This window comes from Pelodiscus sinensis, chromosome 2 (assembly GCF_049634645.1).
Source record: "Pelodiscus sinensis isolate JC-2024 chromosome 2, ASM4963464v1, whole genome shotgun sequence".
Lineage (NCBI taxonomy): Eukaryota > Metazoa > Chordata > Testudines > Trionychidae > Pelodiscus > Pelodiscus sinensis.
Genome location: NC_134712.1, coordinates 63,128,408 through 63,250,303, shown reverse-complemented (window position 1 = coordinate 63,250,303; position 121,896 = coordinate 63,128,408). Strand labels below are relative to the sequence as shown.

At 43.3% G+C, this 121,896-nt stretch overlaps 1 long non-coding RNA gene across 1 annotated transcript; it reads left to right on the top strand.

The window, feature by feature from the left end:
* Window positions 1-7,926: 7,926 nt before the first annotated feature.
* Window positions 7,927-116,890, top strand: LOC112546285 (uncharacterized). Its single transcript, XR_012901440.1, has 5 exons — window positions 7,927-9,269; window positions 37,614-37,708; window positions 61,087-61,223; window positions 63,649-64,259; window positions 114,179-116,890. It is a non-coding gene; the product is annotated as an uncharacterized LOC112546285 (long non-coding RNA).
* Window positions 116,891-121,896: the final 5,006 nt, after the last annotated feature.

Sequence of the window (121,896 nt, the reverse complement as noted above, 5' to 3'; positions counted from 1 at the left end):
AATCTGCATGGCCCCTTTAAGAAGAGGCTTTTTTGTCGGCAGCCATTTTGTTTTTCTTTCTAGCCACAAGACAATCCCCTGTGGAACCAGATAAGTGTGGGGGTTGGGGGGGGGGGTGTGTCCGTGGACGGGGGGCCCTGGCGAGGGGGTTAGGAGGCCGGGCCGGGGGCTGTGCCCGGTTGCTGAGTGTGTCGTAGGGTTGCCAGGTGTCCGGTATTTTCGCCTCCTGGCAGGGGAAAAAATCAAAAAATACTGGACATCATAGGTGTCTGGTATTTTCTGATCTTTTTTTTTTTTTTTTTTTTTTTTTTTTAAACCAGACAGGAGGCAAAAATACTGAACTAGCCAGGTCAATACCGGACACCTGGCAACCCTACATCCACAGCCTACTGGCCTATGCTAATGAATGTAAACATGAAAACACGTCACTCAGATAGCCAACATTTTAAATATTTAAATATGAAGTAAGTTTTAAAATAGTCTTCCTGTGAACACTCTAGTAGGTGCAAAAGTAAAAATATTTTATGCTTTTTTCTATTTTTATGAAAAAATTGGAATTTTTTAACAAGAACTGTATGCATTTAAATGTCATATTTCTGAAACTTTTGCTGGTAGTAATTTTAAGAAATCATGGTCTTGTGATGAGTAAGAGTTCTATTATCTGTGCTATTATCTTCTGCTTTTGACACTGTCAATCATATCCACCTTCTCAGTATCTTAATGTCTCTGGGTTTTCATAGCTCACGCTTCTCTGTGTTCTTCCTGCACATCTCTGGGTCATTCTTCCATTTGTTCTCTTTAAGTGATTCCTCCATCTCCTCCTCTTTTTAGGGCTCCAACCAAGATCCCTTCTTTTTTCCCTTTACACCTTTTTTCTGGAGTAATATAATTCACTCACAATTCCATCTACAATATTTATGCAGCTCACTCCCAAGTTTGCCTTTCTACCAATGTCTCCCCCTTGATCGAGAGTCGCATCTCATCTTCCCTCTAAATAATCGTGTGGATGTTCTGGTTCTGTCAATCAGGGATTTCTTTGCCTTAAGTTTTTCAGTAGCAATCTTTTATTTCATATGTCGAAAGCACTAAATACAGGCTGCAGGAGTGACTGCTTCCTGTACTGTTGTCACTGAGATCTGCTCTTAGGTCAGCTTCTGACTATTCTTCAGCCTGTTATGCAAGATGTTGCACAGCTTAGACCTTTGGAGGATCTCTCTGAAGCTCCCTCTTGTGGGTAGGAAGCTGTCTCTCCTAACACCCTTTTTATCACGTGTGTTTAAGAAAGTATCCCTAAGTCACAACATGTGTATAAACAAACGCAACAAATACTAGAATAGTACTTAACAGAGTGTATGCAACAGTTGATGTCGTTTGGGCAGCTCAATGACACATTCAGTACAAAGTCTTTGTATCTGGATGGCAGTTTGATCTCTCTTCATACAAGAGCAATTTTTCATAGTGCTAGGAAAGTCTACTGTGTGTACTCTGTTTTGCTTTTCCTCTCACCAAGTTAGGTGGCATGTGCTGCTGGTTCCAAGTCTGTCGTGTGTGTTAGACAGTGAATTCACTTCTCGTTGTTAGGAGGATCTCCCAGTTCCTCGGCCTGCACTGGATTTCTTTGGCTGTAAGATATTGTATAGGACAGATAAATGTATGGTTCTAGTGATATCAGCCACGAGAGTATAGGGGTGAGGGGTTTCTCCTCTATGCTGGTGACCCTTTTTCATGTGCAGGATTTGTCTTCAGGAAATAATCAGACCCAATTCTCCAGATTGTATCTCTGCAAGATTTATGATCTGTCTGCCATAATAGATTTTAGTTTATTGGGCTTCTCCTGTAATTGATCTGTGATTCCTTTGACTACTATGGCTGTAGGTACACGTGCATGCTTGTCTGTGAAGTAAATATTTCACAGGACTATATAAAATCAAAATAGTTGAGTCCCACCTTACTCCAGGGTCTGTTAGTAATGCTGTGTATCTTCAAAGTCTTCTTATGCTGACTTCTTTGGGATTCTGCCCATGCTCTGCAGTTCCTTATCAGGCCTTTAATTTCACTGGTGATATTTGGCTAACATACTACATCCCTAGCTTTTTGCAGCCATGCTTCTATCCCAGAGCGGGTGTGATGTGTTCAAGAGAGTCTTTTCTTCAGGCTTTAGGGCTAAATATTCAGTTGCCTTGCACTATGTTATCCTACATACTGAGTTCGTCATGATAGTGCCAATACTCACGAGTAGCCTATGGAACCTCTTCATGTTATCCAGCCATCCTGTTAACACGTCAGAATTTGTAGTTCTTCCTGCTATAGTTTATGCTCACAGACTTTCTCTAGTCCTTAATGGGGGAAAAAGGGATATACTTGGTTTGATTAATATCTTCTATTTCTTGTGTGTTTCTTTTGCTTCAGTGAGATTACAGGTTTTGCAGTCCTCTTCATTGTATCACAATCCTCAATGACTGTTGATCCAGAATAGCTCATGCTGTTTACTTGGCTGGCTCATCTTTATACGGAGACTTTGGGGGCAATCTTGAAAAAAGGAGAGGGGAGTAAAAGACAACACAGAGAATGGAGGAGACACTGGCAGATGCAGAGAAATGAGGGGCATACGTTTTTCTCTGCCCTCCCACTATGTGCTCAATCTTGTGTGTACCAGTATTGAAATAATTCATTTATGCTAAGGCTCCTCAGGGAGACAATGCCATGGGTGCAAACCAGGGCTCCAAACCAGTACAAGGGTCCACTCTCTTGGCTCTGCAGAAATTGCAGGATAGAGAAGCCATAGGCGGGACAAGTAACATCTAGGAAGTAGTTTAACCAACCATTGCCCAGAAGTGGAAGAAAGGTATGTCTTGTATATTAATTCAAAAACACATTAAGTAGAATGGCATAACTGGTGTCTTTGTCCTGGAAGGCACATTATGACAGGGGCAGAAAGCAAACATGTGAATAGTTTTAAGAGAAGTGCTGGAGAATTAGAGGGACTGGGTATAAGCAGTTAATGCTAATATGTTTAGAAGAGATGCAATTTTTTAAAAGTGGCAATAATGTTTGAATGTAAGAACCAGGGGTCACTAAATCAAATTAATAGGTAGCAGGTTTAAAACAAACAAAAGGAAATTTTTCTTCACACAGCACACTGTCTACTTGTGGAATTTCTTGCCAGAGGATGTTGTGAAGACCAGGACTTTAATAGGGTTCAGAAAAGAACTAGATCAATTCATGGAGGTTAGGTCCATCAATGGCTATTAGCCAGGATGGGTTGGAATGGTGTCCCTAGCCTCTGTTTGTCAGAGTCTGGAAATGAATGACAGGAGAGGGATCACTTGATGATTATCTGTTCTGTTCACTCCCTCTGGAGCATCTGGCATTGGCCACTGTTGGAAGACAGGATATTGAGTTAGACGGACCTTGGGTTTGGCCCAGGATGTCCGTTCTTTGTTATGTTTTAAAAGGGCATTTTTAAATGTGATCTGCTTTTCCAACATATTAATCTTTTATGAAGTTAGTCTTGCTATTGTGAGATTACACAATCTTTGCTACTTCAAGCACTGGAGACATTTATGGAAGATACAGACAGCATTTTTGTCTGTCTTAAGAATTAGAACATGCTGCTTAGCTGAAGAGAACTTTATTTCACCAAATATGGGAAGAGGAGATGGAGACATGGGTGTACACGTATTCTTCCACATTAATATTGACTTGTGAATGACTTAGGAAAGGGAGGACTGAAATTTATAGTATTAAGTCTCAACAAAAGCTTAATTTGCTTGTTATGCATATCTTGGAGCATACCGGCTTACAACTATCTGGTGCAAAATTCACTCGTTCCCCGGGCAAACCCTTTCTATGAGCTTACGGATTTGAGTCCATCTGTTGATTTTTTTTCCTTTTGTTTAAAGAATTTGTGAATAAAAAGCTGTCTCGTTTGAATTTCCTGTGGTTTTGATCCAAGCACTTCCAGCAACTTTTGCCTCCCAAATATAAAGTGGGAGCTGTATTTAAAAGTGTGCTCATCATTTACTTAATAATTTCTAGATAACTTTAATCCAGGCAGGAAGTCAAATTACAACATGTTTTTCCTAATTAAATTACTAGTCATCTTCCCCTCTCCAGCTTTCATACACCTTAGACAACCCACTCTCTCCCCCAGCCTATAGATACCTACTCATTGATGAGGGGATAAGGGAGACTAACCCAAAGTATCTTACATGGCAAGGAGCTGGAGGAATGTTTAGCAGGTTGGGCCTGTGGTCTCAGAGAGTAACTGTCATGATCATGAGAGATGGCCAGCAGACTGCGGACTAAGGGGTTAACTATACCTAACTCAGGTAGAGATAGCCAATAGGAATGTAGGTAGGAATCTCAAACTAGGACAAAGGAATTTTTGGGTTTCCCTCCTTTGTCTCTGGGTGGGTTTCTCTCCAGCTATTGAAAGGGACAGGATGTCTCCCTCTAAGAAAATACTCTTCACAGTCTTTAAATAGGATAAAGTTTAGCTAAATCCATTAGGTTTTATTGTGTTATGGTTTGGGAAGTGAGATCTGGTCTGTGCATTTAAAAATGGGTTTTCCTCTCCTTTGTGACTAAGTTCCTGACCCATGGTAGATTTCTCTTCCACGAGTATATTATTTTGTTACTGTTCCAACTAGTCATTATGCTTGCAACAGGAATATTGTGGTGATAGTAAAAGTTCTTTCTCTTTTCTTTTTATTAACCTGGTATTGGTTAATTTTTGTGTCCTGGTTTGTACTTTAGGGGGTGAGATTTCCCAAGTAGTCTCTCCCTGGTTGCTTTATTAATATTTGGGTGGTGGCAGTGAAGATTTTAACCCCAAAATCTAGGTTAAGATTTTGGGGGGAAACTTTATACCAAAGCCTGGTAGATAAGGCTTCGGGGTACTTTTGCTGGCCCTCGCTTCTGCATTTATCGTGCCAGAGTGGGGAAGGAGCCATGACGGTAACATTACTGCATTGCTCTTTGTTCACAAGCAGGGCGGATTTGGTTGACTGTGTGAATCTGACAAGACACCTTTCAGGCTCTTGCAAAAAAAATAAATGGGGGTACCCCTAAAAGAGGAAAAAATACCACACTGACCTACCTGGGGACTGAGTGGGACATCCCGGAAGGTCTATTGGTACATTACTCTCTTTGGTAAGCTTCAGGAGCTATTGTTTTGATTAGAAGAGGTAGGTTCTGAGGTCAAGACAATTACAGCCGGTCCCTGAGTTGCGAACGGTTGAGTTATGACTGTTTGCATTTATGACCAAAGCTCCCATGGAGCGGTCGTAAAGGCGGCCCCCGAGTTACGAACGCAACCTGCACTTATGAACAGCGCGGTCGCTATGTAACTCAATGGGGGTCCGAGTTACGAACAAATCGAGTTACAGCCAAGTGTTTGGTCCATAACTCGTTCATAACTCAGGGAGAGGCTGAACACTCTGTGAGCTGCCATCTATTACTGGGTATCTTAACCCTACCTGCTGGGTGGTAGCCCCGGGGCATGCAGTCTGCACTCTGCTTACAGCAGTCACTACAGGCATAGAGAGACCTCACCATTTTATGAGTTACTAGAGACATGAAGGAGGGTTTGAGTGGAGGGTGTGGGAACAGTCTGAGTCAATTTTAATGGAGTCTCATTATGGCAGGAGGAATGGATAATGGAGGTGGATTCAAAGATCCACTTGAATCCTAGGCATCAACTTCCTCTATCTGGGGAGTGTTCAAGCCCCCCTTCTGCCCTGTCCCCACTCCACCCCTTCCCTGAAGCCCTTGCCCCACCTCTTAGTGCCCCTGCTCCGCCGCCATCCTACCTATATTCCACCCCTAGGCCCAAGCTTCCACCTCTTCCCCCAAGCGTGCCACATCCCAGTCCTTCCCCTCCCAGAGCTCCCTGGGCAGGAGGCACCGGGAGGGAGGAGGAGCAGAGGTGAAGGTGGGCCAGTATAGCAGCCTGTCGTACCAGTCACTACACTGCTGACATTCAGCTGCTGCCATGGCAGTGCTTTAGCATTGCTGCCCCTATTGCTCCCCTCCATTAGTGAGCCTACCAGTAGGGTTTGACCATGCTGCTGGCAGGGCTGCTGACAGAGGGGAGCAAAAGGGGCAGCTGCTCTGGGGCCTGAATCTCCCAGCCACGGGTACCACGGCTGCGGCAGCTAGGGCCCCAACAGGTGCCCTAGGCCCTTCAAATCGCTGGTGGAGCTCTGGGGCTGCTGTCATAGCAGTAGCAGCCATGAAGAGCTGGCTGGAGGAATCTGGTCTCTGTCCCTGTCCCCTCCTCTAGAGACCCTTCCTCTTCCAGAAGCCCAGGATTCCAGCGACCCAGACTTCATACTGGTAAGTCCCAGTGCTTACTTCCGTGCCTGAGGAGGAATTGGTCAGTGGCAGTGTTCCCTGTAAGCTGAACACTCAGGCAGCTATCCAGGAGAGATTCAAATGCCACCCAGCTGATTAGCAGAGTGTATTTCTAGTGGTGGTGCACATGCATTGGTGCACACAACAAAAAGTATTCCGTGCTTATATGGAAAAAATGGAGGGAACATTGGTCAGCGGAGCTTCAGGCAGACACAGAAGGCACTGAAGGGAGGGAGTAGAGGGCAAGCTTGGTTGTCGATGGGTGCAAAGCTTGACTGCAGTGGTCATTTAGGAAACAGAATTTGCTAATAAAAGGGTGAGTTTCTTGTGTGACAACATGGCTGTGGTATATATAATCAATTTCCAGTCCTCCTGATTACACAGTATTATGAGGTTGGGGAAGGCATTTGTACTCTGGTAAGCTTTAATGTCTGTTTCTCTTCCAAGCACATGCCCAGAGTCGATAGTGGCATAGGATATGCGTTGTCATTTTCAGATGGACCAGGAGCCAGCAAAGAACTCAGCTGGATGCCACTCACTCTGTGGGGCCTTGGTGTATGATGTCTGTCCACGTGGCACAAAGGTGGGTGGAAGAAGTTGTAATAACTTTGTGCAATTCCAGCACCAGGAAGGCCCATCACTGACACAGCCCATTACAGTGTAACGTGTGCCTCAGTACCCAATGTCATTTGCAAACAGATGGCCTCCCACACACTGGGGCTGGAGCCTGAGAGTGCTGTGGCCACGTCGCCCAGGGCCTGTGGGTGCTGGCTTGGAGTTGGGCCCATTGAGGCTAGGGCCTTATCCCACAGCCATCTGGGGCTGGGGCAAGAGGTAATTGGGGGGCAGTAGTTGGTGCTTCTGTGGGGGAAAGGGTAGCAGAAGGGGAGGGGTGGGCTGCCCATGGCCAACACTAGCATGAGAACTTTACCCAGGTATGGTGACTGGCAGCATCCAGAGTCCTGCCTCCCCTGCTCTCCCCCCCCCCCCAACCCCCCAAAACCAGTCACTTTATTACCAATGTACTGGCTTACCTTCACCTATGGGACATATAAAGGGACAGCCTGAATGCTCATAGCTGACAGGGACTTGGGCAGACCCTGGAAGTTTTCCTGGAAGTAAAAGTGGGTTGGATATTTTGCAATACAGTGTGTGGCAGGGAGCTGTGATGCCCCCATGGGTGAGTTATGTGACTAAGGAGATGGCCAAATTCATGGGTGTCATCAGAGGCTCAGTAATTTTGCATCCAGATATACTATGCCAGGCACCAGAATTATTCAGGAAGGATGGGGTCCACCTGTCAGACTTGGAACCCGACAGGGCTTTGGCCAATACTAAATGGGACATTAGGACCCTGATTAGATATGGGGAGAAGTATCCAAGCTAATTGCTAGCACCTCCTTGTGACGGATGTCCAGTGCAGGAACCCCATAAAGAAGGGATACAATAATCAGATAAAACAGACTAGTAAAGGATTTAAGTGAGGTGTTTTTTAAACCAGTGGTGGAGAACCTTTTTGGATCGGGGGGGCTGCTGACCCACAGAAAAATCAGTCAGGGGCCAGGGGCTGTGGAGAGGCAGCAGGGGGCCTGGAGTGCCAGCGCAGGCTTCTTAACTCTGGGGGAGACCCTAAGCCTCAGGGGCCAGATTCAGGCAACACGGGCTGCATCTGGTCCCTGGGCCTTAGGTTCCGCACCCCTGTTTTAAAGGAGAGAAGACAGGAGATTTGGGGCTCTGACTGGCTTGGAACACATCTAACCTTTCCTCCACAGTTATAGCTGCTCCTTAGCCCTCACTGGGATGGTGGTGAGATCCCAGCAGGAGTTTGGCTGGGGACCAAGATGGGTAACAGGGAGACTGACAGAACCTTTCTCTCCTAGTACATGTTGAAATGATTATAAAATTAGCTGTACTGTACTGTGTCTCCTGTGTTCCAGCAATGTTTGTGTTTGCCCCATCTTTGGCATTCTTACCTAAAAGTAGGACAGTTCCTTATTGCATAGAATTCAGTTGCCTCTGATTATTCTTTTTTCATATTTCTTGACTGCTGACTTTATTAAGCAGCAGGATGTCCTCCAGTCCAGGACTGCATACATGTGTGTAATCTGTTCACGTATTTTCTCCTCTCACCTAGCAATTTCAATTATTTTAGGGCTGTGAAGCGATTAAAAATTAATTGCATGATTAATCATGCTGTTAATAATAGAATATCATTTTGGATGTTTTCTACGTTTTCAAATATATTGATTTCATTTACAATGCAGAATACAATGTGTACAGTGCTCACTTTATTGTTGCGCTGTAAAAAAAAACAAAAGAAACCCATATTTTTCAATTCACTTAATACAAGTATTGCAGTGCACTCCCATTATCATGAAAGCTGAACTTATGAATGTAGAATTAAGCACAAAAAATAACTGTATTCAAAAAAGAAAACAATGCAAAACTTTGGAGCCTACAGGTCTACTCGGTCCTGTTTCTTGTGCAGCCAATTGCTCAGACATACAAGTTTGTTTTCATTTGCATGAGATAATGCTGCTTGCTTCTTGTTTGCAATGTCATCTGAAAGTGAGAACAGGCATTCACATGGCACTGTTGTAGCTGGTGTCACAAGATATTTAAGTATCAGATGTGCTAAAGATTCATATGTCCCTCCATGCTTCAGCCTGCATTCCAGAGGATACTCACTGAAAGGAGAACATTCTAGTGGGACAAGTAGAGGATGGGGAGTTGGCTAGTAGATTTGTGTCTGTTACCCTGGCCTTTAACAAGGGACCTTTTTAGCATCTTTAGTTGCTAGTCCATATTTGATACCATTTGAGGTGACTGGAGATTTCCCAACTGCTGTGGATAATGTGGAAGATTTGGGAGCTTCCCTTCTTTTGAACCAGACTGAACCAGTGAGGAACGAGGTAGATTTCTGCTTTATTTTGCATTTCTCTCATTACACCTGAGATAAATTCTCTGCCAAAAACATAAATATTTGGCGCCAAAAAAATTAAATTCTGTGCACAATATTTTAAAATTCTGCAAAATTTGGCATATTTTGTAAAACTAACACAATGCATTTGCATCATTTTCCATTATTTGCTGACAAATATTTTGAAAAAAACGACCAAATAAATTGGAACTGGTCTGATTATATAGTTATTGTATTTCTGTGTTGTAGTGGCAAATAAAGTATGCAAAACTTTGCAGAATTTTAAATTGTTTTAATTTTTGGCAAAGAATTCCCTTGAGCACCACGGTTCTCTGTGGTACAGTCTGCATGTGGCAAGCTTGGTGGTGGGCGGAGGGGAAATGTGGACGCACGGGAGCTCAGTGTAAGTTTCTGAGTGCAGGGGGAATGGGACTTTTCAGGGATGTACAGGGGAAGACGGTTAAAGCTCTTTATGGGGGGGCTGGATGAGTGGGACTTGGGGTCAAGGGTCACAATACAGCTGGTTGGGTCTCAGCATGGTGGGGATCCAGATGTGGGAGTTCCTGATGTAGGGTGAGGTGTGGAAAGAGGTTTGGGGGAGGGGAGCTCTGAGTACAGAGTCTCCAGATACAGGGACAACTCAATAGGAGGATTCTGGGTGCATGAGTAGGGAGATGGGGACTGTATGGGGGTCACCCCACCTGCCAAACCTCAAACTCCTCTCACTGAGACTTACTCCTGAGACTCCAACCCCACCAAAATCACCCCCACACCTGTACGGGGCTTCCTGTAGCTAGGGAAAATTTCTGAGTTGATCTGACCTCTCCTGAACAAAACAACAGGCTCGGGAGAGGGAAAACTCCATCTCTGTTTGACCCCTCCCTCTCAGCTGGGACTAATATCCACAAGGCATCCCCAGGCCCTCCTCTGCCATGTGATTTACCTCTCTCCTGGCTGCCTGAACACATCATCTGAGCTGCCAGGAGGGGGGAGCGAGCACTGAGACAGCTTCACTTTGCTCCTCTACAGAAACCATTTTCTTCCAGGAAGCAAAGCTAATTTGTGAGGGGGTGTCATGTTTCTGCTGCACTGCAGGAATGCAGATTTTCTCCAGGAGCATATCATGTTTTATGTGAGGAAGCTGGTTTTTTTATAGTATATCATCTAACTATATATTTTAGAAATGTGCATCTGTCTGTCCATCTGTGAATCTGTTTGTTCAAGAACTCCTCCTAAGGGGTAAAAGCAATGGCCACCAAATTTGGTATGCAGCTTCCTCTTATCCTAACAAGGGAAATGGGAGGTGCCAGGAATGGAACTGTTTTCCAGAACATGGAGAAGGAGAGGGTTGAGGGAGGAATGGATGTGATACTCTCAGTCATCAATGGGGGCATCGGGCACAGGGGAGGGCTGTACTGCAAAGTGGCCACTGCAGGTAGCTGCACCACCAAGGGTACGTCTGTACAGCGTCTGTTATCCCGGAATAGCGTTCTGTGCATCTTAACAACAAGCATTTTTGTCTAGAAATGGGTGACAAGAGAGGGGTCAATTGGTGATTACCTGTTCTGGTCCCTCCCTCTGGGGCATCTGGCATTGGCCACTTTCGGCGGACAGGATACTGGGCTAGATGGACTGTTGGTCTGACGCAGTATGGCCATTCTTATATTATGTTCTAAGCCTGTTATTTTGAAATAATGGGCTTGTTTTTCCAATGGCCCATAAACCTTGTTGCACGAGGATTAAGGGACTCATCGGCATAGTGCTCTATTTTAAAGAGCTGTGTAGATGATGCCAAATTTTGGAATATGCTACACAATGCTAGCTCAAATTGCATCGTTTATTTCAAGCTATGTGGCACTGTGTAGACGTACCCCTAAGAGAGTGACCAGCAGAGCTGGGGCTCGCTGTTTTGCCTGCTGCTTGTTTCTCCCCACTGTTTCAATGATACAGCTAAAGTAGGCTCCCAAAAGGAGTCTCTTTTATTATTTTAAATTCACTCCAGTGTATGCTGAAATGTCTTATAGCTAGACTGTGCTATGGGCCAAGAGCTGAAATCACTGGGTTTTGCCCAGAGCCAAATCTATCAGGGCGGCCAGTGGGAGCAGCAAGCAGCTGGCAGGAATGTTCGGCAGAAGCAGCAGGGTGGCTGCAGTACGATGAGCAGGGCCGACTTTCGGAAGTGCAGGGCCCAATTCGAACCATTTCGACAGGGCCCTGGCAGCCAGGATTTTTTTGTTGACCCAAAAAAAAAACCCACACAAATAATTTTGGTTGAGCTAAAAAAACAGCACACAGACAAACAAGTCACAGCCACTTTAAATCTCCAGCTACAGTCCCACCTTCCAACCAAACCGAGAGGACGACTCCTGCTCCCACAGCGCACAGAAGCTGCCACACTCCTCTGGGGCCAACACCCCCTCCTGCAGTGCGGCCGGCACACTTCCAGGTTTAGGGCGCAGGGCCCGATTTGGCGGAATGGGGCGAATCGTCCTAAAACCGGCCCTAGTGATGAGCGGCATGCAGAATGGCAGTGGTATGGCGAGAGGCCAACAGATGGATGGTGAGTGACCAGCGGAGCGAGTAAGATGCTTCTTCCCCTCCCCCATTGAGGATGGAAGGGGAACTATGCAGATGCACCTCTGAACTCCGGGTCTGCCCCGACCACGGACAACAACTGTGAATGGGGAACAGAAAAAGGTTGGACCATGTGAAGGGAACTTTTACTCATGGCTTTGGTTTTTGTGGTGGTTTCCCAAATTAATGCCAAGTTACTTCCCTCCCTTTTATGGAAAGCTTCTTTTCTACACTCAGACTCTGTGCTTGCGAGTGAGGAAGCATTGCTTCTCAGAGGTGCCTGGGGTGGTGTGTGGACTTCCCATGTTACTGGGTGGGAGCGTGAATCAGTTCTGTGTTGGATGAATGGACAGAAACTGCTAGATATTGGACAAGGCCCTGGCTGCTGCTGGCACTACCGGGCAGAAAGGTTACACACTGAGCTGCAAAAATGAATGAATTTGATTTTCTGTGTGACCAAGTGAAGATGTGCCACCTTGCTTATATCACAGACATATCTGGAAGGCTGAATAAACTGAATACAAGTCTGTAAGAAATGAACACCCACATCTTTCAGCTGAGTGATTGGAGGAGTCATGAAGAAAATTGTTTTCTGGAAGAATAATCTGTGGCAGACAAACTATGAATCCTTCCCACAGTGTTGCAAGGTCCTGGCTGACAATGAAATTATGCAGCCTCCCACACAGGTGAGGGCTGAGCATCTCAGCCAGCTGGAGAAGCAGTTTGCATCTTTCTCTCTCCCCTCCCCCCATTTTCAATGTGACAAATATGGATGGGTGTGTAAGCCCTTTCAGTGCAACCCTGATGCCCTGGACTTGCCAGCTGGTGAAATGGAACAGCTCATTAAGCTTTCTTGCAATCAGTTCTTTCAGGGAACACATGCCCAGCATTTTCCCCCAGAGTTCTGCTTCACTGTCAAGATTGAATATCCTGCATTCTCAACCCACGCCTTAAAACTCATGGTGCCTTTCATGAGCACGTGTATGTGTCAAGCTGCATTCAGCACATTTGAGTCCATCAAGTCTCAGTATTGACATACAGTTGATGTCACACTGGAGATTAGATGTGCTTTCTACCACACTGCCTGCCTTCAAGAACGTGTCACAACCCACAGGCCCAAGTGTCACATTAGAGAGCATTACGTGGCATACTTAATGTGTATATTCCTGGGATTCTTGGGGCTCGGTGTTTGTGCTCACAGGAAACCATAAGCCTCAACATCGGGTTACAGAGAGAAAAAGTTTGGGAATATTTGGGTTATGGAGATGTTGAGCCTTTTCAGAACATTCTGATTTTTCAGGAAGCTTTTCCTGACTGTTACTATCTTTTCCAAATGTGTATATCCCTGCTGCTCTTACAATCTTTAGGATCCTTGAGCATCTCAAAACATGCAATACATTGTTGCATATTTAGCTGATATTCAAACAAGAAAGCAAGAGAGAAAGGAAGGTAATTAATCACTGGAACGGTTTACTAAAAGTAAAGGCAGATTCTCCTCACTGGCACTTTTAAAACCAAACCTGGATCTTTGTCTAAAAGATCTGCTCTAGGAACCATGTTGGGGAAGTTCTGGGGCCTGTGTTATACAGGAATTGGAATATCGATAATCACAATGATCCTTTCTGGTCTTGAAATGTGAGTCTATTTAAAAGGTTAGGGAAAATATACTGAGCTTGATTTTAGGCTCACCTCAGTGCTAGGGGAAAAGGTGTACTCTGTACTGTATTAGAAGGGGAGGAATGAAAAGAGGAGAACAAAAGGGATAGTAGAAATAAGGTTTGAAAATAATACTAGCCATGATGCTCTGACCATGAGGTCTTTTTCAGGAACAATATGCAAAGGCAGAGTTAGTTTTTGTGCTTAAGTGAACAAGGTTCTCAGGCCAGTGATGTTGAATAATTTCACTCTTCAGTGCTCCAGAAAAGATCTGACTAGACATGGCAGGCTGATGCCTAGCACTGCATACAACATCCATCACTCAATGTAAAGTTACAATGTTTTACTCACTGCCTTATTCTGGGAATGCAGAGACAGGATTGGCCTATTTAAGGTGCGTTAGGTCATTAACACCTTGTAGCAGAAAATTCAGGGGACAAGGACAGTGGACCCAGAAATCATGGAAGTTCATCTCAATCGGTTTCCTTTAAAAATGTTACTTGCTGAGAGAGGGCATTGGAGTGGGACAGATTGGGTAGCTACCTTTCTAATGGTTGGTGACTGGATCCCCAAAGCCCCTCCCCCTGTTCTACCTCTTCCCCCAAGGCCATGCCCTGTCTCCCCTTCGTCCCTAAAGCCCTGCCCTGCTCCTCCTCTTCCATCAAGCCCTTTCCTCTTCTTTTCCTTTTCCTCACCCTTACACTACCTCCCCCAAACAGAAAAAACTGGGCCTCAGGACTTGTCTAATGGCAACTAGACACATAAGCCAAAATTTGGACTCTTTGGGTGAAAACCAGATGGGTGGCAACCCTACAGAGAAGATGATGGGAATGGTCTCCAAACCCCATGGATGTCAGACATCCTTCTGGAAAGATCAGCTATTTAGATAGCATGGCTGTTCCCCAGACTCCCTGTAGCCTTGCTGAGGAAACAGTCACTGGCTTCTCCAGCTCTTCTGCACAATAACCTGTGTGGCAGATGCCACAAGCCAGTTAATGCTCTTAGTAGCATATCAGCTTCTATGTAGAAATCCACTGAGCTGCATGGGAAAATGCCATGTATTGGAGCAATGCTATTTAGTCCTTTCCTCTTCATGCAGCCTCCACACACTCAAAGAGGCATTGCCATAGAGGAATGCTCCTTCTCGCCCCCGCTCCCGCCCCCTCAACTCCTTTCTTCCATGCTTCTGGTCCCATTTCAAATTGTTTTTGAGCACTGCGTCCTTCCTGACTCATGCATTTTTATGTAAAATATTTCAGGGAGTTGAACATTACTTGGCCTGAACTGCCTCTTGCTTACACTGAATGGTGATATATTAGAAATAACAGCTGCCACTGTTTGCCAGTCTGGCTCATCCCTGAAATGTTTCTGACAACTCCCTAGCTCTCAACTAGATGCTTAAGCAAAGAACTGAAGTTTGAATGGTGTCATTGTTTTCATTAATTTAAGCCCAGACCATTAATCTTCCTTATCTGGCCATTTTAGTCTGGTGAATATCCTCTGGCTTCAGCATTTTTTATTTGAGCAATTTTTGTTATGCACTTTGAAAGAGAAGCTAATTATTATATATAAACTCCTGTTTAGCCTTTCTCCTATTCTGTTCAGTAGGCATGTAGCTGTTCCCTTGAATCATTATGAACTAGTGGCCAGGTTAGATAAATACATGGGAAATATGTAAGTAAGGGTATGAAAAGTTTTGGAAACAGATGCTTGGAAAGTACTTTGGAGCCATTCCAGTCTATCTGAGTAAAGCAGACGTTACACAGACTGTATGCATTTATGATGCATAGTACAAATTACGATAAAATAGTGATTAGCAAATGGGATGTATAACGTAATTCCCACTATCCATTTCCCACAAGAAACAATTGTCTTTTTGATCCTTGTTTATTTCTCAAAGGTATGTTCTCAACAATACAAAACTGTGCGTGGAGGAGGGAAACAACCACTTTCAATTTAGAGGTGCCCACAGTTAAACTGTTCTTTTGAAATGTTTGTGCATTATTTTTACAAAAGGTTTGCTATTGTATCATGCAATAGCAGCAGCTCTTTCCCTTCTCTTTTTTTCCACTCAGTAACTCTTCCTTTGTGAGTTCTCATTTCTGCTTAAATGAATTGTTTATCCCATTCCTGCTTTGTCTACTGCCCTGCTTCCAAATTTTGGGAAGTTGAGTGCTCTGTAGGAAAATGAAAGCCATTGTCTACATATGCAGGTGGCCCTCATCCCTCAAGTGGTGTTAAAGTTCTACCCCGTTGGTGTATATGCTGTCCATGTTCTCCAACCTACCCTTTGCACCAACCCTAGCAGTAAAAGCCCCAAGCTTTGGAAAAAGCTAATTTGATACTTCCTCTCCTTGCTCATATCCTTTGAGCAGTGAAATTGCTAACAATGTTGGGATTTAAAGTATTAACACTGGCCTCTAAGTTAGCACCCATTGAAAAGAATGAAGCAGTTCTGGACAAGTGTTGGTCTGAAATTCTGATGGAATGTGTTCTCTGGGTAATGTGGATTTGTCAACAGCAAAACAATCTGAACCCCTGGGTTGATTTTTTGAAAGGTTGGATGGAAAGCAACCAGAGTTCCACCAGAAACCTGCTAGTATCCCACACAGCCCCTCAGTAGCCTGCCTGATGGGTTGATGCAGAGACAGGAGCCTAGATGTCTCTCTCTATGCTTGTGGCATCTTGATAACACAGTCTTCTAGATTTTTCAGAGACCAGGATGGCTGGCCAGCCAGATGATCCCAGATGTTGGGTCCCCCAGGACTTTCTCTTTTGTGGACAATTTTGAAAGTTTTGATTTTCACTCCAGATCAGAATGAACCCAAATTTTGAACCATCAATTTCCTCTGCACCCTTTCCCCCTGCCACTGTATTTACATCTCAAAACTTTTGTGAATTGTATCCAATTAGTTACATTTGCTTCATGTTTTGAGAATTTTCCTCAGAGTCCTAACATCCAGCAACTTTTATGCTTCAAAGAGAAAGGAAGCTGGGATGCAGGGAATAATTGAGAAGTCTTTCCATCTCATCCCCTCCAGCTAGTATTTCCCATATCATGGGAAGCACATCCAAGTACTTAAAACAGATACATTTTTGTCACATTTAAACCATTACAAATTGAAAGGAGGCAATGTCTCTTGTTTTAATTAATGGGGATCAGGAGTGTCTCTTGGTTTTGGAGTGCAGCTCATTTCTGTAACTATATGATGTCTGTCATACACTCTGGAGTGCCCTACAACCATGAATGCCAATCTCAGGCCAAACTGCCAAGAAGCAGGACAGAGATCTCAAACTAGTTGGCTACGTCTAGACTGGCACAATTTTCCGCAAATGCTTTTAACGGGAAAGTTTTTCTGTTGAAAGCATTTGTGGAAAAGAGCGTCTAGATTGGCACGGATGCTTTTGTGCAAAAGCACTTTTTGCGGAAAAGCGTCCGTGCCAATCTAGACGCGGTTTTGCGCAAGAAAGCCCCGATCGCCATTTTCACCATCAGGGCTGTTTTGTGCAAAACAGTTTTTAGCTGTCTACACTGGTCCTCTTGCGCAAAAGCATTTGCGCAAGAGGGCTTTTTCCTGAGTGGGAGCAGCATAGTATTTGCGCAAGAACACTGACAATCTTACATTAGATCATCAGTGTTCTTGCGCAAATTCAAGAGGCCAGTGTAGACAGCTGGCAAGTTTTTTCCACAAAAGCAGCTGCTTTTGCAGAAAAACTTGCCAGTCTAGACGCAGCCGTTGTGTTTTCTATAATTAGATTTCACCAACCTGGTAACAAGTGTGGCCTCCTAAAGCACTATAATGATCTTATCATTGAGTCACTGTTGTCTGCTGCCCATACTCACTGTGGACTTAAGACATCAAGATTTTGCACTAGTATCCTCCAAAAACCTTGAAATTTTCTAACATGGAAAATGTTTTTTCTTCCCCACCCAGTCATACTCCAAATTTGTATTCAAATTTTCCAATAAAGAGAAATCAGAAAATTAACTTTTGGGTTGACATTTTCTGAGCCAGGCCCTTGCCCCACAGCTAATGTTTCCCAAGGCTGTGAGCATGTAATATGAATGTATATCTGAAACAGTTTTGCATCCTAACCTACCATGTGTGCCACCAAACATTCAATATAATATAAATATGTATTTATATGTTTTGGCTCAGTGGGGTTTTTATGCATGTAAAATCCTCTGTTTTTGTTTCTACATTTATTATGCTCTCTATCTGGTAATTTCCCTGCTTCCCCAGAGCAATCGCTAGACTTTCAGACAAAACTTATTAAAAGCAAATTAAGTTGTTGCAAACCCAAGCATGCTTTTATTATGACACAGCTTGATGTAAATCATAGTTAACTAAACTCCTCATTGTTTAGTTTGTATAAACACTAACAATGAACCAGCTTACAGTGTTGTAATGATTGCTAAAATTATATAGTCCTACCTATGAATACTTACCTCACTATAAACTAAAATACAATTATAAAATAGACTCAGAGCTGTAAGAAAAGGTTGAAGAGAAGATTGCATTTAAGTTAACTATTAAACACGGAGACTTAGATGATAGAAAAACACAGTGTGAGAATCCCCTGGGAGGGGGAGGGGGGACTTCAGAAAGTTGAGCAAGAGCTGGAAAGTTTTAAAAAAAAATTCAAACCAATACATTTCATTCCCAAAAAATTATCAGAATTATTGCAGAATATAATTTGGCCACACTATAAACAAACAAAATTATCTAATTAAAAGTACAGCTTTTTGTTAAGAAGTCCTAGCCAATGTGTAAAAAGCATACAGTGTGAACAACTTGCTTTCGGTCATACAGAGGCGTCTGTAATTCATTTCTATTTAATTGCTTCTAGCATTACATTAAAGCCTTCCATGGTAATGAAGCACATGATTGCATGTACCAGCAAACGAATCCCCTGAAATAGACTTCAGTGACTCTCTACAAATCATATTATATTGCTGTTGTATATGAAGATTGCACCAAATATGTATAATAAAAGTATATGTATTCCTACATGGTTCTAAAGATAAATAACACAGATTTTCCATAGGCCACCTATATGTGATTTGACTTATCTGAGCTTATTTGCAAGACTTCTAGTGAAATCACAGCCCCGCAGAAGTCAGTGGGAATTTTGTGGTTGATTTCAGTGGAGTCAGGGCTTTACTTTCCCTATTTATGGTCACATCCACAGTGTTGCCAATTGGAATATTTTTTATTTTTATATTAAAAATAATCCCTTTTCTTGTTTCCCTGTACCTAACTTCTCTTTCTTTTTTTCTTTACTTAGTCTATAAGCTTCCAAGAGGGGGGCTTATCTTTTCTTGCACGTCTGGAAAGAAGCTGTTATATTGTGGATAACGTAAATAATAATAATACACCATCACCACCACAATTACTATTTCAGAGTTATTTTATACACAACTTCTCAGGAACTCTGTGTTTACATGATAATTTATTAAAAAGCACTCTGACTTGACCTGAGATTTGAAATGTGTATGATGAGAAATGTAATAATAGACTCATAGGACTGGAAGAGATCCTGAGAGGTCATCTAATCCAGTCCTCTGCATTCATGGCAGGACTAAGTATTATCTATAATGCAAAAGTACATCTCCATAGTAGCAATTTGTCTTCCTTCTCAAAAATAGTATTTTGTCTTGTGGCAAAATTTTAATCCTTTTTAACACAATGTGGTTGTTAGAGTAAACTGTAGGTAAAATAACCTTAGAATTGCTGAAGAGTTGTGTGTTTCTAATATCAAATACATTGTTGCCACAAATAGCAGCTATTTAGCTGAAGTTACCAGAGTTCAATAAAGCAAAGGAAATAATCATTTGAAGGGCAAACTACACCACTCAGCAGAAAGCAACAGAAATCAGGCAATTCTACCACATATATTAGATGGTGTCAGAACAGGAGATCACATCAAAGAAGGCTTATCACAGAACACACTGAAATACTATGCATAGTTACCTATACATTGGAACTTTAGCATACAGTTTATAGTTTTAGAAATGGTGTCTAATTGTATGGCCATGCACTAACATAATGAACATGAAAGGCAGCTGTGCTAGGGTGCATCTTCATCCTTAGTGTTTAGAGACTAATGATTTTTTGAATGCTAATAGCCATAGTGCTAATATTCTATCAGTACTCATTTGTTCTGAATAAATGAATGGATCAAAATATCCTTTCATTAGAAAAAAGCTTAAACTGATCTCTAGTTTTGTGGATCTGTAAAGACTAACAGCCAGTGCAATAGGTCTGTACATTTTGATTTGTGAAAGACACTGTTTAAAATACAAGTGTTTTCTACAAAGGGCTGCAAGCCAGGCATTTAAGATCCCTAATACTATATGACTCCCTCTGTTGCCTTGGACAAGTCATTTAACCTTTGTGCTTTAGTTTTCCCAGCTGTGATACATAATTAATTTGAAACAGTCAACTTGAATTTTAATTAAGTTCAAAAAAGGAGGTAAAAGTAGTTTTGGATACTGCAGTTGCTCCCTCCCCTTTGGAGGAAAATAAACATTTGTGGGGGAAGAAGACTCATGAATTTTTCTAAGTATGTTTGATTTATAAAATATGGTATTATGTACAAAAGTTTCTGAATGGGCAGATATCCAGAACACCCACTTTGTTTGTTTAAAATATTTTTACCCTTCCTCTCTATTTAAAATATTCAAGGCAGCTTACAACATTTTAAAACATAACATATATGTGTGTGTGTGTGTGTGTGTGTGTGTGTGTGTGTGTGTGTGTGTGTGTATGACCTCAAGAGGACAAACTTATGAAGACAAAGAAGAGGGGCGCACGCATGCACACACACACACACGCACACCCTCAAGGACCAACAAAAGCACTGGTTAAAAAGGTAGCTTTCGCCTGGCCCCAAAACAGTGCCAGCACTGGCACCAGGTGAATGTCCTGGTAAAGAGAATTCTATAGCCTTGGAGCAAGGCTGAGAAGGCCCTACTCTGCAAAGATGTCAGCTTTATCTCCATAAGTGGAGGAACACAAACCAGAGCCTCCCCAGCTGACCTTAATCCCTAGGCAGGTTGATAGGGGAGGAGACAGGACAATTCTGGTCTTGAACCATTTAGGGCTTTATAGGTCATAACCAGGATCTTGAATTGTGCATGGAAACCTACCAGAAGCGGCCAGCATGGTGCGCTCTGTATAGCGAGTGTTAGTTAGAACTTCCTTCAAGGGGAGTGCAACCCTCTCCAGAACTAAAGATGTTAAATTGTGGTTAATTGACTAATCCAGTAGTCGATGGAATTTCCATCAACTACTCAACTAGTCGATAGGCACTTGTACATTTCAAAGGAGGAATACGGAACACCACGTGCAGCCTGGGGCCAGCAGGAAGTCCCACTGACTCTGGGCTGAATGTGGCATGCCAGCTTTGAAATGCAAAAGAGTCCCCAGCGGGGGCTTTTGTGCTTTTCGAAGTGACAGTGCAGCATGTAGCCTGGAGTCAGCGGGGGACCCCAGACTCCATACTGCGCTACTGATTGGAAATACCACTCAGAGCTGGGGACTCCCCAGTTGAGCCCGGGCTCCTGCACGGCATTTCCCCAGAACCCGGGATCAGCTGTGTGGCACTGCCCCCTTTAAAATGTCGCCTCGATGTTTGAAAGTGAAAGCGCTGCACAGCTGATCTCAGGACCAGCTGTGTGGCACTGCTGCATGTGGAGCTTGGGGTCAGCTGGGGAGTACTCAGCTGATCCTAGGTTCCGCTGAAATGTCTCACTGTAGCCCGGGATCACCCGAGGAGTCCCCAGCTGACCCCGGATTCCATGTGCGGCAGCGCTGCCCACCCGATCCCAGGATCAGCTGTGCGGCGCTTCCCGTTTGAATGCCACCTTGGCGTTTCAAAGGGGAAGTGCCATACAACTGAGCTGGGAATCAGCTGTGTGCCGCTCCATTATTCATAATCCTTATTAGACCAAAGCCAAAATTCTTTAACTTTTCATTTTTGTCCTGTTTATATTTGGCAAATCTTCATTTCTCCCCTTGTTTTGAAGGCTCTGGCTCTGTTCAGCAAAAGCAGCTTAAATCCAGAGAGAACTTTATCTTAATAAACCATCTTAGTTCATGTGTCAATATTAATTTTTGTCAGCATTGATCAGAATAATCATTAATGAATTGTATCAACAGAAGCATGTTGAAGGGCCCCCAATAAAAATGCATTTAAAATGTGCAAGTCTCAGTTAGTACCTTCTCTATCAGCTTCATGTAGCATGGACACTCTAATTGACTGTTTCTTTCCCTTTTTTCCTCCTCCTCTTCCCCCCCTCCCTTCTATCTATTTATTTAGGAACTGGACCTTTAACTCCATTCGTCTGAAGAAGTGGGTTGCGCCCACAAAAGCTCATGACACCATCTACATGTTTTGTTAGTCTCTAAGGTGCTGCAAGACTATTTGTTGTTTTTTAAATTTCTCTTTTTAATGGTTAATTTAAAAAAAACACATAGCTATTTCTAATCTAAATATATTACAATAATATTTAAGGTAGATAAAACTGTCTGACATTGCGTCTTGTAATTTCTCCATTGAATTATTATGGTGGTAGACTTGAAAAGCTGGGGGAAATCACAGCTGTGGAGAGGGCTTGTCAGCTAGTATAGCTTCTCTCTCTAATTTAGAATGTTGTCAGTTTACTGGCACCTTAGATTTTTGCATCCACATATGGTATAATGACATATGTTTAAGCCTGGGGTGGGGAACCTAAAGCTCGGAGGCTGGATGTGGCCTCCTAGCTTGCTTGGATATAGCCCCCAAGGCTGAGGGCTCCCCCACCCGCTCAGCAATGGAGAGCCAACATTATTGCTCCAGACCTGCCTTCCCCCCCTAGGGGCTGGAGCAAACAAAATCTACTAGCCTGGGTCCCCGTAGACTCTGATGTGTGAGGGGAATGTGGCCAGTGTCTTTCTCCACAGTCACGGGCCACCTCAGTGAGGGTTTGTTTTGTTTTGGTTGTTTTTTTTTCTTTCTCACTTGTGTGTGGCCCCTGATGGATTTTTCTGTGAGTCAGTGGCCTGGGATCCAAAAAACATTCCCCGTCCCTGGTTTAAGCCAAAGAAAAGCAGTGGAAAATAATCGATTCTGGTTCAGTTCAGGATTGATGCTAGGAGCAAAAATAAAGAAATGAAAATGTCCAGATAACTAGCTGTTTGTGTCCTTGCTACAGGCAATGGTACTTTAAACGTGGGCATCTCAGTATACTTAGATTCACGGGCTTAAATAGCAACCATTGAAACTGAAACTGCTATATTGTTCAAAGAAAATAACTATTTTAACAGAAGCGATCTTTCTCATAGAGATTCTTTATTGCCCTACACCCAAGCAATCTACCTTTTGCTGTGGTATGTTAGTAATTTGAGAAGATACAGAGGCAAGTTTCTGAGGCCACCTTTACTCCAGAGCCATTCATTCCAAATAAATCCTTTCTTCTCACCCTAGGAAACAGATTAAATAAAATAACTAAATTGATGGCGGGATCTGTTTAAATGAAAAGGCGTCTCCAGAAATAAGTTTATTTTTCATGGGTCATTTTAGCAGGTGGGAAGCAGCCGTTTACACAAAGACAGAAAAGCTGAGAGTTAGGGGTTGTTTTTTGTTTTTTTTTTAAATCTTCAAATCTTATCAAGATGTCACATTATGTAGAAATGCTTTCAAAGCTGAAAAGATGTGTTCTATTTGGATGTTTCAGTTTCGTACGATCGTGACATTTACATTCTAATGATAAATAAACTTTGATCTTTCTGGAAATTGTACAGATAAAAGCCTGATTCCTTATGAATCCCCTCTCATCCTGCAGGGAACCAAGCCTCAGCCTACAAGCCTCACAATGGTTGAAAACAAAGCATAGCATGATACTGAGGAAGTGTATCTGTTTATATTTTATGTGAGCAATTGCAAGTTATGGTAATTAAGCATAGTGAAAATTGTGCTTTGTCTGTAGGGCAGATTCACATGCAAACATCCAATAGACACCCAGGATGGCAGGATGTGAGAGTAATAATGATATTGGGAGACCTGGGGGCAAAGACGGAGAAAGACGGCATAGGTGAAGAAAGGGAAATTGGGATGCTCAACATAATCCTGTGAAATGTTTAGTTGCAGACAGTAAGTATTTTGGAATAGGATTGAGTAGAACACTGATAAAATCAGAGCTGTGATTGCAATGCGTGTATTGCAATACTTGGGTGTTTACAGACCTTCTCTAGGGGTGCATGCATGTGTACCAGCTACAAACATCCCCTTTATCACAGACTCATCTGCGCTTTCATAAGGCACAAACTATTTGCATTGTTGGTGAAATATTGACATGCAGATGCTGATGTGTCTCCAGTTCTCATTGTTCAGTCTATATCATCAGAGCCCAGAAAATGCTTTGCCTTCCACAACTCCTTTCTTTAAAACTCCTCCTCCTGTGTTAAGGGATTATTCTGTTTGCTTTGAGTCTCAGGGAAAATGGCTGCACTGAGAGCAAGTGGCTATGAAAGAAAATTGTACCTGGAATTATACAGCTAGCAGAGAAATCCTGTAATATCAATTACATCTTTGTAAATATGATTCATTCAACAAGGAGGCTCTTTGTTGATGGTGTGACCAGTGCCATAGTCAGAGCTGGTCCGAGCCATTCTTGTGGCCCAGGCCCCTTACAATCGGGCACCCTGGGCTGTCGCCCAGTCAGCCCGTAGCTTGGTCCGGCTCTAGCAATAGTGGTTGTGGCCAAGGTATCTCTTTGCCTTCGTGACCATGTACAATCGTAATTTCCCTGCAGGTCATTTGGGACCATCCTGATACCCAGATGGACCAAGATTTAGAGGGGAGAGGTTGCAATTGGTAACTGTACATACCACTTCTCCACAAGATTTTAATCAAAGGACCCTCAGGCAAAGTTTAGAATCAGGGCCAACATAACAGCAGCTCATGCTTCCTGTTGAGGAAACAGATAAAAGGAAACTATTCAGCTCAGTCTGGGCTGGCTGAGGAGGAAGAAGCATGTACAATGCAGGCTGGAGCAGAGGAACCTCTGCCAAGGTTATGAACCCTGACTGTTGTGCAGGACCAGCGGACTGCAGCGACCAATGGGGCCAAGTCACTGCTAACCAAGAAGCTGTCTGAAGTGGGCTTAATAGTAGGAAGTGACCAGAGAATATGAGGGGAGCTGATGCTTTGAATTCTTCATAGGGACTTTACTGACTCCAAATGGCCCTGGGTTGGAACCTAGTGGAGCATGGTAGCCCCAGGTTCTCCTATCCCCATCCTGCACTTGCCACTAGGTGTTGCCAATAGGGATCCTTAATACAGATTGTTTGCTCCACCCTCTCCAGTAGATGGTAGGCCCCAGACTGCCTTTGTTTGCCCCAGCCAGCAGGCTGAGAGGCCAGAGACTATTCGCTCCATTCTGCCACGGGGAGGAGGGATGGAATCCCTGATAGTGACTGCTTAACCCAGGAGGGACTCTAGCCAGCTGTGTTACAAGGTATAGAAACCCCTTCACTGGATAAACAGAGGTGACCCCCTATGCAGCCCGTAACAGTCCTAAATTACAGCACTATGTTTCAAAAAGCAATCGGATTCTTAAACATCTAAAACTGCATGTGCACTGTAAGATGAGCTTAGACTAATGGTATGGAAGCTGAAGAAAATTATATTTCCCCTAGAAAGGAAGTTCTGCAAAAGTGAATATGAATCTTTTGAATAAATTGTTCTTGGTCAGCTTCATTAATAATACCAAGTTAACTACTGTTTCATATTTAATTACTACATACCTCAATTCATTATTTCAAGTAGGTTTAAAATCAAATAGTCTGCAGAATGTGCAGCCGCCGCCTTTTGTGCATGAGATTCCTTCCAACTTCTCAACCTTTTGAAATGTAAGTGCAGGAAGGAGAATTAAAAATATGTACACAAAGGGAGAGATGCTAGAACATTTTGTCTATTCATTGGAGCTGGATAGGCTACATGACAAGAAAAATTAAACTGGGATTTGGAGACTTTTTTATTTTTACCCTGTAGAATGAAGAGCTTTCAGGCTTTTACTTTAATTACTGTCTTGTTCAGCTTTTTATTTGTTGCCTAAAATCATCAATGAGGACTTTTGTCTTCCATTTTCTATTGCCAGAAATCTCTTGAGCAAAATTGTTCCCTGCTTGTTAGAAAAGAATAGAGCCAGAGACAATAGAGCAGAAGTGTTGAGGAAACAGACTCTCTTTTTAAAAAAAGAGACACAATACAGCTGATGCATATGATACTATTTAAATGTTTTTGTATCTGTCTCTTCTCCCTCTCCCTCATACAAGAATATTTAATCTCTACAACCTGCCTCAGCTGTGAAAGTTACCACAATTTAGCTTCAAGCTGTCAGGGTTCACAATGTAACACAAAATGTGGGTCACCAGAGTTGAGATGAGTAGAGACTAGCTCATCCAGGTCTATACAAGCCTTTTCATCTTAAAATACACATAATTGCTTTTGCACTGGTATTAGTGCTGCTGCTTAGCACAAGTCACTGACTGTTACATAATGTGGTGGTTAAAACATCATTGACGCTATTGCTGGGTCTCTGTTAGCATCCCCCCATTGCAAATAATATTGGGAAGTTTTGAGACAAATGTTAGTGCAGAGAAAACCAGTGTCTCTACAGCCTTTTTTTAAAAACAAATGTTTGACCTCACATAGAGAACTGGAGTGGGGATGTGACTCATTTTCACTCTTTGTGTGTGTTTGTAAGCCCTCCCCAACTCCTCTCCTTGCAAATGACTTGGCCACATATAGAGGTTTATGAGTTTGCTACAGCCTTAGTTATTCACTTGAGAGAGAACATTTTTAGATCCGAAGGACCCAGGTCTAATTTCTAAAGATGACCCAAGGACATAGAATATCATGATCACTAATTTAAATCTGGTCCATGCTAGCAGTGAACTAAAGTTGCCATAGTATAGTGTTCTATGTGAAATGAGTTGGTGGTTTAATCCAACTCCGAGTAAATCATGGCCATCACAACTGTCATTAAATGACAGCATTTTGGGCAGTTGCAGTAGAAAAATCAAAGACTTAATAAGCTTGTAACCTGAAAACCTCCTTTAGTACTAGCTGTGGATGGCATTCTGAGGAGCAATCTAGACCTGTGAGGGACTGTGTCACCTTGGCCTTGCAATGTTGGGTGCCTAACAATGCTCTGCTGTTGCAGCTTCCACTGTAGGTCACTCACAATCTGCCAGCCAATGTGCTAGGTACAACCTGAGTGTCTGTACTTAGTCACCGTACAGCCTACAAGCACATTCCAATCGCACCCTGGTTTCCACCAGCCTTGAATGCCATGTGGCCTCAACACATTCCCAGTGCAGAATTTCTCCCAAAAATGTTGTCCTTCACTGTGTCACCCTCTCCTGGACACTTCAGGTATATTAAGTCTTTGCTCTTCTAAGAGGATCGAGATCCAGCAGTTTGGGTAACTATCTAAAAGTAGCAAAGAACTCATCTTAAAGACATTGGATTATTTTTAATTAAAGAATGATCAGGGGCTGAGCAATCTGCTTGCTACACTTGCCAACCCCCCTCTCTCTGGGGTAGACAGCCCCAGCTTTCTGCCCAGCTGCTGAGGGGGCCAAAGCCAAGGCCCTCTCTGCCCCCCGACTGCTGGGGAGGGAAGGGCCAGGCAGGGGCCTCAGTGCAGCAGCCTCCACGTGGGCCCTGGGGAGGCAAGGCTGGGAGTGGGAGGGGCTTAGCTCCTGTGGACACAGAGCAGCAGAACAGCTCTTGCACAAGAGGGGTTTTTTGTTCAAGCAGGAGCAGGGTAGACTGCTCCTCCTTGTGCAAAAGCTCCTTGCACAAAATGGCAGCTCATTAAGTATGCAAATGAGGTGCAGCAATATTCAGTGCCGCACCTCATTTGCATATGTTCTTGTGCAAGAAAGTGCAATGTAGACGTAGCATCATTGTTACTGATAGTGCTTCACTTCTTCGGTGGCTAGACAGTAAACTGCATTTACCAAGGCTGTCATTCTGGTACTTGAAGTTTTAAAATGTCAGATAAAATGCAACGGTATTCAAAAGTTTGCAGATATTGAACACAGAACATTCTGTAGAAGAGGGCAGCCTTTGCTAGTCAACAACCAGGCTATAGGTATCTCTGGTCTGCTTTTTACTCTGTCAAATATTTTATAAGTTGTTTGATCCTGAGATGAAAACAACTTGTATCAAATTTCTGTGACATGCATAAAACCACAGACCTTTAGAATTTTTTATTTTTATTGTTAAAGTCAGCCTAAACCTCACAGCTCATAGTTGCTCTTTTTTTGCTTTTCACTTTTTTTTAAGGATTAAAACAAATTGCCTTTAGTCTCTGGTGCTACATCTTTCAATACACTAAATGCAGGGACAGATTAGTAGGGTACAATATAGCACTGAGCTTTACAGGAGGATTATTTCATTGTTATAGAATTCCTACGCATTGTTGTGAGAAGACATACTCACCTAACACTCCCCACCTAAGCACAATTGAAGTAATGAGTCGAAGATGCTGGCTGTGTCTAGCGGGCCAGTTTTTCCAGAAAATCAGCCGCTTTTCTGGAAAAACTTGCCAGCTGAATTTCCACAAAAGTACTGACGATATCATGTAAGATTGTCAGTGTTTTTGCGGAAATACTATGCTGCTCCAAAAGTCCTTTTGCACAAAACTTTTGTACAAAAGGGCCAGTGTAGACAGCTCAGATTTGTTTTCCGCAAAAAAGCCCCAATCATGAAAATGGCGATCGGGGCTTTTTTGCGGAAAAGCGCGTCTAGATTGGCACGGACGCTTTTCCGCAAAAAGTGCTTTTGCGGAAAAGCATCCATGCCAATCTAGACGCTCTGTTCTGAAAATGCTTTTAATGGAAAACTTTTCCATTAAAAGCATTTTCGGAAAATCATGCCAGTCTTAGACGTAGCTGCTCGGTTTAGTCCTTTTTTAAGGTGTCAATGTGTTGACAAAAAAAGGAAGGTCCTGTGGGTAAGATCTTCATCTGAGACCTTGTCTAGACTGCAGCGATTTGTTGATGCAAGTTATGCTGAAAAAAAGCCCCAGAATAACTACATCACTTGTGCATGTTCACACAATGTTTCTTCTGTCCGCAGAGCGCATCCAAAATGTATGCTCTAGCATCGACAGTGGGAACAGGACAGAATGGGTAGCTATCCCACTATGCTACTTGCCACCACCTGCAGCTAGGAATTGTGGGAATGTACAGAAGATTGTAGTGCATTATGGGTGTGGCGCAATGTCACATGATGCTGTTCTTTCCATACCAGAATTTCATGGACTTGAGACAGAGTTTTACAGCACTTTTACTGTGTTAACAGTCTGTCTGCCATCCTGTCTGAATGGATGGACCCACCCTGCTCTCTACTGTTGTACTCATTGTTATGAACACAACATACATGGTCAAGTGGTATATTATGAGCTCTCAGTCTGAAAAGGAGTCAGAGCTGCCTGACCTGAGGTGTTCTGTGGAAAGTAACAATACAGATTACATTTGGCATTCAGGAAGCATTTTAGAATAAAACAAGTTAATTTAACACAAAAAGTTTTAAAAGATACATTTTAGTTGAGTACAAGTATAAGGCATAAAAGTAAAAAATGGTTACAGGAGAAATAAAAATAAAATGCTTTCTAGTAACTTGAAACTTAATTAGACTTGGTTCAAGGTGAAATTTCTTAACTTATGTTACCAATAATGTTGCAAGTTCATGCAAAAGTTTAATAGAAGCAATTTAATTCAGATGATGGGCAGGTGAGCAAGTGGTCTGGCATAGAGCAACCCAGATTCCAAGCAGGTTTTGTGCAGGGGCTGTGCCCCTTTGACACACCGGATTCAGTGGGGCATCAGTTTAATAATCCTATATAGAGCCTCATAAATTCTAAGGATGGCCCGGTTCCTCCCTCATTCCTTTCCTTCCTATCATGCATTGGTGTTGACAGGACACTGCAGCTTGAATGGCTCCTTGAAATATGTGTGTTAACTACCTATCTTAAACAATCTGTTCCTCCTTGTATTTAGCTGTGACACTCTGAGATCTGAGCTGTGACACTGAGCTGCATCACTGAAATGCTCTTGAGAAGACATTCCTACCCCAATGAAAGAGTTTCTCCTATCCAAGTTGTTGTTCTACCTCCCAAAGAGGCTGAAGCTATGTCAGTAGAAGAAGCTTTCCCTTCAACATAGCACTGGCTACATGGTGGGTTAGGTTGATATAACCACATTTCTCAGAGATGTGAATTTTTCACACCACTGAGTGATGTAGTTATACTGCTATAGGTCTACAGCAGAGGTGGACAAATACTAGCCTGCGGGCCAGAAATGATCCACCAGGATTAGCCCTGGTGCACCCTTACCATTATATTTGCCTATGCCACCACAGGTATGAGCAATTGCAGCTCCTAATGGCCATGGATCACTGTTCCTGGCTAATGGGAACTGAAAGAAGCAGTGTCATGGTTCACGCTGCTTCCTGCCACTCCCATTGGCCAGAAATGGTGATCCATGGATAACGGGAGCTGTGATTGCCAGTACCTGCTGAGGCGCAGGTAAATATAGCAGCGGTGACCCACCCTGGTTAACCCTGGTGAATCACTGCCATTTTATTGCCCACCACTGGTCTATATTGTAGACCTGGTCTGAGTTAGTTTCCTAGGCCTGAAAAGTAGCTCTATGTAAATGCTAAAACTTTTCTTCCCCTTGACAAATATAATGGGCTTTGGATTAGTCCTTATACAAAGTATCTGAGGGGTAGCTGTGTTAGTCTGAATCTGCAAAAGCGGCGAGGAGTCCTGTGGCACCTTATAGACTAACTGAAGTGTAGGAGCATAAGCTTTCGTGGGCAAAGACCCACTTCATCAGATGCATGTAGTGGAAATTTCCAGAGGCAGGTATAAATATGCAGGTCAGGATCAGGCTGGAGATGACGAGGTGGATCCAAGCAAGGAGGATGAGGCCCACTTCTAGCAGCTGATCTGGAGGTATGAATTCCAAGAGAGCAGAAGCTGCTTTTGTAGTTAGCAAGTCATTCACAGTCTTTGTTTAATCCAGAGTTGATTGTGTTAAACTTGAAGATGAACTGTAGCTCAGCAGTTTCTCTTTGAAGTCTGGTCCTGAAGTTTTTTTTGCTGCAGGATGGCTACCTTTAGATCTGCAATTGTGTGTCCAGGAAGATTAAAGTGTTCCCCTACAGGTTTTTGTATGTTGCCATTCCTAATATCAGATTTGTGTCCATTGATTCTTTTACGTAGGGACTGCTGAGCTACAGTTCATCTTCAAGTTTGACACAATCAACTCTGGATTAAACAAAGACTGAACGGCTTGCTAACTACAAAAGCAGCTTCTGCTCTCTTGGAATTCACACCTCCAGATCAGCAGCTAGAAGTGGGACTCATCCTCCTTGATTGGACCCACCTCGTCATCTCCAGCCTGATCCTGGCCTGCATATTTATATCTTCCTCTGGAAATTTCCACTACATGCATCTGACGAAGTGGGTCTTTGCCCACGAAAGCTTATGCTCCTACACTTCAGTTAGTCTATAAGGTACCAAAGGACTCCTCGCTGCTCCTTATACAAAGACACACTATACAATTGCAGGATCAGAAAATCAGAGGCATGTCAATCAATCAGATAGACTCCAACTGTGTGCTAGATTGAACATATAGGCTCAGCCTTAAGTAAGCCAGAGCTGCGGAGCTGTTCCCCTTAAAAAGGAAGGCCATATTATTTTAAACTTTTCCAGAATGTGGCATGGTTCTCTTGTTTGCTTGCTCTCTGGCTTTCTTTGCCTCTCTTGTGTATTATGTCACATCTCCTCTGTAAATATCTTGTGTTGTAATGAAAGCTGTTATACATCTAGAATGTCAATAATCTCCTGATAACTTCCTTCGTGTGATGTGTGCACAGGTAAATTGATTAATTATATTTCAAAAGTGAATAAAAATAACACACTGTTGCTTAACAGGTGAATGAGGAAGTCTTTTGGAAGTGTGCAAATATTTGGTGTCAGCCATGTGTTTCAGTAAACGTCCCTTTCTGTAGTGATTGCTGACACTCGTGTCAGTCATCACCAAGTCACTAGAGGTGGGGTAAAAATAAACATTAAGATGAACAATAGCAATATTTTGTTACATAATATCACACAAAATAATATGGCCCCTCTCTTGAAATAAAGGGATGCTTTTATGCTGGAAAGGATTACACCCCATTCACACACAGAGAAAAAAAGGGGCAAAAAGGTTTGGTGAGTCCATCTATCTGATACTTCAAAAGCTTCACCAGGCATCTCCCTCACTAGCATTGCATAATGTTACCCACACACCTACTGGGAGTGATTCACTGTCCCATATAGTGGCACTTAGACCACTTACAGAGAGAGAAAATGAGTTTGCTCCATGGCCTTCAAAGTAGGAATAAGACCCTCCGGAAAAGGGCACTTTTTCTGGAGGATCGGGGCCAGTGTAGACGCTCTTTTCCGGCTTTTTTAAAAGCCGGAAAAAAGCGGCGGACATTTTTATTTAAATGCCGCGGGGGATATTTAAATCCCCCGCGGATTTCCCTACGACGACTGCTGAAATTTACATGCCCCTTCCGGAAAAGGGGCCAGTGTAGACGTAGCCCAGAGGTTCCTGGTTCTGTTCTGTATGTCCACATCACATACCTCCAGTTACTAAGAAGAAAGCTTCTTGGGTCAGGAGATTTGAAACAAGAGGATTATTTAGAACACAGTTGTTTTACCAGTTGCCAGGTGCACTTCATCATATTAGCCTTTGTGAAGATAGAGACTTTGTAATCTGTTCACATGAAGTACTGCTGTGAAAGGAATACATTACAGGATTTTTCTTTTGAAAATATGTACCATTCTCCAGCCTAGACAGTGTAGGATAGCTCAGCCACCTGTGGAGTTCCCTGTTGTAGGAATTCCTTGCAATGTGTTGGCACTATATGCAGTTTTCTTTGTGTCATAGTTGCATGGGTATATAGGAAATGTAGGAACTATTCTAGTAAGATATTTATGCAGAGAACAACCTATAATGGTGCCACAAAGCGTCTGACAAGATCTAAATTACAATAACACTTCCCAAAGATCTAACTGGCTTTACATTTACTTAATCAAAACTTGGTAAACGATCTACAACAGCAACATCTGGTATCCCTCAATATCACAACCATTGATAATACTCTGTTCAGATGTTATAACGGGGGCAGATATTTTTGAACCATAACAACCCTTTCAGTTATGCATGACAATAAAACCTCATTGGTGAAGGGGTTTATTGCCTGAGGTAGGAAAGAATTCCCTCGCTTTCCTGAACCACAATAATCAGGTGCAGTATTTGCAAGAGAAGATTTGTCCTTTTCCTCAGAAGCATGAGACAAAGAGTTATTGCTAAAGGCAGGATTCCTGAGCTGGGGGAACAATGGTTTGATGCAGCAGAGCAAATCCTGTGTTTAAATTGGGCATCTTCCAAATTCTTTCTCTGTCTGCCTAATATCATTGCATGCTCTCCAGTGACGGAAAACATACTGCAATTCTGCCTGCCTGGATGAGGGAAATCGGGTCCATTGCCAAAAAACTGGAATTGCTAAGGTAGAAAGTCACTGTTCTGATGCTGGAGTCTTGGAGGAGGGTACTAAAAGCTACATGAACATTGTTTTGTAGCTGTACTCTTGGGGTGCTATAGGAAGAACAATGTGGAAATCGAACAGCTGCCTGGAGTGGTTTTTCCAGTTGACAATAGATTTATTCAAGGGAGGGAAAAGGAAACAAAAGAAAATCTGTATCTGATGATGAGGGAAAGTATTTTGATGTCTAATCTTTAAAGAAATTGCATCCAAACAATTCATCTCTCTGTTACAGTCTGTCTGTACTGCTGCCAAGGTCATTAAATGCATAAATCCAAAGAGCACAGCGCCCTTGAAAAAAATGGTACCCCTTTTGCTCAGCACTGCATTCTCAGAGCTCAAATGGTCAGAAGCATTTCTTTCTCTGTCTGACTGGAAGACAGCATTTGAAAATAAAGGTTTTAATTACAGCTGGCACATACAGGTTTCCCTCAGAGCATATAAAACCCACGACCTGTGCAGTGCAGTAGAGTGAGATCAGTTTTGTCCTTGTTCCCCATCTCAAAGTGCCAGGGCTTCTTGCTTCAGAGACACCCCCCCCCCCCCCATCTGTGAACTCCCTCTACTTCCACCAGCATTTCTCTGAGACTTTGTTCAAGACTCAGTGCGAGGCTTTTTCCATTCAGGTTAGTCCAGTGTTCGTTTTTCCTCTACTTGTGCTTTCTGGGATAGGGCTACGGTCCAATCCACAGCATCCTCCTCCCTTCATTGGCTGGGTGGCTCAGAAGCCCTTGTGCAGCCAGTACTGTCCACCCATCACAACCCATGGGGCTTCCAAACAGGAAGTGCAAGATTTTGTCCTCTATCCGAATATCCAGTAAATTGGTATAATCATTAGACAACAAAGCAGAGTATGAGTAGGTGTCAACAGACTCATTATCCCCAGTACAGGATCTGCCTAGAAATGTAGGAACCATTCCAGTAAGATATTCTTGCAGAAAGCAAGCTATAATGGTGTCCACAAAGCTTCTGAAAGGATCTGAATAGCAACAACACTTCTCAAAGATAGTTAAATGAGTGGCTCTTAGCTTAAGCGGATGAAGATTCTGCTTTTCAGCAAGCGCTTCAGAAATGGCAGTCTTCTCACCTTCTGAACTTTCTGTTTGCTACATTGATCTTGAAGGAAGGGTTCCTGCTGCCTTTTAATGTACAGAATGTGACCAGTATGGGAGCAATTGGGTCCAATTCCGAATGCACCTCTAATGAAGCAAATGGAGAGCAATTCCACGGATGTAAATGGAGTTACTTCCCACATAAGTGAGATCAGAATCAAACGTGTTGTTAGTAGTATTTACAATGATTTTTTCCCAAAGTTATCCAAGATCCTTGCTATTGCCTGCCATGCCAGTTTGGTTACATTAAAAGAATTGCCTTTGATTTAGCCACTCAGCAACACACTCTGAGCATGTAAAGCAGCTCCACTGAGGAGACCAGCTGAGTCACTGTTTTTTTACTAAGTGCCCCATGAAGCAGAAACTGGAGAAATCAATAACACTGTGTAGCTTAGAAAATGTGCTGAAGTGGTTCACAGCTCCTTGGTAGAACTTTAATAATAGTGAGAAACAAAACGCTACTCACCTGGTTGCTATTTTAAACATCTTTCTAGTTTGCCAGACACATACCAATGGAAATTGATGAAGGACTATAAGAAGTAACTAGAAGCAATGAGGCCACAAAGAGGGAAGACATCAGATTTCAGGTATTACTGCTAAGAAGAGGAAATCTGTTTATTGCACTGCACATTCTGTCATAATGTGCTGAACACACTGGCATTTCATTAATCTACAAAGCCTGCACGGAGATGAAACGGTATTGGCTTTCAAACTGTAGTGGCTGGTGTTCTCAGAGAAGTAATAGGACTAGGCAGGAAGATACATTGTTCCCTTGCAAATCGGCTTGTGAAGCCTGCTATTTTGGGAACATAGGCTTCCCACGATTTATGTAGTATAGAAGGCATCTGAAACATCTAAATCCCATGAATGACCAAGGAAATGCTTCCTCCATCATTGCATCTAGCTCTTTTGCAGCCCCTCTCTGTTCGTCCTGAGATGGATCCAAGTGGGTGTAGCAACAGGAATAAGGATGCAGGGTAACAGCTAGTCTGCAAGGTCTGTTGGGAAATGTGGTGCATCCTACAGGTCATTTGGGACCTACATATTTAAAACATCATAATATTGGTGCACTAGCAACAAAAGCTTCTTCTTTGTCACTTTTCAACACTGCAATGGGGCTTGTGTGGGGGTGGCTAGGTAGACTCTGTGGCAATGCCACAGACTAGAACACTTTGAGAGACAGAATGATAACAATAGAGGATCATGAATATCCTCTCTTGATCTGGGGACCTACATTCTAGGAAGGTCCACACTAGGAGAAGACAATGCAAAAGAGCCAGAGCCTATCAGGGGTTATGACATCTTTCTCTTCTAAGGTTCGTAAGACATGAATGGGAATATTTGGCTATATTTTCATGATGCTCTGCCAAATTCATCTCTCTGTCCAAAAAGGAAACCTCGTTGATGTTTCTCTTCTAAAATATTTAGGCCAACGTCCTATAAATGTTTCCCTGGTAATTTCACAGTATATGTTCAGTGGTTTTCTAAACGTAACAGTTTTCAGCTGTAGAGTCTATAGAAAATATAGCAAGTAAGGAGTAGCCTGATAGCTCATCTGAATAGCCTGATGAGAAATAGAGAGCAGTGCCCAGGAAAAAATGATACAACAAAGAGACTAAAAACCACAAGAAGTATTTGGATACTAACAACGGGCTTTGCTACCAGCTACAAATAACTTGGCTACTCAGCAAAGAGCATCTCCTGGTATAGTTGTATTTAAAAGGGGGAATTTGGAAGCACTGAACCTGGTCCGGGATCAATGTGGCTGGATGACAGTTACACAGATGTCCTAGCGTAAGAAATGCAAACCGTCTCCACTATGGCGGAGCTTTTTGTAGTTTTGTGCAGGCAAAATATCCTGTATGCAAAACCATCACACTTCCTGTTCATCTTCCCTTTGGCTAAAATCCTTAAACCAAAAGAAAACAAAATAAAAAAATAGCTATTCTTTTATGTTTCCAGAGCACTCTGTGTCCCATCTTCTGGGCCTCAATTCCCCTTTTCTTTCCCATGCAAAAGGAAGGTTCAAAGTGTATCATGATACTTGATTTCTTCAGCCTGTGCTGAAAATGGGGATCATAGGGTATGTCTCCAGAGCAAGAAAAGTGATGTAGTAGTTGGGCTTAGAGCCCAAGTCAACTGACGGGTTTCTGGGGCACATGCTGCAGTATCAAAAAGTAGTAGTTTAGATATTGGATCTTGGGCTGTAGACCAGGATCTGAAATCTGGCTGAGGGAGGGGAGCAAGACACTAGCCCAAGCTCGAATGTCTACACTGCTGTATTTAGTCCTGCAGCATGAGCCCTGTGACCCCAAATCAGTTGATGGGCTTCGGAACTCATTGCCATGGGTTTTTTTGTTTGTTTTTTGTTTGTTTGTTTTTTGCTGTGTAGATGTACCCTTAAAGTCCCTTCTGGAATTTCATCCCCAATCTCTCACACTACTGGCTTGGTATGGCCTCCTACTAGGAGACCACCAGTGTGGGATATACTATCACATTTTTGCTTCTGGAATAGCATGGTGCAACAATTACATTAAATGAAATTATTTTTTAAATTGCTTGGGACATTTTAAAATGAATCTAGACAAAGTGTAAGAAAATGTATGATAAGGAACCTGCTCAGACAGGCAGCTAGAGAAGATGAGCTAATGGGGCCTTCTGATTTTTAAAGTCTATGATTCTGTGAAATCGTATGAAACAATGTATTAAATAAATAGGAGCAAGGCAAATTAATGCAGTGAGTCAGTGATAACAAATTATACTTTATTAATACATGCACGCATCCTGAACCAACAAAGGAATGTCTATTATTTAGTCGTAACACAAGCACTCTATATCTCTCCTCCTTTTGTGCAGATAATTGCAGGCATATTCTATGACCATGATAAGCAAATCCTGTTTATGTATTAAATACTTGGGATTTACATGGAAGTGGAGGGTAAGGTTCTGCCATGGTTGTGCAATGAGCATTTTATGGTATTTTCTCCTCTTCTGTTTTTCATTCTTCATCCACTAAAGTAAGAAGGTTTTAGACTGAGATTCCCTCATTTTTTTAAAACTTTCTCAATCTGGTATTTTGTGTAAATACTCCAAGGAAATGTTCAGGTCTGGAAGATGTTTATCTGATTAAAGACCATGCCTCCGAATACATGAGCAAGGGGCTTGTCAAAGCTACATACCCAAGTAAATTGTAGATAAGATGGTATTAGTTTGAAGTTGGTGTTTTCTGAACATTCTGCAATAGCCATATAAAGTTGACTGTTTCAGTGAACATTCCTGCCAACAATCTCATTTGCTACAAGATTAAGACTGTGATGATTATTTTGCAGGTGCAAATTCCATCACTGCTAACCAGCATACATAAAGGAGTTCCAGTTCTTTAAATCCACACCCAGAGCGTTGCTCCTGCAAACTGCAGATGCAGGTAGGTGCTTGCATAATTCTGCATATGCACTATGTCCTGAAGGTCCCTAATATCTGCCGTGATACTTATTCACATTGGTTTGGCCAACAAAGACCAAGTCACAGTTGGCAGTGGCAGAACACTTTACTTTCATTTCAGAAGGGAGTGGCTGAGTAGCTGAATGGCACCGTTTCCCCTCAAACCGGGGGTGCACTGTTGTTCTGAAATGACATTGCTACTTGGAAAAGCAGAATAAATCTATTACACCCCAAAGTTTTTCTTGGTGGATGTTTTTACTATGGAGATTTCCAGGCATTAACCAATATATTTTAGGAGACTTCAAAGAATGTTAGCAATTGATTTTTTTTCTCAGTAAACTTATTCATTTTTAAATGAGCTAGATTGACTGCCACAGTGAGCAAAGTGTTCTATCCCCGAACAGCTACAGAATGGGGGTTGGCAGTGCCTTTTTTTTTCTGGTGTTTCCATCACTAGAAGATCAGAGGGGTGTTCCCTCTCTGTCTCCATTTCATCCGGACTTCTCTTCTGAGACTGCCAAAATGGATACCACACAACCTCCATGTATGTATGCTCAGCCACTAGCAATGAGTCTCATTGCTCATATGCCAATGAACAGCTCTCAGGAAATCATGACTTCAGGTTGGTTTCAGACTGAGCCTTGTTTGAACCAGATGCCTAGAGAGGAAATTTTGTATGGCCCATTACCAGCCTCCAAGTCATTCAATCCTCCAATCAGTAGGGCTATTTTGAGTTATACTTGGCAGCACCAATGAGGTAATTTTTGGCAAATGAATAGAGTCATTGGCTTTGTAACAGAGAGCAAAATGTGGTCTGACATTTATAAGCCAGAGTATAGCTTCAAAGCTCCCTCTAATAAGACAACCAGAAATATGGTCTGTGAATATCACATGCAAGTTTGGTTTTAAAAGAACAGATTTCTAGCTTTATACTGGAAAACTGTGTATCAAATAAATGTTCCTGTATAGCCTGCTCTCTAACCCCAGGACAATAGGTTCAATATTTCTCCAGGCTAATGTCTCACTAAGAGATATGTATATTGGCTGTGGTTGCCAGAAAAGAGTTGAGATTTTTATTTCTACTGTGGTTTATTTGCCAGAAAAACACCTACCTTTTAATGTCAAATTCTGAAAAAATGGAAGTATTATGAAATTATTTTTGTATGACTGTGGTAAACAACAGAATAGTAATTACACAAAGATCTCTTTGCCCTTCAAGGATATAATCCATGTTGAGTTTAAAGTGGTGCTAAAATATCATAAACCTACTGAACTAGGTAATGAATACAACACTGCAATTTAGTCATTCATTTCTGAAGTGCTATAAATAGTTTAAATGTTTTTATTGTAGTGGGGTTTTTATGGTGGTGCAACTGCAGTAACCGAAACTAGATTGTAAAAATTATTCTTGTCTAGATCATTCCAGAAAGAAACAAAGATTGAATTCTAAAGGTATTTCACCTGCAAAGAAATGGGAGTAATAGTTTTAATATAACATACTGGCAATTATGGTGATGGTGGATATCAAAGATGATAATGAACATATCAAAAGTTAGGTTAAAATAACACGGAGGTGGAAACACAAAATAAACAAAGTAAAGAGTAATCAAAGATATGACTGATGCTATGTCCTTTGTAATCCCCATTCTTCTCTGGCCTAGGCAAACCGTACAACCATAATATACAATGTAATTGTATATATAATCATTCCTATAAAAGTAACATAGGAGACTCCATTACCTATTCTGTTCAGGTTCTTACAACATGCCCATTGCCTTCATAGCTGAGCACCATCCAGAAGAGCAATAAATTATGTGACTAGCCTCTATCATACGTATTCTGAACCACAGTGGTCTCATTTTCATGTTTGGACACTGGAAAAGGGCGCACACGATGTGGGTAATCTATAGAGTAGAAAATATTGTTGAGTCTAGTGAAAGAAGGCTCCATGAAATGCCTGTATTTCATGAGGAGAACATCACGGAGAAAGCAGGGGGCTCATGGAATGGGCTATAGAAGGGAGAGGATTAGCAATCAAAGGCCAGTGAGATGAGATGGGCCTTCATATTTGCTTTGAAATGACTTGTTGAGTCAGGTAGATGCATATGATCTGTACCAAATGATGAGAGAAATAGCAGAGAAAGGTATATTGCTCACTTTAAATATAGGCAGACAGAGAGATGGTAGAAAGCATTTAGGTACCAGAAGAGTATAAGTAATGAGTTTGGAAACACAACAAGATGGCTTTAGGAAGATGAAAGAGGACTAGACCAGGGAGGTGTTTGAGGTTCATAAAATAGATTTTTTCTGGATTGTGAAATGGACTGGAAACTAGTAGCAATATCTAAGGTGGAGGGTATATGTCTTCCATTTCTAATTAGGACTGAACATATTGGACAAACTGAATGTCGGAGCTTGAGGACTTAGATTTGTCAAGATATGAAGAAAAAGAAGTATAGACAAAGAAGCGATCAAGAGAGTGTCCCGCACACAGACACTTAACAATAGAACACAGATGTGTAAACCTAAGGAATGTGACGAGAGAACTATGTGAGAATATTGGAAAGATGGAATGAAAAGAATTATACCATTTGAGAGATGATAGGAGGAGAATAGAGGAGCACTAGTAAACTGGCAAGTATATCTAAATCAGAAGGGGTGGAAGAGTGAGATAAACTTGACCAAATTTGACTTGTACTCTGTAAGGATGAATTCAGTGGCATTACCCAGGGTAAGTCTCAGGGCATGTCTACACTAGGAAATTATTTCAAAATAATTAAATTCAAAATAATAGCTTCTTGAAATAACTATTATGAAATAAACTTATTCCCCAAGCAAAGAAGTAGTAGGGATTTTGAAATAACCCCTTATTTTGAAATAATGGCTTGGTAGTGAGGATGCTCTGCTTATTATTTCAAAATAAGGGGGGTTATTTCGAAATAACTCCCTAGTATAGACCAGGGCTCAGAGGGGCGAGAACATGAGCAAGAAGTGAAAAAAATCCAAAATCACATTTCTCTCTTGCAAATTTGGTTGACTTCCCAACCCCCTCATCTTTTAAACTAGATTTTAGAAGGTGGTTTTCCCTGCCAAATTAAAAGGGAAAGGAATGTAGTAAATCAGTATTGAAAATATATTGGGGCATCAGTAGGAAAAATCTTTATGTAATCTAATGCAGTAGCAACTTTTCAAAGCTGATATTTTAGACGTTTTATAAAACAATCCATTTAAAATATCTAAACCACTAAGATCATAATGTAGACTTGCTCACGTTCCAAATGTCATTTTGTAAATAACAAACATTTAATTATTTGAGCGGAAATGACCTCTTAGATCAAGAAGCCTCTGATATTTAATACCACAGAAAAAAAGGACAAAAAGTCTTTATACATGAAACAACTTCAGCTGTGTCACCATCATTAGCTGTCATCACATGCCATTGAAACAAGATGGAGAGAGAGGTTTCTTAGCAATGAGAAAGGCATTACATCTCAAAGCTATTTGCAAACTTCTGTGCAAATAGAAATAGGCTTAGTTTTTCAAAGTGTTCTTTGAATGCAAATTCTTGTGTGTAACATTTTTATAAACAACATATAGAGCACTGTTTGAACTGGAAGGTCATCAGTACATTAGTATGCCATGCCACCAGAACAAAAGGAAGCACACACAAGTGAGGAGAGAAGCTATGTGAGAGTAAGAGAGAGGTAGTCAAAAACAGCACTAGTACCCATATATACAGTAGTTTTTGTGTTTTCAATTGATTGCTCTAGTTAGATTCTCACATTTAAAAGAATGCAAAGACTGAAGGGTCTTGATCTAAAATTTAGGCCATATCAGAACATGTAGAAGCCAACCAGCAACAGACTAAAGATAGGAATTGATGATTATAAAATATCCAAAACGTTAACCAGCCAGAGAGAAAGGGAAAGCAAAGAGGGGAGTTCTTGAAGCATTCCTAATGCTTAGAGGTTACAACAAAGTTGGAAGGCATCCTATAATACTATAAAACAACTGCTATAAATAAATGATTACCAGGAGAGGAAAAGAAATTGATTGCTGAGCATTTGAAATATTCTTATTTGACTGAATTTGACAAATGAGCTCTATGAACGTATGTAATAAAATGCAAGCTGATCACTGCCATGAAAGATGGAGGAGGGGAGGTATCGAAGAAAACTAGATACTAATGGCATGGCTACACTTGCACCCTTGTTCGAACTAGGGACGCAAACGTAGGCATTCGAAATAGTCAATGAAGCAGGGATTTAAATATCTCACACTTCATTAACATGATTTCGCCAGCATGCTAGTTCGAATCACAGCCCATTCGAAAGTGAAGGTGAGCGCCGGGATGAGTTAGTTTGAACCAAACCTCTTGCTTCGAACTAACATTACTCCTCAAAAACTGAGGAGTAACATTAGTTTGAATCAAGGGGTTTGGTTCGATCTAACACATCCAGGCGCGCACTTTCACTTTCGAAACAGCTGTTGATTAGAGTAACGTGCTGGCGAGATCATGCTAATGAAGCACAGGATAGTTAAATCTCCATTTCATTGACTATCTCGAATGCCTACATTTGCATCCCTAGTTTGAACTAGGGTGCAAGTGTACACATACCCTAACTGAATAATAGAAAGGAAACTGACATGAACCTATTTAACTTTCACACCCTCAACAGGTTCCCTGTCCTGATAAAACAGAGAAAAAAAACAGCAGTCAATGGTTGATTATTAACTGACAATTAACTGGGGGGCAACCAAAAAAAAAGGCTCCTGATTGGTGAAGAATCTGAACATTTTATAACACTATTTCTGGTTTTTATTTGTAACACCAGCATCCACCTGTGCAATAATCCCAGACAGTCGCCAGGTGTGATTAGTGACAATTTTACATCTTTCAGTCTACCAGTAAGTTGACTTTCAGGATAAACCACATCATTTTGCAATGACAAACCACCTTTAGAAAGGTTTGAACCCAGGAAATTTGATATTTCTTTTATCCCTGCTCTGTAGCCAGGGTAGCATAATACAGCTGAATTTAAGTGCCATATGGAAAGGAGAGTGCACTGTAATAACCCTGCCATTTTGAAACTCCTCTCTGAATTATTTCTTTGTATTTGCCTTGTGTGTGAAATCTTTCAGCTTCCCATGTAGCTCTTCCTACAGTATTCAATCACATTTCATTTTGTTTTTCTTTCTGTATGTCTCAGATGGGTGGTGTTAAAACTGAAACCAACCAAGAAACTTTGGCAGAGAGAATGTGAACAACGGAATTCCTTTTGCAAAAGCCTGGGAAAGCTCCCTCAAACAAAGGGCTTGCTTAAGTCTTCCCTGCAGATCTCCTGGTGTTTGAACACAGCTGTGAAGGGAACAGGAAGCTGAAATAGTGCAGCCCACACCTTTGCTGTTAGCTACACAAATTGTCCTCTGCCAGGTGACAGCTGGTCTTGACTAAATCCTGAGGGCTGGAGGAACTGAGATGGCTATTACATAGAGTCACTATTTAGTTATGACTTAAGACAACTTAGTGGCTGTGGTCTCTGATTAGATCACATTGAATTTTAAAGATTATTATTTTTCTTTTCATGAGCTAAAGTTCTTTAGGTTGCCTTCAACTTAACGTGCTAAGATTTCTTTTAAGCTTAAAATACTAACTCTGCATTTCGTGGGTTTGTAATGCTTATTTTATGGATAGTCACAACATCCCTGAGACAGTGCTTTAAAAAGGGACTGTCCTGGCCAATGTGCATTGTATGGTCACCCTAGTCCAAGGACACAGTTGGAAAATCACTGAAGTGGAGAATGTGGCAGGTTTCCCCCTTCATTGTCATCTGAACCGGGGGAACCAGTGAGCCTTCTGACCCACTAGTCTGGGTTTCCCCTCTCCCTGTAGTGTTGTGACAAGCTGCTGACCTCCCAGTCCTGCACTTTCACCAACATTCACAAAGCTAGGACACACCCAGCTGTAGTTACCTGCAGACTCTCTGACCATCCACTGTGAGCCAACAGTAAAGAGGCTACCGTCAAAATAACCACCAGCTTCCCAGCCTGGGACCCCGGAGCAGTACCATCCTGGCTGGGTCAAAATCCCCAACCAGTGTGAATTTATCATCCAGTTTACCTCCTGCTCAGTGTGGAAGGAATGCAACAACCTTTGCCCCTTGAGCTAACATTTCCAAGCACTTCATTCAAACTCATTGGTTTAGATTAAAACATAAAATAAGTTTAATTTAATTTAACTTAAATTAAATTAAAACATATAAGTGGCAAGAAACATCAAAGCAGATTACCTAGTAAATAAAAACACAAACTAAGTCTAACATCCTAGAAAGATGGGATTTAAATCAGCAAATTCTCACTCTGGCTGATGATACAAGTAGGCTTGCAGACTCTTAAGGGACAAGCTGCATTTGCTTTGCAGCTTGGGATCCCCATTCCCATTCCAAGTATTTTCCCTTTAGGAGCTTCTATTAGATGTTCAGTTCTGAGGGAGTGAAGAATCACAGATGATGCCACTCTCTGCCTTATATACTTTAGTATAGGCCAAGAAACCTTTGTTTCAAATTTGATCCCCAGGCAAGTTTGTAGAAAAATTGACATCCCAAAATGGAATCCAGAATTGTGTAGCCTGGTCATAACAGTCATTACTTACATGCTGTCCAACAGATCTTCAAGAAGTCTTACTGAATGGGAGATAAGATTCCTAATGGACCACCACTTTGAATAGACCCGTCAGAACTTTGAATAGACTTTTCAAAATTTTGTCAAGCAGGTGTCACCCAGCTCTGGTTACATGTGAAATACAGATTCCTAGTCAATATTCATTATTCAGATACAACAGCGATATGTGCATATCAATAAGATATTTAGCAAATCACAGCTTATGCAAAAAATACCATGCATGACTTATCTTGTACAAAATGCATCATAATTATTTCAATATCATAATAATATAACTGAAGAGTATGGGGTACAAATACAGAGGGGTTCCTTGGCCTTACCCTTTTTTTTCTGGCCACAACCTGACAATGGGGCCCAAGAAGATGAAAATCCTGTAAATGCCCAACCAAAGAAGTCTCCAGGTGCTCTGTTCCTGATGATAGGGTCTGAGAACAGTATTTCCAACCCCAAGAATTCAAAGGATCAGATTGGCTTAAAATGATGAGATTGGGAGTGTAATTTATTTCCCCTCTGGTTTTTGAGTCTTTAGGGTGCATTCAGGTCATGTTTTCAATCTTCAGGCTTTTCCTAGCAACTATGAACACTAAAACCAATTTTCTTTAAGGGATAGCAGAAAAATAACAGTAGCTGGAGAATATTTTCATTCCTCCATAAACTTGGGCTTTAAGAAAACCCTCAAATATTATGACTTGTGATACAACCATGAGAGTTAGCAACCTTATTAGAATGGATCTTTGGTCTTGCTAATCAAGCTGTGTTGTGAAAGAAAAATCATGGTCATCGTTGTTTTTTGACTGGATGGAAATAACTTACAGTTGGGCTTCGAGTGAATGTATAACTTTTCTGCAACTATTCTTGCTAATATACACCCACTCCTAGATTTCCCAGATGGTACATGCTGCATAATTCCTTCAAAAATCAATGTTGCTACATCAACTTACAACAGCTGAGGTTCTGGGCTATGTAGGTGTGTACAGTGCTTAGCACAGAGGTCTTGAACAATAAGAATTAAAAGCAGCAATGAAGCTTAATCACATGGTGATTAGAAGTCACCAAAGAAGCACAGAGATGGCTGATACAAATTAATGTAAACATTGAAATAAATATTTACAGAATTATTTTGCAGTGGCTTATAAGGTTAGGTCAGTCCTCCTTACCAATGAAAGAAAGATATGCAGAGTGGTTGTTTTCCCTAGGTAACATCAGTGAACACTGGGCTTGGTAATAAACAAGAGATTTTATTAAGTATAAAAAGTAGGATTGAAATGGTTAAAAGTGAAAACATTCAGATGTAAGTAGTTTACTAATTAAAATGAATAGAAAATGCATAGATAATTCTAATCATCTAAGAAATTTGTTGCATGCAAATTCTTACTCTAAACAGCTGTTCTTATTTCAGGTATAAGCTTTCAGATTTGGCCTTTTACTCTGATTTGGGTTTACAGCCCTCAAAGTTTTTGTGTATCCTAGTAGGGTGTTCCAGGCAGTTTTGAAAAAAACAGCTGAAGACAAAGGGTTTGATTGCTTCCCTTTGCTTAAATAGACTTTCCCACAGGGTGGGAATATTTTGTTTTGCATCTCCCATCTCCATGGAATATTACCAGGTTCAAAATGGATTCCAGTACCACATGACATGTCTTTCTAGGACCAACCACCATTTGGGCTTGCAGGACAAGCGTGGCTGTTTACAAGGTATTGAATTGATCACAGAGTTATTAAATTTCCGGACACCAATAACAGCCCCCTCTAACACATTAAGAAGTATAAACAGATCCACACTTCTAACTTCACGTACAAGAATAGTACATGCATAAAAATAGGATAGTCGGCTCCAGAAGTTTGTAACTATAAAATTGATAGGTTACATGACCTGTTTGCATAAAGCATCTTTGTGTTTTTCATATTCATATTCACAAGCCAATTTTCATAAGGCATGGGGGGGCATCTCAATCATTTAGTTCAATAGAGTATAAATTGCTCTTATGCAGATTTTTTCACATAGTGGCTACGTCTAGACTGGCATGATTTTCCGCAAATGCAATCGCCATTTTCGCCATCAGGGCTTTTTTGCACAAAATGGTTCTCAGCTGTCTACACTGGCCCTCTTGCGCAAAAGCATTTGCCCAAGAGGGCTTTTTCCCAAACGGGAGAGACGTTGTATTTGCGGAAAAACACTGACAATCTTACATTAGATCGTCAGTATTCTTGCGCAAATTCAAAGCGGCCAGTGTAGACAGCTGGCAAGTTTTTCCGCAAAAGGACTTTTGCCCGAACAGGAGCAGCATACTAGTGTTCTTGCGAAAATTCAAGTGGCAAGTGTAGACAGCTGCTTTTGTGGAAAAACTTGCCAGTCTATACGCAGCCACTTAGTGAGTGCATCACAAGAAATCATCCTAAACAAATAGTAAAATTCTCAAGTTAAATACATACATACATATATACATATAGGCTGTGTCTAGACTGGCAAGTTTTTCCACAAAAGCAGCTGTCTACACTGGCCACTTGAATTTTCGCAAGAACACTGACTTCCTACTGTCTGAAATCAGTGCTTCTTGCGGAAATAGTATGCTGCTCCTGTTCGGGCAAAAGTCCTTTTGCGCAAAAGGGCCAGTGTAGACAGCTCAGATTTGTTTTGCGCAAAAAAGCCCCAATCGCGAAAATGGCGATCGGGGCTTTTTTGCAGAAAAGCGCGTCTAGATTGGCACGGACGCTTTTCCGCAAAAAGTGCTTTTGCAGAAAAGCGTCCGTGCCAATCTAGACGCTCTTTTCCGCAAATGCTTTTAACAGAAAACTTTTCTGTTAAAAGCATTTGTGGAAAATCATGCCAGTCTAGACGTAGCCATATAATATAGTCAATCCATTGTAACCCTCTTTGCTTCCTTTCCTTATGCCCTTGCACTATAGCTAGAGAGAAAGAATTGTTAGCTGTCTTAGCACTTTAAATAAAAACTCTCTCCTCTTATACTCTGGCATATCTTCTTATGCATTTTCTCTTACAATTGTGCCCTGTTTACAAGCTTTTCTGTAATGTAACTTCTAATTCTGTTATCACTGTGTGAGGTATTTTAAGATAGTTTGAGAAAGGCTATAAAAATAGAATCAACTAATAAATAGTCCCTCTAATGTTTTGGAGTCTCCTTGGTACAGAAGGTGTACTGAAGGTGATGATTGCCCGAGATTCTGGTACATGATAAATATGTTACCCCTGATGAGGGACAGCAGGTTTGCAGAAATGTTGGTGGTGCCCTGAATGCCCAGAACCCGTACCCCTCCCCCATTCAAACTCTCTCCCTCCTCACATGCCTACTGCTCTGAGAAGGACTTTGGGTGCTGGGTTCAGACTCTGGGAGGCAGGAAGGGATGCAGGCCCTGACAGGGAGCTCAGGTACAAGCTATGAGCTAGGGCTGCAGGGGAGGGTATAGAAGGGGGTGCTGTCAGCAAGCTCTGGGAAAGAGGTTGCGGGCTGGAGAGGGTATAAGCTGTAGGAGAGAATGGAATGTGAGGAGAGGGGGTGAGAGGTGCCATGCTTACCTGGGGCACTCCTCCCTGGAAGCAGCTCCTGGGGGGGGGAGGGTGCCAGGGGCTCTTCATGCTGCTTCCTGCCTGCTGCCCCCATGTACTTCCACCCTCATTCATCCACCAACCCCACCTGCTGCTCCTGGGCAATTTAAAATGCCCCAAGGAGCTCTGCCACCATCAGCAACAGCATAAGCGAGGCTGGAGCAGCTTCTAGACACTCACTCTGCTCAACTGTCAGCACGAGTCCCTGAGGTGGGGGGATGCAAGGAGATGTCTCTGTGCGAGTGTGTGTATGTACACACACAGGGAGGTGCTGGCAGCCAACACAAGTAAGCAACAGGAAGCTGCTCCTGCACTGCTGGTAGTAGCAGCAAGGTCCCTTGGGCATTTTAAATCAGCCAGGGGCAACAGGTAGGGCCAACAGATGCACAGGGGGCAGGAGCTTGCAGGGGAGGCAGGTAGGGCTGAAGAGAGACCTGGCCCTGAACTTTCATAGAGCCTGGCCCTGGGCCAGGAATATTTCCAGTGCCAGGGCACCACAGGCTCGGACAGCTCACAGCTTATGGAGGCAACAACTTAAGATCCTGGATTTTCTGATCTCCTACTCTCTTAGGCTGTGTCTAGACTGCAGGGTTTTTTTTGAAAAAAGTAGCCTTTTTTCGAAAAAGCTTCACCTGCGTCTAGACTACAGCCGCGTTCTTTCAAAATTAAATCGAAAGAACGCGGCTTTTCTTTTGACGGCGGTACTCATTTCACGAGGAAGAACGCCTTTTTTCGAAAGTGCTCTTTCGAAAAAAGGCATTCTTGAATGCAAACAGGGCTTTTTCGAAAGAGAACATCCAGACTGCCTGGGTGCTATCTTTTGAAAAAGCAGCTTGCTTTTTCGAAAGTACTGCTTGCAGTCTAGACGCTCTTTTTCGAAAGAGGCTTTTTCAAAAGATACTTTCGAAAAAGCCTCTTTCGAAAAAGTGTCTAGACTGCAAGCAGTACTTTCGAAAGAGGCTTGCAGTCTAGACGTAGCCTTAGCCAGATTCATCATGAGCATAGCTGAGCTACTTTCACTGCAGCAGCTGAGGAAGAGTGAAGTAAATGTGGAAGGAACCTAAGAAGTTAGGTTCTTCAGGACAGAGACATTTTCTTTAACTTGACTGGATATCCCCTGTGACAGGCTGCTAAGCCAGAGCTCTGCCACTACAGCCTGGCTGAAAAGGGCAGTTGAGGCCAGCCAAGCAAGCCCATGTGCCCAAGGGGCTAATGGAAACCAGCTGTGGGACTCATTAGCCAGAGGGCTAGATAAGGCAGCCAGAGAGGCAGTTTTTGGGGGAAGTGGAAGTGCCATAGAGAGGCTAAGTGTGCACCCCAGCCAGCTAGCGAGGATAGCTGAGTTTGCTGCACAAACAAGCAGCTCTGTAAACAGAAGGTGGTGAGAAATTGGCATGGACAATAAAGACATGAGTGATTGCACAAGAGAGGGTCTCTTGTTGGTCTGTGGCTAAAGAAGGGGTCCCAGGATGAGGGACCTGAGCAAGGACTTTGCCATACTCCGTGAACAATTATTAGGGCCTGTTACCGGTTCCCCTAAATCGTCCCCTACTCCCCCCCGTACGAACCGAACAGTGTCTACGATTCTCAGCATTTTTATATGTGGTCTTTTCGGACCGGCTCTCCTCTGGACCGGGTTTGGGTTTAAGAGGGCCTCTAGAGCTTCGGCGTAGGTGACCTCTCGGGTCAGGGAAGGGGGCTCGGGCCCTCCCTCTCTCCGAGCCCCGGCCCAGGGCCCTAAGGCAGGAGCACTCGTCCCTACTCAGTGGAGGGGGCTGGAGCCCCTAAACCCTCTGCTCACGGGGTCCATGGCCCTGCCCTGGGCCACTTCTTCCCCGACGGATCCTATGGCTCCCAGTGCAGGGCCAGACTTACTTGCTTTCTCCTCCTGGAATGCGCGCTCCTTCGCTCCGGCTCACACCCCCCTTGTCGGGGGTCCTTGCCCCTTTGTAAACTGCCTGCCTCGGCATCTATCTCCAGCCCCGCCCCCGCGCTCCTCGCCCAGTCCCTATGGGGCGTGCACATGACGTCATTTGCGGCGTCATCCAGCTGCGCCGCATTCATCCGTTCACCTGCAGTTGTGGCGCCGCCGCCGGCCTCTGGCGCACCGCCTCTGGACCCACGGCTGTCCGCCGTCAGCCCACAGTGGCGCCAGCCACCCTCCTCTTCTCCCGCCCACAACCTGGGGCTGTCTCCAGTGCGGGGCGGCGCTGCTTCACTGCCTGCCTCGTCACAGGACCCTTCCAAAATCATGGTCCGTTTTGCTCTATTTTATGGTCATACGATTTTAAAATTTGTAAATTTCATTATGTCAGCTACTTCAATCTGAAATTTCCTGGTATCATAATTGTAGAGGTCCTGACACAAAAGGCAATTGTAGGATGGTTGCACGGTTATTGTGAGAGGTTGAGCTATTGCTCCCCTTATTTCTGTGCTGCTGCTGGTGTTGCCTTCAGCGTGGGACAGCAGAAAGCTCTGGCTACTGGCTGGGAGCCCAACTCTGAAGGCAGAGCAGAAATAAGAATGGCATGGTATGATATTGTCACCTTTCTGTGCTGCTGTCTTCAGAGCTGGGCCTGCAGTCAGCAGCTGCCACTCTCTAGCTGCCCAGCTCTGAAGGCAGCTCCCTGTAGCAGCAGCAGCGAAGTAAGGATAGCCTGGTGTGACATTGCCACTCTTACTTCTATACTGCTGCTGACAGGGCACTATCTTCAGAACTGGGTGCCCAGCCCATAGCACGATTCTCTAGCCACCTTCCTCTGAAGGCAGCGCAAAAGTAAAGGTAGCAATATCACAACCCTTCTAAAATAACCCTCTGACTCTCCTATAATTCCCTTTTGGGTCAGGCCCCCCATTTTGAGAAATGCTGCTCTCCCCTATTATCTCTGTATAATATAAGGTAAAAGCCTACAAAAGACTAAAATTCATGGGAGGGGGCGGCAAACAGATTTCACAGTCTATGATGCATTCTTCATGACCATGAATTTGGCAGGGTCCTAACAGTTATGGTGTCATAGAAACAATAAGTCATAATAGCAATAAAACAACTCAAGGCTGGCCCTGAATTGCTGTTACTGATTTGCTGTAAACTCTGGGTAAATCATTTCTATTTTAAAAATGAGATTATGAATGTGTATATTCATTTGTAAAGCACCTTGAGCTGCATGGATGAAATTTACTAAAGTATTATGCCATTTTAATTTTGAAACCTTATGTAAGTATAGGTGTATACATTTATATTATATACTATAGACTCCCTAATTTTATACCCTTAGAAGATGTAAAATCAAGAATGCTTTTCTTCTCTCATATTGCTAAAGAAACATTTACTTCATTTTCCTAAACCTTGTTCACTTGGAAGTGATGATTGATGGACATAGAGAGAACAACATGAAGCAGCACATTGTTTTCTATGTTAAAGCAAATTCTAGTTTCTTTTCTGCCTAGCAGGCACTATTCTGAAACTCAAAGACACCCATCAACCCTAGCAAAACTTAAAATTCGATTACAGCAAATTATGCCAATTCCACTAAAAAAAAAAAGAGTGCCTTAAACTATTTAGGGGTAAGTGATTTTTTTTATTCTATTTGAGGCAATTGTTTTCAAGGTTTCTGGTCTTCATTTCCAGTGTTTTCCCCAATGCCACCCTACAGTGTTGCCTGCAGAGGTTGGCACAAAGTAACACACTGAACATATTGATTACCTAGTAAAATGGTTACCCTAGCAACTAGAACCCTATGAAAGCTCTTAGAACTTCCTTCCTTTCTCATCTGACTTATTTTTCCTTCCTCCCCCAATGATTTCAGGAATCAGATGGCAGCTACAAAAGTACCAAATGTACTGCTTTTGAGACAAGCTGGCTTGGGTGTAGATTATCAATTCCATTGGGAATCTGACTACCCAAACTGCTGAAGGGGAATGTGGCATGTTTCTAATTGACGGTCAAATTTTCTAATGCTTTTTATCCATTCCCTATTCATCAGCTCTTAAAATGTGTATTCAAATATGATTTAAGGAAGAGAATAAAAAAGCCAAAATTGGACTCTTTCAACAATGCCAGTGCACATAAGATTAGTGACTGAAAGAAGTTATTTATACCCTCAACCAAAAGTGTTCTCAGTTCTTTACAAAACTAAGACATGGTCCCTGTTCTGCAGACTTCACAATCTAATTTTAGCCATATGTGACATGTGAGAGTAACAAAACCAACTAAAGGAAAAAATGAGGACAAGGACAATAGCAATAAGATCATGGAGTTAATCGGGCTTGTGCCTATAGCAGTCTGATTATTCTAAAATAAATATACAATAGTGTGTTTGTGTGTGCTTTAAAATATTTATTATGGATGTTTATAAACAAAGGAAATTTCTTTTTCCATCTCCTATTTTGGTTTAACTCTAGTGCTGCTTATGTAACATTCAAATACATCCAGTAAACAGACTCAGCTTTTGCACATTCGGCCATTTTGATGTTTCGGAAAAAATTCCTTCCACAAGCATTAGGCAGATACTTGCTGGACCATTCATTTGTAAGCAGGTGCTGTAATTAAACTGAGAGAGAATTTAAAAAAAGTGATAGTGATTACATTAGGGTTTCTTTTAATAGAACAAGGGAGTCTAAGCTGGGGATTCAGAAAACAGGGCAGCATTGTTCTAGCTTTGACACATTTTCTTTCTTCTGGCAAATTGTAGTGATTGTTTTTGTCCCCATTGCACTGGCTTTCCCCAATTCCAAATAAAAATTGTTTTGAAAAAGCTATAATTATAGAGGTTACAAATAATATGACTCAACACAGATGGTCTTGGAACATTTCCAGAACATAATCACCTGTCGTGTGCACTAATTCCTGCCATGATTACGGCCCATTATTTCCAACAGGGTCCAATAGCTCTATTGTTAAAAATGTCATCCATTAATAGAGTACGTTTAAACTTGTCTGAGCTCTAGCTTGCAATGTTTCCTATGTCAGTTTGAGTTAAGTGGGTAGGGTATTGCTTTGAATGATAGATTTTTCATTTGTTCCACACCACTATTGTCAATAGGGAACTGAAAAAAATGTGATTAAACTACATGGAATCACAGATTAGCCATCCCTGAACAGGAATGGCACAAGCAAAACTTTTCCAGTAAATATTATCTTAAAAAGAACGGAAGGAGGCTGCAGAGCAGAAAGATATTCACAATAGTTAATTTCTGTAAGTGAAATACTAGGGGGGGTTGGTTTTATCTGAGCTACAAAAGGAAGAATTCTACCTCTCTTTTTCTGAAGAGATGGTTGCCTTGTATTTTCCTTTGTATTCACTGGATTGTTTGTCAGTTGTGTGGACAGGAGTACAGCTTGTAAAAAAGACTTGCTAATGCCTTTCTAAGATGCAGGCTTTTAAAAAAAATTCAGGAATGAAAACCCCATTTAATGTGGCACCATTGCTTGCCTCAACAAACTGAAATTAAACTCATTGTCACTTCCCCCAAATAGCTGCTTTCCACTGAGAAATAAAAGAATGATAACAAAGACCTCTAAAATGTAACATTTACCTCCTATACTTCTTAATAGATCCAGGACATTTGCAGAGCAGCCCTCTGAGGTATTTTTGACCACCTGAGTACACCACCATGCCCAGAACCAACCTGAGGATTTTAACATGAGTCGTCAGATGAATCTTTAGGCGATACCGCAACATTTATTAATTGTCTGTCAAAGATGTGTGTGATTGTAACAGGTTCCCTGGAACTGGGTGCTACCTGGCTGTTACCTAGAACTGGGTCACCACTGAGCCTGCCTGACTCACCAGCCTGGGTTTCCTTTCACACTGTACTGCTATGACAAGTTGCTCCAGGCTTCAGACTGCATTTTCACCAGCACATACACAGGTAGGGACACACCCAGCTGCAGAAACACACAGACACTGATCAGCTCTGCACAGGAAGGCTTCAGCTAAGGAACTACCCAGCCACTCAAGTGCATACCCCTCTGGAAGATAAACTGCAAATTATACTGTCTTGCACTGCACAGAGACTTGAATAGTATACACTCCTGAAATTCATCTCCTCCTCTTTCCCCCCCCCCCCAGCCCCCGCCAGTGTGGAGAGGAATATACACTCTTTTTTGTCCTAGGTTATGATTTCCTTCCCTTCTTCCCACACATACACTGGTTTTAGGCAAAATAAAAACAAGTTTATTAATGACAAAGATATATTCTAATTATAATAAAGGATAGCAAACAAATCAAAACAGATTACCTAGTGAATAAAACAAAAAATGCAATGTAAATTTAATATTCTAAAGAGATTGGATGTGTGTAGCTAAATCTCTCCCTAATTGCTGATTTAGGCAGTTTGCTGAGATTCTTGAGGGCACGTTGCACTTGCTTGCAGTCTATAACCCCAGGTATTCCTTTCACAGGGTAGAAATCCCTCTAGCCTGGGTCCTGTCTTTCTCCCCAGTTCAGTCCTTGTTATTCAGATATTTCAAAATGTCTCTTTGAGTGGGGGTCAGAGACAAACTGAAATGATGTTACTCCTCTGTTTTAAACAGCTTTTACTTTATTTCTCATACCTTTCAGAGGAAAAATACTGGTATTCTGTGACGGAGTTCAGTACCAAGTGACTTGGTCACATGTCTGTGTAGGGCCATAACCAGCATGAGTCAGAGGTTGTTTATAGCATCCTCAGGAAGGCTTCCCAGGGGGAGATGAGGATCTTCTAAGACCAGTTGTTATCCCTAATGGTCCTTCCCAGCCAACCATCTAGACTGATTGCATTCTATCTAGTAGGCATTCCCCAGGTGTAAACACATGTGTGACAGACACATAAGTAGTATTCCTAACTTCAGATATCAAAATATGACATGCATACAAATAGGATAATCATATTTGGTAAATCAAAACCTTTTCAATGATATCTCACCTGACGTATTTTGCATAAAATATATCATAGTTATGCCATACTCATGTTACCCTGGGACGCAGTAACGATTAATTTAGTGTTCTAATTAGGCACTCCCTAACTTTCAGAGATGTTAATTGTCCCAGGTCCCAGAAGAAGGGAACACCCGAAGCTGTATCTATCACCAGTAATAGGTTTTGAAATAAAACAGTCAGAGTCAAGATATGGGGCCAAACCATATATTGAATAATTTGAAATGACAACACATAAAATATCGACCTTGAGTATAAGTCCCACCCTAAACCCGAAGAGAAAGGAGACAGTATATCTCCAATACAAAAGATGGATACATTACATTCACTGAATTGAATAGACAGGTCTCGGTGCGCACGACCTCAAATGTGTTGGCTAATATAAAGCCTCGGCAGAGGAATGGTGAGGCAATCCCATGACAATATTCCAAGGCTCTTCAGCTCTGGTCTGGTCAGGATCCTCCGGCCTGGCAGGTGCAGTGGTCTGGACTCTGTGTCGAAGAACCTTCTGCTCTCCACTGGTAATCCAATATGGCATTGGATAGGCCCGCAGTAGTTAACACTGCGCTGGGCTGTAACCACTAACATGGGACCTCTCCACATGTAGCTGCCCCACAAAGGCAGAACAACTACTATCTACACCCACTATGGACACACTATTCAATCACTCACAGACTAACAGGAGAACATACAACATGCATACCAGGAACCTTCTCTCAGAGCACAAGGGACGAACATGGATCTGGAACTGGGAAGGAGAAGGAACCTGAACTAGATCATGACCGAGGTATATAAAGACTTTAAGGCGGGAAAATGTCATGAGGGCTGAGTGCACCACCTTTCAGGTAGTGTGCAGAGCTTTTAGGGTCATGTGCAGCTCTTTTGGGATGGAGTGCAACCTATTGGTGCTAGGTGCAAAGCATTGGTGCTGAGTACATCCCTGTAAATGGCAGGAAACCTTAGACAAAGAACCCCACCTTCACCCCGTAATATGCTGATAGGATTGTACACCAACATGGCTGACTCACAGACTCCATTTTGAAACCCAAATAAACTCTAGTCCAATTACATACATCTCAATACATTATAGTGGTAACACTCATGTCATAATATTACTATGAAGAATATGGAGTGTAATACCACAGTGATAATTGCAGCCTGCCTCTTCTTGCCTCTTCCCCATCTTGACTGCAGTAGAAGAGTCCTACTGCTGGAGTTGAAGTTTCTGCCTACTTGCGAAGTACAATATTATGGGGTGCAAGAGCTGGTAGTCCTCAGCCAGATAAGAATTTTGTGCCTTTCTGGTAAACTTCGCTCAGTGGCAGTAGGGGTTGGATGCTCAGCCCCTCCCAAGCCTTTGGGTATTGCTAAACACACTAAGGCTATGTCTACACTGCAGACTTTTTGCACAAGAAATGTTTTGCACAAGAGTTCTTGCGCAAAAGGTCTTGGGCAAGCGTGCGTCCATACTGCCATGTGCTTTTGCGCAGGAGATGTGCATTTGCTCAAGAGCATCCATGGTAGTGTATCTACTCCCTTGCACAAGAAAGCTCTGATGGCCATTTTAGCCCATTTTAGCCCTAGGATTTTCTTGCGCAAGAAACCCCTGTTGCCTGTCCACACTGACTTCTTGCGCAAGAGCTCTTGCGCAAAAGGGCTTATTCCTTATGGGGAGAGGAATAACTCTTGCACAAGAAGCCCTCTGTTCCAACGCTTTACTGTAAATTTACTTGCGCAAGAACACACGTTCAGTGTAGACGCTCCACAAGTTTTTGTGCAAGAACAGCCATTCTTGCACAAAAAGCCTGCAGTGTCGACGTAGCCTATGAGTTTGCATGTGTGGAGATTTGAAGGATGGAGAGGTTGCTGGGTTTGATTTACATCTCTAAAGACCGATCAGGGGTTTTGGCCCTCCAACCACAGAAGCTATGTCTAGACTGTACGCTTCTTTTGGAAGAAGCTTTTCTGGAAGAGATCTTTCGGAAAAACTTCTTTCGAAAGAGAGCATCCACACAGCAAAGTGCATCGAAAAAGTGATCTGCTTTTCGAAATGTGGATGTATCTTTTGAAAAGATATGTTGGATGCTATTTCACATTTAAGTTGTGATTACTATGGATGGAGTGGCCATCAGGGCACCTGTGCTTTTTCCTGGAGGCCTCCTCTTTCAAAAAAAAATCCCTCTTCTCCATTCAGACATGCCTTTTTCTGAATGAGCTCTTTCGGAAAAACACTTCTTCCTCATAGAAGGAGGTTTACGGCTGTCAGAAAAACCCCTGCATTCTTTCAACTTTCTGTCAAAAGAATGTGATTGCAGTGTGGACATAAGTGTAGTTTTTCTGGAAAAACAACCATTTTTCTGGAAAAACACTGTAGTGTAGACATACCCATAGCTGTCTCAAGAACCAAGAATGTATTTCATACACTGACATCTGCAGGATCTCTGTAAAAGGCTGAAATCTTCACACACAGAGCTCATCCCCTGGTAGTTCCTGTCCCTGCCAGTAGCATGATTCCCTCAAGTGCTATGCTAACATTGCCTTCCCAAAACACTGAGGGTGTGTCTAGACTACAGGTTTTGTTGAGAAAAGTGGACTTTTGTTGACAAAACTATACTTGTGTCTACACTACCGCCGAGTTATATCGCCATAACGTCGACAGAACTTGGCAGTTTTGTTGACGACGGTAAACCTCATTCTACCAGGAATGATGCCTTTTGTCAACAGAGTTCTGTCAACAGAAGGCGTTATTGCATCTACACCGTCCTTTGCATCTACACTATCATGTCGACAAAGTATCTTGCTTTGTTGACAGAACTGGATGTAGTCTAGATGCTCTTTGTCGACAGAAGCTTTGTCAACAGTATCTGTCGACAAAAGCCTGTAGTCTAGATGTACCCTGGGGCTACGTCTACACTGGCCCCTTTTCCGGAAGGGGCATGTAAATTTCAGCAGTCGTCGTAGGGAAATCCGCGGGGGATTTAAATATCCCCCGCGGCATTTAAATAAAAATGTCCGCCGCTTTTGTCCAGCTTTTAAAAAAGCCGGAAAAGAGCGTCTAGACTGGCCCCGATCCTCCGGAAAAAGCGCCTTTTTCCGGAGGCTCTTATTCTTACTTTGAAGTAAGAATAAGAGCCTCCGGAAAAGGGCACTTTTTCCGGAGGATCGGGGCCAGTCTAGACGCTCTTTTCCGGCTTTTTTAAAAGCCAGAAAAAAGCGGCGGACATTTTTATTTAAATGCCGCGGGGGATATTTAAATCCCCCGCGGATTTCCCTACGACGACTGCTGAAATTTACATGCCCCTTCCGGAAAAGGGGCCAGTGTAGACGTAGCCTGGGTGTCTTCTACTCAGTAGATGCTATTGGGGCGGGAGTTGAAACTCATGGGACTTAATGTTGACACAGGCAATGTTCATTCATGCTGGTCTTTGCTTATGCATTTGGAGGAGGACAATTTGCTATAGGAACAACTTTTCCCCCAGCCAGGGAGGAGCTTCTCAGAGAGAGGAGAAAGATGAGTTGATTTTATGACTTCTATTTTCTCCTTTTGAACAGTGTTGGTGGTGGTTTTAATACTTTTATCCTCTCTGTTGGAACAAATTGTCTTTTATTTATGAAGAACATTAAGGGGATGCCTGTGGGAAGGATAATTATTGCACAACCAATTCTTCGGAGTCCATAAAGGCAATAAAGTCACTGAGCATGAATGTCAGTAACTGAGCTTGCTACTTTGACCATTGGACAGTAAGAGGAGTTCCTACAAGGAGACAGAGAGGAGGGGTTGTGGGACAATTGTTAGTACTGATGGCCACAACTCATTGTAGATGTTTATGGGGGGTGGAGGTGTCAAACTGCGTGTAAATGAAAAGGAAGAAAATGATCAAATTTGATAAATAAAAAAGATATTGGAATAGTCAACAGATGTGTCATCTTATCAGTAGTTTATGAAACAGCCTTAACCAACAGGGATTATCCCTCCAATGTTACCTAAAATATACTGATACCTGTTCTCATATTAGTAATAAAAAACCCAGTCTGATTGTATGCATCCATCAATCCTTTTATCCTTTTGGGCTGCATGTTGTCTTAATATGCTCTGGTATTTCACAGCGGGTATATCTAGATTACAGAGTTTTTCCGGAATACCCTGGAAACGCTCTGCCACATACAAGGAATGCATCTGCTTTTCCGGAAAAAAAAATTTGGAAAAGCAGATGCATTTTTTGGCATCCCTGTAAACCTCGTACTATGAGGAAGAAGGGTTGTTCCGAAAGAGGGTTTTTTCCTGACATTTGTCCCTGTGTAGATGGGTCAATTGTTAGAAAAGCCTCTTTTGGAAGAAAAGCGGAAAAAGATATGCAAATTGCGATTTGCAATTTGCGTATCTTTTTCCGATAGAACTTTGTAGTCTAGACACAGCCAGCAAATACTTCCTTGAACAACTATAGTTAAAAGCACAACAGACAATTCAGTAGTATTCTTTTGAAAGGGAGAGAACACCTGAAATATTTCTCTTTGTTTCCTCCTTACCCGGCTCTCAACATTTATTGGAAGATTCACAGAAATCCTCTTCCCTCACTTACAGGTGACCAAAAGAAACAGAAAGGTACTAATGAGCACCATTTGTTTGTTTATTAATTAGTCCAGCTAGAAGCACCTAGCTGTGACAAGCTGTGTCCTTTAAAAAAAAAATTAACAAGGAAACTAGGAGTCAGATTGTAGCATGAAGGACTATTGTTTGGAATTCAATAACCTCTCTTACAGTTATCAAAATACCTGGCAGTAAGCTAGAGATGTTCTCAAACATTTGGGGAATGGAAGAATGTTTCACTCAGTTTCATCCAAAGGCAGTACAGTGAGTCAGTTGCCTAAGCAATGTTGTGCGTAGTGTTTTGTCTTTCAGAAAACTCTTTGTAATATATCAGAAGCTCCTTTTTAGGTTTGGGTATCTGTACCAATGACAGAAGAAGCATATGTGTAGTACAGAGACTCACGATTACTCAATAGATTTTAAGCTTACAGCAGGAGTGGTAGACGTTCCCTAAAAATGAGGAGGCCACAGGTATCCGAACCATGGCCCAGCCCTCCAGCATTGCCATTTTCTCCTTGTCCCCCTCCCTCGTGTCAAGCCTTCCCCTGTGGCTCTGATCCTGTGCCACTTCTTCCCCACAAGAACCTCACTTTCTGCTCACATCTTTCCACTCCAGTTCTCTCATCGCTCATGCTTACAACCAGTAAATGTGATGGGGACATTGGCCCCCGGGCCACCCTTTTCCAACACCATTGGCTCAGACAGAATTGATATGTAATGCAGACACTGAACTCAGACAGCCTGGTTTTCTGTTGCTCTGAATTTTGTCAAGTCATTTACACTAACACAAACTGGGTGCAAAATGGGACCGGTAGTCCCATTTGTGTAAATAACTTAATGAAGCACACCACAATGGAAGGTCAGGCATGCCCTGTGTTTTTAAACATCATTGAGGCTTTGACAGCGAGCCAAGACCCTTCCTGTACCTTGGCATAAGAAAACAGGCTAAGGATGAAATGTCAGCTTCTACTTTACATTTTTTAGTTTCCCTGCTATTTTCCCCTGAGGAAAGCGGTGAAAGTCCCCCATGTGATTCCCTCACCTGCTTAAGGCCAGGCATCACAGAAACCTTTCCCTTCGAATGGAGAAATGGGCCTCCCTTTGAAATAATTTCAATCAGTTCCAATTTCTTTCACACCAGCCAGATAAATCACAGCAGAGGGATGCAAGCCTCCCACTCTCCCCAGGGGCAAAGTGCTCTCCGTCCCCAATACACTGGCTCCCCAGCACACTTCCTCCCCAGTACCTCAGGCAAGAAAAGACTCCACCTGAGAGCTGTAAGCAGGGGTCTCATCTGGCAGTATGATGCATTGACCGGAAAAGGTCAGCTACCTTTACCTCTGCTTTTTGGCTATGATCTTTAACAGACTGCACCATTTTAAGAAACTATTTTTTCCCCGTGATCATGATCCCTCCACTCAGTTAATAGATTATTGAGTCTGGACTCTACCTGCTGCTTCAGAAGAAGTACAATTTGTCATAACAGCAAAGCTAGCATGTGTGATTGTAAGCCCCAAATCATTAATCTTGGCCCTCAGGACTAACGTGTGACCATTAATCTTTATGAATGTGCTATAGAGAAAGTAAATCTTTCTCTTTTCCCTCTTTTCCAGTGAGTTTAGATTTCCTTATTCCTGACCGTGAGAGTGCATCTGGCCAGTCGCAATTTATATCAGTGTTTTGGTTCAGTTTAGGAGCATTCTTTAAGATGGAATAACCCGAGGCCCTTATACAATGAAGACACTTGTGAGTAAGTTATGAATTTGAATAGTCTTGTTGAATTTTACACAGCACAATCTGTGCCTCAGTTGACAAAAGAACTTAAAATTAGTGATGGCACTTTCGCTTCTGATTTGGTGACCGAGATACACATTGTCAGGTTTATTCAGGATTTAATAGAATCCAGATGCACATGCCCAGTGATTACAAATGTTATCTGAGTTAGAGGAAGCTGTTGTCTGTCTGCTACAAGAATCTAGTAGGTAACATAAAAAACTCCTGAAAATTAGACTTGGAGTGGGAGTGCGGGACTCGGTATTATTAGAACTGAGGACACAATACTGGCTACGTGAAAGGGAATGGCAATGCTCCCATTGACTTCCAGGGTGTCAAGATTTTGCCCAAGTATTTTTGTAAAGAGGGTTTATTTTGCTGAAAGACCCCTTTATTTACCAAAACCTCTCTGTGAGAGCTAATTTATAATCTGGTCAGGAGGTGTGGATGGATATGTACCTCCATGGGTCAGTCACAACAAATTTTCTACCAGCCTATCATCTAGTCTGCTCTCTAGCACAGACTGGAAATTGGCAGAGCTGCTAATTACTGAACACTAAAGAAAAATCTGCTATTTTGATTAATGTCTGTTTTCAAAATGTTACTGTTATTTCAGCTGTAATTTGGGGGAAAAAAGTTTGCTCAGGACAACTGTGCTAGGTCTCTGGCTTTTCTTTGCCATTGTACAAACAATGGCGCATTCCACATTCTCAGAATTAACAGCCAGGCTTTCAAAGTTACAGTTAGCACATGCAATTGGGCACAGACATACATGTGCATCTAACTTATAAATGCAACTAGCAGATCTGAGAGCACAAAGCATGTGGGCGCATATGGCTTGTTAGGTATCTAAATGGATGGGAGTGGACAAATATCTGATTTATGCATACAAATGGGACATATGTTTATAGCTTTTTAGTAATTTTCCTAAAAAGATTGATTCTCATTGGTTGGTAATCATTAAAAATATGTTCTTTTGCAACTAAACACAGGCTTTGCACTAAATTTGGTAACTCAGAAGATACATGATATGAATACCTATTCACATAAGCAATTACATATCTTAGTTTTATCCAGATTCTTAATGTTTCCATTTTTCGTTTTATAAAATAATATATTTATTTATTTATTAGATTATTTTTACTTGTGATTTGTGTCAAGCTATATTTAGCTTGGAAAAATCAATTTCAATTAAAAATGAACAGTTTTTATTTTTACTAAATAAAACTATCTTAAAAGTGCTAGATACATAAGAAAAATGTTTTTAAACACATATTTTTCATTTAAAACATTAAGGAAGTATTATGGGTAATTAGTGAATTGAACTGATTGTTTCTGATCACTATGACCTTGTAATTATTAGAAATATTAGATATTAACCTGTCAAACCCAGTTTTTATTCATAGATTAGAAGAGGAATCCCTGAACTCAACTAGATATGAAGAAAATATTCTCTTTGGATTTGCATCAGAGGTTACTTACTAATGTCAAAAGATAGTTTAGAAATTCTACACTGATTCAGTACTTTCTTTAAAACTTGGCTAACCTGTGCTCTTAAAATTATTCATTTTTATTTAATTTAAATGCTTTTAACTGATTATAAGATTAGGACACAACATAAATTGTCAATTTGAAATTTATTTAGAAATAGCTTATTTCAAAACAAATAAAAATATTTAATATAAATGTTTAAAAATATAATTTAATTTTTTTTTAATTGTCAATTTTTCTCCACCCTGTTGAACATGCATCTGCAAATGCTGAACTTTGAACAACCAGCCTTGTGCGCATTTGCATAATTATGATGAGAGCTCTTAAATTATTTTCCCATTTTAAGACGTAATCTAGATCAGTGTTCCCTCTAATCTTTTCCATCCCTGTGCCATATAATTTGATATGTGCAATGAGGCATGGCGCACCACCAACAGAAACACAAAACCTAGCTGTGGAGGCTCTGCTAATCATCTGGACAGCATCTGAATTTCTCTAGTCTCATGAGCACACAGCTTACAGTGAATACTGGTCTAGGCTGCAAAGTTAAGTCAATATAAGGTGCCTTTAGTCAACCTAGTTGTGCATGTGTCTACACTTAAATTTGTCTCTCACTGACGTAAGTGCCCCGTTACAGTGATGCAGGATCCCTACTTCTCTGATGCTATGGTTGATGTACTGCAGCTGACACAGCATGAATGTAGACATTACATTAGCCCTAATGGTCCCCCAGCAGCTGTCCCACAATAAACAACACTGACCACTTTGATCACAACTATGGACTCCACTGGCAAAGGGCCATGGAAACCAGAAAGGCTCCTTCCACTTTAAACCCCTGCAACATTTTGAAATGCTTTTTCCTGATCGTACAGCTTGACAAGTACACTTAGCAGTTCTCTATTGCATTATAGACCACTTGGCCATGCCAGAGATACACTCCAGATGCTTTCTGCTTGGAATAGACAGGAAATATTGGGCCTCTCGGGAGAAGAGCCTTCAAGCACAACTACAGACCAGCCATGGAAATGTGGACATCCACAAGCAGATTGCAAGGAGGATGCAGGAGAAAAAGCATGTCAGGGTCTAGTAGCAGGGCCATATGAAAACAAAGGAAGTGCGTCAGGCATGTCAGAGGGTCAGGTGGCCAATAGTTGAGTCATAGACCTGCTGCTTTTACAGATATGCATGCTGTACTTCCCAGAGACCTCATCACCAACCCACCCGCTAACCCCTGCCTGAACAGAAAAGATGATGCTGATGATGAGAATGAGACATGTGGCTCGGGAGTCCAGCTACTCTATAAGCCAGGACCTGTTGGAGACTCCATTGCAGCCCACTCACTACCAGCAGTCAAGCAACCTACTGCTGGGGAAGGAACCTGGGATAAGAGTGTAAATGATTCGCTGATGTCGCCCCCAGCCTAAAAGGACACAGATATTGACTTTTCATTAGCATATTAGAAGAAGAAGTGGTGCAACAAACAGAGGTAGCATGGTTACTTGCTTTTTGTCCCTCTGAAGAGGTAAGCAGGATCCTGGGGGGGAGGGGAGAGGGAGGAGGGATGTGGGACAGTTTGTTTAAGTATATAAAGATGCCCCTTGACTCCTCTTGAGAGATCTCAGTGCAGATTTCAGGGAGGTGTTCTGTAGTCCTCTCCTGGAAGTTTTTAGGGATGGCAGCCTTACTCCTTCCGCCTTGGTAGGACAGATTTTTATGCCAAGCAGCAGTAACTTCAGCAGGCACCATTGCCATAAATAGGCTAGCTCATATGTGTCTGGCAAGCTTCGGGGCGCCAACAGCAGCGGCTGTGCTCTCTGCCTATGTTACCCTGGGGCATGAGATACCACCTAAAACCCCCATTCCCTGTGAAAAATGATGCCAGTATTCAGGCTCATTGCCTTATATCCATAGTTTCATGAGGCCCAGTAGTTCCCTCTTCATTTCCCTCCCCTCTTGTGGGCCTTGCTCACCATGGCTGGTGCTCTGAGTGGTACCATGCACAAGTATTCCCCAGCAGAAATATCAATAAGCACATCTTCCTTAAACCTCTAGAGGAGCAAGGGAAGGGAGTTCCAAATCTCAACTTTAACTTTCCATAGTGACTATATTGATCATGGCACCACTGTGTTTGATTTGCAGCTGCTACATTGTGGCTTTGAGGGGGGGAGGTTCCCCTCCATATCTGTGGAACATTTGAACCAGATAAGGAGGAGACAGTTGGACAGTGAAGCTACATCTAGACTCTAGACTACAAGTCTCTTTCAAAAGAAAGCGTCTAGACTGCAACCACTTCTTTTGAAAAAGCGAGACGCTTTTTCAAAAGTGAGCCCCCAGGCAGCCTGTATGCTCTCTTTCTAAAAAGCCATGTTTGCATTCAAGAACGCCTTTTTTCGAAAGATCACTTTCCAGAAAAGGTGTTCTTCCTAGTAAAATGAGGTTTACCACAGTCAAAAAAAATGCTGTGTTCTTTTTATTTAATTTCGAAAGAATTTGGCAGCTGTTTAGACACAGGGGAAGTTTTTTCGAAAAAAGGTCACTTAAAAAAAAACACCTATAGTCTAGATACACCCTAAGTAGCTGAACCCCTGTTCTCAGTCACTCCTGTGCAACATGTTTCTGCCACATCATGAATTGCCAGAAGTTCCCAAAAACCAGTGTTCTGGACAGTGGAAAGTTGCACACTCCTACCTGCCCGTGGTGGCCAGTACTATGTATTGACTCTCACTCCTGGGGAGTATGCACAGCTCCAACACAGAGAGACAAGTATGCATGTACACAAGTAATATACTAACTGCAGAAGCTTTATTCCAATGTAACCAGAGTTGACCAAAGTTTTTCATGTAGACTTGGCTTCATCTTGAACTTCAAAATATTGAGCTTGGTTCTTCTCTCAGTTACACCAGAGTAAGTCAGACATAACATTGTTGAAGTCACAATTCGATCCTCATTTACATCAGTAAAAATGAAAGAAGAATCGGGCCCTTTGTTCTTTTGTTTGCTTTTAAAATATGTCTGTAGACCTTTGTTCCTGAATAGCAGGTGCTTTACATAGGGCTTGTAAATACAGCAACCTGTTGTAAGTGTATTCCATGTATTAGCCAGGAACATGTGCAGAATCAATTTATAGGGATTGATCTGCAAATTGGAAACTTGAGGACTTGTATTTTGAATAGGTGCTTCCAAATGAAAATGTTGTGCTTCAAACTAATGAAAAACCATTACCGATTGAAGTCACACAAAAAATGCGTGTTTACATGAAGTATGGTCAGTAAGCAAGATATTCCTGCTCAGCAACTGTCTTGTCTAGTTTCTTTTCAATGTTATTTAAAATAAAGAGAGCCACCAAAGTACAATAGCTCAGCTTCCAGGTGTTACATGGTATCAAAGCTGGAAACATGCTTCCTTTATTTTTATACAAATAGAATTGTTCAGCTTTAGACCACTTATATTTATCTCACACAGTCATGCTTTACAGATAGTGGTTGCATACTGATCGTTAAGCCATGTTTAACTTTCCAAAAAAATTTTTTTTTTTTTTTTTTGCTTTGAAAAGATCTTTAAAACTGAGTCTGAATTAATGTAGTTCTCAGCTGTGATTTTAGTGACACTTTCGTATCAGGGCCTGATTTTCTTAACTGCCTGCGTATCATTGAATCGGAGCACAGAAATATACTACACTACAAAAATAATCTCTTGATTTAAAATGAAAGCACAACTGAATAAAGGCATAAAGTGAAATGACAGTGCATCCCATCCAATTTACCTCCTTTGAGTTCTACCGCATGTTAAATGGTGGCTTTTCCCTTAATCTTTGAACTGAAGAATCAAGGCTATTTACTGTCATCCACAGAACTTCAAACATGCTTTAATCAACTCCAGTGTTCATCCCTGCACAGCCTTTGCTTGAATACGCAACTCTGAATGCCAGAAAGCTCTGGTTTGTAATTCCTTGAGGGCCAGCCCCGATGAAAATGTATTCTACCACTTTGGGTGCAGCACGTCTTCTCAGATCAGTGGCGTAGCCATGGGTGAGCCATGGCCCACTTACTTAGGATCCAGGCCCACCTACCTGCTGTCTACTCTCTGCTCTCACCTGGGGTAAGCCCTGCTGCTCCTCCCCCCCCCCCCCCCCCCCCCCCCCCATCAGCAGCTGTGGGCAGCCAGAGCAGGAAAAGCTCCAGCACTCCAACTCCACTCCATGCTGTCAGGAGCAGCAGGCTGCTGGAGCTGGGCAAGCCCTGGTGGCCTAGCCCCAAGCTCCCCACCAGCAAGCCCCCATGGCCTCATCCCATCCCACTCTCTCTAAGGCTGGTTGGTGAGAAGCGGCCCAATCTCTCCAGGCTCCGTCCCCACCCCCACATCATTGGCCACCCATCTGATGTCAGGACCAATCCAAGTGTCCCTTTCTGGCTACACCACTGCCTCAGTTCCAGTCAATTCTGGGGGTAGCCAGGAGCCAACACAGCCCCAAAGCATTAAGCCAGTCTCAGGGCCCCTCTAATGTATGTGGAGTGGTGGTCATAGATTTGTAGAAATGTAGGGCTGGAAAAGACTTCAAGAGGCAGGATTAAGTATACATAGGCCTCCCTTAGTGATGTCTATACTGTAACTTGTAGCCCTTTGAGCCTGAGTCAATTGGCCCAGGCTCTGAGACATGGTACCCTGGTTTTTTATTGCAATGTGGATTACTCAGAGGGTCTGGGATCCAGACCCTGAGTCTGTCTGATTAATGTGTGGATGGAAAGGGGACTTGGGCTCAAACCTGAGTTGGAGCCTGGTTTTCATATAGAGTGGAGACATATTCAGAGGTTACATCTACATAGTACAAAACACACCAACCTGTTGCAGGGAGGCTCAGCGCTTGTGCCTATGGACTTGAGCTTACACAACAACATTCAAACCAGACCCATAGATGTTCAGATGTGGGCTGGGACCTCGGCTCTGACACTCACACTCCTCCCCAGCCTCAGAGCCTTTGCTCTAGCCACAAACCCACTTTTGGCAGAGCTATTTTTAGCACTGTGGTACAAGCCCCATGAGCCCAAGTCTGAAGCTCCGGGCTCAGATACTCACTGCCAAAGGATTTATTTTTTGCCATATGGACAAACCCTTAAAGGCTGTCACGTAGACAAGGTTTGTCGGAGGACAGGGTGCTCTGGGCACATAAACCTTTTAGATGCTCTGGTGTGTGGTGTGTGTGGAGGGACTCAGATGAGAGGGGGTAGCATAGAGCCTATGTAACCCACACACCTACTGTGTTACCAACTTAGCCCAATACTCTGGGGTATGCTAATTTATTAGGGTTACTCTTATGGGGCTGGGGGGAAATTAACAATTATATCAGTGTACTGCTTGTGCTTACTTGCGCTCTCATATGGAGCTAAATTCTCCCTGCCGCCAATTCCCCCTCACAATAGAGCTCTTCTGCAGGAATTAGGTTCCTCTGGATGGGGTTCTTCCCACCTTACTAACACACACAGACACTCACACCCACTAACAGAGCACACCTGAGATGACTGGTTAATCAGCACTCACAAGCTGACCCATCATATGTCCCTGGACTCAGCTGGCTGGGTTTAACAGCAATGCCACACTGCACCCTCATGTGCCTTTGGACTCAGTGGGCTGGATTTAACAGCACTTTAACATGCCATCCTCATATGCCCCCAGGTTCAGCACCTCCCTATCTCCACTTTCCCACCACAGTCATTTGCTGGTAAACCACACGATGAGCAAACCCCACAGGATTTTGGGCACTACAGGGATCTTTAGCTTGGATAAAAGAAGCGTTGTTGCAGAGCGAATGGGGAAGCCAAAACAACACCCCTTGAGGAAGAGTGAATGAATGAGAAAGAAAAAGAGAGAAGCAACCAGCTGGAGCCAAACACACAAAACAGTTACAATATTAAATCTAATGGAAACTGTTTACAAATGTTAGGGCTAGCTAACCATATAACTGTTTACATAGTGCAGAGTCAGGAGGCTATGCTTAGAGAGAAGTAGTTGGGAGGTGGGGGAAGAGGGAGAGAGAGAGAGACCTCACCACTCTGTGGAGCTTGTACTGATCAGGGTTCCTAGATGGTGATGGGAGTTGGGGGTCGAGGGCAGGAGACAAGAAGAGCAGAGCCCTCAGCACGATCAAACAGGAGATGAGGAAATCTCAATGGAACTGATGCAGTTTAAATCCAGGTATCAGAACAGTTTCTCTTGGGCAAGGGAAGGAGTTTTTATAGGGATAGGACAATAGTTCAAAGAGAACACTGGATTTGTTTACAGGTAAACAGAGATGAGACAATAGAGACTGATCACACCTGGCTATGGGTGATGTTCCTTGAGCACACAATGCAACTAGGCAGTTTCAGTATTTTGGATGTCAATAGGATACATTACTAGAATTGGTCTGATAATGACTAATTTGGGTGTGAGCAGGCCTGGGTTCATTAACATCTGGAGCAGAGATTTCCCATCAGGCAGTGCTTCTCTTCTTTCAGTATCCCATAGTTCAGTGCGGTTCCTGCTTTGGAAGAGCTGTTCTCCATTCTGTCTGCTAATGGAGACGTGTCTCTGTTCTGTCTTCAGTGCAGATGAGGCTGAAATGTTTCCTTAACTCTATCATCCTTGTCTGGAGGAGTTTAGGTTTGTCTTCCCCGGCCTTTTCATTGCTTTGTCTTTGATTCAACCAGAGGCTGGGAGGAGGGAGATGGTTTTCCATGAGTGTCACTCCCTGGCCCCTCCTAGAGCACGGGGCTGGTAGGTAACAACTGGGTGTGGTTCACTGTCCCATCTAGCGGCACTGAGACCACTTAGGCTATGTCTAGACTGCAAGCCTCTTTCGAAAGAGAGCGTCTAGACTGCACGCGGAATTTCGAAAAAGCAAGCCGCTTTTTCGAAAGAAAGCACCCAGTGAGTCTGGATGCTCTCTTTCTAAAAAGCCTGTTTGCTTTCAAGAACGCCTTCTTTCGAAAGAGCACTTTCGAAAGAAGGCGTTCTTCCTCGTGGAATTAGGTTTACCACCGTCGAAAGAAAAGCCGCATTCTTTCGATTTAATTTCGAAAGAACGTGGCTGCAGTCTAGATGCAGGTGAAGTTTTTTCGAAAAAAGGCTACTTTTTTTGAAAAAAACCCTGAGTCTGGACACAGCCTTACAGAGACAGTAATGAGTTGCCTTTGCAGCCTTAGTTAATAGGTAGCTTGCTTTAGCTCATGTGGTAGAGGCCCATGTTCTAAGCTCCAAAGGTCCCATATTCAATTCTGCTTCTTGGTGCTATGCCAACTGTGAATTCCCTGAGGAGTGCTGCAAAACAGACATTGTAAGCACTGAGATTATGGCCCCTACACTCTAGTTTTTAATCACTATCACAGTTTAATACAGCAAAGGCCATATGTTTTCTGGTGGGTCTTTTAATACAGTGGATAGTCCCCTTATAATTGTAACATAGCATGCCAGAATGAAGCTGTTACCTAGGGAAACTTTGAATGGGTTAGCCTGTTGGATGACATTTTATACTTAATTTTCTGTTCGCCGTGGTGACTATTATTAAATGTTAAGCTTAACGAATCGATTATATATATACAGGGATGGAGCTCAGCAGACTGAGACCACTTGCCTACGTGCTGTTTGTTTGTTTGTAAAGAAGAAAAATAATTAGTTCTAGTCAGAGAGGCTGAAATAGCTATTCAAATTAGAGGTGGCTGGGAATTGTAGAGGTCAGATCTGAAAGTGAAACCAAATTTTCCTCAAGTGTGGTATGTTCAGATTCAGTTTGTGGTTTGATCCTCTATTGAGAGAGGCCTATGCCACAAAATTTAACTCCAGAGCAGAGTTTGGGAGATTTGTTCTCTTTTGAGATCATCTCAGATTCTAATGCTTCCTAAGGACGGACCTCACTCCATTTGAAACAGCTCTCCGCACAGAACCTTTCATCCCAAATAGTGCCACATGACAGATTCACATCAAACTGGAGGCCCGACTCAGACTGAATGTTGGCTTCGAGGCTGAGTGAATTTGTGAACCTCAACATATTTGCAAAAGCCTGACACATGCAGATAGAAAATATTTACACTTCAGAGATGCTGGCAAACTTCTCTCCACCCCACAGCAATTTCCTCCTCCCCCAAGCGCCTGGTCCTGCCTAAGTTCTAAGGAAAGAAAGAAGCAGAAAGAGGCTCTGTGATAGCGAAGGGTGCGTTTGAAGCTTGAGCGTTCAACATTGTTGAATTTAAACCTCCAAGCACAACAGCAGGGGGTGCTTAACTTCCATCTCTGAATCATACTGCAGGATTGGTATGGCAGACTCTTTCCCAGCAGCCCATATACATGCTTGAATCACGATCCAAAGACATAACGCAATGTACTGTCACATAAATACAATTCTGTGTGTAACCAGAGACAGCCCTATGGGTGGGCAAATGGGGATCATCGGCTGTGGTCAAGGTGCAAAGTGTGGGGTAGGCCAGGGGTGTGAGGCCGTGGAAGGGAGCTCAAGGCAAAGGGAGGGACTCAGTGGGGCCTGGTAGAAATGGATGGCAAGCCAATGGGAACTAGGGTGATGGGAGGATGAGTGGGGAGGCAGTGGAGGCTAGGGGTACCAAAATACACGTTCACAAGTTTGGGGTCATCAAATGAAATTAATAGGTAGCAGGTTTAAAACAAACAAAAGAAAGTTTTTCTTCACGCAACACACAATCAACCTGTGGAACTCCTTGCCAGAGAATTTTGTGAAGGCCAGCTCTTTAACAGGGTTCAAAAAAGAACTAGATCAATTCTTGGAGGTTAGGTTCATTAATGGCTATTAGCTAGAATGGGTAGGAATGGTGTCCCTAGCCCCTGTTTGTCAGAGGCTGGAAATGGATGACAGGAGAGGGTTCACTTGATGATTACCTGTTCTTTCACTCCCTCTGGGACACCTGGCATTGGCCACTGTCAGCAGACAAGATAATGAGCTAGATGGACCTTTGGTCTGACCCAATATGGCTGTTCTTGTCTTCTTATATTCACCCATGGTGCCATTTTCCCGAAGGCAGGCCCTGTGTGTAACACTAAACAGGATGGATCTGGGAGATTGCTGATTAGCTGGGTTTAGCTTTTAAGAGTGAGAACATATATGTCCATGGCAGGCAAGTTGTAGAGGTAGCAAGACCATGAGTCGGATCTCTTTTGCCATAAGAGATAACAGTATTAACAGGTGCTGGAACTAGGACTGTAGGGGGTGCTGCAGCACTCCATGGCTAGAAGTGGTTTCCATCATATAAAGTGTTTACATTTTGGTTTAATAGCTCTCAGCCCTCCCTCCCCCACATACAAATTGTTCCAGCACCCCTGCCTGTGATAGGCCCTTGACTATTGAACTCACACCCCTACTTTGGGCCAATATGGCCGACATATTTGGACCTTCAAAGAGTCTTCCAAGATTTATCTTTTATAGACACATTTTGGAAAAAGAGATATCACTGGAGGATCCAATATTGAAGGAAGGTGAGGAACTTTCTTTATTTCTTATTTGCTGTGCTGCATAATAAATTACTGTTGGGTATTGTGGGTGATGGTGATTTTGCTTTTATATCTGATTATGCACTGAGGAAGGAGTTTACAGAAAACTCAACAGTGGCCTAACTCTGCGCCTATGGAAGGTTTTGTCTAGTTGCTTGACACTTTAAAAGAAGATAATTTAATTATCTCTTCATAGACATCCAAACAAATAAATACAAATTAAATCAATATCAGTGCTCTGCTGAACTAGGTGATCTTTCAGTGTCAACAGATCTACAAGGAACACTTGAAAAAGCCTCCAGGAAAATAATTTAACACACTGTCACATGAAGGGCAGGCTGATCTTGGTGATAAGACTATATCAGGGAAAAGGAAACAGATGAGTCAGTGATGTGAAACCCATGCACTTTGATTTGTTGCATGGTCAATTTCAGGGCAGGTCAGGTGTGTTTAGGTTGAGTAACAAAAATTCCAGTGTTGTTAACTGTCCTACTGGAAACACAGATTTCTGGAAATTATGAATCCTGATGTGAAAATCAATTGAGGTTCTCAGGACTCTATGAAAAATAGCAGTGCTGGCAAAGCCTGTTAAGTAAATGCCATTATGGCATTTTCCTTCAAACATTTAGAGTTGCCTTCATTTATTACTATGCTTAAAAATTACTTTGTGTTGTCATAAATGTCAGCCATTTTAAATGTATCACTTGACATTTTTTAAAGTGTTTCTTTTTCCTCTGAATATGCTAAAAATTCCTGCCGGTAATGGACACAGGACATGCAGGAAATGTAGAATTGTGGAGTAAGAATGTTAACTATTGACTAACTAACTAATTGAATAGTTGATACATTTTTGCATTGACTATTTGATTAGTTGATAAGGCAGCTCCGCCTTTGAAGTATAGCAATAGCTTTGTAGGGCTGCTACTACACTTCAAAGGCGAAAGCACCACGTGGAGCCCGGGGTCTGTACTGTGCTGCTGCTTTGAAACACCACAAAGAGCCTGACACCAAGCTCCTTGCGGTGTTTCAAAGTGACAGTGCTACACGGAGCCTGGGATCAGCTGGGGAATTCCCAGCTGATCCTGGGCTCCACGCACGGTGTGCAGCCTGGGGACACCCCAGCTGGCCCTGGGCTGCACTCAGCATTTCAAAGCGGCAGCACCGCATGGAGCCCAGGGTCTGGCACCAGGCTTTAAGCGACAGTGCCCCTTTGAAGTACCCCCTCCTATTCCTCCTCTTGCTACCTCTTTCTGATAGAGGCAGCAAGGGTGGGAGGGAAGCAACTAGTCGACTATCCTGTCAACTGTTCAATAAGCATCTGCTTATCGGATAGGCAACTATTCAACTAGTCTTTCACTTCCCTATTGTGGAGGTGAGGATGGATCACCGTTGCAAGTTCTCTAATGTCAATATAAACATTTCTTTCTGGGCATGGTAGCAGGTATGGCCTCCCTGAGCTGTGTTCCAGGCGAAGGTTAAGTATTAGCCAAGGTGAGTGTGATCAGACAGGCTCTTCATTTCACACCTGGGACAGAAAGCCCCAAGATTCTGGTCACTGTGATGGGATATGATGGTGAATAAGCAGGAAACACAAGGAGCTGCAGCCCATTAGCTTTATGGAAAATCAGCCAGCAGCATATAAAAGGAGGGAGGATCTCAGGGCTGTCTATTGAGAGAGACTGGAGAGCCAAAAATGTACCAGTGTCTTGCAGCTCCTTCCATTGTAAATGTGATTTTTTTTTCCTGCTTAAATCTGAGACAAGGGAATTTAGAATTTCTGCTTGCCTTTATCTTTGGAAAAGGGCACTTTAACGGAGCAGTGAGGCAGAATAAGCCCTGTACCAAGATCTTTCTGTTTTCCTTTAATTCTCTACCTGGGATGGTTTTGTGGCTGGGGAGTTGGGTTCTTTGTTTGTCTTGGATGACTATTAGTCACCTGTATTTCAAAATAAATTCATAAAAAGACACCTAATGACGTACCTATCAGAGTCTTTTTGACTTCACTGAGGTTTTGTATGGCTGCAGGGAGTTAGTGCTAGTGGATCAAATTCAGGATCAAGTTCTCACAGTGAACTTTTGGGTGTGGGGTTGTGGAAGAGCTAATGTTACATTCTGTTTCAGGCAAGTGCTTGCTGACCCTATTTCCTTTGGAGTCCTTGGTTCATTTTAGCTGCAGATCGTACGTGAAATTAACACGGTGGTTTAAAACTAGTCCCCAGCTGGTATTTAAGAACAGTAAAAAAACCAAAAAAACAAAAAACTGAGAAAGCTTTTTGATATGGAAAACATGAAGACTAGTGTAGGAGGGAGAGGTCAGACTGAGGTGCATTCGTGGGAGCAATGTGGGAAATTTGCAGAGCACCTGTTGGCAATAACTAAGCATCAGATTGACTTTCTGTTCTATGAGGAACTGAATCCACTTGAATATTTGAATAGAACCACAATCTAGAATTGAACAAACATTTTAGGTTCTCAAAAATGTGAAAACATGACATAAGTGAGAGATATTTGTAAAAACACTGTCCTGCGATTACAGCTCTTGTGTACTTTGTCAACAGAATGTTTATTTCCTCCTTATGCAATCGGACAGGGTAATATTTTCTCTACTGAATCAAGCTGTTCTTTGCAGATATTTTAAAAAAACAGTTCCTCTTTTCCTGGTTGTAATCACTGCAGTGTCTCAGGTCATAGAAAGGGGTTAGTAAATTATTTTAAGATGGATGCGTAATTGTGAATAAATTCACCTGCTGGGAGAGCTAATTAAATGAACTGGCTGGTACCTTTCCCAAGAAACTAACCTTGTCATCACCTCCACAGGGCACCAGATGGTTGGCTCAGTCCCAGAATTTTCACATCTGTCCAGATGTCATGGAGTAGGTACAGATATCCCCGAATGTGTAGAAATTATTTATGAGAACCTCCATGAAATGAATGTCATGAAACATTCCTAAAACGCCTTTAATGGTTTTATTAACACTATCTGCATGGCCAACTTGCAAAGCATAAACAGAACAGCAGGCACATTTTGCCTTCTAAGAATTCTAAGCTCATGTTCTCTTCTGCCCAGAAAGGGGTCCAGAGCAAGGCCTCCCCAACCTTGCCAAGGGCTATTGAAAGAGTCTGTTGGCTCCCCTGTGCACAATAGGTCTCGTATTAATTTTTTCATTTGTATGCCCAAGGGATAGTGTCAAGAAATGTACTTGCATAAGCTGTGACTGCAGAGTTGTTTTAATGTTAAGGATCGTGGGTACTCAGGATCTCAGTTTTAGATTTCATCTTAAAGTCAGCACCATCAACAGCCCAATACCTCAACACCATGTGGGTTGTTCAGTACACTAGCACCTACTCAAATCTTTCCTCAGAGATTAATAACCCACATACCTACTTAGCCTGATCTTGCTAGACTTTTTTTGTGTGTGTGATTTTGTTAGCTCTCGTATCTTGAGCAGTCCTGCTGCAGGCAGTATTATAACTTCAATTAATGTAATAAGATGTGCTGATACTAATGCACTATCTATTTCCACTAGGGCAATTGAAATCTTGATGAAAACCCCAGTAATTGCTAATAAGAATGTTTTAATTTAAATGACATATAATATAAAGTACTTTACTATATCTCATTGGAGTGTCCCTCCCTTTTATCTTCTGATTTCTATCTTTCCTAGTGTGTATCCCAAAGTTTTGCATTAAAGTGAAATTATTTGTTCCTCTTGTGCAAGTGAGCCTTCTGATGCATATCTGATAAAGCCATCAAAATCCCTGTTATTATGTGCTGGCGTAGCCTGGAGGAATATTTGATTAGAGTATTTTCCTAGTCACACTGACAAGCTAAGAGATATTATCTGCCTCAGGAGGCTAACTGCAGGACTTGAGGGATTAAAAGGTTTATTGTTATTACATACATAATCTTCTGATTGAAAATATCACTAGGGATTTAGGAGACTCCATGGATATATGAAGTGAGGCGGCAGTAAATGCAAAGTACTTTGGTTTACCAATAGTAATACAATTACTGGATCTAGCTAAAACTAAACTTAAAAAATAAAGCAGGGTATATTCTAAACACAGGGGCTATGTCTACACTGGCGCGATCTTGTGCCAGAGCTATGCAAATGAAACTAAGTGTGGAATATCGCCGAGCCTCATTTGCATATCTAATGAGCTGCCATTTTGCGGAAGAGGCTCTTGCGCACGAAGGAGTTGTCTACACTGCCCCTTCTTGTGCAAAAATAACCCCTCTTGCGCATTGCCGTTATTCCTGAAAATAATCAGCATAACAGCATTGCGCAAGAGGGTTTTTCTTTCGCAAGAAGGGGCAGTGTAGACAGCTCCTTCTTGCGCAAGAGCCTCTTCTGCAAAAATGGCGGCTCATTAGATATGCAAATGAGGCTCAGTAATATTTCACGCGTAGCCTCGTTTGCATAGCTCTGGCGCAAGACATAGCCAGGGTGATTACATTCTGTCTTACAATGGATGTTTCTCTGTTTATACTTCAGAAAAGAAGTTGAGTTTTAATAATGAGGCATCTATTTAGACCTTAATACAGAAAGCTCCATACTGTTAGGCTGTGGAAAGATCATAACCTTTCCTTTCAGTCTTGAGCTAAATGCAGCATGGCCTTAGAGAAGCAGTTACTCATATTCAAGTTACAGAAGCCTTCTATAGTTCACTAAATTCAACTGCAGCCAACGAGGCTACAGTTCATGTTATTCAACATGTTTACTGTTTTCCTGGCCTTGACATCCTGTGAGAAAACTGACCTGCCTGAAACACCCCGCATCAAGAAAGACAAATACCAAACCTGCAAAACCAGCTCCATCTGAAGCAAGATGAAGCTGCTGTTTCATTGAGTTAAACTGTAGATCTACTTGCTGTTAGACTTTTAAATGTCTACTAATTTTTCTTTCCAAAACAAGAAGAAAAACATTACATTTTGTAGGGCCACTGTGAACAATTGTGGTGAAATGCACATGAATAAGAAACTGTGGGAAAGCATTATTAAAACAGGGCTGATTCTCCACTCCTTTATTTAGATTTTCAAGCCCAAAACATTCATATGACATGCTGAACAATGTGTTGCTTTAAGGAAATGCCACTTATCTCAGAGGTGGTAGCATAGTTGTTATGGAAACTGTTTTCTTCCCTCTTCTATTCAATATTGTAAAAAGGTACACCAAAAATACCTCAATTTATATCAAACCTGACATGTGGCTGTGATTGTATGGAGGCTCAGATTTGAACCTTTTTTTATTTTCACTTCTGATTCTGGAAATCGAGATTGTGGCAAGATCATTAATGCAAACAAGGACAAAAATATGGGAAAATAGTGTTTTACTCTATGCAGTATGTAATTGACTGTCACTCTCTTCATATGCTGTATCAAGAGCCTCAAAACCAGAAATATTTTCTATATTATGCATGCAGCGTGGGTAATGGCAGTGTAAGCTTCTCTGATGGCATCATCAATTCTAGGGGCAATACACAGGCATATTTCACTCTCCCTATATAAAAATTGTATGGCCTTTCTTATGAAGGCCATATGTACAAATTGTGGTGATAGATTTATTTTGTGATATGGACTAAGACCTAGATTGAGACCATCAATTATTTTCCCAAATTTTAGTTCTCGGAACAGTCAATATATCCCATTAGCCATTTCTGTAACTCCTATATGTCAAGCTTGATAAGAAACGTACCACCGGTGTGAAAATCTCCATAAGGTATGTGTCTGGGCCCTATCACCATAGTGCTTCACAATCTTTAAAGGATGTATAGCCCCATCTTTGTTGTAGCGAGTATAAGCCACATTTTATAGCTGGGGAACTGAGGCACAGTGTAGAATAACTTCCCCCAAACCACACAGGGAGCCTTTACTAGAGCAAGGTCTTGACTCTTGTAAGCCCCAGGCCAGCACCCTGACTCCTAGGGCATCCTTCCTCTCACCCAGTATGAAATCTTAGCGTCATCCAGGCTGCTTCCATTTGTTTAGTTTATAAAAATGCAGTTATTCTAGAAATAGTATTTATAAAGCTGGCTTTTAAAAAAACCATACTTTGCATAGAGTGATCTATAGTGAATTAGAGAACCACCTCCTCAATGCTGAAAAATGTCTGTGGCTTCATGTTTGTGGTAGGAATAACAGAACATAGAAACCAACATCAAACACAAATCAAATGGAAGTGCAGTTACATGAATGAGTCGCCTTCCATCTCACCTTGAAGCTCTCTGGTCTCTCATTCTGAAAAATGGCCAAGTGGAGCAAATTCCAAAGGCAAAGCCATAAAGTGAGAGTGCTGCAGCTGATTCTGGAATATTCCAGCCTGGAGACCAACAGCAAAAGCTTCCCAGCTAGTCACAGATTCATAGTGTTCACGCCCAGAAGGGACCATTGTGATCATCTAGTCTGACCTCTAACATATCACAGGCAATAGAACTTCCCCAACAATACTTCCTAGAGCATAGCTTTAGAAAACCAGCCAATCTTAACTGTCACAACCATAGGGTGAAGGACAGCTTCTCAAATAAACAAGTCCCAGATGCATCATCACCAATACTTTGAACTGCAGCAAGAAGCTAAGGTAGAGACTTAAGTTTACAGCCATTCATTAGAAAATGGGAGGCTGCATCTGGCACTAGTTTAAACTTCTAGGTGGATTACAAGGATAACCCTTTAATAGGGTACATTACAGTACTCCTGGTGAACAAAGGTGGATGCTTATGTCAAGGTCAGCATGAGAGAGGAACTGTCGTCAGAGGCATGTAGATTAGACACATAGGCAAAAGCAAATGAAGCCGTGATTTAAATGATCGCGGCTTCATTTAAATTTACATTGCTGCCGCACTGAGCAGACAAACAGCTGATCAGCTGTTTGTCTGCTCAGCGCGCTAGTCTGGACGCTCCCCTGTCAACATCAAAGCCCTTTGTCGGCAGCCCCGTTATTCCTTGTGGGATGAGGTTTACCGGGGCTGCCGACAAAGGGCTTTTATGTCAACAGGGGAGCGTCCAGACTAGCGCGCTGAGCGGACAAACAGCTGATCAGCTGTTTGTCGGCTCAGTGCAGCAGCCATATAAATTTAAATGAAGCCGCGATCATTTAAATCGCGGCTTCATTTGACTTTGCCAAAACAACAAATCTACATGGCTCCGTCGACAGAGCCATGTAGTTTAGACGTACCCTTCCTGTCTGCACATGAATGATGTTAAGTGCTAGAGCTACCAAGCCCAGACTGGGACAGATACTATTAGAACAAAAGGATAGGACATAAAGGCTACATCTACACTACAAGCCTCCTTTGAGGAGAGCATCTAGATGACAAGCAGTTTTTTCGAAAAAGCGAGCCGCTTTTGCGAAAGAGAGTCTAGACGCGCTCTTTCGAAAAGGCACAATTTGCATTCAATAGAGCCTTTTTTCAAAAGAGTACTTTCAAAAAAAGGCATTATTCCTTGTAAAATGAGGTTTACCATGATTGAAAAAACTGCCACGCTCTTTCAATTTACTTTAGAAAGAACACAGTTGCAGTCTAGACGCAGGTTAAGTTTTTTTTTTAAAAAAAGGCTACTTTTTTTGAAAAAACCCTGTAGTTTAGACACACCCAAAGGCATTGATAGAGGACAGGAGAGTAAGCAGCTGGAAGCAAAGCTTGTAGTGGGAGATTAAAAGGTGGAGCTCCTGGGAAAGAATTAGAAAAAAGTACAGATGATACAAGTAGGGACAAGGTTGGCAGATGGTGGGGAACTGTGTGAAGGAAAAGAGTAGGGAACAGGACGTACAATGGCAGTCAGGATACAGAGAGGAGAGAGTGGGCCGTGGTGAGTCCCTATAGACATAGCAACAGATGGACATGCAGTTACAGAGACAATGTGCAGAAAGCTAACGTTTCTTGTGCAAAACCATTAAAGAATTCTATGAAGAACTGTCCCATTTCAATTTCCATAAGAATTTCCTTAGACATAGTCTTATCACTACACTAGCCTCCCATACAATGGTAACAACATCATGGTGATTGAAATAACAGTAACAATTGCTAAGATTTTAGAATTACGTCATCTGTGTGACTTTTTAAATATTAATTTATCGTGCCTCTGAGGATTTACTTTCATTAAATTCTCATGTGCTTTAACACAAACGTTCTAATCTTGGTGCAGGCAGCCTTTGGTACATTCTATTACCATCAGTAAAATTTCATGTTATAGCAAAGGGAAATCCATTTGGTTTATCTCCCGTTATATCTCCCGCTGGTTTGTTTATAATAGGAATATAGTCAGCATTAAAAAAAATGAGCTTTGCTTTAAAAAGTCAATACAGAATGTCTTTAAGATAAGACCCACTATGCCAGACAACTTTCTACATGGGCCATTTCGAAGAGTGTTCTTGACCAAACACCTACCATCTATCTGAACCAAATGAAAGAGGACCTTCCAAAAATGCATGTGCAGCTCTGTCCCTGAGCCTTGACTTTACAAAATTATCAAGGGTAGGCCTAGCAATTGCCCAATAATAGTGCCATTTAAATCCGTATCTGGGGCAGGCATTCGAGGGTCCCCAGGAAGATTCTAGCCCTAAACTAGGAGTAAGCTCTGTGGGAAACATCCTAGGCGTCTGCTAACTGTGAGAAGCAGCTGAATGGCTTTTGTTATAAGGCACAGAGATACAACCTAGGGCTGCTGATAGGGGTTGCACCCTGGATTAAGCACCACTCATCCCTTAAATCCAGCAATTCTCCTTCCCACCAGGGATGCTTGGGAACAGGGACAGGAGCAGCCACAGACAGGCAAAAATGGAAGGCAATCTCCTTACTAAACATCTGCCTGACTGTAACAGGGTTGCTGGGCCCTCAGCCTCCACCCAATGTTTCATCTTCCAGGATCAGGGGAGTTGAAGGCAGCTGTGGTCAAAAGGCTAAGGGCTCCTGTATTCATCTATTCTTTGTTTGATCTTTTCTAGTAAACACTCTCCTGGTGCTAAATATCATGGCGTGCTTGCCTGCTCTGCTCCTGTATTACTCCAGCAGGACTGGGCAGGAATGCTCAGACAGTCCTACAAACAGTTTCTTCAGCCTTACAATGTAGCACTGAGCAGTTTCTTGCTGCCAGGAACAGTAGCTGTACTCCTGAGGGCCCTATACCTCCAGAGGTAAGCATAAGGAAAACATAATGGCCAGCTTGGGCAATTGCTGATTCTGGCTCTGATTTTACTCCAAATTGTGGATCAAGGAAAATGGAAAGGACCGCTCCATCTCCCTTTAAATATCAGCTTTAGGCAATATATGTCCTACTGTTGCCTACCCTCTGGGACTGTCGTGAAGTCTGTAGGAATGAAAGATTAATCTTTAATTGAAGATTATGTCGTGCAATTAAACCTCCAGGAATACATCCAGCCAAAATTAGCAACCCTATCACTTCCAGGCATTGAAACATCATCCCTATAAGTGCATGAACTGTACAGCATGACAAATCAACAGTATGCCAGTCTCATTCATAAGTTTCAGTAGGTTTCGTCTTTGTGATGATAGGTTAGAACAGGATTTAGAATAATAGAATATTAGGCTTGGAAGGCTATGTCTAGACAATAGGCTTCTTTGGGAAGAAGCTTTTTTCGGAAGAGATCTTCTGAAAAAACTTCTTCCAAAAGAGAGCATCCACACTCAAAAAGTGCATCTAAAAAGCGATCTTCTTTTTCGAAAGAGAGCATCCAGACTGAATGGATGCTCTCTCGCGTGTAAGCTGTGATTGCTATGGACGGAATGGCCACCAGGACACCTGTGCTTTGATCTCTTTTGCAAAATCTTCTTCCTCATAGAATGAAGATTACCAATGCCAGAAAAACCCCTCTATTCTTTTAATTTTCTTGCAGAAGAACACAATTGCAGTGTGGTTAAGTTCCTTAAGTTTTGTCGGAAAACCAAGCTCCTCCCTCCTCATTAGTCAGCCCCAAATTGAGCCATACTTCTTCCTTTTCTCCCCCCAGGCCTGGCATTGGTTGCAAGAAAACCAGGGCAGGGCAAGCTGGGCCCAGAGGCTTTCTTTAACCCCTGGGATGCCAGGCCCTCCTTTCTCCACTCCCTCTCATGCCATAATAGAGAGAAGAGCAGATGAACTGTAAGCAATAAAATCTGCTTCACCAGGGCTACAGAAACTGAGGGGGAGCAATATTTCTCCCATTACTAAGAGAAATGATGTCGTAGTTTAATGTTAATAGATCTGGGTCCTGGCTCTGTACATGTCAATGGCAAAACTCAGACTAACTTCATTGGGGCTAGGACTCCACCCCCGGAGTCAACATACTGTTATAAGCAGGGGAAAGCAGGCTTGGTGTTTAATTTCTGATGTGACTGAGTGGTTTCCAGAAATGCTACAGAAGGGACTGAAGCAAGACTTATCATGTGAACCGCCAACTTGTATGCCAAGTTTCAGCCCAAGTGTTCTGAACAGAGGAGTTATTAAACCCAGGATAATAGAGTTCATAATGCAAATGCCAACTGACACTTAATGAAAGTAGAATGGTTCTAGCGGGTGCCACAGTGGTGTTAAATCACAAAGGGATGGAGAATGACTGTGCATTTTGCAACTTGTATGGCAGAAAACAAAGTGAGATAATACAAAGCTGAAAAATGGTAACTGATTAATTGGATTGAAAAAAAAATGTCCTTCTCAAGGATTATATGGTGAGATACTGCCAGGCTTATATGAAAACTCCTCCACTGTTTAACATATTGGCAGCAAACAAGGCAAGCAGTGATACAAGGCCATAATTGACCTAAAAATAAATGAGAAAATGAACCAGGGAACATCTGAATTAAAGGCCTGGATTGTTTTGCTCTATGGAAACAAGGAGAATAAGTATAAAGATACATTTGCAATTCATTGTGACATAAAAATGTGGTTGTTCGGCATATTGCTACAATAGTGATAGAGCAAACAAAATGGGGGATGAAATTCAGCCTTTTCTCCTGTTGTGTAATTGCCAAAGAACAAAAATAAACAATTGGGTAAACATCAGTAGCTCTTCCCCAACCTGATATAACATACAATTAACTCTCAAAACTTGGCTTTGTGAGAAGCTCAGTGAAAAATCTATGAGCTGAGCAGGCTATGAATGAATTTAAAATACATCTCAGGTGAATCTGCTCGGCGTCTCTTTTGCTGTTTTCTGAGTGAGGTAACTGTGTTTATAGAATCAGACAGCTTTACCAATGTAAATAGTCCAACTGGGGATCCATTCACAGGATTCAAGATTCAAAAGCTAGAAAGGACCATTGTGATTACCTATTCAGGTACAACACAGGCCATGAAATTTCTTCAAAATAATTCCTTGAGCACGTCTCATAGAAAAAAATCCAAAATTGGCTGTGATGGCAAATCCACCATGCCCCTTGGTAAATTGTTCCAACATGAATTATTCTCAGGCTCAGGGCCCTAGACAGTGAACTTTTTAGGCAAGGACTTCACTACATACATGCTCAGCATCAAATACAGTGGGGCCCTTCTGTCAACAGTTTCTCCATTGTAAAATGGAGAGACATATTACTGGTATTCCTTTGTTGCCCTACTTCTGCTGATGTTTAACTGGAAAGGCTTCTAGTACAGCAGACTAGAGCAGGGGTGGGTACAATCCGGCCCATGGGCTGGATACAGCCTGCCAAGCCATTTGATCCAGCCTGTGCCCTGCCCTGCTGCTCCCTGCTCCCAGGCCACTCATGACCTGGGGGTGGAGGAGTGCACAAAGTCATTCGCTGTTCAAAACAACTGGTGGCTTCCTCTAGGTGCCACGCATGCCTGGTTAGGGGAGGGAGCCACCAGCCGCTTTGAACATTGGCCTGGGGGTAGGGGAGTGTGCAAAGTCTCCTTCCTCTGCCAGGGCATGAAACACTTAAAGGGAGCTGCCCCTTCTGCCAGAGGCCCCACCCCTTTCTCTGAGGCCCCGCCTTTTCCAGGGGGCAGAGCCAGCCCACAACCACTACTAAAATTCATGAAGTGGCTCCCCTGCAAAAATTATTGCCCATTCCCAGACTAGAGGCTTGGAGGGGATGTCCCGAGACTTTGATTTGGCTAATAACATTTACCACAATCACCTTAAAAAAAGACCTGAGAGTGTTTTGGGAGTTCCCAATTTGAATTACAGAGGCATTTCCTCCTCACCGCCTCCCTCCTGTTAACTAACTGTGATTTATGGAACACCATGAGGGATTGGCAAATTCCCACTTCCTATTTATGAACACTAGTCTGTTCCTGTAATTAAGTATAATTCTACTGATTCAAGAAACTCCCAGCAACTTGATTCTTTTTAAAGTGAAAAATCACTGCAGTTAAACAAATTAGTGCAATAAAAGCTACAGATTTACAGCTAGTGTTAATCAATCTATCTTTATTGATTTCAACAGAGCTTTGGAGATTTACTACATAAGCCTCTGTGGTGACCTTTTGGCCCTATTGAAGTCAATGAGAATTTGGCCTTGGCTTCGCTGGGGCCAGGTTCCATAATACTTCATGTGATGGGTAAAAACTTGGAATATAGAACAGACTTCATGTCCTGTAAAACAACCAAGATAATTGTAGGCATTCTCTGAGGTGTCTTGAATACCGGCTTCAGAGCAACTTAAAAACAAGCCAGAAGAACAGCACCTTTACTATCTGTATAACTAAGAATGAAGTTGATTGGGAATTTGGAATGTTGTAGGTGACAGATATTGCAATTCTCTACAGGAAATTTGGGGACCATTGTATCATGTTTTTGAATGGTTTGTGTATGACAGATTTCTACTCTCTGGGGGAAGATTACTGCTGCTCCTTCAGTAACTAAAAACAATTTGTAGAGGCGGGGGCGGTGAGTACCACTGAGATTATAAATTACTCCTGAGTAGCTCCCTCCCTGGAGAGGTTTGCATATGCTGGTTCAAGATGGGTTTTCCAGAGACTAGGAAACAAAGAAGTGGGTTTGGGTACAGAAGGATGAACTTGAATTGACTCTGGTCCTTCTTTCGGACAGCAACAGATAGGCACTTTTGTCCAAAAGAGAGCCATCAACCCTTGCAATTGGACTGAAAGGACTTTGGTCTAGTAGGACCACATAAGACTGATGAGTGACCTCTGTTAAGCTTTTAGTCTGTACATAGCAACTTATATTGTTTTCACTGTAATGCTCTCTCTCCTTGTGCATAAAGGTTCTTGCTTAGAAAGAGCTCTGTGGTAACTTATAACTGCTGGCAATACACTGGTCATAGCCTTCAGAGAGAAAGCAAAGGTACTAACTTAACACAGACTATTGGGGTTATTGCAATGTAAGGTAGTGAGCTATGTAGCCACAAAAGCCGGGCCCAAAAGGAAAGAGAGAGAAGCAGGTCTCCACCTCAGAAGGTGATGGCTCAGAGCAAGGAACCTTGAGTGGCTGCTCTTGAAAGACCACAGAGGGAAAACACAAATGTGTGGGTTTTTTAATAAACCTAATTGCCCTAACATTTGGAGAAAAGAATCATAACAGATGCCTATTTATGGATACAGCTAGGGCTCAATGTGTGAATCTTTTTCTGTTAGACTTATTTCTCTTTATAGTTAGATCAGGGCTACTCAACACGTGGCCCACAGGCTGCATGTGGCCCGCAGCCCATTTGTTTGTAGCCTGTGGGGCGGTTTGGGTTTACACGGGGCTCAACACGCGTCCCACGGGTGGGATCCTTTGAACATAGTCTCCTCTGGGAACATGCTCCATAACAGCGAGGCGTCTCTCAGGCAGAATGAACACTGAAAGGTGCAAGTGGGCAGACTGGCTGGAACAGGTGGGTACAGGGTGCTGGTGTTTCTAGTCCCCAGGGAGGAGGTATTGGGAGCGCTGGGGCACTGTGGAAAATGCTTTGTATTCATGCCCGTCAGTGTGAAATACACTATTTGCATATATTTGCATATATATTTGCATGAATATGCAACCACACTTAAGTTGTGGCCCTCGGCATGTGCTGTGAGTATCACTGTGGCCCCTGAGGCTTCTAAAGTTGAGTAGCCCTGAGTTAGATCAACACGACATTTGCCAGGCATATAGAGATAAAACTTGACACTATCTACACAAGAAAAGGCATTCTCTCAGAATCCTATAACTTCATATTCAACTTTTAATCACTTTTTACTTCTAATTTACACTGTGCTTCTGTTGCTCTCAAGGAACAATAGGGGAGAACTCCGGTGGCTAGGGTTGCCAGGTGTCCAGTATTCAACCGGACAGTCTGTTTTTTATACCCTCTGTCCAGTAAAAAAAATTCAGAAAATACAGGACATGTGCAATGTGTGGTATTTTTGGCTTTTTCGGCTGGGCACCCGACAAAGCATGGCAGGGGTGAGGGGAGTGGCTGAGAAGGCGCAATCAGCACTGGGAGGTTCATGTAGTCAAAATATATGATGTAGACTGTTGATTGTTTATAATAAAGTTCTCATTTAGTGTTAAGCATTTTTGGGTGGGGGTTTTTTTTGTTCAACAAATTTTTAGCACGTGTGTTTGGTATTTATGTACTTATGGTTTTTTTTTTCTCAAATTTTTAGCATGTGTGTTCGGTATTTATGGTTTGTGTTTTGCTTGGCAAATTTTTAGCATGTGTTCGGTATTTTTTGGGAAACCAGTGCTTTTTTTGTGACGGTACTGCCCAGTACGCAGTACCAGCACCTCCAGACGCAATACCGTCACCTCCAGTCAGAGCTCAACAACTTTTCCCGTGGAGTACCAGCACCTTTTTTTTTTTTTAACAAAAAAAAAGCACTGTGGGAAACCATCTGGCAACCCTACCTGGGGCTATTTTTACACTTGTAAATTTATATGGGTTGTACTTTATCCATCAGGATTCACAACTTTAAGTGTCTGCTATGTACAGGCCTGGGGAAAAGGGGCAGTTGCCCCAGGGCCTGGCAGTTTAAAAGGGCTTGGACTCCCAGATGTCACCACTGTTACTATAACAGTGACGGCGGACAGAGCCCTGGCCCTTTTAAATTGCCACTGGAACACCAGGCAGTGTTCCAGGAGGCTCTGAGAGCGGCATGGGGGCCCAGTGCAGTGCACTCCAGGTGGCACTGAGGAATGGCTGCCCCTGTCCCGCCCCTTCTGGGCCCCTGTCCCCCCCCTTCCACTTTGCCCAGGGGCCCGGCGAGGCTGTCGGCTCCCGAGGCTACATGTGTCAAGAGCTATTCTTTCAAATTCATCAATAATTTCAGTCTCTCTCACACACCTACCTTTACTGTAATGCCCATTGCCATTTTCCATTGATCTATTTATAGCTTCATTTATTCTTGAGACTTTTCTAAAGCAAATGATAAGGGGAGAAAATGCAACTATACTACTTCACAAGTAAATAAAGTCCAGGTATAATAGCAAAGCTATTTAGCCACATAAACATCTACTGAATCGTTGACAATTTTGTTAAAGGAGAGACATGTCCTTGTGTGCCTATATATAACACTCCACACGATAACATTAAACCCCTTCTAAATAAAACCAACGGAATTAATAAGACAGTCGATCATTTGCTTGTTGTTGACGGCTCCTACCTCACCTACATCTGTTTGGAGTCCTGGGAGATTTCAGCTTGAAAGATAAGATTTTGAGAAAATTATAAGCAATTGAATAAAGCCCTTCAGACTGGACAAAAGTCCTTTGAACTTAACAGTAGTTGTTGCTACATGCTTCATCTATAATCTCAGTTTCTCTCACACACACTCACTATGCAAATATTTGTAGTCAGACACACTACATTGACATAACTCTACCACAGTGAAAGGCATAGTGATTAGGTCAATGTAGTCAGGTTTACGCAGGGTCTGAGTAGACATTGTTACTTTGACTGTTGCTGCCTGTCAGAAGCCGTCTCACAATGGCCTACAATGATAGTGAAATCAGTGCAAACGCTCCTGGTGAGAACATGCAGAGTGAAAAAGCAACTGAATTACAACTACGTGGCCTTAGTTGACCTGTCCAAATTACAGCAGCCTCCTTGGGCTGTTCTATGGGCTACTGCACTGCTGGGAATCTCTAGAGTGCTGTGTGCTGCAATCTCAACACCAGATCACCACCCCCACCAGCTGTGAATCTGATATCAACACACTCCCCTGCACCACGGCTTTTGAAGAGGCCCTTAGTGAACTGCCTTAAACCGTATGTTGCTGTGCCTGTACATGGAGAATGGTTCCGCAGACAGATACAGAGTTTATAGGATGCTCTCTGCTGCTCTGGACCTCTTAGCTGGCTTAAAGGGTCCCGAACTGGGGAAGGACTCACCCACTGAATCTACAGACCTGATTTCTCAGTTACACCAAGGCCTCTTTACACGGTCACTAACTTTCCATTGTGCTGGGGGGGAAGGGGAGGGAGGCAGCTACCTCCTGCATGCTCCAGTGTGGCCTGCCAGTAGGCAGCAGGCACTGTGGGGAGGGGCAGGTGCTGATAGGGTGGCTGCTGGTGAGATCTCAGCACCTACCATTTCCCCCCTGTGGGTGCTCCAGCCCCGGAGCACCCACAGAGTCAATGCCTATGCTCTTTTGTGCTTTTCTAGTAGCATAAAAGGCCTTTAAAATGCCAGTTCAGTATAAAGGGGGTTTAATGCAACTGAGCTGAGAATTAGCTCTTCAGTATTTCCTGAGCGCTCTTGCCTCCATCAAAAGCAGATAAGCATTTGCTTAACTTTATACCCATGAATCACTGTAAAGTCAATGGGACCGCTCACACTTAATGGTAAAACCTGATTGCAGGATCAGAGCCAGAGTGGTAAGTGCTTTCCATGATTAAATATCTGCAAAATGAGAGAAGTTTTGTACATGGTCTCTTTTGATTAGGAGGGAATGCTATATGTAACAACTTATCCGACACAGCATTGCTGCCACCATGTTTTCAAAAAGCTTACAAGATTGCAGTGTACTGTATTTCATCCGAGACCGTATGGACATTAAGGTTCACTGCAATGTCATTGTTCTAGTAGCTGCTGACAGGATTCTGTTAGTCTGCAAATGGCTCATTTTCTTTAGTTACTAGGAGCTAGATATTTAGGCATAACGACAGCCACGTCCCGTCATGCCAATGTAGTGCGCTCTCCCAAAATGTATTTTGCAAATACTGCATTACAGCTAAAAAATTCCACAATTCAGTCAAAATTAAGTTGTTGTTCGTCCATCATATTCGAAGAGGACCTTGACATCTAACGGGTTGTGGACTGTCCATGGTGTGTCCGCAAATGGCTGATAAGGCCGATACGGGCACGGAATGTTCTGCCACATGTCGGGCAGACATGTGTGGGCACCACTGTTGCAGCTTTTGCAACTCTGCCTTTACGGAGTGCTCGCTTCTCTTGTGTTATGGTTGTCCTTCTGGCTTCAGATGTTTGACAGCCTTGGTAGATCAGCGTGTGCCATGTTGATCGGTCTTGTGCCAGGGTCTCCTAGGAGGTGGTGTCAATATCCAGGGATTTGAGAGAGGCTTTAAGCGTATCTTTGTATCGCTTCTTTTGTCCCCCGTGCGATCACTTCCCTTGAAACAGCTCACCATAGAAGAGCTGTTTAGGGATGCGATGATCTGGCATCCTTGCAACATGGCCTGCCCAGCGTGTCTGGGCTTTCATCAGCAGGGTGTAAACTGACGGCAGGCCTGCTCTAGAAAGGACTTCTGTGTCTGGCACCTTATCCTGCCACCAGATCCTCAGAAGTCTGCGGAGGCAAATCGTGTGGAAGTGGTTCAGTTGCCTAGCATGCCTCCTGTATACAATCCAAGTCTCACTGGCATACATCAGGGTAGTTAACACTACTGCTCGATAGACTTTAAGCTTTGTAGCAAGGCTTATTCCACGGCGGTCCCACACTTTGGTCAGCAGTCTGCCGAATGCAGAGCTTGCCTTGGCGACTCTGCAGTTGACCTCGATGTCAATTGTCACTGCGCGGAAGAGGGTGCTGCCAAGATATGTAAATTGGTCCACTGCTTGCAGCTTTTGTCCCTTCACTGTGATGGTGGGCTCTTGATGTTGAGCTTTCGGAGCGGGCTGGTGCATCACTTCGGTTTTCTTTGTGTTGATGAGAAGGCCGAAGTTATCGCATGCTGCTGCAAATTTGTCCATGCTGGCTTGCATTTCCTGCTCTGATCCAGCATTCAGGGCGCAGTCATCAGCAAAAAGGAAGTCTCGTAGCACAGTCTCCTTTATCTTGGTGACAGCCTGGAGTCTTCGCAGGTAAACAGTTTCCCATCGGTCCTGTATCTCAGTCTGATTCCCAAGGAACTGTTCTGAAAGGCACCTGACAGCATGGCTGAAAACATTATGCTGAACAGGGTCGGTGCCAGCACGCACCCTTGCTTGATGCCGTTTGTGACGGGAAAGGCCTCTGAAGCTTCTCCATCATTCAGAACACGAGTCGTCATGCCGTCGTGGAACTGACGTACCATCAGGATGAATCTGTCAGGGCACCCAAACTTCGACATGATGCGCCACAGACCTTCGCGACTGACAGTGTCAAAAGCCTTGGTGAGATCCATGAAGATGGTGTACAGTTCACGATTCTGCTCTTGACACTTCTCTTGGAGCTGTCGGGCTGCGAAGATCATATCCACCGTGCCACGCTCTTTGCGGAAGCCGCACTGTGTCTCGGGTAGTAAACCCTGTTCCAGGTGGTCAATCAGGCAATTCAGCAACACTCGTGCAAGGATCTTACCTGCGATGGAAAGCAGTGATATTCCTCTATGATTATCGCAAACTTGTCGATTTCCTTTCCTCTTGTAGAGGTGTACGATGGACGCGTCTTTCAGTTTCTGAGGAATAGATCCTTGATTCCAGAAGGACTGGAACAGCTGAGTGAGTTTGTCGACAAACACTGTACCACCACCCTTATAGACTTCCGCTGGGATCACATCAGATCCTGGGGCCTTGCCACTGGACAGCTGGCTGATGGCCTGTAAGGTTTCAGTCTCTGATGGTGAGACATCCAGGCTGTGGTTGTTATCTGCCTGGGGCATTCTATCAATCGCCTCGTTATTGATGGAAGATGAGCGGTTCAGTACGGATTGGAAGTGCTCAGCCCAACGCTGTAAAATCAGAGTCTTCTCAGTAATGAGAGTTGCACCATCTGAGTCCAGTAGAGGGGAACTCCCTGAGGGCTGAGGTCTGTACAAGGATCTAAGGGCTTCATAGAACCGTTTGGCATCGTTTCTATCAGCAAACTTCTGGATTTCATCTGCTTTGGCACTGAACCAGGATTCCTGCATCTTGCGAAGCTTGGTCTGTACGATCCTGCGAATGTTGTTGAAGGCATTTTTCTTAGCTGTTGACGACGGGTCATTCTGATGAGCACGGTGAAGGCGATGCTTTTCAGCAAGTATGGCCTTGATCTCTTCATCGTTTTCATCAAACCAGTCCTGCTGTTTCCTGTGTGAGGGTCCAAGAACCTTTAGTGCAGAAGAGTGCACAATATCCCGGAAGCGTTCCCAGTCCTTCTCAGCATTTTCCTCTAATTGCAGCTCTAAAAGTTGGTTGCCAAGATCTTCTGCTAGTGAAGCTGCTGTGTTGGGGTTCCTCAGTCTACTGACGTTGATCTTTTTCATCACAGCTTTGTTTCCCTGCGGACGTCTCTTTGGCTTGATGTGAAAGCTTAATTTGGAGATGATAAGTCTGTGGTCAGTCCAACAGTCAGCACTCGGCATGGCCTTGGTCACCCTTACATCCTGTCTGTCTTTCCTCCGCACAATGACATAATCAATGAGATGCCAGTGCTTAGAGCGTGGGTGCATCCAGGACATCTTTTTGCGAGTGGGCAGGCGGAAGATGGTATTGGTGATGATCAAATCATGATCCGCACATGTCTTCAGTAATAGTAGGCCATTGCTGTTACATTTACCGATTCCATTTTTTCCAATGATGCCATCCCAGGCAGTGTGATCAGATCCTACTCTCGCGTTGAAATTGCCAAGTAGAATCAGCCTGTCGGTGCGCTTCATGGATGAGAATAGGGCATCGAGATCTTCATAAAACTTGTCCTTTACTTCATCCGGATTCGTCATTGTGGACACGTAAGCGCTGATCAGTGTGGCTTGCTTTCCTCTTGGTAGTGGAAGATGCAGTGTCATGAGTCGGTCGTTCACGCCCTTGGGAAGACTGGCAAGTTTGCGGACAAAATGATTCTTAACCGCAAAGCCAACTCCAGATTCACGACGTTCATCACCGCTGCGTCCACGCCAGAAGAATGTATAACCACCTCCTGTTTCCATGAGTTGACCTTCATTTGCTAGACGAGTTTCACACAGTGCCGTAATATCGATGTTAAATCTTGTGAGCTCTCTGGCAACCAGGGCTGTTCTTCTTTCTGGTCAATCTGCAGAAGGATTGTCTTGAAGCATGCGTACGTTCCATGTGCCAATAGTGAGTGGTGTCACCTTGCATTTTGTTTGAAATTTTATTGTTCGACCGCATGAGATGGGATCCCCCCCAGCCGCGGTAAGCTGGCCAGGGTTCTATGAAGCAAACAATGTTTAGGGCACCTTTTCTAGCCCCTTCCTCTTACTACGGAGGTGAGCAGTGCCTAAAGAGGGCTGCTCAGTCACTCAGGTAGATGCCGAATCCAGCTGTTGCATCGGCCAGCAAGAAGACGACCATTAGACCTGAGCCGCCTGTGTGCAGGTCCATGGCTACAGCTCCCAGTGTAGCCACACCTGCTGCTTCGTCAGCCTCACTCTCTCTTCCCAGATTCCATCTTGCTCCAATGGCAGGACTAATGTCAAGACGGTTGGAGATGGGCTGGGCGCAGTGGTTGACCAGGGCATCTTTCATGTCTTGCCGTGCTCTTAGCGTACCACATTGCTTGCAGAAACCACCTTCATGACCGTTGGTCCTTTTCTAGTAGGTCTCATCCGCTCGATCCGCCGGAGTCTGTCTTTACATGCTCGGGATAGACAAGTCCCTATCTCACCGAAGGTCGATGACCCGACGACTACTCTCAACCTGGTTTAGCCAGCCTGTCGAAGCTGTTGCCCGGGGTGTGGCCGCTGCACATGCTACAGCCACAGGTGAGAGCTGAGTGACAAGTGGGGACCAAAGGTGGATGAGCTGCCCTAAAAGGACACGACATGCCTGTACATCAGAGGTGCTACCCCTCCCTGAACACCCCATACACAAAATTAAGTATCTAAGATATGCATGTGGGAACAAATGGGTACAGTACTTGCACATGTAGGATACACAGATGAGTGTGAAATAACCACTTCACAAACATACACGTCATTCGTTTGTACTTGCAATCCATTTTTTGTGCACGCAATGACCCGTCTGGGCCTATGTCTTGGGGCTTCTTCCCCTATTCTCTGCTGCTCTTTCTGTCCCATTCAGCATTTCCCTTAGGACGCATCTTCCCCATAGCTGTTTCTCTCCATGGAAGTGGGATTCTTCGTGGTTCCCTGTGACTGCTTCCTTCCTGGAAGCTGCTTTTGCCCCCAGGAGGATCTTCTCACCTCCAAGCTGAACAGCTTCTTCCATCCCAAAAGAAGCTTCTTCTGGCCTCTTCTTTTCTTCAAGTGGTTCCTATTCTCTTTAGCTGAACTGATGCTGCAGGAGCACAATGATGTGTGTTATTTGAGAGCTTGTCAGCATGTTTCCAGACTACAGGAGTTATTTTCCAAGCTGTATCTGTCTGAAAAAACATGTTTTTTAATTTAGTCTTTGCAAAGATGAGCTTTCGATCTTACAGGAAACAATGTATTCTCAAACAATGGCTCATGCCCTGATTTTAATTCAATAGCTTTCATCTCCAGGAGAACAGACCAAGATCTACAAAGTTAATCAGACTGTTGATGTGATTTTTGATGGTAAAAGAATGAATGTCACTTTTAAGATCACATTCAAGCTATAATAATGCCACTTGTACCTTTCTAATGGGCTCCCTCTGACAAATATGAATACTACTACTACAGGCTAGTTTACCAAGCATACACTGCAAAGACTGGCATGCCCTTGGATCTCAACCCTGGACAGTGCTGCCTAGTAGTGAGACAGCAGTTGGCAGGTATCTCCCTTTAAAACATAGTTCTGTCCTTCAGTGTCCCACCACAAGGGTTTCCAGACCTCCTCTTTAGCACAAGGACTTGAGAGTCTGGGCCCCAAAACACATAAAGTCTTTTCCAGCCGGGTTCTCACCCAAGGTGAAGGGTTTTGTTGTTGTAATGTTCTTTTGGAATGTGTAGGGCAGCCTGGACCCACCTTCTCCATCAGGCTCTGGTCCTGGGTCCAATGGTGGGCAGCTGCAGTCAGCACCTTGGGGTACTAAGCAGCTGCCCCTCTTCCTACCTTCCTTAGCTTCTTGGAGTAAATCACTTCTCTTTAATCTCTGATCTGCACTCACTCTCTGGCCTCACATTTGGAAGTTTGCACAGGTAGGTCAATCTCAGCCAGTGAGCTCCTGAGCTGTGCTTTCCCCTCACAGCAGGCATCGGCTTCCTTTCACTGCCCACGTCTGAACTGTTCTGCTCTCCTTCTTGAAGCCCTGCCTAATGGGCAGACTTTGTAGGTGTCTCTGAGCATGGCTGCCCTGGCCCAAAGCTGTTCCTTCACTGCTTGCTGTCTAGCACAGGGTATGTATACCCATCAGAGCCATGAATTTGGGCCTCCTCCTGGGTGGCCCTTTGGAATGTACAGGGGAGCCTCATCTCTACAATTGTATTGATTTTGGTGGTGTTGCACTCACTTTCAGTGGGGTTAAATGAGGGCCATACCATACAATTATAAACTGGAACAAAATATTTAATCTTCAAAACGCAGACCAGCAATGGAGAAGAGGAGAATGCCTCCTGACAGGAATGTTCTGTGACACTTGGAGATTTAAATCCATTTTGTTTGCCAAACAGAGTACTTTTAGCAAGTTCACTGCTTTAAGTTACAGGGTGCAGGTATCATCTACATGCCCCTTACTTTCATTTCAACAGCTAGGGCTGGATGAATATTTACCAAGTGTAAGGCTGGTATCCCCAGGAGGGTGGTCAAACCTGGGCCCTCTAGAGTTCCATACATGAGCTTCTACTGCCTGAACTATAAGTGCCACCTGCCTCAGTCAAGCCTGTAGCAAGTTGGTTAACCTCTATCTGGCCCAGCCAGTACTAGGCTGGGACTTAGTGCCACAGTGGCATAGGCATGGCTTTGCATATTCTCCCTGTATACAAAGCACATCTCCAGCTTCTGGGTCTTCCCAGTTCAGCTCCCCAAATGGGACACCACTTGTAACACTGATTCCCCTGGGAGGGTCAGCAGCAGCAGGGACCAGCACCTGGTACTTCTGGATCTTAATACATAAGCCTCAACTTCCTGAGCTGAAAGAATGAACTATCCTAGCCTCGCTGCAGCAGGCTTGTTAACTTCTGTGGCCAAGGTACTAATAGGGTGGGACATAGTGCCACTCCAAATGGGCATGGCATTAGCCAAGTCCAATTTATAAGAAGACAATACATTCCTCTAGCCCTGGCCATCCCAAAGGAGGCCAAAGCATTTTACAATGACATGCATGCAGATGGCAGGCAACTCATGGCCTGTAGCAGTGAAACAATAGTGAGAGGAAACAAAACTGTGACCAAGAACACTAGGGTAATAGTCAAAAGACCAATAATGTCTATGCAGAGCAGAGAGAATCTTGCTTGTTAGCTTTAGTTTTGAATATTTACACATGTGTGGTGTTTAGATGCTGCTTGTAATTATTAGAACTGGGAGCATTGGCTGTTGGGAATCTGGAAGCATGTTAAACTTCAGAGAAGGATGGAAAGCAAATCAGCCCTAAGCAGGGCAGCAGTTCTAGGGTATGTCTAGACTGCATCTCTCTGTTGGCAGAGGGATTCAGATTAGGCAGCTTGACATTGCAAATGAGGCAGGGATTTAAATATCCCATGCCTAATTTGCATAAAAATGGCTGCCACGTTCTGTCGACTCAGCACTTTGTCGGCAAAAAGCGGCAGTCTAGAGGGGGATCTGTTAAGAAAGAAAACCTTTTTCGACAGATCCTGCAAACTTCCTTGCAGGAGGCATAAGGGATCTGTCGAAAAAGGCTTTCTTTCTCGACTGATTCCCCCTCTAGACTGCCGCTTTTTGCCGACAAAGTGCTCAGTCGGCAGAACGCGGTTGCCATTTTAATGCAAATTAGACACAGGATATTTAAATACCTGCCTCATTTGCAATGTCCACCTGCCTAATCTGCATCCCTCTGCTGACAGAAGGATGCAGTCTAGACATACCCCTAGTATCTAATGCTAGAATTGTGGTCACAGTAGACATTACATTTTTGTCATATACTGAACATACTACTGGCATCTGCTCTTTATCATTAGTATTGCTTAGTAGCCCTTTGGGGCAAAGTCCAAACTGCAGGGTCCTGCTTTTATGGCCGGAAAGGGATGATGGAGTAGGCAAAGAATCTTCCATGCAAGACCACAGCCTGGTTGTAGAGAAGCTTCATCAAAGCTAGGTCACCTTAGTGACCACTGAAGCTTCAGCAGCTGTTAACATTCTGGCCCCATACCTTCCACTCCCCTCAGAAATGCTGGGTTTTATAGAGTAGATAAGAGACTGAAGCAGAAGCATATACTATGGTGTTGGCAAATGGCCAAAACAACAACAACAACTAGTCAGTATTTACAGCCTGGAAATATGAAGATAACATACATGAACAGGGAAAAGGGAAATATTGTGTATCAAAGATTTCTCATGAGCTAGAGATCAAACAAGGGAATAGAATACATTTTAGAAGACTAAATGGAGAACTATGTTATTAAAGAACAAAATATCTAGAGAATACTTTCATCTTTATATAAACAAAACCATTAAAACTTTTTTTAATAACTGTATTCACAGCCCTGGAACTCTGTATGATCAATGATGCAGTTTAAAACCAGTGAGAGCTAGACTTCTGTGTCTAGAGAAGAGCATATCGTGGAGCAGAAAGCAAGTGAACTCAGTCTGGCAAGGTCAGGGGCTATGCTTTGAAATTGTCATGCCAGAGAACTCGAAGCTGAAGTCCATCTTCAGTGAAAGATTCCTGGTAAAAGAATGACTAGAGATATTTAGTGACCTCCATTGACAGTGAAAGACACTTAATGGGTTTGACTTGCCACCAGTTCCACCCCTTTAAATGTTACACAAAAGATGAACAGTCTGCAGTCAAGCACTTCTGACTTAGAGACCATGAGATCAGTGATTGAATGTGAAATTATCTGACTTGGGAGTGTGCTCCAAACTGATCTGAGTCAGAGTACATAGATTCAGAAGAGGCTGGTGATGATAACATTTAGGAATGGAGTACAGGCAGTCCCCGGGTTACGTAAAAGATAGGGACTGTAGGTTTGTTCTTAAGTTGAATCTGTATGGGTACGTCTACACTACAGCGCTAGTTCGAACTAACTTAGTTCGAATTAGTTAATTCGAACTAAGCTAATTCGAACTAACGCGTCTAGAACTAAAAACTAGTTCGAATTAGCGTTTTGCTAATTCGAACTAGCAAGTCCACATTGAGTGGACTCTGAACAGGGCTTAAGGATGGCCGGAAGCAGTGCCGGCAGGGCATAAAAGGAGGACTTAGAGCATGGAGATGCTGTCTCAGGCTAGCCGAGGGCTGCGCTTAAAGGGTTCCGACCCCCACCCCGGACAGACAGTTCTAAGGGGTGCCCCGCTTGCAAAGAAGTTCTGGCTTGGAGTGCCCGGAGTACCCACACTGGGCACATCACAGCACTCGGCCATCAGCCTGGCTGTACTTGCCACAGGCTGCCATCTGGCAAGAGGGGGTAATCGGGGGGCTGCAGGAGAGCTTCCACCCCCAGAAGCCCGCAGAGCCAACCCAGTCCTCCCCATCGGGGGCTCGTACCCCATTCCTCCCTCACCTCCTTCCACTTACCCTTCCCTAGCCCCCCTTCTTATTGATGTACAAAATAAAGATAACATTTCTTCCAACATTGACTCTGTCTTTGTTGAACAAAACTGCAGGAGACTTGGAAAAGGAGGTGGGAGAGGGGAAGAGAAAGGCTGGGAGAGGGGAGGGCAACTAACATGATCAGGGGTTGGGAACAGGTCCCAGATGAAGAGAGGCTACAGAGACTGGGACTGTTCAGCTTAGAAAAGAGGAGACGGAGGGGGGACAGGATAGAGATCTCTAAAAGCAGGGGTTGGGTGGAGAGGGTGCACACAGAAAAGTTTTTCATGAGTTCCCATAAAGAAGGACTAGAGGACACCAAAGGAAAGGAATGGGTAGCAGGTTTCAAACTAGTAAGAGAAAGTTGTTGTTCACAAAGCAAAGAGTTAACCTGTGGAACTCCTTGCTGCAGGAGGCTGTGAAGGCTACAACTAGAACAGAGTTTAAAGGGAAGTGAGATCAAGTCATGGAGGTTGGGTCCATGGAGTGCTATTAGCCAGGGGGTAGGAGTGGTGTCCCTGCCCAAAGTTTGTGGAAGGCTGGAGAGGGATGGCACGAGACAAATGGCTTGGTCACTGTCTTCGGTCCATCCCCTCGAGGGTCCCTAGGGTTGGCCGCTGTCGGCAGACAGGCTACTGGGCTAGATGGCCCTTTGGTCTGACCCAGGACGGCCATTGTAAGCTCTGGGCTCAGTGTCGGGGATCTCAGTGGACCCCCTTGATTTTCATGCACACCTGCTCCTGGGTGGCCAGGCTGGCAGCTATCCTGCCCTAGCCGGCCACTTTCCTGTGCCTAGTGCAGAGATCGTGGACGAGGTCCACGATGTCTGCACTAGCCCAGGAAGGTGCCCGCCTCTTGCGGTCCAGGGCAAGCTCCCGGGAGCCGCCAGCCTGGACCCGGGAAGAGGGGGTGGGCTGGGGGGCATCGGGTGGGTGGCTCTGTGCCGTGCCAGGTGCAGGGTCTGCTAGCTGGGTGCTGGAAGGCTTGCACCTGGCACGGGCACCGTAGCCAGCCCGTGCCCCTTTAAGGGGTCCGGGGCCAGGAGGGGGGCATAGAGTTTCCCTGGTGTTGGCCAGAGTGGCCACCAGGGAAACCTGGGGAGGGCTAGCCTCCCACTAGTTCGAACTAAAGGACTACACAGCCCTTAGTTCGAACTAGCTAGTTCGAACTAGGCGTTAGTCCTCGTAAAATGAGGTTTACCTAGTTCGAACTAAGCGCTCCGTTAGTTCGAATTAAGTTCGAACTAACGGAGCGCTAGTGTAGCGCCTCGGAAAGTTAGTTCGAACTAACGTCCGTTAGTTCGAACTAACTTTGTAGTGTAGACATACCCCCAGTAAGTCGGAACTGGCGTCCAGATTCAGCCTGTTAAAACTGATCAGCGGCTGATTCCAGGAAGCCCGGGGCAGAGTAACTAGTTCGAACTAAGGGCTAGTGTAGCCCTTTAGTTCGAACTAGTGGGAGGCTAGCCCTCCCCAGGTTTCCCTGGTGGCCGAGTGCTGTGATGTGCCCAGTGTGGGTACTCCGGGCAATCCAAGCCAGGACTGCTTTGCAAGCGGGGCACCCCTTAGAACTGTCTGTCCGGGGTGGGGGTTGGGACCCTTTAAGCGCAGCCCTCAGCTAGCCTGAGACAGCATCTCCACGCTCTAAGTCCTCCTCTGATGCCCTGCCGGCACTGCTTCCGGCCATCCTTAAGCCCTGTTCAGGGTCCACTCAATGTGGACTTGCTAGTTCGAATTAGCAAAACGCTAATTCGAACTAGTTTTTAGTTCTAGACGCGTTAGTTCGAATTAGCTTAGTTCGAATTAACTAATTCGAACTAAGTTAGTTCGAACTAACGTTGTAGTGTAGACGTACCCATACAGATTCAACTTAAGAACCCCAGGCGTTCCCAAGTCAGCTGCTGCTGAAACTGATCAGCGGCTGATTCCAGGAAGCCCGGGGCAGAGCAATTCTGCCTCGGGCTTCCTGTAGTCAGCCGCTGGTCCGTTTCAGCAGCGGCTGACTTGGGGACGCCTGGGGCAGAGCACTGGGGTGCTCTGCCCCAGGCGTCCTGATTCAGCCGCTGCTGAAACTGACCAGCAGCGGCTAAATCAGGACGCCTGGGGCAGAGTAGCTGGGGTGCTGCCGGGTTGGTCCAGTAGCGCCCAGAGCGGCGCTGCAGGACCAACTGGCAGCGCCCCAGATGCTCTACCACAGGCGTCCGGAGAAAAGCCTGGTCTGCTGGGGGGGGGGGTGCACTAGTTGCGCCCCCCCCCCAGCAGACCAGGGAGACACAGGCGGCGGTACCGAGACGCGCCGCAGTCCCGCCATCTGGGTCCTCCGCGGCTTTACTCCCCGTCTCCCTGGTCTGCTAGGGGGGGCTCCCCCCAGCAGACCAGGGAGACACGGAGCAAAGCCGCGGAGCACGCGGGCAGCGGGACAGCCCAGACTTTCCTGCAGGCAGTGTTCCCTATAAGCTGGGTACTTGTGCGGCCGCTCAGGAATCAAATGTCGCCCCACTGATTGGCAGAGTGGCCACAGCTATGTTTTTGTTTCTACCAGTGGTGCACATTCACACATGTCTTGGTGCACATAAAAATGTATTCTGCACATGGATGAAAACGATTAGAGGGAACATTTGTTGTAGGGCTTATACTTCAGTGGGGAAACTTTGCTTTATAGATGGAACTAATCTGTGTTCATATCATGCAATTAGTCTCTAAAAAGCAGCTCTGGAACTGACACAAGTCAGAGTGCTTTGCATGGTGATCTGTCACATGAGTAAAAGATTAAGGAAACTTGTCTGCCAGTAACAAGCATCAAAGTTATGGGAGGCATGGGAATATTGGTTAGAAATTTTACATTATTTTAAAGTTCATTTCTGCAAAAATATAAAACGGGGGGCTCACATATTTATTGCATCTTGTTGACTTCTACTTTAAATTTGTTCAGTACAGAAATAAAAAGATTCCCTCCCCCATCACCCTGAAATGCTTGCACTGCATGTTCTTCCAGAGATTGGAAAATCACACTTTGTTCTTTTGGGTTTGCACTTCATCACTAATAATGAAGACTCTAGAAGACAAATTCTGCCCCTCAGACACACCTGAGCAAGCTCATTGTCTTCAACATCTTGAACGTCAGACGCATTCACCACACACTGTACAATAAGTTCATTCATTGCAAATTGCCAGCGTATTTGAGTACATTTCTAAATTAATATGCACATAGTCATAGCACATCTTCCAGTTCTCTAAATGTTTCATTATTTTTATTAAAAACCCCACTGATGTTAAAGCATGTACTATTCTTCTTGCAGCACATTTTTCAAAATTGTCTCATAAATCAACTATGTCAAAACCAGTTTTTACTAGTTCATACAGGTTATTTTTCCCCCAGTAAAAATCCTTTCTACCCCCCCTTGTTTCAGCACCAGGGCTGCATTTTTATTTATTTTTATTTTTATTTTATTTGTGGTTGGTTTTAAGGTGTAAAAATAGCACACCTGTTTCAAAGTATGAAAAACAATCCCCTTCACAGCAGGACCAAGCACCATCTGAATCATCCCTGATCAAGGATGTTAAATTGTGGTTATCTGGCTAATCGCGTAGTTTATACTATTTATGTCGACTACATGATTAGTTAGTCATAAGGGGCTGCTCTGCAGAACTGCAGTGGGGGTAGCTCCCAGAGCCAGCATATCTCCAATGGTGATGATTGCACAACCTCCCTAAGCAATTTATTCCTGTGTTTAACCACCCTGACAGTTAGGAAATTTTTCCTAATGTCCAACCTAAACCTCACTTGCTTCAATTTAAGCCAATTGCTTCTTGTCCTATCATTAGAGATTGAGGAGAACAATTTTTCTCCCTCCTCCTTGTAACACCCTTTTAGGTACTTCAAAACTACAGTCATGCCTCCTCTCAGTCTTCTCTTTTCCAAACTAAACAAACCCAGTTCTTTCAGTCTTCCTTCATAGCTCATGTTTTCTAGTCCTTTAATCATTTTTGTTGCTTTTCTCTGTACCCTTTCCAATTGCTCCATAGCTTTCTTGACATGTGACGCCCAGAACTGAACACAATACTGCAATTGAGGCCTAATCAGTGCATGGAAGAATGACTTCTCAATATATTGTATCACTGTTCTTTTTAAAGAACTTGGTGTGGATGGTTGTAAAGAGCTTCCCAATAAAGGATCCAGAAATGAATTTGTAATCAAAAGATTTTGGCTTCCTAACAGGTGGGGAAAATCCTTTTTGCCTATCGTCCCCCTATATTAAGGGCTTGTGTTTTTTACAATGAAATTCATTCATGTGACCCACAAGTGGTGGAATAGAAATCGTACTAAGGGACACCAGTCCACCTGGATTATTCCAATGCTGTGACAGTTACTATAGCTGCAAATCTGTACTTTTAGCTTGAAAAGGAACTGAATATTAACATTAAAAATTCATTAATGTTTCTAAATGTGGACAGAGGTGAACCAGCTGGGGTTTACTAGAGGCTTAGCGATAAGAACAAACAGTTAATCCATTCTTTCTGCATCAGTTCACAATATCAATTCAGGCTAGACATTAAGTATCTGATTCTTGATGCTAGTAGGTAAACAAATGAATTTACCGGAGAAAACCACCAGAAAGGAGAAAGAAACTCTTCTGGGAGCTCTCATGTCATTCTCATTGCTAAGGAAACCACTGAATTTTGTCTGTAAGGATTAACAATGTCTCTCTCATTTGGATTCTAGTTTGTAAATATGCCACATTTATTCCTGATGGTGCATTTACTTCAATGGATTTACACCACAGATTAATTCAATCCATCTTGCAGCAATGGAAATGCCTAGACACGTGTTTTTCTCATACAGAAGCTATAATATTAGCACACTTTAAAAAATACTTTTTAAAGTGATATATGGGAATTGTTTTTTTTTTTCATTTCTCCAAAGATTTATCCTGAAAAACACATTTGATAAATACTGTATACAAATATTTTTCTGATGTGAGTGAAAGCTGTTTGAAAAGGTGCAACCAGGTGCTCTCCTACTTTATGGGAAAAGCTACATAGAGATGATGTTGCTGATAGCACACTATTCAAGCTAAATTTAGCCTCGAGCCAAAACTAGGACTTCACTTAGGCACGGAGATATGCCTATGCAGTTCTCTGTGCAGAAACAGGGCCTTCGTGATCCCAGTGATACCCTGTGACATGAGCTTATCCAGTGCTGAGATTTGTGAGGGAGGTGTGACACCAAACTACATACATGGGAGACATTCTTCCCTTGGGGGGGTAGGTAGTCATAGATTAGTGGTAGACTGCATGTGACCCATTAGGGTTCTATGTGTGGCCCACAATATATTTTGTTTACAGGGTTCCTGGATTCTGCTGGTTTTTGTCTGTGTAGTTTTTTTCCTATTGGTATTATAAAGTGACACATGCTTAAAGCAAGAGCATGGAAGTGAGATGCATGCTGATTGCATAAAACAGTGTAAGAGCCATGCGCTCCCTCTCCATCCAGTCAAATCATTGCTGTGATTAAATTGGCACACCTCACAAATTCTAGGCCTGTAAGTGCAGTTAGCAAAACTGCCCTATCCTGGGAGGCCATCTTGGTTACGACAATCATTGCAGCCCACTGAGATGGAGGGCCACTCATGCAGCCCCTCACTATCCTAACTCCTTTGGCTTCAACAGAGCTGTGACAATTTATAATGGCTGAGGATCTGCCCTATGATGTCCATCTGCCTTTGTGTTTTTTGTTACTTTGTTCACGGGTAGGGTAGAGTTGATTAAAAAAGAGAAAACACTAAATTGTGCATGAGTGAATTTACACTGAGCCTAAGACTATTAAAAAAACCCTTAGATGGTAGCATTATTATATCTATTCGTGGTATTTATTTTATAATATATAACGTCTCATTTGTAAACAAGATGCCACTGAGTAACTCAATAATTTTTCTACAAGTGAGTTCTATACATATTTTAAATTTATAAAATGCACGTAGTAGTGGGGCACATGCACAATATTTCAAATACATAAAGCTCACTATCCAATGACTACACTCTTATGGTTTTCTAAGATTCAACACTGTGCTTATTGTTGTATGAACATTTTAAGCAACAGCATGTTGGAATTAAGGTAGGAGAGTATATTCATTGGTTTTCAGTGCTCACATTTTTCTGTTTTGTGGCAATATATAAGTATTGGCATCACACAAATGGTTGCCATTGAAAAGTTACAACTTGACAAAGGTAGTGCACATTGGCATAGAACCACATTTTCTCCATATACATAGAATCTTCTGGAAACATGGCAACCACTTTGTGCCAAAAACCTTCTACTTTCAGGCTGTGTCTAGACTGGCCAGGTTTTCCGGAAAATCAGCCGCTTTTCCGGAAAAACTTGCCAGCTATTTACACTGGCCGCTTGAATTTCCGCAAAAGCACTGACTTCCTACTGTAAGAAATCAGTGCTTTTTGCGGAAATACTATGCTGCTTCCATACGGGCAAAAGTCCCTTTTGCGCAAAACTTTTGTGTAAAAGGGCCAGTGTAGACAGCTGAGATTTGTTTTGCGCAAAAAAGCCCTGATCGCGAAAATGGCGATCGGGGCTTTTTTGCGCAAAAGCATGTCTAGATTGGCTATGGCCGCTATTCCACAAAAAGTGCTTTTGCGGAAAAGCGTCCGTGCCAATCTAGACGCTCTTTTCTGAAAATGCTTTTAACAGAAAACTTTTCCGTTAAAAGCATTTCCGGAAATCATGCCAGTCTAGACGTAGCCTCAGAGTGTGGGGGAAGGAGATGGGCAGAAACATCCACCACTTCATTTTCTTCCTCTTAGTCTGATATGCTGTATTTTCATTTTGGTCATTTCTAACTTCAGCAGGAATGTTGATATTTTTGGATGTGGCTTGCAATCTGATTGTGACCAGTAAGTAATGACTTAAGACTCCTGGCTTCCACAAAGTGTTTTCTGTCTCCTAACACTGTTTGCCTACTGAACTAATGATAACATTTTCTTTAGTCATCTCAGCTAAGTCTGCTCTGTTACACACAGGCCTGTTCAATATCTAGCTATTTGACATGTTCTTGGAACAGAACAGAATAGACTGCTGGGTATTTTAATGCTTTCCTGCCTTTGGTGAATGTGAATATTAATAGCTAACAAAAAAAATAGGTGAACAGAAGTTTGGGAAAAATTCCAGTTATACCTAAAACCCCTAAATTAATAACTATCAGATTTAATGTTAAATATATCAAATAAAATGTTCACAAACTTACTAGGCCAAATTCAGCACTGGCTTACAATCAAATTGCCTCAAAGCTTTTTCAAGGCAAGAATCGGTCCCTCTTATTTGTCCTAGATCAGTGCTAGCTTCACAAAACTGACCAACACTTGGAGTAAATAAGAAAAAATACCTCTATGTCTCTAATAGCTGGACAAACATCTGACATGAGGTTACTCAACAGAAGAGCCACATATCTTTCTGCAAGGTCGCTGAATCTGTCACCCTGCAATAGACCTCTTCCCACTCCACCTCACGCATTAATATCTAGAACTTCCTCTGCTCTCCTCACACTTTGCATAACCTATTTGGGATTCTATATCAGATGTGCCCTGCCATTTTCACACAGTGGAATAGGATTATTCTTCTGGGGTCAGGATCATCCATGGCAATAGAGAAGTATGCATCAGCATAGTAAATCAACAAACAGAAGTGTCAGCATTGTAAATAGATGGCTAACATTTTTGACAGCATTGTATTAAGAAAGAGGGAAATAAAGTCTGGACAATAGTAAAATGTAGCCAAACTGAAAAGTAATAGGGTATGTATACACAGAAAAGTTATTTCAAAATAACAGCCCATTTTTCAACATAACTTTACCAGCATCTACATAGCCAAACCGCTATTTTGAAATAAATTCAAAATAGCAGAGCATTTATTTTGAATTTGGTAAACCTCGTTGTATGAGGAATAACGCCAAATTCAAAATAGCTATTTCGAAATAAGTGCTATGTAGACACTTATTTTGAAATAGGGGGCCTCCAGCCCTCCCATGGTGCCCTGGTGGCCACTCCAGCTTCAACTAAGAACACTCCTCTCCCTCCTCCCCTCCTCGAGGCCCTTAAAGGGGTAGACTTTGGCCACAGTGCCTGTGCCAGCTCCAAGCCTGCCAGCCCAGAGCCAGCAGTCACTGCCCCTGACCCAGTGGCCCCCGCATGAGCCAAGCAGCCAGTGCCAGCCAGCCCTCCACCCCTCCCCAGGAGCAGTCTGCCAGCTCCCAGGAGCCCACCCAGGGCCAAAAAAGGCAGACACCTTCCTGGTCCAGTGCAGAGATAAGGGACCTAATTCAGGTTTGGGGGAATGCCTCCAATGTCCATAATCTCTGCACTAAACAGAGGAACGCAACCGTCTACAGGCGGATGGCTGTCAGCCTGGCCACCCAAGGCCACATGTGAACCCAGGAGCAGGTTCGCATGAAAAGAGAGGAGCTGCAGCAGGCGTATGCCAGGGCCACAGGGGGCAGCTCACAACCAGGGGAAGACCCAGACTGCCGCCACTATTTTGATGCCATGGTCCACATCCTGGGGGGCAGGATGGTCCATGCCCCACAGGCAGGGCTGGATTACCCAATAGTCAGACTAAGCACATGCTTAGGGCACCAGCAAAGGTCGTCTATGGCAGGATAGCTACCAGCCTGTCCACCAAAGGCCCCATGCAAACCCAGGAACAGGTTTGCATGAAAATCAAGTTAGTCCAACGAGACCCCCACCCCTGAGCCCTGAGCTTCCCCTCCCGCTTCTTCCTCTTGCTTCCCTCTTCCAGCTCCCTCCTCCCAGGTTTCCCCCTCCCCTCTTCCACTCTTTCTCCTCCCCTCTCGCGCCTCCTTTCCCCAGTCTCACCGGAGTTCCCCTCCCCCCCAGTTTTGTTAAATCAAGAGAGTGTGTTCATGAAAAAACATCTATTTGATTTTACATCAAGAAGGGCAGTGGAGGGGGATAAATGGAAGGACGTGAGGGAGGAATGAGGCACAAGCCCCCAGTGGGGCAGACCAGGGAGGCTTTAGAGCTCCTCAGGGTGGAAGCTCTCCTGCAGGGCCTCCTGGATACTGGCAGCCCCCTGATGGACCTCCTAGATGGCAGCCTGCAGAAAATGCAGGCAGGCTCACAGCAACGTGTCCACGAGAAGCACCAGAGTGCCCGGGGGCAGCTCCGGCTCCATGTTGCAGAGTGCTGTGGTGTCCTGAGTAAGGGCAAGCAGAGCATGCAGAGACAAAATGCTTTGCTGTTCCTCATTGAGGTAGGCAAGCAAGCAGGAAAACTTGAGAACCAGCTGTGCAGGGGTGGTCCCTTTAAGCATGGGTCTCAGATAGCCTCAGGCAGCAGCCACACAAAGACACTCCTGACCTGATGTCCTGCCAGACCTGGTTCCAGCTGGCCTTAAATGTGATTCAGCATCCACTCAGTGTGGACATGCTATTTTGAAAGAGAAAAACGCTATTTCTATATGCATTTTGTGTGTAGATGTGTTATTTCAAAATAAGCTATTTCAAAATAGCTTATTTCGAAATAATGCTGTAGTGTAGACATACCCACAGAGAACAGCATCATTTGGCTACAAACAGCAGCAACATAGGAACAAAAGTACCGGCAGATATTAAAAAGAAGATACCTGTACAGCAACATAAATGCAACAGTGGTTAACCAGTGGTCAACACTGGTTAATCAGCTGACCTGTTCCTCCCTAGGACTTTCTATTGGAGTACCTGCATAAGAGCTAGGAGAGTCTCTCATTAAATTAAATGGCCTTTAAATCCTGATTTTTTTTCTTTTAATCAGTGTACATTTGGCATAGTGGTAAATAAAACATATTCCTAAATCTTCCATCCTTTGAAGTACAGTGGACGTACAGTTTAACACATGAAACTTGGATGTGTTTCCCACTTCTCAAATAACATTCTGAAACTGACTTAAAAACTGCCAAATATTTTTTAGGCATATTCATGAGTAATGAACTGAGAATATATAGTATTCTCGAAATTAAGTCATTTTAAATTAATGTTTTCTCTATATGCTATATTTGAATTGGTCTCATTTAGCTAGCCCTAATTTTGCTCTATTCATTTTTTAAGTTAAACTTAATTAACTAATATATTTAGATTTCTGGTTGATAACAAGGATTAAATATTTTAGATCCTCTCAGGAGCGGGGGGATTAAACACATTTCCATTTGCTAAAATATGGTATGAAATAGCTTTTTAGAAAGCTTCTCACCTCCTATTTATTATAAAAAGTCTCAGAGAAATAGCTGTGTTAGTCTGTAACTTTAAAAACAACAAACAGTCCTGTGCCACCTAAGGGTATGTATACACAGCATTGCTAAAGTCGAATTAAGCTACACAACTTGAGCTACGTCCATTGTGTAGCTTAAGTCGAAGGAGCTTAACTTAGCTTTTGGCGCTGTCTACACAGCAGGAAGTCGAAGGAAAAACACTCTTCCTTTTATTTCCCTTACTCCTCGTGAAATGAGGCTTACCAGGAGTCAGAGTAAGAAGTCCTCCAGCTTGACAGTATTTCGAATAATAGCTTGTAGTGTAGATTGTGCACTTTGTTATTTTGGAATAACATCAGTTATTTTGAAATAACGCTGCTTAGGGTATGTCTACACAGCAAAGTTATTTTGAAATAACAGCCGTTATTTTGAAATAACTTTACCAGAGTCTACACAGCCAAACTGGCTATTTCAAAATTAAATCGAAATAGCGGAGGGCTTATTTCAAAATTGGTAAACCTCATTACATGAGGATTAGCACCAATTTCGAAACTGCTATTTCGAAATAAGCACTGTATAGATGCTTATTTTGAAATAGGGGGCCTCCAGCCCCTCCCAGGGTGCCCTGGTGGCCACTCTGGACACAACCAAGAAAACGTCTCTCCCTCCCCCTTCCCTGGAGCCCCTTAAGGGGTGGACTTTGGCCACAGTGCCTGTGCCAGCTCCAAGCCTGCCAGCCCAGAGCCAGCAGTCACTGCACCTGACCCAATGGCCCCAGCATGAGCCAGGCAGCCAGTGCCAGCCAGCCCTCCACCACTCCCCAGGACCAGTCTACCAACTCCCAGGAGCCTGCCAGGGGCTGGAAAAGGTGGGCGCCTGCCTGGCCCAGTGCAAAGATCAGGGACCTAATTTAGGTTTTGGGGGATGCCTCCAACGTCCATGATCTCTGCACTAAACAGAGGAACGCAACTGTCTACAGGCGGATGGCTGCCAGCCTGGCCACCCAAGACCACATGTGAACCCAGGAGCAGGTTCGCATGAAAATAAAGGAGCAGTAGCAGGCGTATGCCAGGGCCACAGAGGGCAGCTCACAACCAGGGGCAGACACAGACCCCCACCTCTATTTTGATGCCGTGGACCACATCCTGGGGGGCAGGACAATCCATGCCCCCCAGGCAGGGCTGGATTACCCAATAGGCAGACTAAGCACATGTTTAGGGCACCAGCAAAGCAGGGGCATCAAAAAAAAATTAGATTAAAAAAATTGATATTTGATATTTCAAAGAAAGTATTGAAGTAGTCATCATGGGAAAAATCAGAATTTTGTTAGACTTCCTGGCTACTGTATTCACCATCAACAGGGTCTGTGTACTGTTTTGTTTGCAAACGTTTTGCATATAAACCTTCAACATCCCGGTTTGCTGCAGATAGATTTAGTGACTGGTGGAATACTGTTTTAATTGAACAACATAAAAATAACACTACTCCCAGAGAGTCAATGTTGACATATTTAAATCAAAGACAGGGCCTTGGATTGACACAAAAATTGGAAGAACAAATTAAAGGGGAGCATGAATACTGGCAACATGTCCTGCAGCATATTATAGCTGTTATTCAAACATTAGCTGAACGTGGTCTGCCTTTGACACATTTGGATCATTGCAGAATGGAAATTTCTTGGGATTGTTGGAGCTTGTGGCTCAGTTTGACCCATTTTTAGCAGGCCATATCTCAAAATATGGGAATGCTGGCAAAGGTAACCCATCATACTTATCCAAGACAATTATTTGATAAACTCATTGGTCTAATGAGTGACAAAGTTCGTTCAGCTATTGTGGATGAAATAAGTGCTGCTGGGTACTTCGGTTTATCTGTTGACTCTACACCTGATCTTTCACATATCGATCAATTGATATGTGTCTCCTACAGATGGAAAACCAGTTGAACGATTTATAACATTCCTCAATTTGAAAAGCCATACTGGTGAAGAAATGGCAAATCAAGTACTGCATTATCTGTACCAAGTTTGCAAAATAGATTTCTCAAAGTGCAGAGGTCAATCTTATGACAACACTGCCAACATGTCAGGCCATTATCAAGGAATGAAGAAGAAGCTTTTAGAACAGAACAAATATGCCATATTCATACCATGTGCTGCACACTCTTTCAATCTTGTTGGCTGCAATGCTGTTGATTGTTGTCCGGTGGCAGTAAGTTTTTTCTCAACAGTCCAATTACTTTATACATTTTTCTCTGCCTCAACACACGGATGGGCAGTTCTTAAAACATATTTGGGCAATGGTTGTGTGTTGAAATCTCTTTCTAATACTTGCTGGGAGACACATACAATGGCAACAAGTGCAATTCTGGAGTCCTACTCAAAGATTGTGGATGCATTAGAAAGTATCGCTGAAGACCAATCACAAAAAGGAGAAACTTAACGAGAGGCAGAAAATATTGCAAACAAGATGCAAGAAAGAGAGTTTATATTCATGTTGACCATGTAGAATGAAATTTTACAACACTTTTACCACACAAGTCAAGCTCTCCAAGAAAAAGAATTGGATTTGAAAACACGTGCAGACCTCTGTCAATCATTAGCAGACCACTTGCACACTTCGAGGAATGATTTTGAAAGATTTGAAGACATATCAAAAGATATCTTGCCTGATACTAACTACAAAGAAGCCCAGTCCCGCAAGCGAATCAGGAAAAAACAAGCATATGATAGAAGTGCAACAGAAACATCATTGAATCCTAGAGACAAATTTCACATATCTACTTACTACGCTATAATTGATACACTTGAAGTTCATATGAAGAGGAGAGGTGAAGTGTACAAAGAAGTATCAAGTAGATTTTCTTTTTGAAACGATATGGACTTATCTGACAAACAATATTCACAAGGTTCCCAAAAGCTAGTTGACTCGTACCCTGTTGACTTGAACATGAATCTCTGTGGAGAAGTACAGCAGTTCCACTATTATATGCACACAAAGTTTAATAAAACAGGAAAAATGAAATTCAGTCATATTGATCTTCATGACACAATATTGAAAGAAGGAATACAATATGTATTTCCAAATGTAGAGATCTCACTACGTATTTTTCTAACACTGATGATTACTAACTGCTCCGCAAAAAGCTCTTTTTCTCAACTGAAAAGAATAAAAAACCCTCAGAGAACAACAGTGTGTCAGGACAGACTTAATTCACTTTCCCTATTGTGTATGGAAGCGGACATGCTTCGTCAAGTCAGCTTCAATGAACTTATCCAGAATTTTGCAATCAGAAAATCTAGAAAGAAGCTATTTTAATTTCAGCATACATGTAAGATTTGTGTCATTTCTAAAAATAACATTTTATTTTACGGTATAGTATTGTTTTTATTTTGAATTACATATGGGGGGCACCATAATCTTTTCAGTGCTTAGGGCCTCTAATGGTCTAAATTTGGCCCTGCCCCCAGGTGGTCATCGACTCTGGGGCAGAGCTTGCTGCCTCCTGCTGCTACAGCCCCTGCTGCCTCCCCAGCTCCTCCTCCCACTCATTCTCCCCCTCCCGCTTCTTCCTCCCCACCCTCCCCACACCCCCAGGGACACTGAGCCCCCTGTACCTGTGGTGCTGAGACACAGTTGGGCCAGCAAGACTCCCAACCCTGTGCTTCTCCTCCCCCTTCTTCCCCTTGCCTCCCCCTGTCAGCTCCTTCCTCCCAGGTTTATCCCTCCCCTCTCCCACCTTCTTTCCCCAGTCTCACCTCAGTTTCATTCCACCCCCACCTAGTTTTGTTCAATAAAGAGGCTTTGCTGTAATGAACACATGTATCTTTTATTGTACAGCAGGAAGGGGGATTAGGGAGGGGTAAGTGGAAGGACGTGAGGGAGGAATGAGGCACAAGCCCCCAGTGGGGCACACCAGGGAGACTGTTACTGCCTGCAGAATGTGCTGCCAGGCTCGAAGCAACACGTCCAGGAGAAGCACCAGAGTGCCCAGAGTGGTGCCAGCTCCATGCTGCAGAGTGCTGTGGTGTCCTGAGTGAGGGCAACCAGAGCACACAGAGAAAAAAATGCTTTGCTGTCCCTCAACGAGGTAGGCAAGCAAGCAAGGAAATCTTAGAACCGGCTGTCCAGGAGGGTCCCTTTAAGCACAGGTCTCAGATAGCCTCAGGCAGCAGCCACACAAGGTAACTCCTGATCTGATGCCCTGCCAGAACCAGTTCCAGCTGGCCTTAAATGTGATTGAGCGTCCTATCAGTGTGGACATGCTATTTCGAAATAGCAAAATGCTATTTTGAAATGCATTTTGTGTTTAGGCACATTATTTCAAAATAAGCTATTTCGAAATAGTGCTGTATTGTAGACATACCCTTAGGGTATGTCTACACTAGCCCCCTAGTTCGAACTAGGGTGGCTAATGTAGGCATTTGAACTTGCAAATAAAGCCCAGAATTTAAATATCCTGGGCTTCATTTGCATGTTCCCGGACGGGTGCCATTTTTAAATCCCCTTAGTTCGAACTGACTACCCGCAGCTACACGCGGCAGTCAGAGGTTAATCCGAACTAAATCCTTAGTTCGGATTAACTGTTACACCTCATTGCAGGAGGAGTAACAGTTAATCTGAACTAAGGACTTGGTTCGGATTAACCTCTGACTGCCGTGTGTAGCCGCGGGCAGTCAGTTCAAACTAAGATGATTTAAAAATAGTGCCTGCCCTGGAACATTCAAATGAATCCCGTGATATTTAAATCCTGGGCTTCATTTGCAAGTTTGAATGCCTACATTAGCCACCCTAGTTTGAACTAGGGGGCTAGTGTAGACATACCCTCAGGGTATGTCTACACTACCCTCCTATTTCGAAATAGGAGGGTAATGTAGGCATACTGCAATTGCAAATGAAGCCCGGGATTTGAATTTCCCAGGCTTCATTTGCATAAGCGGGGCGCCGCCATTTTTAAATCCCCGCTCGTTCGAACCCCGTGCCGCGCGGCTACACGCGGCACGAACTAGGTAGTTCGAACTAGGCTTCCTAGTTCGAACTACCGTTACTCCTCATTCCACGAGGAGTAACGGTAGTTCGAACTAGGAAGCCTAGTTCGAACTACCTAGTTCATGCCGCGTGTAGCCGCGCGGCACGGGGTTCGAACGAGCGGGGATTTAAAAATGGCGGCGCCCCGCTTATGCAAATGAAGCCCGGGAAATTCAAATCCCGGGCTTCATTTGCAATTGCGGTATGCCTACATTACCCCGCTAGTTCGAACTAGTGGGGTAGTGTAGACATACCCTTAGAGACTAACAAATAGAATCCAGTGTATATATAACAGCAAAAGCAGGACCAGTGTTAATGAAGCTAATTAAGTCAGGCTGGATTTGCCCCATTCCTAACATTTGATGTGAAAATATTCTTCTTAAGTCATTAAAAATACATTATCTGAGGATTTGTCACAGTTTTTCTATTTAAGGAGAGCTGGCTATAGATTTTTTGAGAAGCTATCAACATAATTCCTGAAAAGATCATAAACGTGGCTACAGAGAATTGTGAGGCTCCCTTCTGCTTAATCGCTGCAATGTTCTTGGCCCTTCACATGGCCCAAGAAAGGACCACATAATACTAGTTCGCCCTCAGAAACTCCAGCTAATAGCACATTACACTATTGCCAGACTATCAGTCTCACTTGTATAGGTATACTATAGACTCTACATTATTGATGCTAGTATTATTGTAGTAGTGAGCTAGCACTAGATGAAATGCCAAATTTAATACAATAAAAACACTATAGTTTTCTAAAAAATAAATTAGTTAGGAGAATAACAATGTTTTCCTTTTAAACAGGGCTACTCAAGTTTGGGAGCCGCGGAAGCCACAATGATACTCACAGTACATCCTGAGGACTGCAACTTAAGTGTGGTTGTATATATATGCAAATATCTTCTTTCACACTGATGGCATGAATACAAAGATTGAGGCTTGATTTCACAACACAGAGGCCCCATTTAAGTCAGTTCTGCTGATATTAATAAAAGGCGATATTTACCTGATTTCCACCCATGTGACAGCACTTGTAATGAGCAGTGACAGTCCAGGAATTTAACTACTAAAACGCAAATCAACGGAAGACCATTATATTGACTCGCCGTTGTGGAGCATGTTCCCAATGGAGACTATGTTCATAGGATTCCCACCCATTGGTCGCATATTGAGCCCCATGAAAACCCAAACTACCCCGTGGGCCGTGTGTTGAGTATGTTGAGTAGCTTTGCTTTTAAACATAGGCCTGTGGTGGGGGTCACTAAATCCTCTGGTATCAATATCTTTAGCTAGTTCTGTACACTATAGGGTACATGAGGAAGATTCAACATCCAATAATCTTAGGAATCAAGGCTTACGAGAAATGACACAGTTACTCTCCTGTATTAAAGAATGTGTGTAGTGTAAAAAATGCAAATTAACTATGGGCCCACCCGTACTTGCAGAGTAGTATGTTCTCGAAGTATTGTTATTTGTATTACCATTGTACCTAAGGGATATCTATGCAGCCCATGAGCTAACAGAGTTCTGTTAGCAAGGCTCACACTAGTGCTCTAAAAATGGCTGTGTTGTCAGAACTGTGACATTATGTCTCAGACTGGAGCTCAGGCTCTGAAGTCCTTCCTTCCCCTCCTCCCCCTCCCCCCCTGCTTCTAAAATTATAGCTATTTTTAGAGCACTAGCATGAGCCCTGCTAGCCCAAATCTGTCTACCTGAGCTGAGAGGCACACTTTCACAGGCCATTGAGACATGGGATGCCTAGTCCTAAACCAGGACAGCTAGGTGTTTTAAAAGCATGGAATGAAACGATCGCCCCTACCTAAAGGGCTTAGTAGTTCCATTGATTGAAAGTTATGATTCAGCTTCAGTAAGGGGTGGGGGGGAACAGAATCAGGCCCTATAACAGAAACAATGCATAGATTTTTGGTATAGATCCATTCATTTATTTTAAAGTAAATAGACCCTGTTTGGAAATGAGTAGTTTTTCTTTCACGAAATCAGAAGCCACTTAAAACACCACAGCACATCAAGGCAGTCTGAAATGGAAAGTCAGCTTTAATGCAAACATTTCAGGCTTTACTCCTACCTTTAGGGCCATATTTTCAACTCACAGCTGTGTTTCTGGAGCAGGCTGTTTTAAAATTTGGCCTTTAGTGTCATTTTTACATTGTACACAATCCAAAAATCTATCTAAGTTGTTGGACTCTATAATCCAACAATCACAGTAAATCCCTTGTTATATTGCTAAGCAGAATAAGTGTCCTTTGACAGGGCAGTTCTGTGTTATACATGTTAATGTGAGTTCGAAAGCCCACAGAATAGCTCATGAATATCCCAAACGCTATTCAGTACTCTAGTCAGAGATGTGTTTTACTTCACTGTAGTGCCAAGATGCAATTTCATTAACCTTATTTCTTTCTCTTCTCTGTGATGAATAATTTTGATGTAGCCTACACTCACCAGGATACGATGTCATGGATACTGAATAGACTAAATAATATTAGCATAATACGCACAGTGTTTGTCTCCAGCTGCCCTGCATCACATAAGAATATGTAATGCCTGGCATCTGACAGCTTAATGTATTCAGTCTTATTATGTTGGTTTGTTAAAAAACTTTAATTCTAAATTTATTTTACTTTCTCTAGGTCATGTGAGGTACATACCCATGTCCTGCAGAACCACAAAGAGGAAATTAATTTGCTTTCCACTCTTCTCTTAATTTTTAACCTAATTTTAAGGCGAACATTAGAGTTCAATTTAAACAAAACATTATTTAACTCCATTATTTAAGCTTCTGACTGCTACTCAGCAGCAACAGCATTCTGGTTCAAAACAAAAGCAGAATTCCAAAAAGTACATTGACTATAAAGCATACAGGTGAATGTAAAATCCAATCAAACTAGAAACATGACATTTAATTTCAGATTGCTATGTACAATGTGATATTCTTGTTTAACAGGAATTTAGCTGTTTTGTTTTATGCTTTTATAACCTGGCTGAGACCAGATCTACATACTATGTCAGATTTGCTTGTAATAAACTCATTTTAACTGTTTATGAAGTTGTTTCTGGCTCTGAACTTTTTCAAAGGGCACTAGCCCAGAATTAGAAAGACCACCATAGACTTCTTGTGTGACTTTGGGCAGGTCACTTAGAGCCAGGTGTGACAGGGCGGCCCCGCCCCGCACTCAAGCCCAAGGCAGCCACCTGGTGCCGGGGGCAGAGAGGGCTCCACCCACACAGCCCTACTGGGCATGCTCCCAGGGCGACCAGGGTATAAAAGACTGCCGGCCTGCTCCAAAAGAGGAGACTGCAGCCAGAGCTGGAGCTAGTGCCCCACTGCCCGTGGCAAAGACTGGACGGACAGAGAGGGAGCCGCCAGGCCTGCTGGATCCACCCCCACCAATCCCAAGCCGAGCTCGACCTCCGACGATGGAGCCACCAGCCGACTACCCTCGCTGGGACCCAGGCACCGGACCGGCCGTCCCCCAACCCCGACGCCGACGGGGGACGTGCCACGACCACCACGCGACTCATGCCGACCGGAGAGACCGCTACGGGCCGGGGAAAGGGGATAGGAAGTGACCCAGGGCAGGGAGCTGGAAAAGCCCCTGAGGGATCGGTGCATTGCGGGGAGGAGCCCCCACCGAGCCAGTGGTGGGAGCCACCCGCCGCTAATAGGGCCCTGGGTCGGGGCCCGGTGGAGAGCGAGGGCCCGGGCCCCCCTACCCCAGCTGCCCTAGACCCTGGCGAGTGGGGGCTGGGATAAAGGACTTTGGGACTAGGCCTCAGGGCCTGCGTATTGAGGACTAGGCTGGGAGGCCATATTTCCCTTACTGCAGGGGCTGTGGACTTTGAGACTAAGCCAGTGGGCCATATTTCCCCTAAAAAAGGGGCACCGCGCTTCGGGCCTAGGCCCGAGCGGGCTGGATTATGCCCCGGATGGGGGCGGCCACCCCGAGCGCAAGGGGAGCCCCCCACACGTGGTGGAGAATGTGGGTAATCGACCCCGCCCCTGGGCAGAGGGGCTGGCCAAGGGGGTTGGTAGACCAGGGCAAAAAGGGCCTCGGAGGTGGAGGGGGTGGTTGTTGACCTGGCAGCAGCAGCAAGAGGAGTACCTGACCGAACTTCAGAGGCAGCTGGCGGGGTTACAAGAGCAACAGGACTGCTGGGAGCGGGAGGTCGCGGGCCAACTGTGGGCCCAAGGAAAATAGGAGCCCCGCATGGTCTGCCCCTTTGGGCAAGCTCTAACTGCGGAGCCCAGAATGGGGCCAACAGACCATTCCAAAATGTTAGTGAGACTCAGGGTAGAGGGGAACCCCACGGTGGCACTGGTGGACTCAGGGTGCAGCCAGACCCTAGTTAGGGCGGACCTAATACACAACCTAGAGCCAGCAGGGGCCACCATCCAGTTGTTGTGTGTACACGGGGACATATGGGCCTACCCGACAGCATGGGTGCAGCTAGATGATGGCTGGGATGCTGGGGTCTACAGCGTGGGGTTGGTCCCGACGTTAGCCTACCCCGTGATATTAGGCCGAGACTGGAGAGGCCTGGGCAGGGTGCTGTGAGTGGGGTCAGCAGTCAGCACAAGGGCCTGGCACCCCTTCACCCGACCTGGAGGAGGCCGCCCAAGGCAAGAGACTAGGGAGGGAGGAGAGGCCAACCCCGAGCCAAGCGATGGACCTGCCGCTGGCCAGGGGAGATCACCCGGCCTGGGAGGATGAAGTCGAAACCCTGGAAGTGGAGGGTGACTTCATGAGAGAGCACAGGGAAGACCAGACCTTGAGCCAAGCGTGGGAGCAGATACAAGACCCAGGAGAGGGGACGAGCCAAGACCCTCGTAAGCCCCAAGGCCCATGGTTCCACATGAGGGCTGATCAGCTATATAGGGTGGTCCGGAACCCCCAGACGGGGAAGACATGTGGCAGCTCCTGGTCCCCCGCAAATTTAGGAATACTGTACTCCAGCTGGTGCACCGGCTTCTTTAGGCCAGCCATCTCGGATGAGCTAAAACCCTGCAACAGACAGGGATGCGTTTTTTTTGGCCGGGCATACACCACGCCGTGCGAGCCTTCTGCGAATCCTGTCCCAAGTGTCAACTCACCAGTAGGAAGGGGGTGTGGAAAGCCTCACTGGTGGCACTGCCAGTGATAGGGATCCCCTTTGAAAGGATCGGGTTAGACCTGGTGGGACCCCTAGAGAAGGCCAGTTCGGGCTGCCAGTATATCATGGTGGTAGTGGACTATGCCACGCATTACCCGGAAGCAGTGCCACTACGCAATGCCACCGCCCGCACCCTCGCAGAGGAACTTTTTAAACTGTTTGCGCGAGTAGGGATACTGAAAGAGGTCCTGACCGACCAGGGGACCAATGTGTCATCCCGACTGATGGCAGAACTGTCGCGGCTAATGAATATCCACCCTCTGAGGACGACTGTTTACCATCCCCAGACAGACGGCCTGGTGGAACATTTTAATCAAACGTTAAAGACAATGCTGCGCAAGTTTGTGACCGAGGACCCCCGACACTGGGACAAGCTCCTACCAGCCCTGTTGTTCGCCATTCGGGAGGTCCCTCAGGCGTCGACGGCGTTCTCCCCATTTGAACTCCTGTATGGACACCAGCCGAGGGGAATACTCGACCTATTAAGAGAAAGCTGGGAAGAACAGGAATCTCGAGTCCAAGGAACAGTACCCTATATATTACAGCTGCGGGAGCGCCTACGGAAGGTAGGGGAATTTGCCAAGGCTAACCTCCTACAGGCACAGGAAATCCAAGCCCAGTATTACAACTGAGGGGCCAAACTCCGCTCTTTTGAACCAGGGGAACGAGAGGGCTGGATTATGCCCCAGATGAGGGCGGCAACCCCGAGCACAAGGGGAGCCCCCTGACACCAGGGTTTTAAAATATTTACACCGTGGTGCCTAGACACTTTTAAAAATAATTTAGGTGTCTATGCTTTGAATGAAAAATATTTTTAACAATCTGGCCCTCAACTTCTCTGTGCTTCAGATCCCATCTGTAAAATGGGCTGATAGTATCTCCAAACTCCCAAAGGTGATGTTAAGCTAAATATATTAAAGAACTGTAAAGTGCTCAGATGTTACAGAAATCAAAGCTAGATAAACTGTCTAAGGGGAAAAAATAAGGTTTTTTTATTCAGAAACTGTGATACAGAAACAACTCCCTCACAGCTGCTACATCACCATCTTTGGGAAAACAGCAACAGCAGCAGACTCATGTGCCTAATAATTTTATGGCTTAAATCAGATTTGAAAAGGATCTTTTATAGACACATCCAAATGCACCCGCTATAACAGAGGGAGGAAATCATGTAACAAACTGCACGAAATTAAGAGGAAAAGAGAAATTCTGGCCAAAGACAATAGGGAAATGTTCCCATATCAGAAAAAAAACCACATGGATTCCTTTGTGTCTAGGCAGTGCAGACAGGACCTCAGCTTTTAAGGTTTCAACTGGAAGGCCTCTGAAAAGTAAACAATGTAGAACTTGTTTTATCTGTTTCAAAAAGATATGACATTTGCCTTTGGATCTGAACTTTCCCATAGGTATTCAAAGTTTTAGTTGGCTTCATCTCTGTTTCAAACTTGCTTGCTTTCCAGGAGAAAAAATAACTATATTAACTAATAATTTTACAAAAAATGTATAGAAGCGCTTTATATCCTCAAGACTCTGCAAGCACTTTGAATATGGAGGGCTCCACAGGGCAGTTTTGAAAGTTTTATCAGTATAATTCTAATTCGGTTAAACCAATATTGTTATACCAATATAACTCCTATGTGGATTGTTTCAAAATAAGAATGGATATTTTGGTTTAGCTTAATTCTGTTCCAAAGTGACATACATTACATTTTTTTTAAAAAGCACAAAATGTGAGTGTTCACACCAGGCATTATACTGGTATATTATTTCTTTGATTAAGTCACACATATGTTTATATCAATCTAATTTTTCTATATAGACAAGCCCTTCAAGCACTATATAATTCTAATGTGATCTTTTCATTCACCATCAAATGGCAGCCCACTAGCAGTTCTGCAACACAATGTAATAAAGTACTATACAAAAGCTTAGGGCAGGAGGTGAAAACACCTGCGACACTGAAAATTCAGGAGGCATGTGGATAGCCAGAATGTGGTTTAATGCCCCTCATCATGAGGAAAAGTACAAAAGGCCCTACAAAAGGAATAATTATTAATTAATAAATTTAGCAGTTCTCTGTAGGCTAATTTAATATGTAATTTTCTTTTTTCTTTTAGCATGAGATGAAATTAATTTATTAGCTTCCTGACTCAAATATATTGAAATATAACTGGTTCATGTAGATGCTGTCACACTTTTATCACACCAGAAATAATCATTCTGTTGATCAAAGAGCTCTTTTTATTTTCTTATTGTTTCCCCATTTCCTCTATCCTTGGCACATTGAGCTAAATTACACAGCTTACCTTCCAGCTCTATTAAACCAAGTATGACTTGTATGTAAGTGCCAAGATTCAATCATATTTTCCCTCCTTGACCAATTCCAGTTGACTATAGAGCAAATGAGCAATAAATCAAAACTTTTCTACCATTCCACAGACCTTGGTGAAAACGTAAAAGAATCCCAACGCGATTAACAATTCCAAATAAATTCTTGCTTATTGCATATCTACCTGCACAAATTTGACATGGATGAAAGTCGGGAACTAGAACTATGTAATACCACCAATAATAATCAACATGAGAATAGTGAATGGTGCACAAAGTAAATCAAATTAAAACTATTTGTGTTTATATAACCACAGCCCAAACACATATCTATATAGGAGTCTCATCCAGGCTTTGTCCACACTGCAGAGTTTTTGCGCAAGAAGCTCATACGGACGAGATCTTCCGCAAAAAATTCTTGAACAAAAGTTCATCCACAACTCAAAAGGTCATTGCAAAAGCAATGCACTTTTGCATAAGAGTGCATCCACATTGCATGGACACTCCTGCAGAAGAAAGTTCTGATTGCCATTAACAGAATGGCCATCAGAGCACCTTTGCTTTTTCTGATAGGTTCTTTTTGCACAAGAAACCCCTGTTGAGCGTCAATACACACCTTTTTGTGCAAGACCTCTTGCACAAAAAGGAGTTATTCCTCATAGAAAGAGGTATACCTACACCGCAAAAATATCTCTGTTCTGCTGTTCAAATGTAAATTTTCTTGTGCAGAAACACGCTTGAGGTGTGGATGCTCCACAGATTTTTGCGCAAAAACATTTGTTTTTGTGCAAAAACCCTGTAGTGTAGACATAGCCCCACAGTATAGTGCTGTTGGTTCATAGAATCATAGAATACTAGGACTGGAAGGGACCTCGAGAGGTCATCAAGGCCAGTCCCCTGCCCCCATGGGAGGACCAAATACTATCTAGACCATTCCTGATAGACATTTATCTAACCTACTCTTAAATATCTCCAGAGATGGGGATTCCACAACCTCCCTGGGAAATTTATTCCAGTGTTTAACT